The 144179-nt window shown below is 38.3% G+C and overlaps 6 protein-coding genes, 1 long non-coding RNA gene and 5 pseudogenes across 17 annotated transcripts in view; 9 read left to right on the top strand and 3 right to left on the bottom strand.

Moving 5' to 3' along the window:
* Positions 1-7376, top strand: part of LOC149098515 (uncharacterized) — a 19442-nt gene extending 12066 nt beyond the window's left edge. Inside the window, exons 2-9 of the mRNA XM_089278122.1 lie at positions 1-151; positions 769-889; positions 1121-1288; positions 1550-1599; positions 1686-1732; positions 2231-2334; positions 3127-3183; positions 4336-7376. The exon at positions 1-151 is cut by the window's left edge and continues 173 nt beyond it. Coding sequence (XP_089134248.1) covers positions 1-151; positions 769-889; positions 1121-1288; positions 1550-1599; positions 1686-1732; positions 2231-2334; positions 3127-3183; positions 4336-4439 — 802 coding nt within the window. The 3' untranslated portion in view covers positions 4440-7376. The remainder of the gene's footprint in view (positions 152-768; positions 890-1120; positions 1289-1549; positions 1600-1685; positions 1733-2230; positions 2335-3126; positions 3184-4335) is intronic.
* Positions 7377-18577: 11201 nt separating this feature from the next.
* On the top strand, positions 18578-28909 carry LOC149098514 (uncharacterized; annotated as a pseudogene). The gene is made up of 8 exons (XR_016203722.1): positions 18578-18896; positions 19525-19645; positions 19877-20044; positions 20310-20359; positions 20448-20494; positions 20934-21037; positions 22159-22215; positions 28719-28909. The product of XR_016203722.1 is annotated as an uncharacterized LOC149098514 (transcript).
* Positions 28910-33688: 4779 nt separating this feature from the next.
* On the bottom strand, positions 33689-34660 carry LOC149098513 (uncharacterized). The gene is made up of 2 exons (XM_089276700.1): positions 33950-34660; positions 33689-33853 (listed from the first exon to the last, which is right to left on the bottom strand). Exons 1-2 carry the CDS (start codon positions 34658-34660, stop codon positions 33689-33691), a joined length of 876 nt encoding a protein of 291 aa, XP_089132826.1.
* A 5734-nt stretch (positions 34661-40394) lies between these two features.
* Positions 40395-50016, top strand: LOC110059344 (uncharacterized). 2 transcript variants are annotated; one of them, XM_089277838.1, is made up of 9 exons: positions 40395-40577; positions 42260-42584; positions 43221-43341; positions 43573-43740; positions 44006-44055; positions 44144-44190; positions 44640-44743; positions 45826-45882; positions 46553-50016. In XM_089277838.1, exons 2-9 carry the CDS (start codon positions 42270-42272, stop codon positions 46648-46650), a joined length of 960 nt encoding a protein of 319 aa, XP_089133964.1. In that variant the 5' UTR covers positions 40395-40577; positions 42260-42269; the 3' UTR covers positions 46651-50016. The 2 variants fall into 2 exon arrangements, with proteins under 2 accessions (XP_089133964.1, XP_089133963.1); XM_089277837.1 differs by lacking the exon at positions 40395-40577 and having other exon boundaries at positions 41631-42584.
* Positions 50017-61099: 11083 nt separating this feature from the next.
* LOC149098512 (uncharacterized) lies at positions 61100-64177 on the bottom strand. The gene is made up of 2 exons (XM_089278212.1): positions 63965-64177; positions 61100-61407 (listed from the first exon to the last, which is right to left on the bottom strand). The coding sequence occupies exons 1-2, from the start codon at positions 64119-64121 to the stop codon at positions 61100-61102; spliced, it is 465 nt and encodes a 154-aa protein (XP_089134338.1). The 5' UTR covers positions 64122-64177.
* Positions 64178-68753: 4576 nt separating this feature from the next.
* Positions 68754-78405, top strand: LOC149098510 (uncharacterized; annotated as a pseudogene). Its single transcript, XR_016203721.1, has 8 exons — positions 68754-69069; positions 69735-69855; positions 70087-70254; positions 70520-70569; positions 74442-74488; positions 74937-75040; positions 76173-76229; positions 76914-78405. The product of XR_016203721.1 is annotated as an uncharacterized LOC149098510 (transcript).
* Positions 72362-74251, bottom strand: LOC149098511 (uncharacterized). 6 transcript variants are annotated; one of them, XR_016203717.1, is made up of 4 exons: positions 74102-74251; positions 73264-73546; positions 72725-72864; positions 72362-72466 (listed from the first exon to the last, which is right to left on the bottom strand). It is a non-coding gene; the product is annotated as an uncharacterized LOC149098511 (long non-coding RNA). The 6 variants fall into 6 exon arrangements; XR_016203719.1 differs by lacking the exon at positions 74102-74251 and adding an exon at positions 73799-73932; XR_016203718.1 differs by lacking the exon at positions 74102-74251 and adding an exon at positions 73694-73738.
* A 6067-nt stretch (positions 78406-84472) lies between the features above and the next one.
* LOC149098509 (uncharacterized) lies at positions 84473-94357 on the top strand. Its single transcript, XM_089278239.1, has 9 exons — positions 84473-84576; positions 86256-86580; positions 87217-87337; positions 87563-87730; positions 87992-88041; positions 88130-88176; positions 88665-88768; positions 90091-90147; positions 91301-94357. Exons 2-9 carry the CDS (start codon positions 86266-86268, stop codon positions 91402-91404), a joined length of 966 nt encoding a protein of 321 aa, XP_089134365.1. The 5' UTR covers positions 84473-84576; positions 86256-86265; the 3' UTR covers positions 91405-94357.
* A 1244-nt stretch (positions 94358-95601) lies between these two features.
* Positions 95602-112979, top strand: LOC149098508 (uncharacterized). 2 transcript variants are annotated; one of them, XM_089277598.1, is made up of 9 exons: positions 95602-95964; positions 105839-106163; positions 106793-106913; positions 107145-107312; positions 107578-107627; positions 107716-107762; positions 108203-108306; positions 109422-109478; positions 110163-112979. In XM_089277598.1, exons 1-9 carry the CDS (start codon positions 95846-95848, stop codon positions 110258-110260), a joined length of 1089 nt encoding a protein of 362 aa, XP_089133724.1. In that variant the 5' UTR covers positions 95602-95845; the 3' UTR covers positions 110261-112979. The 2 variants fall into 2 exon arrangements, with proteins under 2 accessions (XP_089133724.1, XP_089133725.1); XM_089277599.1 differs by lacking the exon at positions 95602-95964 and adding an exon at positions 102352-102507.
* Positions 112980-113061: 82 nt separating this feature from the next.
* On the top strand, positions 113062-137327 carry LOC149098507 (uncharacterized; annotated as a pseudogene).
* On the top strand, positions 119469-134935 carry LOC110059367 (uncharacterized; annotated as a pseudogene). Its single transcript, XR_016203657.1, has 9 exons — positions 119469-119583; positions 121270-121594; positions 122548-122668; positions 122900-123062; positions 123324-123373; positions 123462-123508; positions 123998-124101; positions 131926-131982; positions 133182-134935. The product of XR_016203657.1 is annotated as an uncharacterized LOC110059367 (transcript).
* A 3735-nt stretch (positions 137328-141062) lies between the features above and the next one.
* On the top strand, positions 141063-142419 carry LOC149098506 (uncharacterized; annotated as a pseudogene).
* Positions 142420-144179: the final 1760 nt, after the last annotated feature.

Raw genomic sequence — 144179 nt, 5'->3', positions numbered from 1 at the left:
GTGTCGAAATGAATTCCGGTGTAAAAGTTTGAATTTCCGTCTGAAGGATAAGTCATGTGACTTAAATGATGCAGACAGATATACTCACCCAGAGGATTATGGACAACAGGAAGGATCCGTGTATATGGACACAAGCGTAAAACACAAAAAGGTCGGAGCCTGTATAGGTTTATTAACTAGTAGAATTCTACTAGTATACTAATGCAAATGCTGCAATCTGATTGGCTGAGCTACTATACTATCAACCATTATAGTGCAGCAGCTGTCGGTAGTCTACGAAATGCGACGTTTTTATCGCTTTTCCGAAGTTTTGAAAGAATGTTTAGATGTAAATGGATAATTAAATTCCTGAGAAGACTAAAAGAAGGACATGAAACGGATTCATGACTTTAAAAACTTGAAATTATTGAAAAACCGGTGCGCGCGCGAAAACAACCGCAAATTTACCAAGGACAATTCAATACGTGCGATTTTGTTAAAGGGTAAAGTTCAGTAATGCGTCGAAAAATATTTGGAAACCATTATTTGCGTTAATTTAAGTGAGAATTCTACTAAAACAATTAGATTATTCACTCTCCATTTCTATGAGGCGATAGTTGATTCAGCCTTCGGCCTCATCAACTATCACCTCATAGAAATCTCGAGCTCGTAATCTAATTGTTAATTATAATAATAATAGTAACAAAAGTAATAAGAAAGGGTTACGCTATGCGCCCTACGTGGTTAACGCTTCACATCAGTGCTTAAGATACCGTCGTTTTTCTTTAGAAGGGTGGTTTCAAGTCTTGCGCGGAGATATACCAGGAATTTCCTCAGACCGAAAGTGGTTATTACTGGGTAAATATTGGAAATAGAGAAGCCCAAGTTTATTGTGATATGAAGAATTATGGTGAGTACATGTTATCATATTAATTCCAGGTCGAAAGTGTAAGCTGTGTATAAACTTAATAGTAGGAAGATCTCACTTCTGAAAACATGTTAAGTCCGGTAGGCGTACAGACGACAAGCATAAACACAGCTTACTTGTCCGCACGACCTCCTGCTATGGTTACGTTGCTAGCCGTCCTTTAAACACCAATTTGCAAGGTAACAGTTAACAATGGATTTTCCTAATTGCCAGGTGGCGGCTGGACTTTGGCTGTGAGTATCAGCTCCAAGAATAACGATCATCTTCAAAGAAATGTCAACAACTGCCTTAACTCAATACTGTGTGTGCCTTTTGCTGATAATAACATTACTGGCCGGAAACTAAGCGACGAGGATATACATAAACTGGCACAAACTGAAGGTAGAGAAACATGGCTACACTGCATGTGAGAGAGGCTGAAAATTATCTAAAACAGCAAAGCAGCCAACGGCTAAAGCTCCTCCTCTTTAAGGGTAAAGGAGTAACAAATTCGTGTTCCTAAAGTCCTCTTTTTGCTGAATTCAAGCTGCTCCACAAACATCACTAAACGAACAATTCCTGGAGGGCTCTAAAGTACTGTTTTGACATATTAGACTTAGCATCTCATATGCACTGTAAACCTCAAATATTTCTATTTTCTAGGAATATTTAGAGTCGATGTGTTGGTTACTCAAGTCATTGTGTTTTACCAGGTATGGAATGAAGGCTTTTTGTATTAAAAGGAACTGTATTAAAAATTTGATCATATAACAGATTCCTTCTTTCTTGTGAATTTAAGATACCAAGTGGACCTGAAAAGTTCGACTCTTCTTGTGCCAGAGGAAAGTAAGTGCCTTGTTTGTTGGTTTTGTATTAGTATATATTATACGGTTTAATATTAATTGCTGGTCGATCGTTCTCTATTTTGCTATTCCTAGCTGTGCTTAAACCTTTTTCATAAGCTGTACTAAAAGGGAGACGAGTATATGAAAAACGTCTACTTTAGTAGCAAACAAATCCTTCCCCATGCAATAAAATGTTTGCCTTGAATATTTAAGTGCTGGTGATATTTTCAATTGTGAAAAGAAGTAAGCAGTTTGAAAAAAAAAAAAAAAAATCCAGTAAACAGAAACAGAATATTAACCCGACGAAGATGCGATATCAACTGAGCCGCTGATCTGTAATGATACGGATCTCGATTTCGTAATTTCCTCTGTCATTTTGGAAAATCTAAAAACTCTGGGCAGGAGCTTGGTTACTGTCAAGTTAACTAAGGGCTCTAGATCTAGAAACGTTTCCCTTTGCGTCCCTGTTTCAGAGAAATACTTTCCTCTTTCATTCCAGATGTCCACCCATCATCATTTCCCACTCTTACCCGTATGAGTGGGAGACCAACAACTGCACTACTACTGATGTGGGATATCGCATTAGCAACGGATGTCATAGCGGTAAGCAGGGATGATCAACTAATGGCCAGCCAATAAATATTTGGACAGTATTGTTGTACAGTACCTAGGGGCACGCAACGACTGTTTTCTCTGGAATGCTTTTAAACGCTGTTTTGGGCTATCTAGAGTACTTTTAAAGCTATGTAGGTAAATTTTAGGTTGTTTAGATAACTAAACAGATAAAAAAAGTTATTTGTTTAGTTATCCTAGGGGAACTTGAGTATTCTCGAATTTATTAGGGCGTTTTTGTCCATTTCCCAAAAACCTTAGGTCTTATAGCCTTTCCGAAAATGATAGCTGACCTTTTCTCGGTACTCAAAACGACATTTTGAACAATCTGGAAACAACAGACATTAAATTTCTCATAGCACGAAAGTTCGAAGTGACAATTCTCTTAAGAAAATCAGAGGGGATTAAAGGCCTTCCGAACAGATAATTTACCGAAACGATCCGTTGGGTGTCCCTGAACACCTATGGAAAAATCGAGACTGTTTGGTTTTTGAAGCCTCCGTCCTTATAAGTTGATGAAAAATTGCTCTAACAAAGGCTTAAGGCTCATATATCCTCGCCTCCGCCTGGCGGTTTGGCTGTAAGGAATACAGGTGTAGCCGACTCTCTCAGAACCATGGTCGTTTTACACGTGTTTTATTCTTGAGCCATGGCACTTTGACAATAGCACACACTGTCACTGTGATTTTCTTTAGTAAGGTGTGTGAACACGGCCTGACGGGAATTTAATTAACTTTTTTGTTACCGCAGCATCCTTGTGAATTAATTGACTTCTGATTTCAGTTTTTGATGGACATGATGATGGGGAGTGTGGCTTTTTCTGGCTGTCGTCTCGCTACAGTAAGTAATTAACTTGCCTACCTTGATTAGCGAAATGACAATGACTAATAACATGTATTGAAAAGAACATGTTTTAGTACCAACACTACAGACATTAGTTCGATTTAAAACAAGAAAAACTGAATCCAAGATACTTACTTACGATAGAGAGATTTTGATATTTACGCGCATGATGCCAGTTAAACGGGATGTGCAATTAATCAGGACAGCGTCCAACAGATTCTTAACTGTGAATCATCTACATCTACATTATGGGGCTCTTACAAAGGGAGGCATGCTCCCATCACTGCAAGACATTAAATAATAAAAAATAAAAAGTAGGGTGGCGGGTGGGGGGTAAAAACCTTAAAAATATATAATTAAATATGTACATAATTTAAAAAGATTACTAAGAAAAGTTAATTAAGATTAAAAAATTAGAACCTAATTAAAATTTCATCATTCTAATCTAAGAGCGTTCTTGAATAAGTGATTTTTTTTAACATCTAAAACATCGTTAGATAAGGCGTTCCATTCTCTAATAGTTCTACAATAAAATGAGTTCCTATAGCTTTCTGTGTTCGGAGTTAGTTCGATGAACTTGTCTTTGTGAAAAGATCGAAGTTGAGAATTACGCCTTTTGATATAGCATGGGTTTTCTAATGCTGATTCACCATGAATAGCTTTATGAAGTAATGTGAGGCGAGCAGATTTCCTTCTGTTTTGAAGGGAGGGCCATTCCAAATCGTTAGGTAAATTGAAAACAGTTCCAGGTGTTCGCTGCCAACAGTTCTTCACAAATCGAGCAGCTCGAGCAAATCAAGGTATCATGATCACTTGAGTATTTTGCTGTAAATTTAGACCTGTAAATTTGGCTCAATGCAAAGAAAATGCTGACACAATGAAGTTTTGGGAAGGAATAAATGAACAGCCACTGGAATTTTCAGCATCATAGAGTAAATCAATTCTCTTTTTAAAAAGTTCTCAAAAAGAAAACTGCGGGGGAATGGGGAAGGATGGTGGCATCCACTCTAACCTACTTTCGCTTTGTACGCCCGCAGGATAAATGCAAGGCGGGAACTTCTCATGAATATATTCGTCCCTATTCTTCAGTCTGGTATTTACACACTGCATTATACATTAACTCACTGTCTCGAACTTTTTCTCAACCAGTGGCTAGAAGACGTGCCCTGTATGGTTATCCGTGTCCCGAAATACCCGATCATGATAGTCGTGGAATATATCATAACAAAGATGGGATGCTGTATGTGAAGTAACTGAACCGGCGTGTGGAAGGAATGTGTCTTGCAAGTCTATCAGAGTTTTCTTACAAAATAAATAAACGTAGGGAGCACGATTACCTGAAGATTAAATAACACAAAATCATGATTTCGATATCAGTCTAACAAGAGATACTCAAGCATGTTAAGGCATGGCTCGCACCCTAATTTGCATAAAATCTGAAACCAGCCATAACTTTGGAACGATCTACCAAAACACCGTCAAACTTGGCAACAATATAAAACATATCGACCTTACCTCAGTTTTGGTTTTAAGTGTTGATTAGTTAGGTCACGTGACCTCTTATCAATGTCTGATTGGATTAAAAGAAAATTGAAAATGGGGTGGTGAGATGCTACAGAAAGGATATAACTTGAAACCTTATGATAGTTGTCTTGTTGTCCCTTATATGGTTCAGGCCGGAATGGTTGACAGTGATGTGTTGTTCAAGAGTTAAGTAGTAAACAGGTCTCGTGCCATATTTTGTCTCTTGATATCTTGTCAAGAGAACAACAAATTAGACCACCCCGGGCGCGGATAGTTTTTTGAGTAAGGGCAAAGAAAACTGATATCTTATCCTTCGCGTAAGTTAACCTTTCCCCACCCCATTTGAGGTTTTGCTATTGCCCGGATTATGACGTCATTTGACACGTGACCACCATAAAAATATCTTAAGCGATTTAAGGATGCCAAATCCTACGTTATTTCTATAGCAAAAAGTTTAAACTTCACGGGGGGTCTTTCAAAGGAACTAGCCATGCCTTAAAATGCTTGAGAATAATTTGCATTAGAGACTACTCAGATAATACCAAGTCAGTGATTTTCTTCTAGTTCTACGATCACCAGCCTTAGACACGAAAGAAGGAAGTAAGAAGTAGAATGAATTACGACGAAAAGGTTGTTCATAAGGTAGAGGATATCTTAAATAATTGGGGAAACAAGAGATTAACGTCAATTGGTAAAATTGCAGTTATTAAGGCACAACTTGTTTTCGTTCTGTTGTCAACAATTTCGTGCTCCAGATAGCTGAAAGAAACAAGTGATATTCTTTTTAAATTCCTTTGGAATAACAAGGGCGACAAAATGAAGCGGACTGAAATAATAAAACTATAGAGTTTATATTCGCGGGCATAATATGTTTTGGGCCCGACTCAGACTCATTTTTGCCCGAGCCGTTAAGCGAGGATTAAAATGAGCTCTGAGAAGGGCCCAAGACATATTTATCTTCAAGAACATAATCTCTATTATTATTATTATCACTTTGGAGGGCATTGAGAAAATAAAAATTGAAAAAGAAAGATGACAACAAAACAATCTGAACAATCACGCAATCCTTTTCCAACTGAGCGGTTTGTTGCCCCATTTCAGACCATGCGGTGATACTCTTGAGAATTCTCCCTTTTAAATTTTCAAATAGTTGCGTGTATATGAATAAATAATTTTTAGACGGATAAAAGAACAATTCTCCAGAGAATATCACGAGGTCTGTAATGGGACAATAAACCGCCCAAGCGAAAAAGGTCTATTGAATGACTTTTATTCTCTCTCAATGAAAATGCACAATACATCAGGCGAAGCTGGCTAGAAATTACAAAATCTTGCCATTTGAGTTTTCAAAAATTGTAGAAGACATTAAAGGAAAGTTCGATAAAGCTTATTTGTAAGTGCAAGTATGAAGTTTACTTCAGCGGGCTATGATACATTTTAGCCCGCCAAATTTTAGCCCGCAAGATGCAGACCTAAAGATGCTAGCTAGACATAATAGAATTCAATTTAGCCTTGAGGATTTCATGGGTACTTGAGTATATTTCATACAACTGTGAATCTAAATGGCAGTGCTTTTTCGATTTTCGTTTATGTAAGGCGGTAATTTGGCACCAAAAGAGGTCCGAAATCTTGATATAAAAGATGCTTTATTCCAAGAACTTATTGAGCTGTGGACGGACTTAAATTATAGGGATTCCTTTGCCTCTCAAGCTAATTTTAGTGCTGGTCATATTTAAAATAATTCGATGATCAGAATCGCGGGCAAGACCATATTTCATAATCACTGGGCTAACGCGGTGGTGATGAAAATTAACGATCTGATGACAAGTGATTTAGTTGTTTCAAATCTAAGTGTTGTTCTCCAGTTTCGTTCCACGCACTTTCAGTTGTCAGGAGTGCTATTAGACTTTTGGAATTGACATTGCCACGGAATCAAATCTCTGTTGCTTTTGTCAAACAGCACAAGAATCGTTTCTTCATCTTTTCTGAGAATGCTCGATCACACAAGCCTTTTGGAATAGGGTTCATCTATTTTTCGTCTCGGTTAATTTAATTAATGCCAACCTCACAATTTTTAACTTTATGTCAATGTTTAGGTCTCAAAGGAGAGAAAAGCGCCTCTTTACTCAATCATTGTTTACTTCTTGGTAGATACTACATTTACTCCTGCAAGTACAAAAATGTTCGACCATACTCAATAGAATGCGTCAATCAGGTTAGATGCAATTTAAAAATAGAAAAGCACATACAAAACGCATTCCGACAGAAGTGGCACAAAATACTCAAGTCATTATAGCTCGTTGATCTCTCCTTTGAACTACTGTTTAAACAGGCAGGTTCTCCTTTGCAAACGAAACAGCTTCAAACCAGTATTTCATGGCCCTATATATTTCTTTTTTCTTTTTGTTATATTTACTCTTGTTTAATTTGTTAGAGTAATGTAGTAGAGGTAGTGGTGGTATTGTATCTGTTAGTTGTATTATTTTCAGTTTGTCCTTATCAGTCATATTACTGCTGAGTAGAATAAATTTTTGTTTAAAAAGGTTTGTTATTATTGTAAGTATTGTAAGCATTGTCGCTTGCCATTGTAATTCGTAATTAATGCTAGGGATGTAAGTAAGTTTAGTGTTGTAAAAGTGTAAATAAAGTGTAGTATTATAAAAAAAGGACGACGAGATTCAATCAGGAGTGGGGCATTGAAGTGGGGGGGGGGGGGGGGGGCGCGTCTATAAAATCGATGTTTATTAGATAACAGGCATAGGGTAAAATTGGACTGGACCAATGAACCCCTAGACCATTGGATTGCTGGACTAATTTTTGGACCATTTTTGGACCATTTTCTAGACCTGTTTTTTATCAAAACATAGCACTTAAGGAGGGGTGGGTAGGTATTCTTTCATCTATGGGGGAAGAGGAGGGTGAAATGGAGGGCCGGGGAGGGCGGAAGGGTATCGTGAGTTGAATATACCATTTGGACTGAATGAAATATACGCCATATGAACAGTCCACTTCAGGCGGCGTGAATGTTTTAATAATTATTTTTGTTTCGTCAATTTCTATTTCTAGTTTATTTATGTATTTGATTATTCTTTTAACTCACTTTTAATTGCCTTTTTTGTTTCTATTTTCTTTTTAATTTTTGTTGCCCTTTTCTCGTTTCTCGTTCATCGATTGTCTTGTCTCTCGCTCGGAAATAAAGGCGCAAAGTCTGGACACACGTAAACGCAGGTAGTTTCGCCTAATTTAGCGCACTGAAATTTATATATCTCTACGGTCCCATTTCTTGGATATTTTCAGTTTTGCTCTCGTTTGAACAAAGGACTTTGTAAGGCATGTCCATGTACCTCAAGAACCTAAAGCATAAGGAATATTTCGACTTTTGTACTGTTGATGAGTGATCTCGCCTAATTTCGAAATACTAGCCAGGCACGTATAACGTTTTGCGTAAATAGGAAGTGTCAATTAGAGCTGGGAATTTCTAACCTTAGTGCCATTTTAGGTCGGAAGTGTACAGCAAGGTTGAAAGCGAACCAAAAGACGAGGTCGCCACCATTGAGCGAGAATTTAAATTTAGAAAAAGAATGGCCCTTTCCGTTTTTGGGGAGTTTGATAACTGTACCGTTACATTTAACGTCAGCAGTAAATAATTTAGGATTAAACTTTTTTTTTTTGTAAAATGTGTGATTAAATAAAGTTGTATATCGTCATGTGTTTTTCTTGCTTTATCAATATGCACATTAAGAAAATTTACATCCGTGTTTGAAATTATTTCAAACACGGCCGTGGTTTTCAACTCGTTTTCCATTGGGTTTCTAAACCCATCCACCTGACCAGAATAAGATGCACTGGTTGGGTAAGAGCTGCATGGATAATTAATGAGTTTGAGAATCTCATATGAAAATCCCCTTTCCATGTTTATCAGATGTTTTCAGCTGGTTTATCCGCATTTATGCTAACAAAAACTGTAAAGCTTGACGTAAACATACACCTAGCTGCTGCTACACGCTTCGTCGACAAAAGACATCTTCTAGATCAGCTAAGGTTAGTCAAATATTGGGATTAAACGATGGTATAGGGCCTACTCTGGGACTTAAAGTCGCCGTAACTTTAGGCGACTTTGGGCGATTTAAGGCGACTTTAGGCGACTTAGGCAAAACTGGCAGAAAAACATTGCGACTTTAGGCGATGTAAGGCGATTTTAGGCGACTTAAGGCGACTTTTAAAGGCGACTTAAGACGACTTTAGGTGACTTTAGGCGACTTAAGGCGACTTTAGGTCCCAGAGTAGGCCTGGTATAAATTGTAGTAATCAACCGTTTTACTATCGTAGGTCTTGACGCTAAGATTTATGGGTGCAAAATTCTAGGACTGACTTTATCTAAAAATGTCTAATGTAAACTTGCTTTAAAATCTTTTTAAAGGAGGCGGCCGAAAAGCAACATACCTTATGGGGTATTTTCTTTTTAAATATGCATTTTTGGCTTTAATGGGTGTTTTGCAGTTGTAACTAGAAGAATAAATTGAGGCATGTAGAGAAGATTGTCTACTATACCTCCTTTGGTGGTATAGTAGACAATGCAAAACCCGAAATGAAATTTTCCTTTTTCCGTTGGTGTAGAAGTTTTGTCGAAGGCATTTCTGAGGTGAGGAAAACTTTCGCCGTTCTTACAAAACATTTTATTTGCCGAAATTTAGAGATTCACACGACAGAAAACTTCAAAGGATAACTACAAGCCACGACCATAATGAGGATAATAGAATTGGTTTTTCACAATCTTTTAGTGTGGAGGTTGTATGATAGTTTTGGGAAAACTAAATTACTGTTTGGAAAACAGCTCAAAAGGAGGTGTTAGGAAAAAAGCAATTTCCGACTGCTGCGTTTTTTGTCTCAAAGTTCATGAACAGCTGGTTTCAGCGGACCCTAACTTTGAAGATAAAAAGCCAAACTTGTACTTTGCTGAAATAAGTAAGCTGAAACAGCGAACTGACGTTGGCGTAGTTAACGGTCTGCATAAGTACGATACTTTGAGTCGAAGAAAGAAGATAATTTGACAACGTTTTGTATTATTTTTGAGTAAAGAAGCATGCTACAATTTTGTTAACATTTGATCAAACACCGGTTTAATTTAGGAACAGGAATAAAATATCGAGCTCCTTTTTCTTGTTGTCAAGAAATGATGACCAGGTCTTTATGAATAGGAGGGACTGCAACGAGATTTTCAATATAGAGGCCTTGGAAATTAGGGTTTTACTTCCTTCGCTATGTCAAAAAGTAAAAATCGATAAAGTGGGTGTCTCAGTTTTTTAAGCCTGTGTTACGGCTCCCTTCTTATTTTTCTTTCGGGGTGTTTGTGCGATTAATTGGCTCGCATCTAATTAAAGTACAGCTTAAAAGCTTATAACGTCCGGTCCTTTCGCGCTACGGCGTTTTAGTTTCAAACTCAGTATAAATTTGTTTTCAAATGATTTAATTTGACAAGAGTACAAACACGGAATATTTGAGAGGTAGTCAGTTGACATAACGGTCTAATTAAACAGAAATACGGTTAGCATTTAATTGCACCAAGAAAAACGTTGTCAACATTTTGAACACTATTTTCAGATGGAAAAGGAAATTCTCTTCGTGATTTCAAAGTATTTGCATAAGTTTCCTAAGTTAATCGTGCTATTGTATATCTTATTTGCCGATCTAGGTCTGGTGACAATTTTTTCTGAAGACACTTCGACAAAAGTAATCTATAGTGAATGGGAATTCAAACTTACACTAAAAAGATATTCAGCAGCAACTTCGTATGTTCTATCTTTCTCATGTCATCTGTTTCTAGAGGTATATACTTTGGGGAAAATGCATTCTCGTTTAAACATTATAAATAATTAAACGAGAAAAAAAAAAAGGCGACAGAGGACTTTTTCCGTGCTTACATAGCCCCATCTAAACACTCGCGGAGTTGGGAGATTTCGAGACAGTTATGCCTCTCGGTTTTCCTCGGCTCTATATTATTCCAACCCTAAGCCCCCACCCCCTCGTGTTCAGAGGAGAATGTGTAAACAAGGAAACGGTCCTCTATTGCTTAAGGTAAAGGTAAGGTAAAGGTAAAATCTTTATTTAGACACTGTATTTCCTTCAGGACTCAACAATATTGAATTAAATTAGTCTAATTACCTAACTAATAAATCACTAATAACTACGATAAGACAAATGATAAAAAACTTGCCTGGGAAGCCGTGTATAAAAGCACAATAAAACTTATATAAGACGACCATCAAAATCATAATTCTTCAACTTAGATTTAAATTCATCAAGAGATGGTGACTGACGAATATCCAAGGGTAAATTATTCCGCAATATAGCTCCGCTGTAGGACAGACTTCTATTACAATAATTAGCGCGGGACTGTGGAATGGCAGGCGAACAGTCACAATCTCTTAAGTTATAGGTTAAGGTATCGGAACGAAGACAAAATGCGTATTAAGATAGTCCGGAACCATATTATTAACAATCTTATACATCATTATTGATTTATCAATAAGGCGTTGACGGTCCAGTTTAACCCAGTTTACCATTCGCAACAATTCATCAGTACTACGATCGTAATTTCCAAAAGTTATGACACGTGCAGCACGATTTTATAATTTTGTAACTTTTGAGAAAGACTCTTCGAACAGGGTCCCTGCACCGAGCTGCAGTAATTGAGATGAGGTTGGACTAATGAATTGTAGATGGAAAGTAGAGTCTTATATGGGACCGAATACCTAATACGTTCAATGGCCCTAATACCAGAAGCAATCTTTTTAGAAAGCTCGTTGATATGACACTCCCAAATAAGATTTTCATCAATGTGTACACCTAAGGATTTTGCAGTCGAGACTTGCTTTATCGGAAACTGGCAGGAGCCATAATCGGGGACGGAGACCGTAAGTCTTGGGATCCGCGCGCACCTATAATATGGGACAATTTTTTTTTATTTTTAGAACAAATTGCGCCATCCTGACGTCATATATCCGCTCGGATCCACGCACATGTCGGGGGCTCTCGCGTGGATGTTGTCACGTTGCGTGATCAAATGGTGAGACCTTGCGAGATTATCTTGCGTATTCTTCACAGTGATGGCAGGGAATAAGGCAGGGAATACGAACCAGGGCGCTTATATGTAGTTTTATGCTCTGAGCTAATGGAAAAGGTGGGTTTTTCAGGGTCGAAAACAAGACTTCAATCTCGCGGTGGGAATGAATAATAAGATCTGCTCGCGCTAGTTGTAAGCTTTTTGCGTTTGTTCTGACTTAAGAATATAGCAAGAAAACTCTCTGCTCTGGTATCGAGTTAATTTGTGAGTTTCTCAGACAATGGTTAATCATAACCAAAACCTGTTTTGATGGTTTCTTATTGTTTCCGCTTGTTTGGTGAGCTTGCAAAAGTTTTTGAAAGGAAAGTGTGACGCGTACAATTAGCTCATTTGCATAGTGCAGCTCGTCCACTTTTAAGTCCGAGTCGGTGTTTTCAATTGTCAACAAATCTTGACAAAGATTCCTTTCGTTATCTTTTGTGCTGAGATGCTGCAACAAATTTCACGAACGCAAAAAAGGCTACTAACATCATGTGTGTTTCTTCAACATAAGCATAGTGAAGTTTTACAATGCGAAAATGAAAATAGACAAGGAGTTTTGATAACTCGATCAACAAAATCGAAATCGTTATTCGACGTTGATTAAAGAAAGCGTCATCGTAACTTTGCTGATTATTTCTGCTTTATTCACATATTTTCCGCTTAGCATTTAATATGTTCTCAAACATTTATCAGTCTTAAACATATTTAAAAACTGTAGGGTTATTGTTTGAGTTCGATGTACGCTTTCGCACGAAAGTGCGGCGGAAGTACAATTTGTCATGTTTACTGACTGTACAAAACACGCATCGGCGGGCGCTCTCATTCATCGACAACAGAGAATTTACTGGATTTTTACACAAATAAAACTGAGCAGACGTAAAGTTATTGGGCCTTGATGAAACATCAAGCGTTGCTTACAATTCAGGCGAAACTCAAACTAGCAATTATTTTGTTTTACTTTTCGGTCGCAATAGCCTGGCAAATTCCCCGCAAGCGTGTGGCAAGAGGAGCTAGCAAACTATGTAGTCCTGAAGCTCTGCGATATCTAAATATATCGAGCTAGTTTTTTGCTAATGGAAAAGCTGTTAATCTTCAACATATGTGAAATTTAAAGTGAAGTAATGTACAGCTCATGTTAAAGAAGCATCCGTCGGAACACAACTTGGTCAGCTTAAAGCGGAACATACCTAAATTCGACACTGTCTTACTTCACTCAAACTGGAGCAGCTTACGACGAAAATGCTTAATTAAACAAAATTCCAACACGCGTACAAGCGTTGAGTTGTGAGCCAAAAACATGAAAAATTTCGGGAATTTTGGACGCCATTTCCCCGGCGCGACATCCGCAGAAATCCTCACAACATGTACGCGCGTGTGCCGCAGGCGATGGCGCAATTTGTTCTAAAAATAGAATTATTGTCCCGTATCATGGGGACAACCCCAATACTAAAAATGGTGCACGCTTACGGTCTCCGTCCCCCATTATGGCTCCTTAAACTGGTTAATTGTGGCAGTGGGATTCGCTGTAGAATTTAATAACCTTTGCCTAGAACCAATCAGTAGGAATTCTGTCTTTGTCATATTTAAAGTTAGTTTGTTGGCTGCAAGCCACACACGAGCTCTCTCCAAATCAAGATTAATATAATTATTCATTTCATCAACATCACTACCAGCAAAAGTAATACTAGTATCATCGGCGTACATCCTTGGTTGGGAATGCCGGAGACAATTAGGCAGATCATTTATATATAACAGAAATAGAAGGGGCCCAAGAATTGTTCGCTGTGGAACACCACAGCGAAGAAACATTTTAGACCATTTATTCTCGTTTACTAAACACATTTGGGTTCGGTTCTTTAAATAAGAGCACAACCATTGGTTTGTGGAATCCTGAATACCATAAGCTTGTAATTTCGAAAGAAGAATAGTATGGTTCACAGTATCGAAGGCCCTCTTAAGATATAAAAAATACAACGGCATTAATAAAGCCACGATCGCTGTTTAAAGACCAGTTATCAGTCTCTTTAATCAAAGCAGTAACTGTAGAATGAAGCGAGCGAAAACCAAATTGGTGTCTACTGAGAAGATCGTTGTCGTTTAGAAATAATACAACTGATCATAAATAATCCGCTCGAAAACCTTGGCCACAACCGGGATAATCGATATCGGTCAATATTTAGAAGGATCACGCCTACTTGCAACTTTCTTAAAAAGAGGCGTCATTCTTGCACTCCTCCATTCCTCGGGAAAAATATTACTGTCGATCGATTGGCTGAATATCAGAGCGACTGACCAAGAGAATAAATCTGGACATTCTCTTAGCAGTCTGGCTGACACAGAATCAAGACCTGTTGCCTTTCTCTTGCATAATTTATTTAGGTGGGACAAAACGTACAATTGAGTTACCAGTTACACGCTGGAAACTAAAACAACTGCTGGTTTGGTCAACATTTCTCTATGACTGTACCTATTATTTATCATTCCTGAGTTTTAACAAATCGAAATATTACGGCATTATTTAATTGCGTCTTTAAGACAATGTTCAAAGTTCCATCAAAAAACAAAAAACGTAACAAGCTAGGTAGAGACAGGTTACTTTCGAGCGTCAAAAGAGGGTCTGGATGGGGGAGGGAGTGCAAATGTCAGTTGTCAGTTAACATTTTGTCTATTTGTCGGTTGTCAGTTGAAGTTTCGGCCATTTGTCAGTTGCTGTTCAGTGGCTGCTAATAATTCATTGAAGACCTAAAACTTCTCCAACATCACTTTTTCGGACGAACGGAATTAAAATTCCATTCGTCTTAAAATTCCGAAAATTTCGAAACGGTGACAAAGGATACGGAAATTTCTTGGGAAATTGTCGAAAATTTGAAAAGCGAACCATTCAACTGAAAATTCCGGGAATTTAAAATAACAGCAGACATGTCGATTATCATGTATTAAACAGATAGTGGGAGGATCATATTGTAAATGATTAATATTAGCAGACTTAATAGAAACTTGAAGTAAAAATATTTCAATGAATTTCAAACGAACATCGAGGGCAAAAACCTTTGGTCTGGTGTTAGTTAATCTGTCTACAAATGCCAGTTGTATGTTCAACTTTCGGGTATTTGTCGGTTGTTAGTTATTTTTTTGCCATTTGCCAGTTGTCAGGCCCTCTCAAAATCGTGCAGGTTCCTTTTTGGCAGATGTTGAGTATTCTAATAATTGGTGAATTTTAATTAAAAGTCTTTCTTTAGTTTATTTTTTGCCATTTGTTATTTGTCAGTTAACCCAGTCCAGACCCTCTCAAAATCGTGCAAGTGCCTTTGTGGCAGATGTTGAGTATTCTAATTCGTGAATTAAGTCTTCCTTTAGTTTATTAGCGAGTGAGACAGCTTCAGTCAAACTAGAACGAACGAAGACTAACTCAGTATCAACTTGCCCTCTGACATTGATTATAAGGTACAGTAGACTATTTCACATATATCTCAGATAACTCTAACAAGGCTTGCCTCGAATTTCTCGTTATTTTTCCGACCGGAACATGTTCCCTTAGTATTTGTCCCGGCTTAGACGTCAACGCTTACTTTGGGCTATCTCAGTGTCACTTGGCACTCACTTGCATTTTTACTTCTTGACTCAGGCAGACTTTCAAAGTCAAAAAATAATCGGAGCAAAATCACTGCAATTTTTAAAGTTCGCTGACGGAGAGGGACATTGGGCTTTGCGGTGTTGATCCTTTGTAATGCGATGATGCCGGCGGTGAATAAAATCCCAACTTGCGGTGTTGCGGTGATCTCAAACCCTTCGGTGTGCGGTGTTTGTGTTTATCACGCTACGGTGTTCGGTGAGATGAAATTATCTGCGGTGATGTGGTTTCTTGTTTGACCTTTTTCAGACCAAAATTTAGCATGTGCTTATTTTGTGGAAAATTGTTGGGATATAAAAGCACTATGACTTTAGTTAGTAGTAGTACTGGATTTGATCTTAGTTCTAGGTTAATTAAACCTTAATTGTAGTCTTAAGTTTTTAGCTTTTATTACTTCTGTATTTTAAACATTTAATGTATATTTTAGGCTTTTATTTTTTAGAGGACCCTCCTAAAAACAGTCTCTAGGTAATTGGAGGCCTCCTCTTTAACTATTAATTTAATTTATTATATATTTATAAGAGGAAACGTTTAAATCATGGGGCTAAAAATATATGCTGCGGTGACGGTATATCGTGAACTTTTCTTGCGGTAATGCAGTGTTCGTTGATTTGTGATTCTATTTTGTTTTGTTTTGTTTTTTTTGTTTTGTTTTCTGTTTTTTGTTTTTTGTTTTTTTTTTTTTGGCGGTATTCCGGTGTTCAGAGCATGAGTTTCGAGCATACAATTAATTAACAGTTAGATTATACGCTCGGGATTTCTATGAGGTGACAGTAGAATTCTAAATAAATTTCTTTTAAATTAGCGATTTCCAATTGCTTCTCTATAAATTAAGTAGTATTTAACTTCACGCTCAGCAAAATCGCGCGCGGATTGACTTGTTGTTGGAAAACTTGCAGCTGTTTTGCCTGCGCTAACAGTTAATTTTTAAAATATTAAGGTTTTTTAATCTGAGTTGCATGATGATCAATGTCCTTTTTGGGGGTTGAATTATCCAGTGATATTTCTTAATCCTCAAAACATCGGAGAAACGAGAAAGCATTGCCACGACAATGTGAAGAAGTCCAGCCACAGCGCGCTGATTAACAATTAGACCACGAACCCGAGTTTTCAATAAGTGCATAGTCAACGAGACGTAGCCGAGTTGACTTTCGCTCATAGAAAACGATGGTGAGTGGTCTAATTGTTTTAGTAGACACCATAAAGGATTGAGGACGTACGCGCGAAAATTTCCAGTCGACAGAGTTTTCAAAAATTTTTTATGAGTTACTTGTGTCAGAAATGCAAAACTTGGGCGCCACCGACTTCGTTTCAGAGATAAAGCGTGTGGAAAACTACCCTGATTTTGAAAAATTTGCGCTCGTAATTCAGCGTGGTCTGCAGGGGTTTATAATTAGAATTATCGAAGCTGAATCAACGGAGGCAAACGATCTTAGTCATATTTTCTAGAAGTGGGTCTGTTGCGTAAATAGTTCCTAATGTTGCCAACGTTACCTTTTCACAAAACTTAACCCTTCAAGAGGCATTTAAAATTGTCGCACGGGTACACGAAGAGCTAAAAAGAACGGGATTCGATGGTGCATTCTGCAAAAAATTCAGACCTCTAATCGATAGATTTTCTTTATTTTTTTCGCTAAACGTAGAAAACCGGTAGAGAAAATGATCTACCAAAAGAAAAATAGGGGTCACCGAACGTCCACGATCATTAAATTCAGGCAAAGCTATAGCAATGGCCATCTGCCCTATCATTATTCATTTTAGTACTTAGCGAGCGCTCAATGCATGACCTGGCGTTTGAATTTGAGTGCGCAAGATGCGCATAAACAATTAGCGCGAACGTCCTTAAAGCACAAAACCTACAATTTTGATTTTTTTTTTTTTCTTTTTCTTTTTTGAGCCTTTGAAAAAGAATAGTTTCCAGTTTCGATCACGAGCAGCGTGCGCTCGATCGCTAATGAATCATTAACATTCATTTGTTCTTTATTTTGAAAAACAAATACATTCCATGTTGCCATGCGTCTGTTCATTAATAAAACAGTTTTCTGTTTTTTTTTTCTGAGACTTATAGAACTCGGTGCGATTTTTCAGGCTTAGAACTGTACTGTTTTGAATGGCTGCGCTATTTTTTTTAATGTAACTCTCCACTGTGCCTTTCATTGTGTTTAAGTCATAAATTAAGGTTGCACTGTCCTGTTGCATAGCAACAAACTTGACCCACTTTTTACCATCAATTCATCTATGTTAAAAACTAAGCCGGTGACCCCACATTTTTTTTTTTATAAAAATCTTTTTATAACACACAGAGAAGAAAAAACAGGTAAAGTTATAAAAAATTAATAGGGAGTGGATTTTTCTTAAATTAAGAAAAATGGAAATGTCCAAGTTGGAGAATTTCCATTCCTCAGTTTCCTTGTTTTGTTTTGTTTTGTTTTTTTACAATTTTGCACTTGCATTCCGCTTTTACTGTTGAATATTTTTATGCATTAAAAAAGTAGGATCAGCGGATCTTCTTTTGAGATATTAACTTCGTGGGTATTCTAGCGCGCGTTCTAAGCGCTAATTAAAATCTCGACTTTACAAGATCGCCCCTTGTGCACGTGAAGGCGGTCCGCTGATCAGTAAAGCCCGCAATTCCACGCGAATAAACGCGATTTATCCGCAAATAGTGTTTTCTTTTTCGCTGTTTTCGTTAGCAGCTCAAGCGGTAAAAGGAGAGAACCATGAATAACCGGAGGTGAGACTAGCCAAGTACAAAGAACGAAGAAAACCTGAAGAGTAGCTTTTTTTCCTGCTGTTTTTTAGATTGTTAGCAGCCGTGATCGATCGCAACATCAACATCACAATTCTCGTTTACGTTCCAGCTCAGCGCTTTTAAAATCTGTAAGACATGTTTTGGATACTCAGTATCCATTTTCAGTTAAAGGGTGTTTACAAGTGAGTGACTTTATATCGAGTAGGTAACAAGTAGAGTATCCGAAAAATGTCTTCCAAATTTAAGCGGTGTGTTGTCTTTTTTAATTGTTTGATTTCATTCTTACTGCTACGAAAATTTTATCGTTACATTTTACACACTACAAAAACGTAGCAGTTGAATTCATGCTTCTGAACTCGTATGTTTATTTTAGGTCCGATAACATGCTGCAGCATTACTTGAGTATCCTCGTCATCTTAAACACTGCAAAGCTTTACGAAGCGCTGGAACACTGCTCTGACTCAACATACTCAGTGTATGGTCATAGCTTGTCCAGTCACGTGAATTCAACAAGAATTTCCTCCAGTCTCTCTAACTGCGTCATGATGTGTGAAAATGAATTCCGCTGTAAAAGTTTGAATTTCCGTCTGAAAGATAAGTCATGTGACTTAAATGATGCAGACAGATATACTCACCCAGAGGATTATGGACCACAGGAAGGATCCGTGTATATGGACACAAGCGTAAAACACAAAAAGGTCGGAGCCTATATAGGTTTATTAATAATATCAATTAGTAGAATTCTACTAGTATACTAATGCAAATGCTGCAATCTGATTGACTGAGCTACTCGTACACCATCAGCCATTAGGGTGCAGCAGCTGTCGGTAGTCTACGAAATGTGACGTTTTTATCGCTTTTCCGAAGTTTTGGAAGAATGTTTAGATGTAAATGGATAATTAAATTCCTGAGAAGACTAAAAGAAGGACATGAAACGGATTCATGCTTTCAAAAACTTGAAATTATTGAAAAACCGGTGCGCGCGCTTAAACAACCGCAAATTTACCAAGGACAATTCAATACGTGCGACTTTGTTAAAGGGTAAAGTTCAATAATGCGTCGAAAAATATTTGGAAACCATATTTGCGTTAATTTAAGTGAGAATTCTACTAAAACAATTAGATTATTCACTCTCGACTTCTATGAGGCGAAAGTTGATTCAGCCTTCGGCCTCATCAACTATCACCTCATAGAAATCGAGAGTGAATAATCTAATTGTTAATTATAATAATAATAGGAACAATAGTAATAATAAAGCGTTACGCTATGCACCCTATGTGGTTAACGCTTCACATCAGAGCTCAAGATACCGTCTTCTTTCTTCAGAAGGGTGGTTTCAAGTCTTGCGCGGAGATACACCAGGAATTTCCTCAGACTGAAAGTGGTTATTACTGGGTAAATATTGGAAATAGAGAAGCCCAAGTTTATTGTGATATGAAGAATTATGGTGAGTACATGTTATCATATTAATTCCAGGTCGAAAGTGTAAGCTGTGTATAAACTTAATAGTAGGAAGATCTCACTTCTGAAAACATGTTAAGTCCAGTAGGCGTACAGACGACAAGCATAAACACAGCTTACTTGTCTGCACGACTTCCTGATACGGTTACGTTGTTAGCGGTCTCTTAAACACCAATTTGCAAGGTAACAGTTAACAATGGATTTTCTTAATTGCCAGGTGGCGGCTGGACTTTGGCTGTGAGTATCAGCTCCAAGAATAACGATCATCTTCAAAGAAATGTCAACAACTGCCTTAACTCAATACTGTGTGTGCCCTTTGCTGAGAATAACATTACAGGCCGGAAACTAAGCGACGAGGATATACATAAACTGGCACAAACTGAAGGTAGAGAAACATGGCTACACTGCATGTGAGAGAGACTGAAAAATATCTAGAACAGCAAAGCAACCAACAGCTAAAGCTCCTCCTCTTTAAGGGTAAAGGAGTAACATAAAAATTCGTATTCCCAAAGTCCTCTTTTTACTGAATTCAAGCTGTTTCGCAAACATCACTAAACGAGCAATTTCTGGAGGGCTCTAAAATAATGTTTTGACAGATTAGACTTAGCATCTCATATGCACTGTAAACCTCAAATATTTATATTTTCTAGGAATATTCAGAGTGGATGCATTGGTTACTCAAGTCATTGTGTTTTACCAGGTATGGAATGAAGTGCTTTTTTGTATTAAAATGAACTGTATTAAAACTGTGATCATGTAACAGATTCTTTCTTTATTGTGAATTTAAGATACCAAGTGGACCTGAATAGTTCAACTCTTCTTGTCCCAGAGGAAAGCAAGTGCCTTGTTTGTTGGTTTTGTATTAGTATATATTATACGGTTTAATATTAATTGCTGGTAGATCGTTCTCGATTTTGCTATTGCTAGCCGTGCTTAAATCTTTTTCATAAGTTGTACTAAAAGGGAGTCGAATATATGAATAACATCTACTTCAGTAGCAAACATGCAATAAAATAACTGCCTTGAAGGTTTAAGTGCTGGTGATACTTTCAGTTGTAAACAGAGACGAATAATAACCCGACAAAGATGCATTATGAACTAGGCTATGATGATATTGATCTCGATATCGTAATTTACTGCGCCACTCTGGAAATTCTAAAAACTCTGGGCGGGAGCTAAGTTACTGTAAGGTTAACTAAGGGCTTCAGATCTAGAAACGCTTCTATTTGCGTCCCTAGCCTGTTACAGAGAAATACTTTCCTCATTCATTCCAGTTGTCCACGCATCATCATTTCCCATTCTTATCCGTATGTGTGGGAGACTAACAACTGCACTACTACTGATGTGGGATATGGCATTTACAACGGATGTCATAGAGGCAAGCAGGGATTATCATGTAATGGTCAGTGTATACTCCTTTTAAATTTCTCTAAATTCAAGCCAGATAAAAACAGTACTGAAAAAGTAAAGGAATTACTTAAGCAATAAAGATATAGACAGTACTGTTGTGAAGTACCAATGGAAAAATCCAGACTTCGGTTTTTTTAGCCTCCGTAATTGTAAGTTGACAAAAAATTGTCGGCTCTAACAGAGGCTTAAGGACGTTCGCGCGAAAATTTTCCAACATTGATTTTTTTTCTCAGACTTTTACCACTGTAAGATGATGAGTTAGCTATGTCAGAAATGTGAAAAAATGGGTGGTCACCCGACTTCGTTTTGGAGAGAACATGCCCGGAACAACACCCTTAATCTGGAAAAAAAAAAAAAACGGGCTTCGTTAGCGCATAAGGCCACAGTGTCTGTAAGCCCAAAAATATTGCAATTAGATCTTTGAAGTAAAATATTCTCAGCCTAATATTGTTTAAGTAGACCTATTAAATGAATTTCGTCAACTGGTGAGGTTCCTTATAGAGCAAGTTCGCATTTAGCGATCATAGTTTCACGCGCCTTGCAGCCGCAAGATTGCGGAATTCGATTTCCCGTGCACAGAAATCTTTAAATTTCTTTAACTTCCCACATTAATTTTTTGTTCATTTTTGGACAATATGGAGATAATTGTAAATAAAATCTGTTTCTGGAAAGAAAAATAGGGGTCACCGAACGTCCAAGATCGTTAAATCCAGTCAAAGGTGTAGCAAGGGCCATCTGCCCCATCATTGTTCATTTTATTACTTAGCGCGCGCGCTCATGCATGGCGTGGCGTGTGAATTTGCGTGCGCAGTAAAAATGCGCAGAAACAATTAGCGCGAACGTCCTTAAGGCTCGAATATCCTCGCCTCTGGCTGGCGGTTTGGCTGTAATGAATACAGGTGAAGCTGACTCTTTCAGAGCCCTGGTCGTTTTACAGGTGTTTTATTCTTTAGCCATGGCGCTTTGACAATAACACATCCTGTCATTGTCATTTTCTTTAGTAAGGTGTGTGAACATGGCCTGACGGGAATTTAATGAACTTTTATGTTACCGCAGCATCCTTGTGACTTAATTGACTTCTGCTTTCAGTATTTGATGGACATGATGATGGGGAGTGTGGCTTTAGGTGGTGGTCATCTGGCTACAGTAAGTAAATAACTTGCCTACCTGGATTAACGAAATGACAATGACTCATAACATGTATTGAAAAGAACATGTTTTAGTGCCAACACTACAGACAGAACTTCGATTTAAAACAAGAAAAACTGACTCCAAGATACTATTTACTAAAGAGAGATTCTGATATTTACGCGTGTGATGCCGGTTAAACGGGATGTGCAACCATCGGCGCCATTAGAACAAAAATGCTCTATAGATCTCATCCCTTTTAAGAAACGCTCTCTGGCTACTTTCCGCACTACAGACAGCGTCCAACAGATTCTTAAATTGTAAATCAAGCAAGGTATCATGATCGCGTTATTTACTTTAATGTAACTTGAGTATTTTGCTGTAAATTTTGACCTGTAAATTTGGCGCAGCGCAAAGAAAATGCTGACGTTATGAATTTTTGGCAAGGGATAAAGCAACAGCCACTGTAACTTCCAGCATCATAGAGTAAATCAATTCTCTTTTTGAAAAGAATTCTGAAAAAGAAACCTCTGGGAAAGGTGAGAAGAAGGGGGTGGTGGCATTTATCAGGCCTTTTGTACGCCCGCTGGTTAAAAGTGAGGTGGGAAATTCTCATGAATATCATTGTCGCTATTCTTTAGTCATTTATTAACTTACTGCATTGTACATTAACTCAATCTCTTGAACTTTATTTCAACCAGGTTCAAGACGAGCCCTGTATGGTTATCCTTGTCCCGGGGATCCCAAGGATAGTCGTGGAATATATGGTAACAGTGATGGGATGCTGTATGTCAAGTAAATGAACAAGCGTTTGGAAGAGATGTCTTTTGCAAGTCTACCAGAGTTTTCTTAGAAAATAGATAAACCCGGGGAGCACGAGTACCTGAAGATTAAATAACGCGTAATCATGATTTCGATATCAGTCTAACAAGAGATAATAATTAATAATTAGATTAAGAGCTCGAGATTTCTATGAGGTGATAGTTGATGAGGCCGAATTAGTCATCTAATTGTTTTAGTAGAATTTTAGCTGAAATTTCCTTCAAATGGCGATTCCAATTATTTCTTGTATTAGTATTCACGCTTGTCTTAGTATTCACGCTTTAGAGAATTCGCGCGGACTCAGTGAATTGTCAATTTGGCATTGTGTACGTGTACGCGCTCTTATCAGTTTCTTTCAAAAATGTCGAGCTTTTTTAATTCAAGAAACTGTTAACTCCTTCCTTTTAGTCTTCTCGGGAATTTGATTATCCATTTATTTCTAAATGTTTTTTCAAAACTTCGCAGAAACGAGAAAACGTTGCAATTTTGTCGAACACACCAAGCCACTGCACACTAATGGCCGATAGTGTGCAATGGCTCAGCCAATCAGATTACAGCATTTGCATTAGTATACTAGTAGAATTCTACTAACTTAATACATTAGAGACTACTCAGATTTTCCCAAATCAGTGATTTTCTTCTAGTTCTACAATCACCAGCTTTAGACACGAAAGAAGAAAGTAAGAAGAAGAATTACGAAGGAAAGGTTGTTCATAAGGTAGAGGATATCTTAAATAACTGGAGAAACAAGAGATTAACCTCAATTGGTAAAATTGCAGTTATTGAGGCACAACTTGTTTTCGTTTTTTTGTCAACAACGTCGTGCTCCAAATAGCTGAAGAAACAAATGATATTCTTTTTAGAGGAGGTAAGTTTCTAAAGAAACTGTGGTGCTGCGTCGGTGGGAAGTATAGCAAGATAATTTGGTTTTATCAACTGGGTTGATACTGTTAATTGCTCACTGTAAAGAGATTCGATTACGGTAGCCAATTTACATTATCAACCCAGTTGATAAAACCGAATTATCTTGATATTCTTTTTAAATTCCTTTGGAATAACAGGGGCGACAAAATGAAGTGGACTAAAATAACAAAACTATAGAGTTTATATTCGCGGGCATAAATATGTTTTGGGCCCGACTCAGACTCATTTTAGCTCGAAGGGCCCAAAACGTATTTATGTCCAAGAACATAATCTCTATTACTATTATTATCACTTTTGGAGGGCATTGGGAAAATATCAACTGAAGAAAATGACAACAAAACAATCTGAACAATCACGCGAGCGTTTACAAGCTGAATAGCTTTTATTTTCCCTCAATGAAAATACACAATACATCATGGGAAGCTGGCTAAAAATTACAAAATCTTGCCATTTGAGTTTTCAAAAATTGTAGACGACATTAAAGGGAAGTTTGATAAAGCTTATTTGTAAGAGCAAGTGTGAGGTTTATTTCAGCGGGCTAAAATACATTTTAGCCCGCCAAATTCTCCATTTTAGCCCGGAAAATGCGCCGCAATGCCCGACAAAGTAATAATAATAGCAAATTACCAAGACGCAGGCCTAAAGATGCTAGCTAGACATTAGAATAGAATTTAATTAAGGGCTGAAAATTTCATGGGTACTTAAATATATTTCAAAGGACTGTAAATCTAAATGGCAAGACTATATTTTATAATCCCTGGGCTAATGCAGTGGTGATGAAAATTAACGATCTGATGACAAGTGATTCAAGATTTAAAACTTACAGTTGTTTCAACTGTAAGTTTTGCTCTCCAGTTTAGTTCTACGAACTTTTGTGGAGTAATTTCAGCTGTCAGGAGTGCTATGAGATTTTTGGAATTGACATCACCACGAAATCAAATCTCTGCTGCTGTTGTCAAACAGCACAAGAATCGTTTCTTCATCTTTTCTGGGAATGCTCGATCACACAAGCCTTTTGGAATAGGGTTCATCTATTTTTCGCTTCGGGCAATTTAATACCAGCCTCACAAGTTTTAACTTTATGTCAATGGAGAGAAAAGCGCCTCTTTACTCAATCATTGTTAACTTCTTGGTAGATATTACACTTACTCCTGTAAGTACAAAAATGTTCGACCATCCTCCATAGAGTACGTCAATCAGGTTAGATGCAATTTAAAAATAGAAAAGCACGCGTTTCAATTCTTACAGCAACACAAAACGCATTCCGACAGAAGTGGCACAAAATAGTCTAGTCATTATAACTCGTTTATATCTTCTTTGAACTACTGTTTAAACAGGCAAGTTTACTTTTAGATTCTTCTTTGCAAACGAAACAGCTTCAAACCAGTGTTTCATGGCCTTACAGATTTCTTTTTTTTTTTTTTTTGTTATATTTACTTTTGTTTGTTAGAGTAATGTAGTAGAGTTAGTGATAGTATTGCATCTGTTAGTTGTATTCTTTTTAGTTATTCCTTATTAGTCAAATTATAATTAATATTGTTGAGTAGAATAACTTCTTGTTAGAAAATGTTTGTTATTATTGTTAGTATTGTAAGCATGGTTGCTTGCCATTGTAATTCGTAATTAATGCTAAGGGTGTAAAGGCTGGTTTCCATATGATCGCAGACGATCGCGGATCGCGGATCGCAGATCGCAAAAAGTTCTGCGATCGTCTGCGATCATATGGAAACACACTTCTGCGATCGTCTGCGATCGTCTGCGATCGTCTGCGATCAATTGCGATCGTGCGATCATATGGAAACCAAAGTTCTGCGATTTGCGATCGAAACGTATCCCATAATATTTTGAATTCTGACCCATGATTCAACGCTTCTTTGCAACAAAGCAACCGCTTATTTGTTGTAAACATGGCTGGCGTTGAACAAGGTAACGTTAGTAACGAGAAATTTATGGAGGAAGTTGGGCGATATCAGTGGGTTTACCACCGTAACAGTAAAGATTTCAAAGACAAAAACGAAAAGGCTAACTGCTGGGAAAAAATCGGGGAGAAATTTAATTTATCGGCGGCTGAGGCGGAGGTCAAATTCCGCAACATAAGAACTGCGTATGGTCGTTATCTGAAGCGATTGAAAACGCTACATTCTGGATCTGGGCGAGATGCAGTGGCAAGAGAATTTCAAAATAGGTTGACTAAAAGAAGAAATAAATTTGTTTGCAGCAAAATTTCCTCCTCGACGTCCGCCATATTGTTTGCTGCGATTTCCCGCCAGCACAACACGCTTGTAGTTTTGACAGTTCCGCTGTCCGAAATGTATGCAACAGTCGGCTCTGCGATCGCTTGCGATCGTCTGCGATTATATGGAAACCAGCCTTTGCGATCTCTCTTTGCGATCGTCTGCGATCATATGGAAACCAGCCCTAAGTAAGTTTAGTATTGTAAAAGTGTAACTAAAGTGTAGTATTGCAAAAAAGGGAGGAGGAGATTCAATCAGGAGGGGGACATTGAAGTGAAGGGGCGGGTGCGGGGTGGGGTGGGTTGCCGAACGCCGCACTACCGCAAAAATAAAATATCGGCAAATTCTGTAATTTTCTTGTTGATCTGCCTCGCTATCCCCTAACAGACAGTTCTCATTAACATATATGTAGCTAAATTTAAAAGATTTACTTGGAAAATTTGGCTTGACCTGTTCGTCAAAATACGGTTGCTATGGCAATTTTTAAATGACATAAAGAAACTTTATATACCAAGTCAAATTATTTGTGCATTTTGATTGGTTCTCACCAATGATCTATTGGAGGACATGAAAAGACGCACAGATGACGTCATCATTATTACAATCATTTGCCCTCTGTTGTTTTAAAATGGCGGAAAGTTTTAAGAATGGAGATAATATTTTACCTGACTGGGCGAAGGAAAATGTAGAAAAAGTCTTGTCGAGATTGTGAGCAGGTGCGAGACCAGGAAGAAGAATTGAAAGAAAAAGACGTTTCTTTCTAGAAAATGCTTCGGAAAAATTACTCGAGCAGTCTCGCGCTAATTTAAGAAAAACACCCAACACAATAAGCAAAAAGCTCATGAGATTAATTAATTGAAAACTAGTTTACCTAAATGGTACAAAATGCTGCGGAAGGGAAGGAGGATGTAAGGAGTGTCAATGCAGAGCTGGGTTGTTCCCATACAGAACTCTTGATCGTCGGTAACAGTAACAAAATGGTTTATTTAACTTCTCGGATTACAGCACCCAGTAGCACTAAGCTTCATTACATTTCTCATTGGTCTCTTACGGACAAAACTCGCGCTCTTATACAAGTACACCCGCAATTTCTAGAAACTTCTCTAAAGAATTAAATAGCGTTGTTGCAAGGTTTCTAAGTTCGAATGTTAGATGAGAAATAGAACATTCCAGAAGGTTTTAGGTCAAGGCTGAATAACTTCCAGTTCGAGATTTCTAATAACATCAACAAGCCGTAATTTTTGCGTGCGATTTCCAAAATGTTGACTACAGTTGTGCAGGTAAAAAAATAAACAGCACCGCTAAAATCTGTGATTTTTTAAATGATACTAACTTCAACAGACCTCAAATAATACTTGATGAGAGGGAACTCTACTTCAAACTATAAAACAGATGCCTGGTTGAAAATCAGAATTTTGCTTGCTGTTGTGGCAATTGACACAGTTTAACATCATCAATAGCACAATGTAACGTTGAACCTTTTTCACGAGTGATTACAACTGGTTTACTTCTACACTTCTGGTTTTTAAAGCTTTAACACACTTTTACGGTAGGCTAACGATAAAATTTTGAACTGACTTGGTTCTCTCGGTATCACGGCGGGCGACTTTGACTTATAAACTAACTTCTTCGTTTCTGTGATTTTCCAAATGACGTCTATTCGTATTAGATGACACTCCACAAGAGTGCTTTGTTGGATATTCTTGACTGATGTTCCTGTTGTTCCCGATAGCTTTCATCTTTATTTTCATCGATCGAAGAGAGCACATGGAAAACAGCGCAGCTCAGTAGAGAGCTGCCTAATACAGAAAAGACTAAGTTAACAAAGAGAAGTTTATAAAGGCAAACAGGAACGATAAAAGAAGCGTCAAAAATACACAGCAGAAATCGTACACTGCGACCAACGATGCAAGAGAGAGAGAGCACAAGTTCAGAGTGCATATGTTAATTCTGCCATTCGATGATAATCACAATTCCTTGCGCCTTTGATCTTACCGCTACCACAATTCCTTGCGTTTGGCAAAAACGTTTTCAAGGCTCCCTCAATGTGACCTCGCTGGGGCAGCAGAAATTCAATTTTGTCAGTCAATCTCAAAATAATTGTTTTCACAAGAAAGAACATCACAGCACCAATTCTATAACTGAACAGACGTACGACAACATGGAATCAACTTGTTAAGTTGACACAATGAATTTTTGGCAAGGAATAAACGAACAGGCACTGACAAAGACCCTCTGGGGGGAGAAGTGGCATTCACTCTTACTCACTCTTTCATCATCATCGTCATCATCATCATCATCATCGTTATTTAAAAACACGGTGAATACATCAGGCATTGACAATTTAATCTAAAAGCTACAACTTATTACAAAAGACTATGTATACAGATTAATCTTCTATCTATCTTTCCCCTTTGTGCGCCTCCTGGTTAAATGTGAGGCGGTCAATTCACTTGCATTATTCGTAGCTATTCTGTAGTTTTGCATCAACTCACTGCATTGTACGTTAACTCACTGTGTCTCGAACTTTATCTCAACCAGAGGCTGGAAGACGAGCCCTCTATGGTTATCCATGTTCCGAATTACCTGAACATGATAGTCTTGGAATATATCATCACAGTGATGGGATGCTGTATGTCAAGTAACTGCGCCAGCGTATGGAGTGGATGTGCCCTGCAAGGCTAGCAGAGGTTTCTTAGATTATAAATAAACGCAGGAAACACAAGTACCCAACGACCGGACAACAGGTAGCCCTGGATCTAATATTAGTCTAGGCTAGTCTATAATTATACCTCAACTCAGTGATATTCTGTTATTTCTACACTCACAAATTACCAGCTCGAATTCATTTAAGTGCGTTGTTTAGTCGTTACAGACCTACGCACCCACAGCGCTCTAATTGGTTGCCAGATAGGAGGAACCACAATCTGGAGGGGGGCATTGAGGGGGAGGGGGGGGGGGGTGAGGGGACGGAGAGGGCCGATCGCCACGTTACTGCATAGCTGGAGCTTTCATGTCACCAGGGCAGACATCGAGGTAAAAAGGAGAGGCGGGGAAAACAATCACAGAATGACACGATAAAAAATCGTAATGGATTTGTGGCAAAAATATTGTTGTTGTCGTTGTTGCTCCAATATATACAAATTTAAGTTTCTCTAGAATTCTGTAGGATTTTAAACTTTAGCTAATAATGAGGGACTACTGCCCGTTTTGAGTCTAAATGAATTTTAAACATTTATCCCAGCTTACATAAGGAGACAAGTAAAATTAGGTACGTATAGTACATGCACAGGTTCGTCTATTAGCCCATCATATTTATCAAAGATCATGGCCAGAAATTCCGGACATCGCAACGGCGCAAGCGCGAGGTTACTTGACAATATGGCCGCCAAACTCTCAAAGGAAATGTATGGCAGAAATAAAACAAAATAAAATAGAGCACGTTCTGGCTTACCGGGAACAAGTGCCGCGATCCGGTAGAGTTCTTGAAAGTTTGCTCGGCTATTCTGATAAGTTGGTTTTCATCAATCATCATCATATTTATTTTCGAAGCTTGGCCCATACAATGCTCTACAAAACAGAGGCTTGAAATCCCATTCTTGCATCCCAAGAAGATTTTGATCCTCTGTAGCAGACAACATAATCGAAATATCCCAAGTGCTGCGATCGTTTGAAGAAAAGCACCGTACGATGTACTATTTGACCAATTTTCACCTGCGATGCTGATTTCTTCGCTCTGCTTTTTGGTTTTAAAAAGCTTGCAAAATAGCGGAAAGCAAGCTCGTAAACAGCCACGCTAAAAATTCCCAAATCCACTGTCTTTGCACGGCGATATTTCGGCTGCAAATGGTCCGATTTTGCTCCAAAAGACATCGTTTGAAAGGCAATTTTCTCTAGTTTTTACTTTTATGCAATTACTTCGGTCAGCAGTTATTTAAACGCCCAACAACATCTTTTTGTACAACAACTTTTTCTGTAATGTCGTTGAGCCCGAAGTACGCCGCACAGAACAGCGGTATGCACCACTATAATGTGTAGTAGACGTATACCGCACGAAAATTAACAGACTCGGTGTCCGGAATTTCTGGCCATGGCAGCTATGAAAACGCATCTGATTAGTTAACATGTACGTAGAAGCAAACCAAACGCGGAATTATATCCTCAGCGAGTGACAATTATCTATAGTCATTATAAACTCGCAAATGTCTCACAGTTAATGATCGCCAATGAATATATGTATATCAATATAACTGTCATGTATTTGGTTTATTGCAATCGAAGCACATGGAGCAGAATGCGCATAAGTGCGCATGCTCATAATGTCAACCGCTGGCTCAATACACTACAACTCCTCCCCCTTAAGCCAGTCTCGTACCCCAAAAATTTAACACAACATGCTATTCTTAAAAAAAAAGTCAGAGTCCTAGAAATGGGCAGTTCAATGTTCAAAGGTCCAGTCGGGCTGGGGGGCTTCCTCTCTCTGGTAGGGTATCTTCTAACAGGAACATGTCCAATCTGGCTCAGAGGGCTGCTAACTGAAGGTTTAGCAGCTGGATTGGATGGCTGAAAACCCGTTTCCCGTGGGACGGTTTCTGTCTGCTCAGGCGGCTCAGCTACTTGGTCACCATGGTACTCGACTGGGGGCGGGAACAGCAACGGCTGGATAACTGGTGTACGGTTGTCTGCAACAGGAACATTGGAATCTTTGATTTGGTCTGTGTGTCGACGCCAAACTAAGTTAGGCCCAATCTCCACCTCATAAGACAGGGGTCCTAATTGTGCACGCACAGTACCTGGTACCCACTTTGATTTTCCATTGTAATTTCGTGCTATTACTCTCTGGCCAATGGAAAAATGCCGCGTTACAGAACCACCCTTGGCGACAGACTGGTCTACCTGACGGTTGTTTATCTGGACGCTGAGATCTGGTTTCAAAAGGTCCAGTCGAGTGCGTAATCTTCTTCCCAAGAACAACTGGGATGGTGGCTCTCCAGTGGTTGAGTGGGGAGTGTTCCGATAAGCCAGCAAAAATCTTGCCAACTTAAGACTCAAGGATTTCACTTCAGTTTCGCTCTTCATCACACTTTTGAAGCTCCCCACACAGAGTTCCGCCAGCCCGTTGGTGGCAGGGTGGTAAGGTGCTGACGTGATGTGTTTGATTCCGTTTCTATTAAGAAATTGCTGAAACTCTTCTGATGTGAATTGCGACCCGTTATCGCTTACCAACTGGGCTGGTATTCCATATCTGGCAAATACGTTCTGAAGGACTTCAATGGTCTTCTCTGAGGTTGTACTAGTCATTCTCTCTATCTCTAGCCATCTTGAATGTGCATCCACTACCACCAAGAACATGCTGTTGAGGAACGGACCTGCAAAATCAATGTGAATTCGTTGGCAGGGGGACGAAGGCCACTCCCATGCGTGTACCGGTACTGTACTGGGCTCTCTCTGTGTTAGTTGGCAACCTGAGCAGGACTTAACCGTCCGTTCAACTTCCTTGTCGATTCCAGGCCACCAGATGTAACTTCGGGCGAGGGCCTTCATCCTCACGACCCCCATATGTCCCTGATGCAGTTCTTCGAGAACTTGAGGGCGCAACTTTGGAGGTACTACGACTCTTATTCCCCACATCAGACAGCCTGATTGTAATGTGATCTCATCTTTGCGAACAAAATAGGGATTGAGTGCAGGAGCAGTGTTGTGTGGCCAACCTTTACTGGTCATCTCATACACTTGAGCCAAAACAGGATCTCTCTGTGTTTCTCGCCGAACGTTATCCACTGTGACTGGCAGTGGATCAAACTACATCAAATTACATACACCCACAGGGTCGACAACTTCTTCATCTCTGGATTCCTTTACGAGTGGTAGGCGGGAAAGACCATCGGCATTACTGTGAACGTTAGTGTTCTTGTATTCAATGGTGTAATCATAGCCCGTCAGGAACAAGGCATAACGTTGCAGTCGAGCCGCAGTGACCACAGGGATGCTTTTCCGCGAATGAAAGATTGACGTTAAGGGCTGATGATCTGTGTACAATGTGAAAGAGCGGCCAAACAAATACATATGGAACTTCTTTACCGCCCCCCCCCCCCCCCCCCAGATTATTGACAAGGCTTCTTTGTCAATCTGTGCATACTTTTGCTCAGTTTTGGTGAGTGTCCTTGAAGCAAAAGCTATGGGTCGCTCGGTACCGTTGTGCATCACGTGAGACAGAACCGCTCCAATACCGACAGGGATGCATCACAAGCAAGCCTTAGTGGTAGGCTGGGATCATAATGCGTTAGAACTTGCTCTGACGTGATCATTTCTTTCACTTTGTGGAATGCTATCTCGCACTGTTATGTCCATTTCCACTGATGATTCTTCTCCAAAAGTTGTGTCAGGGGATGTACTACTGTCGATAGGTTAGGCAAGAACCTGTGATAGTAATTGATTAGCCCGAGAAAAGATCTCACTTCAACTACATCGTTTGGACGTGGCGCATTCAATACTGCTTCTACCTTCTCTGCTGACTTGTGTAGACCATCTTTGTCGATGTCATGTCCACAATAAGTTATCTTCTCCTTGAAAAACTCACATTTTGCCTTGTTTGCTCTCAACCCATGAAACTGAAGCCGTCGTAGAACTTCTTCTAAGTTAGCCAGGTGGTCTGCATCATCCTTGCCATTAATGATCATATCATCAAGGATACAGCTTGTGCCAGATGTTCCTTCCAGCACTTGATCAATGGTGCGCTGCCAGATTGCAGGTGCTGATGTGATGCCAAACACCAGTCTGTTGTACTGAAACAGACCCATGTGTGTGTTGATGGTGAGGTATTTCTTGGAATCTTCTTCCATCTCTAGTTGGTGGTATGCCTGACGAAGGTCAATCTTTGAGAATTTCTGCCCACCACTAAGCTTTGCAAAGATATCTTCAATGCGGGGTAAAGGATACTGCTAAGCTTGTAGTTCTGGGTTCACTGTGCCTTTGTAATCACCACAAATTCTGACAGACCCATCTTTCTTTGGGACAGGTACAATGGGCGTTGCCCAGTCGCTCCACTCAGCTTTCGTGAGAATACCTTCATTCTGAAGTCTTCTCAGTTCTTCTTCAACCTTGGGCCTCAAGGCGTAACGTACGGCACGAGCTTTGCTGAAATGAGCTTGGCTATCTTCTTTGAGGGTTAGCCTTGCCTTAGCCGATTTGAATGTTCCAAGTTTATCTTCAAAAACATCAGAGTATTTGTCTAGCATGGTCTGCAGACGCTCGTTAGCAATTGGTGGGGTTTGTGAAGCTTTCAGTGATTTAATAGCATACCAATCCAGGCGTATCTTGTAGAGCCAATCCCTTCCCATCAACACCGGGCCCTTATTCTTAACCACATACAGATCCAACAGTAAGGGTTGCTGACCTTTGTACTCAACATTTGCCTTAAGCACTCTCAGTGGAACAATGTTTTCCCCCGTGTAGGTTTGCAACATTAGTTCCGTTTTATGCAAGGGTTTGTCGTTAAATTTCTCCTTGTATTAATCATGTGGAATGATCGACACAGCCGAGCCTGTGTCCAGTTCCATTTTCAACGGTTTCCCTTCTACTTTCAGATCTACCCAGATTACATTACTGCTCGGTTTCCTCACATTGTGTATCTTCATGCTTCCTAACACATCTTCAAATTCATCACTTTCACTGTACTGAACAGTGTGGACTTGAGTGTTTTGTGGTGTTTTGGGTGGTTGCTTTGACTTACCTTGTCATCTCGAGTTACAAACTCTGGAAATATGGCCCACCTTTCCACAATGACAACATGTCTGGTCCTTGAATCTGCAATTGTGTGATGCGTGCGAGTCTCCTCCGCATCGATAGCAACCTTTAGGTGTGAGGTTCGGCGGCGGCGGTGGCGGTGGCGGTGGCGGTGGCGGTGGCGGTGGTTTGCTGTTTTCTGAGATCTTGTCAACTCGAGGTTCTGCGTGCAGCTCACTGTGCAATTCCGAGGCATCACGAACGGCAGTTTCCATCGCTACGGCTATCTCCAAAGCCTTGGAATATTTCAGTTTTGCTTCTGAAAGCAAACGCCTTTGTATCTGCATATTTTGAAGGCCACAGACCAATTTATCCCGTAAAGCTTCGTTAAGGTTCGCGCCAAAGTCGCAGTGAGTCGCTAGTTTCTTCAGGTCTACTACGTAGGCCAACACGGTTTCTCCTTCTCGCTGATTTCGTTTGTAAAAACGAAAGCGTTCTGCTATTTCCAATGGTTTAGGACTTAAGTGTTGCTGAAGGGTCGTGACGATCTCTTGGAAGCTCTTCGTGGCTGGTTTATCCGGTGAAAGAAGGTTCCTCAACAATGTGTACGTTTTGCTGCCGATCAAGCTTAACAAGGTTGGCACTTGGCGGTCCTCATCGATGTTGTTTGCTAAGAAAAACTGTTCTACACGTTCCCCATAAGTTTCCCATTTTTTTTGTATCTCATCAAAACTCTCTATCTTCCCGATAGCAGTCATATTTTCGACGTTTTCCTACGACTTCATCCTCCTCGCCACTGTCATGTATTTGGTTTATTGCAATCGAAACACATGGAGCAGAATGCGCATAAGTGCGCATGCTCATAATGTCAACCGCTGGCTCAATACACTACAATAACCGAGCTTGGAATGAATCGGGTAAAACGATGTTATGCTGCATCTTTTAATCGTTAGCTTGCTTCTACTGAGGAGGGTTTCTTTAAATGGCTTAATTTACTTATGTCTAGATTTATGAAAACAGCGTCAAGGAAAGGCTTGCCCAGCTCAAGCAACAAAGCCACTGATATGTTTTCCTCTATTCTCTTAGTAATATACTCTTTTTCGTGCTATTTTCTATTTTTTTTTTTTAATCGCTTGGAGTGATCTTTAGGCCTTTAGGAGTCGTGAAATGCAGGTCAGTTGGTGCAAAGGAACGTATTTTTCATCGATACGGTTTTCATAAGTCCAGTTATGCATGAACACTGTAGGACCCAGTAGTATTACTGTACTAAAACAAATAAAAAACATGAAATCTGTCCAGAAAAAGCAGAACCTATCGATGATGTTTCCTTGTACCGTTTTTCTTGGCATTGAAATGAACTTGAACAGTGTTATAAGGAAGAGCCAGTGTGCCTCTTGTTTTCCCTTCCTCCCAAACACAACAAACACTTAGGATTTCTCCTATATATAGTAGGACTGAGGAAAGGAAACAGTGCGTATGAGTTTGACTGGAATACTCCATTACGTAGTTTATTGGAATATTTTCATCATTTTAGTAGTCTCCTACATGGCTTCTGGCGTCATCCTGTTTTGGGAGGGGGGGGGGGGGGGGCGGCAAACTGGATAAAAGCTATAGTCACTATGTGAAGAGTTGGAAGTTTGATGCCCAATAATAGTGTGTATGAAGCCTTGGAGCCGAATGGCTCATAGCTGCCGGAGCTTATCCCGGTTTCTGTGGCATGAAGCGGCTAGGAGTATTTCTACTCCCCCTGGATGGGATGCCAGTCCATCGCAGGTCACTCCCCCGCAATTTTTTCTGTTTCCCCAACGATTCGCCGGTACCCATTTATACTCCTGGGTGGGGAGAGGCACTGCGAGAGTTAAGTGTCATGCCCAAGAACACAAAACAGTGTCCCCGGCCAGGGCTCGAACCCGAACCGCTTCCTTCGGGAACGAATGCACTAACCGTGAGGACACCGCGCCTACCTGATGCCCAATAACAGGGTACTTTAAATTTGAGTATGATTACGAGCTGAGATCGCTTACGAGAACGACTTTGCAATTCTGGTTTGAAGGCTCTATATTATCATCCTCTGAGCTACCCACTCTACCGAAACCAACATGAAGAACAAAGGCCCTGAAAACTAACATCACTAGTTTAAAATTCGGAAATTGTATCCGTACTCAAATTCGTACTTGTAGTTTAATTTGAAGGTCTCCAATTTCAGCATAAACGTTCTGAAATTATTATTAGCTGGGTAAAGATACCCAGTAGAAGATACTATCGATCAAATTTGATTTTAACATAACTAGCTAAGCCGCGCTGTCAAATTCAGCATACGTTAGCGAGCGTCATTATTCAATGAGGCACGCTTAGGTTTGCGAAATTTATTTCCATTGGCACTGTTCTAAAACAACTGATTTATGCTTTTAGTTGTGCATTTTCAAGGTGCCATGCACTTGGGAAGTTTGAACAGCACTGAAGAAGGTAGAGTCGTCGCTTCTGACTACGCCTCAAGCAACTCTTACGCTTCTAATGTAATCTCCAGACTTCGCTCGTGCACGTTAACGTGTTAATACACGCTAAAGCAAGGGTCAGTTGTTGAAGGAAGGCATTGTTGCGCAACGTCATTCAAAGTCACTAACTCACTGCTCGAACTTTAATCTCAATTCAACCAGAGCCTTGTATAGTTATCCATGTTCCATGGATCTTCAACATGACAGTCTTGGAATGTCGAGTGTACTATAATAGTGATAAAATAGTTTATGTGAAGAACTGAGTTGGACCAGCGTTTACGTACATAAGTTACACGGGGTAGAGTCAATCCAAAGAGCATGATTACCCATTGCCATTGTACGGGAATAAAAAGTTACCCTTTAATATTGTTGTTGTTATATGTAGCTGGGTCCCTGCTAGTTTGCCCGTCTTGCTTCTCGTTTTCATGTTTCTCTTGGCCGTGAGCATTCAATATATAATGTATTGTTAACTTTCGTTCTATGCTCGATTAGCGCTGCACTCATTGCTTATACTTTGAAAGCATCGATACTTTCACATAATTCTGTATGAACTTTGTTAATTTGCTGATCGGGAAATTTATTAGTCATACCCATTTTATTCGTAACAGTATGTACAGTTATGCAGCTTTCGCTAAAATGTTTATCGTGATTTGCCTGCACTCGTTATGTCGGCTAAAACTCTAAAGTGATTTTCTCCGGGCTAGGTAGGGGTTATTATAGATGCAATGAATATATCGTTTTGGTAGGCTGGTAATCCAAATTATTTTTTATAATCTGAAAGATTGGCTGTTGTCAATTCGTAACTAACAGTTTCGATGGTTATAAGCTTGAGATTCTTAAGTGTAAATTTGGAAAAAAAAGATATTCATTGTTGCGTAGATTATTAATTTAGCAGTCGTTTATCTAATAGTGGTTTTCCACAGAACGCGAGATCTCTCAAAAACGGCAAATCCAATTTTTGTAATTTCAAATTCATTTACGGATTTTAAAGGAGAAGCTAAGTTTCATTCATTATTTTTATGCAGACAGTAAGATAAAAGCGACCCAAGGATCGACTTTACATGGACTTTAATTGGGTCAATTGAATATCTTGGACTTACTTTGTTTCCGCATGAATCCGGCGTTCAAATTGCTTTCCAGTTTCATTTGTTTGGTGTAAGTCCAGAAAGATTTAGGGATTACATTTATGGATTAGATTTAAGAGAGTCTTTATTAATGGTGATAATGGTTGCGCCACTCTACAAATTGTGGAACTTTAACTACATGATTATTTGGCAGCACTTTTGCAGATTGACACAAAAATCTGTACGGGCCTAAAATATAAGGCATCGTCGGCGGAAAGCAGAACCAAATCGAATGATACATCAAACGGAACTCGATGAGCCGTGAGAGGAAATTATGTGCGTGATAAACGTTAACTGACAGCCTTTATTACAACTTGAAAAAGGGAAATAGGGCCCTTCTACATAGTATCAAGACTTAAAAATGTTTGACCCTTTCTTGCCTCGTAACAAAAACCTGCCGAAATTTGCCATATGATGTTATTGCTGATAGAGATTGCGTTCCTCTCTCTTAAATAATTAAAAAGCTTACCCGGCTTTTAAGCACAAAGGGAGCCGAACAGAATTCAGTTGTTTACAAGAGCTTGCGCAGCTAATTCAAGAAGAAAACAGAAACATTCAAGGTGAGTTTAATTTCAGTCTCGTGACGTTATTCTAGAGAGTCTTATTTAAATTCCAGAGAATATTGAGGATACCTTATTTTTAGTTTCATGATGAAGATTTGTGGTGGAGTTCAGAGAAATGTATTCGTTTTGAAAATTATTGGTGACGTTTCTGTCTGCAGACGATGCAAAATCTAGAAATACACTATACATGTTTGGTAAACAAGCGACACCTAAAGCCTCTTGGAAAAGTTCTTTTCAAACACATCATGAAACATCTGAACGTATTCCTTTCCGTAGTTTTCATTGAATCCAGATGTAGCAGACCGTAAAATTTCGTTATTTAGTCAAAACGGGGCTACTTTATTAGGGTTGAAATGAATCCTATTCTCATTTTCTCTGTTCTGTTTTATAGCTAGCATTTTAGACTTTCCTTTTCGGAGAAAATAAAACATACAGCGCGACGGAACTAGAACCAACTTTTATCAAATATTTAGCAGACTTATTGCGCGTCATCCCTCGCTGTGATGATCATAATAATAATAATAATAATAATAATAATAATAATAAAGTTTTTTGGGCGCATTTAAAAAACTCAATGCGCTTACAATACTATAAAAAGTGAATTAGTTAAATCCTAATATATAGATTTAGGCCAGCCTAAAAGCGTAGCTCCTGGGCCGGGTTGTTCAAAGCCCGATTAAGCTAACCCAGAAAAAGGTAGAATTTTGATTTGAGTTTTGTAACTTTGCGGTGAGGTTTCTGTATATTGTTTGGCCTTCTGTTTTGAGTTTTAATAATCACCATATACACAAAAGAAAACAGCAAAACACATTTGTACAGAAGAAAAAGTTATAATTCGATTAACTTTTAATCCTGGGTTAGCGTAAACTGGCTTCCGAACAATCCTGCCCTGTTTCCAACAAGTTAACCCTATATGAGCGATCCAATCGTAACCAGCGCTTGGTCAGCGGTCAACTTCAAGAAAACACGTGACCTCGAGGAGCTGTAAACCTGAGCCCGCGATATGGTCATGTGATACTGGTCAGCGGATAGCTTGTATTGACAGGTGTCAATTGATCATAACATGGATGTCCAATATCAAGGAGGTACACGGTAAACCAAGGCTGCATGTCTCTGTCAACCTATTATTTAGAGTATGGCCGCCATGTTGGGCAACTCCGCCGTCGCCGTCGCCGTCGTCGTCGTCGTCGTCGTCGTGGTCGTCGTGCGTACGCGCCCACGAGCAATACCGCTAGCCATGATAGCCATGAGAAAATCAACTCATGGGTTTCCTTTTCTTTCCCATATGAGTATGGGGTTCCGCTTGGCGACCCTTCGGGCCGCCGGAGCTCCGCTATAAAATGTTTCTAATAACAGTAATAAATAAAATAAATGAAATAATTAATTAAAATACAGTTTCTCATAAAATAAAATAAATCAGAAATAGGATTTCCGAAACAACAATGTTTTGAGGGCAGATTTAATCATGCAGCCGAACAACTTAATGGAGCTCATTCCAAGAGCATTTATCATCATCATCATCATCATCATCATCATCATCATTATTTGCTAAATGAATGCAGCAATCGAAATTTTTTCCAAACTCTGAAGAAAGAACGAGTTTTTCTTTACAATATTTTTTTTATGTAGTCTATCGCTTCTAAAACCTTTCAGTGTTTCTTTTTGCAGTAAAACTCAGATTTTTCCCAGATACCTGTAGCAATTAGACCATAGTCACTCTGATAACACATTCGAAGAAACCCACAGCTTTGCTCACTGTAGCACATTCTAGTTTAAAGCTCGACTTAACTTGAAACACTAACTCGGCTTAGTTATTATAAATTGAGAAATAACCTGTAACTTGATTCATTGTGCTTTCTTTCGTATTATGGACAATTTTAAGCCTTGAATTATCAAATCTTAACTCTGAGCAGTAAAATATATAAATATTTTTGCATATTAAATTCTCTTTTTGGCCAATTGCAATTCTCCTTTTTCTGTTGAGTCAGCTCCATTAAGCGCCATATTACGGAAAGTATTTTACTCCAAACTAGACGCCAATATAATGCCATATACATAATAATCCAATTCGTTCTGTAGCGGACTTTTTGCAACAGTTGGTCTCATGATCATTTTTCCTAAAACATGTAGTAGAAGGTAGACGTTTTCAAATAAATAAAATAAAGGCCAATTATCAGACCAGTGCCTTATTCGGTATCCTAAATATTACTGTATACTAAACTACTCTACTGTTTAATACGGTCTGAGAATTTTAATTATTATTACACCTTAGTTAATTCTATATGCTCTTTCTATAACTGACAAAAGCTATTTATCCAAAGTAGATTGTGTGCATGTGTGTTAATGGAAAGTAGGTCAGGTGACTGATTGTCGCAGTTGCTCCAGTCAACGTTGTCTTATCAGTCGACAGTCTCGTGGCTTTCCTAAAGTCTGGATATAAATTTTCCTCAGATTTGTACAGCTCGCTCTACGCCTTACCAAGCGCTGCACTGGGTAAGATAGATCAGTTAAACTTTATAATTATTTGAAAATTTCGCAACCTATTTGAATAGGGATTTCTAAGACGCCCCATGCATGTTTGCAGTCAACATGTTTGGTTCTAAGAAACATCTAATTTTTGTGTGATTGTAAGGTTGTTTAAAAAAGCTTGGCTATATATAACGAGCTTCTAGCCACCTTAGAAAAGCAAAGAATTGAAAATCAATCCGTGATTCTCATTGCAAAAAAGCTATAACAGTTGCATTTACTACGCCTGAAAAATGAGAGGTGAAAAGTATTCTGCTGTGATAACACAAGCAGATAATTCAAATTCGTTTTCGGTTTTTTATTTCTTATTTCATAACTGTGAAACATAAACACGAAAACAAACACCTATTCCTGGCCGTGCCTAAGATAAGGAAAAAAGATTATATGCCGCGGATAGGCTCCAAGTAATGATGAATTTTACATTGCGATTGACTATTTTAGAAACCTCAATAGAAATATTCGAAGAAGCCATTTCTAAAATTTAATTTATTCTGATTGAAGGAACACCTGCGCATTGTTTTGACATATCATTTTCAAGCGACGAAAACCAGGAGAAAAAGAAGTCCATAAACTGACTTTAATTTTGAATATCCAAAGTACTGACGTTGATTTCTATATCATTTACATTTCTATTTTACTTAAGAGTGATGTTAGCTGGCCCTAGCTGGGTATCTCAATTTGTTTCTCCTAGAAATATTCAAAGCGAGTAGTTTAATAATGCTTCGTTTATTCATTAATAGTTTAGCCTAAGTCCACAGAGAAGAGAAATTATTCATTTACTTTAAACGACAGTTATTGCTCTCCCTCAGCTTCCCCTTTTTTATCACGGAAGAAATACACAGGCAGTTGTTATTTAATAACAATGACCGACATAAAAATGAGCCTTTTAATTTATCTTGACTCCTAGTGCCCATTGAAGATAAAGAAACTGACCTGGCGAACATGTTAAGTCTCCGATTGGAGTCGAACCCATGACCTCCTGGCCGAATGAAGCTCTGAACTACAGAAAGACTCGTAACAAGCTTATTTATTTACTAAATTCACGGACTGCAAAGATTATGGCTAAATAATTCCCCTAAGGGAGAAAATTTTGCCTTAGACGGAAACGTTTTGTCAGACATTCTATTTTGTTTTGAATTTCAGTACGTTTGCCATATTTTCAAAAAGTTTAATCTCTTTATGGGCGACACGCCTTGTGAATAGCCAACTGGTCTGCCTCCTGCCAGTTGGGAGTTTTAACTATGTTACGTTTATTTGAAATATTTTTTCCTCTGTTTCAGTGGCATGCCTGTAAACTAGCTAAGCTTAGTGCTTGTATAGCTAAGTGCAAGACCACTGCAATTACGATTTACAATTAAAAAAGACGACACACCGTTTAAATTTGTAAGACATGTTTCGGATACTCAGTATTCATCTTCAGTTAAAGGATGTTTACAAGTGAGTGACTTTATATAAAGTAGGTAACAAGTAGGGTATCCGAAACATGTCTTGCAAATTTAAACGGTGTGTCGTCTTTTTAATTGTTTGATTTCATTCTTACTGCTATGAAAATTTGGAAAAAAAGATATTTCATTTTCATTTTTACATTTTACACACTACAAAAACGTAGCAGTTGAATTCATGCTTCTGAACTCGTATGCTTATTTTAGGTTTCATAACATGCTGCAGCATTACTTGAGTATCCTCGTCATCTTAAACACCGCAAAGCTTCCCAAAGCGCTGGAACACTGCTCTGAATCAACATACTCAGTGTATGGTCATAGCTTGTCCAGTCACGTGAATTCAACAGGAATCTCCTCCAGTCTCTCTGACTGCGTCATGATGTGTCAAAATGAATTCCGCTGTAAAAGTTTGAATTTCCGTCTGAAGGATAAGTCATGTGACTTAAATGATGCAGACAGATATACTCACCCAGAGGATTATGGACCACAGGAAGGATCCGTATATATGGACACAAGCATAAAACACAAAAAGGTCGGAGCCTATATAGGTTTATTGATAATATTAATTAGTAGAATTCTACTACTGTTTATACTAATGCAAATGCTGCAATCTGATTGGCTGAGCTACTCGTATACTATCAGCCGTTATAGTGCAGCAGCTGTCGGTAGTCCACGAAATGCGACGTTTTTATCGCTTTTCCGAAGTTTTGGAAGAATGTTTAGATGTAAATGGATAATTAAATTCCTGAGGAGACTAAAAGAAGGACTTGAAACGGATTTATGACTTTAAAAACTTGAAATCATTGAAAAACCGGTGCGCGCGCGTAAACAACCGCAAATTTACCGAGGACTATTTAATATGTGCGATTTTGTTAAAGGGTAAAGTTCAATAATGCGTCGAAAAATATTTGGAAACCATTACTTGCGTTAATTTAAGTGAAAATTCTACTAAAACAATTAGATTATTCACCTTATCACCTCATAGAAATATGGATTAGAATAGAAATACTAGATTATTCAACTATCACCTCATAGAAATATGGAGCTCATAATCTAATTGCTAATTGTAATAATAATAGTAACAAAAGTAATAATAAAGGGTTACGCTATGCGCCCTACGTGGTTAACGCTTCACATCATTGCTCAAGATACCGTCTGTTTTCTTTAGAAGGGTGGTTTCAAGTCTTGCGCGGAGATACACCAGGAATTTCCTCAGACTGAAAGTGGCTATTACTGGGTAAATATTGGAAATAGAGAAGCCCAAGTTTATTGTGATATGAAGAATTATGGTGAGTACATGTTATCATATTAATTCCAGGTCAAAAATGTAAGCTGTGTATAAACTTAATAGTAGGAAGATCTCACTTCTGAAAACATGTTAAGTCCAGTAGGCGTACAGACGACAAGCATAAACACAGCTTACTCGTCTGCACGACCTCCTGCTACGGTTACGTTGTTAGCGGTCTCTTAAACACCAATTTGCAAGGTAACAGTTAACAATGGATTTTCTTAATTGCCAGGTGGCGGCTGGACTTTGGCTGTGAGTATCAGCTCCAAGAATAACGATCATCTTCAAAGAAATGTCAACAGCTGTCTTAACTCAATACTGTGTGTGCCTTTTGCTGAGAACAACATTACAGGCCGGAAACTAAGCGACGAGGATATACATAAACTGGCACAAACTGAAGGTAGAGAAACATGGCTACACTGCATGTGAGAGAGACTGAAAAATATCTAGAACAGCAAAGTAACCAACAACTAAAGCTCCTCATCTTTAAGGGTAAAGGAGTAACATAAAAATTCGTATTCCCAAAGTCCTCTTTTTACTGAATTCAAGCTGCTTCGCAAACATCACTAAACGAGCAATTTCTGGAGGGCTCTAAAATACTGTTTTGACAGATTGGACTTAGCATTTCATATGTATTGTAAACCTCAAATATTTATATTTTCTAGGAATATTCAGAGTGGATGTACTGGTTACTCAAGTCATTATGTTTTACCAGGTATGTAATGAAGTGCTTTTTTGTATTAAAATGAACTGTATTAAAACTATGATCATGTAACAGATTCTTTCTTTATTGTGAATTTAAGATACCAGGTGGACCTGAACAGTTCGACTCTTCTTGTGCCGGACGAAAGTAAGTGCCTTGTTTGTTTGTTTGTTTTGTATCAGTATATATTGTACGGTTTAATCTCAATTGCTGCCGGTAGATCGTTCTCGATTTTGCTATTGCTTGCCGACGTGCCTAAACCTTTTTCATAAGTTGTACTAAAAGGGAGACGAATATATGAAAAACGTCTACTTTAGTAGCAAACATGCAATAAAATAACTGCCTTGAAGGTTTAAGTGCTAGTGATATTTTCAGTTGTAAACAGAGACGAATAATAACCCGACGAAGATGCATTATGAACTAGGCCATGATGATATTGACCTCGATATCGTAATTTACTGCGCCACTCTGGAAATTCTACAAAGTCTGCGCGGGAGCTAAGTTACTGTAAGGTTAACTAAGGGCTTCAGATCTAGAAACGCTTCTATTTGCGTCCCTAGCCTGTTACAGAGAAATACTTTCCTCATTCATTCCAGTTGTCCACGCATCATCATTTCCCATTCTTATCCGTATGTGTGGGAGACTAACAACTGCACTACTACTGATGTGGGATATCGCATTTACAACGGATGTCATAGAGGTAAGCAGGGATTATCATGTAATGGTCAGTGTATACTCCTTTTAAATTTCTCTAAATTCAAGCCAAATAAAAACAGTACTGAAAAAGTAAAGGAATTACTTGAGCAATAAAGATATAAACAGTACTGTTGTGAAGTACCTATGGAAAAATCCAGACTTCGGTTTTTTTAGCCTCCGTAATTGTAAGTTGACAAAAAATTGTCGGTTCTAACAGAGGCTTAAGGACGTTCGCGCGAAAATTTTCCACTATTGATCTTTTTCTGAGACTTTTGCCACTGTAAGATGATGAGTTAGCTATGTCAGAAATGTGAAAAAATGGGTGGTCACCCGACTTCGTTTTGGAGAGAACATGCCCGGAAGGACACCCTTAATCTGGAAAGAAAAAAAAAATGGGCTTCGTTAGCGAATAAGACCACAGTGTCTGTAAGCCCAAAAATATCGCAATTAGATCTTTGAAGTAAAATATTCTCAGCCTAATATTGTTTAAGTAGACCTATTAAATGAATTTCGTCAACTGGTGAGGTTCCTTGTAGAGCAAGTTCGCATTTAGCGATCATAGTTTCACGCGCCTTGCAGCCGCAAGATTGCGGGATTCGATTTCCCGTGCACAGAAATCTTTAAATTTCTTTAACTTCCCACATTAATTTTTTGTTCATTTTTGGACAATGTGGAGGTAATTGTAAATAAAATCTGTTTCTGGAAAGAAAAATAGGGGTCACCGAACGTCCAAGATCGTTAAATCCAGTCAAAGGTGTAGCAAGGGCCATCTGCCCCATCATTGTTCATTTTATTACTTAGCGCGCGCGCTCATGCATGACGTGGCGTGTGAATTTGCGTGCGCAATAAGGATGCGCAGAAACAATTACCGGGTGGTTTGGCTGTAATGAATACAGGTGCAGCCGACTCTTTCAGAGCCCTGGTCGTTTTACACGTGTTTTATTCGTTAGCCATAGCGCTTTGACAATAACACACCCGGTCATTGTGATTTTCTTTAGTAAAGTGTGTGAACAGGACCTGACGGGAATTTAATGAACTTTTATGTTACCGCAGCATCCTTGTGACTTAATTGACTTCTGCTTTCAGTATTTGATGGACATGATGATGGGGAGTGTGGCTTTTTGTGGCGGTCATCTGGCTACAGTAAGTAGATAACTTGCCTACCTGGATTAGCGAAATGACAATGACTCATAACATGTATTGAAAAGAACATGTTTTAGTGCCAACACTACAGACAGAACTTCGATTTAAAACAAGAAAAACTGACTCCAAGATACCTATTTACTATAGAGAGATTCTGATATTTACGCGTGTGATGCCGGTTAAACGGGATGTGCAATCATCGGCGCCATTAGAACAAAAATGCTCTATAGATCTCATTCCTTTTAAGAAACGCTCCCTGGCTACTTTCCGCACTACAGACAGCGTCCAACAGATTCTTAAATTGTAAATCAAGCAAGGTATCATGATCGCGTCATTCACTTTAATGTAACTTGAGTATTTTGCTGTAAATTTTGACCTGTAAGTTTGGCTCAGCGCAAAGAAAATGCTGACGTGATGAATTTTTGGCAAGGGATAAACCAACAGCCACTGTAACTTACAGCATCATAGAGTAAATCAATTCTCTTTTTGAAAAGAATTCTGAAAAAGAAACCTCTGGGAAAGGTGAGAAGAAGGGGTGGTAGCTCTGGTGGGCCGCTGGTTAAAAGTGAGGTGGGAAATTCTCATGAATATCATCGTCGCTATTCTTCAGTCATTTATTAACTCACTGCATTGTACATTAACTCACTGTCTTGAACTTTATTTCAACCAGGAAAAAGACGAGCCCTGTATGGTTATCCTTGTCCCGGGAATCCCAGTGATAGTCGTGGAATATATCGTAACAGTGATGGGATGCTGTATGTCAAGTAAATGAACAAGCGTTTGGAAGAGATGTGTTTTCAAGTCTACCAGAGTTTTCTTACAAAATAGATAAACGTGGGGAGCACGAGTACCTGAAGATTAAATAACACGTAATCATAATTTCGATATCGGTCTAACAAGAGATAATAATTAATAATTAGATTATGAGCTCGAGATTTCTATGAGGTGATAGTTGATTCGGCCTTCGGCCTCATCAACTATCGCTTCATAGCAATCGAGAGCGAATAATCTAATTGTTTTAGTAGAATTTTAGCTGAAATTTCCTGCAAATAGTGATTCCAATTATTTCTTGTCTTAGTATTCACGCCTTAGAGAATTCGCGCGGACTCAGTGAATTGTCAATTTGGCATTGTGTACGTGTACGCGCTCTTATCAGTTTCTTTCAAAAATTTCGAGCTTTTTTAATTCAAGAAACTGTTAACTCCTTCCTTTTAGTCTTCTCGGGAATTTGATTATCCATTTATTTCTAAATGTTTTTTCAAAACTCCGTAGAAACGAGAAAACATTGCAATTTTGTCGAGCACACCAAGCCACTGCACACTAATTAAACAATGGAGTGTTTCTGTCGAGGAACTATCGGCTGATAGTTGCCCCGAGGAAATTTGATGTTCTTAAAACACATATTTGCCCGAGAAGCGAAGCTTCTCGGGCAAATATGCTAGTTTTAAGAACATAAAATTTCCAAGGGACAACTATCAGACCGATAGTTCCGAGACATAAGCACTCTATTGTCTTTATTGTTCACCACTAAATTTTCTTCCGCGCGCCAGTTCAAAAATCATATTGAATTATTTTCAACTTTTTTAGATGAAAGCCGTGAAAGCCAAATGTAAAATTTGAAAAAGAAAACAAAATCCCTCTTAATACAAATTCAATTGTTTATTTTCTATAAGCCCGCTTGTTTAAAAAAATATTTTCACAGACGAGTGCTATCCATCCGGGTATTTTCCGCGGACGGGCACTACGGGCTGATAGTGTCTCTCCGCGGATGAACACTATCGCGTCACCTGATCGATTTAAACCAATCAGAATCGGAGAAAATTTGGTGGTGAACTATAATGGCTGATAGTGTGCAATGGCTCAGCCAATCATATTACACCATTTGCATTAGTATACTAGAAGAATTCTACTAACTTACATTAGAGACTACTCAGATTTTCCCAAATCAGTGATTTTATTCTGGTTCTACAATCACCAGCTTTAGACACGAAAGAAGAAAGTAAGAAGAAGAATTACGAAGGGAAGGTTATTCATAAGGTAGAGGATATCTTAAATAACTGGAAAAACAAGAGATTAACCTCAATTGGTAAAATTGCAGTTATTGAGGCACAGCTTGTTTTCGTTCTGTTGTCAACAACGTCGTGCTCCAAATAGAAGAGACAAATGATATTCTTTTTAGAGGGGGTAAGTTTCTAAAGAAACTATGGTGCTGCGTCGGTGGGGAGTATAGCAAGATAATTTGGTTTTATCAACTGGGTTGATACTGTTGATTGTTCACTGTAAAGAACTTCGATTACGGTAGCCAATTCACATTATCAACCCAGTTGATCAAACCAAATTATCTTGATATTCTTTTTAAATTCCTTTGGAATAACAAGGGCGACAAAATGAAGTGGACTGAAATAATAAAACAATAGAGTTTATATTCGCGGGTATAAACATGTTTTGGGACCGATTCAGACTCATTTTAGCTCGAGCCGCTAGGCGAGGATTAAAAATTAATGAGCTCTGAGAAGGGCCCGAAACGTGTTTATGTCCAAGAACATAATCTCTATTACTATTATTATCACTTTGGAGGGCATTGGGAAAATAACAACTGAAATAATGACAACAAAACAATCTGAACAATCACGCGAGCGTTTACAAATTGAATAGCTTTTATTTTGCCTCAATGAAAATACGCAATACATCATGGGAAGCTGGCTAAAAATTACAAAATCTTGCCATTTGAGTTTTCAAAAATTGTAGAAGACATTAAAGGAAAGTTTGATAAAGCTTATTTGTAAGTGCAAGTGTGAGGTTTATTTCGCAAAATGCGCCGCAATGCCCGACAAAGTAATAATAATAACAAATTACCAAGATGCAGGCCTAAAGATGCTAGCTAGACATTAGAATAGAATTTAATAAAGGCCTGAAAATTTCATGGGTACTTAAATATATTTCAAAGGACTGTAAATCTAAATGGCAAGACTATATTTTATAATCATTGGGCTGATGCAGTGGTGATGAAAATTAACGATCTGATCACAGCAATGCAATGCCCGACAAAGTAATAATAATAACAAATTACCAAGATGCAGGCCTAAAGATGCTAGCTAGACATTAGAATAGAATTTAATAAAGGCCTGAAAATTTCATGGGTACTTAAATATATTTCAAAGGACTGTAAATCTAAATGGCAAGACTATATTTTATAATCATTGGGCTGATGCAGTGGTGATGAAAATTAACGATCTGATCACAAGTGATTCAAGATTTAAAACTTACAGTTGCTTCAAATGTAAGTTTTGTTCTCCAGTTTCGTTCTACGAAATTTTTGTGGAGTAACTTCAGCTTTCAGGAGTGCTATGAGATTTTTGGAATTGATATCACCACGGAATCAAATCTCTGCTGCTGTTGTCAAACAGCACAAGAATCGTTTCTTCATCTTTTCTGGGAATGCTCGATCACAGAAGCCTTTTGGAATAGGGTTCATCTATTTTTCGTCTCGGTCAATTTAATACCAGTCCCACAAGTTTTGACTTTATGTCAATGTTTAGGTCTTAAAGGAGAGAAGAGCGCCTCGTTACTCAATCATTGTTAACTTCTTGGTAGATATTACACTTACTCCTGTAAGTACAAAAATGTTCTACCAGACTCCATAGAATACGTCAATCAGGTTAGATGCAATTTAAAAATAGAAAAGCACGCGTTTCAATTCTTACAGCAACACGAAACGCATTCCGACAGGAGTGGCACAAAATAGTCCAGTCATTATAACTCGTTTACCTCTCCTTTGAACAACTGTTTTAACATGCAAGTTTACTTTTAGATGCTCCTTTGCAAACGAAACAGCTTCAAACCAGTGTTTCATGGCCTTATAGATTTCTTTTTTTTGTTGTATTTACTTTTGTTTGTTAGAGTAATGTAGTAGAGGTAGTGGTAGTATTGCATCTGTTAGTTGTATTATTTTTAGTTATTCCTTATTAGTCAAATTATAATTGTTAAGTAGAATAAATTCTTGTTAAAAATATTTGTTATTATAGTTGGTATTGTAAGCATTGTTGCTTGCCATTGTAATTCGTAATTAATGCTAGGGATGCAAGTAAGTTTAGTATTGTAAAAGTGTAAATAAAGTGTAGTATTGCAAAAAAAGGAGGAGGAGATTCAAACAGGAGGGGGACAATGAAGTGAAGGGGCGGGTGCGGGGTGGTGGGAGGGGGGGGGGGATGGGGTGCCGAACGCCGCACTACCGCAAAAATAAAATGTCGGCAAATTCTGTAATTTTCTTGTTAATCTGCCTCGCTATCCCCTAACAGACAGTTCTCATTAACATACATGTAGCTAAATTCAAAAGATTTACTTGGAAAAATTTGGCTTGACCTGTTCGTCAAAATACGGTTGCTATGGCAATTTTTAAATGACATAAAGAAACTTTATATACCAAGTCAAATTATTTGTGCATTTTGACTGGTTCTCACCAATGATCTATTGGAGGACATGAAAAGACGTACAGATGTCGTCATTATTACAATCATTTGCCCTCTGTTGTTTTAAAATGGCGGAAAGTTTTAAGAATGTAGATAATATTTTACCTGACTGGGCGAGGGAAAATGTAGAAAAAAGTCTCTTCGAGGTTGCGAACAGGTGCGAGACCAGGAAGAAGAATTGAAAGAAAAAGACGTTTCTTTCTAGGAAATGCCTCGGAAAAATTACTCGAGCAGTCTCGTGCGAATTTAAGAAAAACACCCAACACAATAAGCAGAAAGCTCATGAGATTAATTAATTTAAAACTAGTTTACCTAAATGGTACAAAATGCTGCGGAAGGGAAGGAGGATGTAAGGAGTGTCAATACAGAGCTGGGTTGTTCCCATACAGAACTCTTGATCGTCGGTGACAGTAACAAAATGGTTTATTTCACTTCTCGGATTACAGCACCCTGGTTTCTTACGGACAAAACTCGCGCTCTTATACAAGTACACCCGGAATTTCTAGAAACTTCTCTAATGCATTAAATAGCACTGTTGCAAGGTTTCTAAGTTCGAATGTTAGATGAGAAATAGAACATTCCAGAAGGTTTCAGGTAAAGGCTGAATAGCTTCCAGTTCGAGATTTCTAATAACATCAGCAAACCGTAATTTTTGCGTGCGATTTCCAAAATGTTGAATACAGTTGTGCAGGTAAAAAAATAAACAGTACCGCTAAAATCTGTCATTTTTTAAATGATATTAACTTCAACAGACCTCAAATAACACTTGATGAAAGGGAACTCTGCTTCAAACTATAAAACAGATGCCTGGTTGAAAATCAGAATTTTGCTTGCTGTTGTGGCAATTGACACAGTTTAACATCATCAATAGCACAATATAACGTTGAACCTTTTTCACGAGTGATTACAACTGGTTTACTTCTACACTTTTGGTTTTTAAAGCTTTAACATACTTTTACGGTAGGCTAACGATAAAGTTTTAAACTGACTTGGCTCTCTATCATGGCGGGCGACTTTGACTTATACACTAACTTCTTCGTTTCTGTAATTTTCCAAATGACGTCTGTTAGTATTAGATGAGACTCCACAAGAGTGCTTTGTTGGATATTCTTGACTGATGTTCCTGTTGTTCCCGATAGCTTTCATCTTTATTTTCATCGATCGAAGAGAGCACATGGAAAACAGCGCAGCTTAGTAGAGAGATGCCTAATACAGAAAAGACTAAGTTAACAAAGAGAAGTTTATAAAGGAAAACAGGAACAATAAAAGAAGCGTCGAAAGTACACAGCAGAAATCGTACACTGCGACCAACGATGCAAGAGAGGGAGCACAAGTTCAGAGTGCAAATCTTAATTCTGCCATTCGATGATAACCACAATTCCTTGCGCCTTTGATCTTACCGCTACCACAATTGCTGGTTTTCACATGACGTCACTAAAACTCGAACTACAAAACTATTGATCTTCCTGAAATTTTACTTAAATGATGTATAAGAGCAGCTGAAAACTAATATTCATACAAATATTCGCTCTGAATGGGTTTTTGCTTTTGTGATACATTACGCTTGAATTTCTAAGCTTTTGCGTGACGCGGCATTTACATGACGGCCTAGAGAGCTGTCGTGATGGTTAAAAAAAGTGACTTATTTCGGGGAACTTGGCTATCTGAACAGTTCATGTCTTAGAAAAAGTATTATTTTAATGTTTTAGAGTTCCTCGAGGGATAAATTCAAGCTTTTGTAGCAAACTCAGTGACAGATGTTTCTGTTGGTTTCCGGCCGCCATGTTGGTGCCCATACGGATGGGCACCAGCATGGCGTCTCCATACAAATCTCTATAAATTTGGGTAAAAAATTTCTCCGCATATCTCGCATAAGAAAAATTCTTGTGACCAGAATTTTGGCGAGAGTCTTTGCATATTTACCTTCTTTCAATTCTTAGATTCTGGACTTAATCTATTGACCCGTTTTGATTTTTATTTTAATCTATTTTGAATTGCGTGACACTGAAAACCAGCAATTCCTTGCGTTTGGCAAAAAAAACGTGTTCAAGGCCCCTACAATGTGACCTCGCTGCGGCAGCAGAAATTCAATTTTTCTCAGTCAATCTGAAAATAATTGTTTTCACATGAAAGAACATCACAGCACCAATTCTATAACTGAACAGACGCACGACAACATGGAATCAACTTGTTAAGTTGACACAATGAATTTTGGGCAAGGAATAAACGAACAGCCACTAACAAAAAACCCTCTGGGGGGGGGGGGGGGTGGGGGAGGAGTGGCATCCACTCTTACTCACTCTTTCATCATCATCACCATCATCATCATCATCATCATCATCATCTTTATTAAAAAAAAAACCGGTAAATACATCAGGCATTAACAATTTAATCTAAAAGCAACAACTTATTACAAAAGACTATGTATACACAGACTAATCTTCTATCTATCTTTCCCCTTTCTGCGCCTCCTGGTTAAATGTGAGGCGGTCAATTCACTTGCATTATTCGTAGCTATTCTGTAGTTTTGCATTTACTGACTGCATTGTACGTTAACTCATTGTGTCTCGAACTTTATCTTAACCAGGGGCTGGAAGACGAGCCCTCTATGGTTATCCATGTCCCGAAAGACCTGATAATAGTCGTGGAATATATCATAACAGTGATGAGATGCTGTATGTCAAGTAACTGGGTCAGCGTATGGAGTGGATGTGCCTTGCAAGGCTAGCAGAGGTTTCTTAGATTACAAATAAACGCAGGAAGCACAAGTACCCAAGGACCGGGCAACAGTAGCTCTGAGTCTAATATTAGACTAAGCTAGTCTATAATTACCCTAACTCAGGGATATTCTGTTATTTCTACACTCACAAATTACCAGCTCGAATTCATTTAAGTGCATTGTTTAGTCGCTACAGACCTACACACCCATAGCACTCTAATTAGTTGCCAGATAGGAGGACTTACAATCTGGAGGGGGGTGCACTGAGGTGGGGGAAGGGGAGGGAGAGGGCCAATCGCCGCGTACTACATAGCTGGAGATTTCTTGTCACCAGGGCAGAAATCGAGGTAAAAAGGAGAGGCGGGGAAAACAATCACAGAATGACACGATAAACAAACGTGATGGATTTGTGGCAAAAATATTGTTGTTGTCGTTGTTGCTCCAATATATACGAATCTAAGTTTCTCTAGAGTTCTGTAGGATTTTAAACTTTAGCTAACAATGAGGGACTACTGCCCGTTTTGAATCTAAATGAATTTTAAACATTTATCCCAGGCTACATAAGGAGAGAAGTAAAATTAGGTACATATAGTACATGCACAGGTTCGTCTATTAGCACATCATATTTATCAAAAATGCAACTATGAAAACGCATTTGTTTAGTTAACATGTACGTAGAAGCAAACCAAACACGGAATTATATCCTCGGCGAGTGACAATTATCTACAGTCATTATAAGATCGCAATCGTCTCACAGTTAACGATCGCCAATGAATATATGTATATCTATATAACCGAGCTTGGAATGAATCGGGTAAAACGATGTTATGCTGCATCTTTTAATCGTTAGCTTGCTACTACTGGGGAGGGTTTCTTAGCCTACGTGTAGCCGTACCCACCCCCCGAGGAAAAACGGGAGGGAGGGAACGTCTACGAAGAGCTGGTACGAATCGTGTTATGTGACGTCACAGTAATTTATGTAAGTTATGTAAATAAATTATATTTTCCGTCCGTACTCGTGTACTCGCGCAGACAAATGCCTCGTAAATATTTATTCTTTCGAGCCTATTTGCAAGTCAATGTCCCTTTTCAAATGTATATTGCGTTTTAAAGAGATTGAAAAGGATTCCGAGCGGTTTTTGGTCCAAAACAACAAGAAGACAATCTTTGATGTCTACGTCGCGCTCGCAAATTTGGAGTTCCATGTGTACGCTACATCAGAGTACATTGTAGGCAGTGTCATGTTCTCCTCAAGAAGAGAAATAATTTGCAGGAGAACTTGGAAGAATTACAAAAATCTATGAGAATCAACTACGCCGCAAGTTTGAAGAAAGTTGGCCTTGTTTTCCAGCCAAAAAATTCGCTAGAATGCGCGAAGTTAAGTTCGAAGAGGTTGACTAGCCTAAGCGACCTCTGCGGTTCGTGACATTTGTACATTTGCCGTTCTCTGTTCGGTCACTTGACCTTTTTTGTCACTTCACTCGTGTTTATGAAGGGTACTTCATGTTGTGTAATAAGAAGGAATTTTGAGTAAAGTTGAGCCGTTAGATCGTGCTATGGCAAATTTTTAAAGGTCATAGGTCGGCATAGTTTCCGCTGTTATCTGCATGTCGCTTCGTAGAGTTTGACACCTCTGTAATTTTCCATGTGTTTATGCATTGTTTAGGCTCATTTCTATTGCAAGATATGCTCTCAAGTCTCCACGAATTTGCTTTTGGGGGACAAAATATGAAATTTACCGTGAACATGTTGCTTTATACTTGCATTCTATATTGTGACGCCGGGCCCGGCAGTGATTAGAGCTGTTTTTACAAGTACAGTAGGAAGATCCTTATCACGCATATCATATTTGTTGTTGGTCATTCTGGCACCACATGATTCAAATGTAGCTGTTTACGCGCAAGTCTGTTGACTGTTTTGCGTGTTGTATATGCCATTGTTCGGCTTAGTTCAGGCAAGACCATGGTTTCGATCCTCCATGCGGATCTCATCAGTTGCCGGTATTTCTAAAATGCTCGGAACGTCTGTAGTTGCCACTTACTAGCGCAACTCTAAACTCGTACAGATGTGAGAATGTGAGACACTTTGCGGCTTGGCACAAATCTATTTTAGCCAATCAGTATTCTCGAAAGTATTGCTCGCGGTCTTTATCCAATAAGGAACCATTATATATTTCCATGCAAAAGCGTGACGTCACATAACACGATTCGTGTCAGCTCTTCGTAGACGTTCCCTCCCTCCCGTTTTCCCTCGGGGGGTGGGTACGGCTACACGTAGGCTAAGGGTTTCTTTAAATGGCTTAATTTACATATGTCTAGATTTATGAAAACAGCGTCAAAAAAAGGCTTGCCCAGCTCAAGCAACAAAGCGACTGATATGTTTTCCTCCACTCTCTTAATAATATCCTCTTTTTCGTGCTCTTTTCTATTTTTTTTTTTTTAATCGCTTGGAGTGATCTTTAAGCCTTTAGGAGTCGTGAAAAGCAAGTGTGTAGGTCAGTTGGTGCAAAGGAATGTATTTTTCATTGACACGGTTTTCATAAGTCCAGTCATGCATGGACACTGTAGGACCCAGTAGTATTACTGTACTAAAACAAATAAAAAACATGGAACCTGTCCAGAAAAAGCAGAATTTATCGATGATGTTTCTTTGTACCGTTTTTCTTGACACTGAAGTGAACTTGAACAGTGTTATAAGGAAGAGCCAGTGTGCCTCTTGTATTCCCTTCCTCCCAAACACAACAAACACTTAGGATTTCTCCTATATATAGTAGGACTGAGGAAAGGAAACAGTGCTTACGAGTTTGACTGGAATACTCCATTACATAGTTTATTGGAATATTTTTACCATTTTAGTAGTCTCCTACATGGCTTCTGGCGCCATCTTTTTTGGAGAGGGGGGGGGGGGGGGGCAAACTGGATAAAAACTATAGTCACTATGTGAAGAGTTGGAAGTTTGATACCCAATAATAGTGTGTGTAAAGCCTTGGAGCCGAATGGCTCATAGCTGCCAGAGTTTATCCCGGTTTCTGTAGCATGAAGCCGCTAGGAGTATTTCTAGTCCCCCTGGATGGGAAGGTAGTCCATCGCAGGTCACTCCCCCGCAATTTTTTCTGTTTCCCCAACGATTCGCCGTTACCCATTTATACTGCTGGGTGGGGAGAGGCACTGCGAGAATTAAGTGTCTTGCTTAAGAACACAACACAGTGTCCCCGGCCAGGGCTCGAACCCGAACTGCTTGCTTCGGGAACGAATGCACTAACCATGAGGCCACCGCGCCTACCTGATGCCCAATAACAAGGTACTTTAAATTTGAGTATGATTACGAACTGACATCGCTTACGAGAACGACTTTGCAATTCTGTTTTGAAGGCTCTATATTATCATTCTCTGAGCTACCCACTCTACCGAAACCGACATGAAGAACAAAGGCCCTGAAAACTAACATCACTAGTTTAAAATTCGGAAATTGTATTCGTTCTCAAATTCGTACTTGTAGTTTAATTTGAAGGTCTCCAATTTCAGCATAAACGTTCTGAAATTATTATTAGCTGGGTAAAGATACCCAGTAGAAGATACTATCGATCAAATTTGATTTTAACATAACTAGCTAAGCCGCGCTATCAAATTCGGCATACGTAAGCGGGCGTCATTATTCAGTGAGGCACGCTTAGGTTTGCGAAATTTATTTCCATTGGCACTGTTCTAAAACAACTGAGTTATGCTTTTAGTTGTGCATTTTCAAGGTGCTATGCACTTGGGAAGTTTGAAGAGCACTCAAGAAGGTAGAGTCGTCGCTTCTGGCTGCGCCTCAAGCAACTCTTACGCTTCTTTTGTAATCTCCAGACTTCGCTCGTGCACGTTAACGTGTTAATACACGCTAAAGCAAGAGTCAATTGTTAAAGGAAGGCATTTTTGCGCAACTTCATTCAAAGTCACTAACTCACTGCTCGAACTTTAATCTCAATTCAACCAGAGCCTTGTATAGTTATCCATGTTCCATGGATCTTCAACATGACAGTCTTGGAATGTCGAGTTTACTATAATAGTGATAAAATGGTTTATGTGAAGAACTGAGTTGGACCAGCGTTTACGTACATAAGTTACACGGGGTAGAGTCAGTCCAAAGAGCATGATTACCCATTGCCATTGTACGGGAATAAAAATTTATCCTTTAATATTGTTGTCGTTATACATGTAGCTGGGTGCCTGCTAGTTTGCCCGTCTTGCTTCTCGTTTTGATGTTTCTCTTAGCCGTGAGCATTCAATATATAATGTATTGTTAACTTTCGTTCTATGCTCGATTAGCGCTACACTCATTGCTTAATCTTTGAAAACATCGATACTTTCACATAATTCTGTGAGAACTTTGTTAATTTGCTGATCGGGAAATTTATCAGTCATACCCATTTTATTCGTAACAGTATGTACAGTTATGCAGCTTTCGCTAAAATGTTTATCGTGATTTGCCTGCACTCGTTATGTCGGCTAAAACTCTAAAGTGATTTTCTCCGGGCTAGGTAGGGGTTATTATAGACGCAATGAATATATCGTTTTGAAAGGCTGGTAATCCAAATTATTTTTTATAACCTGAAAGATTGGCTGTTGTCAATTCGTAACTAAGGTGTCGACCTGTTATATATTTGCTTCATGGAGAATAACAGTTTCGATGGTTATAAGCTTGAGATTCTTAAGTGTAAATTTGGAAAAAAAAGATATTCATTGTTGCATAGATTGTTAATTTAGCAGTTGTTTATCTAATAGTGGTTTTACACAGAACACGAGATCTCTCAAAAATGGCAACTCCGATTTTGCTAATTTCAAATTCATTTCATGGATTTTAAAGGAGAAGCTAAGTTCCATACATTATTTTTATGCAGACAGTAAGATAAAAGCGACCCAAGGATCGACTTTACATCGACTTTAATTGGGTCAATTGAATATCTTGGACTTACTTTGTTTCCGCATGAATAAGGCACTCACATTGCTTTCCAATTTCATTTATTTGGTGTAAGTCCAGAAAGATTTAGGGATTACATTTACGGATTAGATTTAAGAGAGTCTTTATTAATGGTGATAATGGTTGCGCCACTCTACAAATTGTGAAACTTTAACTACATGATTATTTGGCAGCACTTTTGCAGATTGACACAAAAATCTATACGGGCCTAAAATATAAGGCATCGTCGGCGGAAAGCAGAACCAAATCGAATGATGCATCAAACGGAACTCGATGAGCCGTGAGAGGACATTATGTGCCTGATAAACGTTAACTGACAGCCTTTATTACAACTTAAAAAAGAGAAATAGGGCCCTTCTACATAGCATCAAGACTTAAAAATGTTTGACCCTTTCTTGCCTCGTAACAAAAACCTGCCGAAATTTACCATATGATGTTATTGCTGATAGAGATTGCGTTCCTCTCTCTTCAATAATTGAAAAGCCTACCCGGCTTTTAAGCACAAAGGGAGCCGAACAGAATTCAGTTGTTTACAAGAGCTTGCGCAGCTAATTCAAGAAGAAAAAAAAAACATTCAAGGTGAGTTTAATTTCAGTCTCGTGACGTTATTCTAGAGAGTCTTATTTAAATTCCAGAGAATATTGAGGATACTTTATTTTTTGTTTCATGTTTGATGAAGATTTGTGGTGGAGTTCAGAGAAATGTATTCGTTTTGAAAATTATTGGTGACGTTTCTGTCTGCAGACGATGCAACATCGAGAAATACACTATACATGTTTGGTAAACAAGCGACACCTAAAGCCTTTTGGAAAAGTTCTTTTCAAACACATCATGAAACACCTGAACGTATTCCTTTCCGTAGTTTTCATTGAATCCAGATGTAGCAGACTGTAAAATTTCGTTTTGTAGTCAAAACGCGGCTACTTTATTAGGGTTGAAATGAATTCTATTCTCATTTTCTCTGTTCTGTTTTATAGCTAGCATGTTTGACTTTCCTTTTCGGAGAAAATAAAACATACAGCGCGACGGAACTAGAACCAACTTTTATCAAATATTTAGCAGACTTATTGTGCGTCATCCCTCGCTGTGATGATCATAATAATAATAATAATAATAATAATAATAAAGTTTTTTGGGCGCATTTAAAAAACTCAATGCGCTTACATTACTATAAAAAATGAATTAGTTAAATCCTAATATATAGATTTAGGCCAGCCTAAAAGCGTAGCTCCTGGGCCGGGTTGTTCAAAGCCCGATTAAGCTAACCCAGAAAAAGGTAGAATTTTGATTTGAGTTTTGTAACTTTGGGGTGAGGTTTATGTATATTGTTTGGCCTTCTGTTTTGAGTTTTAATAATCACCATGTACACAAAACAAAACAGCAAAACACATTTGTACAGAAAAAAAAGTTATAATTCGATTAACTTTTAATCCTGGGTTAGCGTAAACTGGCTTCCGAACAATCCTGCCCTCTTTCCAACAAGTTAACCCAATATGAGCCCGCGATCCAATCGTAACCAGCGCTTGGTCAGCGGTCAACTTCAAGAAAACACGTGACCTCGAGGAGCTGTAAACCTGAGCCCGCGATATGGTCACGTGATACTGGTCAGTAATAAATAAAATAAATGAAATAATTAGTTAAAATCAGGAGGGAGTGGTCAACTTTGCTTCCGTGGCCATGCGATTGCGCGCCCGATGATCTTGGCCATTATGACGTCACTCGTGAGCCGGTCCGTGAAGTTTCAATGGCCGCTAAAAAATGATACCAGAAAAGTTTTTCATCTGATGATTGCTCAAAGAATTTGAAAGAAAGCGATCAACAGCCCACAGGAATAAGATAACCTGTTAGTATTATGTCCAAAAATACTTTGAATTTCAAAAATTAGTCGTGAGAAGGCACAAAAACACGCAACATTTCGAGATCGCTCAATTGAAAAAGCGATTGAAAAATGAAGCTTTGCGCCTGTTTCTTGGGCGATATCTGGAGAACCCAACGATGAACAACACGAACACAAAAATATGATCTTGATATGGTTTAAACCGTTTGAATGGTGATGAAAACGAATCATTAAACTTATGCATAAAAATGATCAGTGGGTTTAAACCCATTATTTTGTAGACGATAGCATGGAGGACCTACTAATCAATACTGGAAACCCTCGAAATATGAGAAAGTATTAGATGGAAAATGTTCCCTTACAAAGACATTTGAACTATAAAGTCATATGCTGGGTTAGAAAGTAAATAATGCACCAAAGAATTATTTTTCCGCGCTAAATTATCCGCAAAACTGTCAACGATAACATTTTCTTCTGCGAAGCCAACCAACTGATGCAAGCCGAGCAGACGTGTGGATATCTTTATAGATGGTAAGATATAAAATCACTGTACGGGAGACCTAAATGAAACAGATGATATTCAGAACAACATGGACGAGACCTCTCAGTAGAAAGGTGCTTAATTTCGTGTAAAAATGTTCGTGAAATATGAGATCGGAGCAGGATCTGTTTCCTCGGGCGTCCGCATACAGTGCAGAGATATTTCTTGTCTCGCACCTCTGACAAGAAAGGTATCCTAAACTGGTGCTTTGGGCTCTAATTTTTTTTATATATATCTCAGTAAGTCCACTTAAACTTGTATAGACTGTAGAGGAAAACTGTGTAGGATGTCATATGGAAAGAACTAAAAAATACAGAATCTGGTTCCAAGCAGCAAGAGAATTAAAGAGGAAAGAAAATATGAACAGGGACACTTCCTATGCTAAGCCATTGGCAGTAAGGGTTAACTTATCCAGGAGAAACTTGTTAAACCAAAATGACTTATTGCCAAAACAAAGAGTTCAGTAAGGAAGGTTATGACAAAGCTGGAAAGATCAATATCAGGTGATCTCTTTTTATAACCAAACCCCTTGTTTTCTAACAGTATCTGTCTTGAGAAACTGTAATAACTTTACTACCACTAAGTTTGAAATGATAATCAGTTATTTTCTTTATACTTAATGCTTTTAAATTTTCATCATAAATCTTCTGTAAATAAAGATAGCTCTAACAATTATTTTACAAAGAAATATTCTAAAGAAGAGTGTCAGAGCTTGTACTTGTAAACATGAACCCCAACCCTGATTTCTCCCCAGCTTCATCCATCCCAGGTTCCCTGTTGCTTTTTGCATTGATGAGTTTATTATTGGCTTCAAGAGAATGATAAGCGTACATTTTCAGCAAATAACAAAAACCACAAACAAGATATGGTTTTACATGTAAATGTTTAATTGACAGCACAATGACAACACATAGATAGCTTTCCATGGTGGTTGAATGTATTTTCAGAAATGGGGCCTCAGTGCTTGAATGGTCCTGCAAAGGTAGTGGAGGATGGTAACCTAAGGTTTAAAAAGATCAAATAAGACTCCTCTTAATATTCACCAGTTGAAAACTGGAGTAAATGTTTATAAGACCTCCCTTCCCTCTTTGGTTTTTACATCTCCCCTAACTCTTTTCAACAGCAAATGTAAACTAAAAGATAAATTTCCTAATGAGATCTAGCACTGGGAACTCAATATGTATTTACGATTAAAAAAAGTAATTCTCACAATTAAACAATCCAACCCCATCCACCTTTTAAGTCCTGTCCAAGCAGATACAATGCGGTAATGTACAAGAGCTAATATTTTATCATAATTTATAAAACATAAAATAGCTCATTTGCAGTATCAATGTATTGAATTAAGGTCTTCAGATTTTCACATAGAGAAACTTTTTCAGCACCCTCACCTGCACAAAGAAAAAATAAAATTTCTGAAGTGTGTCATATAAACTACATCAAACACTCTCCATAAAGCATTTTTGGATCCTTACTTAAAGAACAGCTACAATATTGTTTTGGAATTAAAATAAATCAAACTTCAAATTCCTAAGTTGTTGATCAACTGTGCCAATTTTGTACACATAACAAGATCCAGCAACAGGAACTCAAGGTGACCAGAGTTTGGAACTCAAGTTTTGTTATATAAGCATACATGATTCCAGCCAACTGTGAGGCCCCTTATTTGGTCTCAAGTAACCAAGAAAGCCATTACCCCATTGACCCTAGCCAAGTTAACTTTCACCATTTTGTTGAGAAAGTGAAACACAAGTCACCCTTAGCAACATAACCAGGGTAACCCTGGTAGGCCTGATAACCTTTTTTCGTCAAAATACTATGACTGGCCTACCTGGGGCAACTCATGGTATGAAGAAATCAAACTTAACTCACAAAACCCCACAGTGATCAAATGACTGAAAGGAAGCCAAAGGAAGAAGGATAACTGAGCACTGGAACATGAAAAAAGGCTTACATGTACTAAGTAATTGGGGAGGGACAACTTCGTTTCATATAAACACTTGATAAAGTTGCCTCAGAAGGGTCTGAAAGGGTTGTCTTCAGTACCCAAGACCATATAAATGGGATCTTGTACTCTCCTCCACAGAGGCTCCCTATGGGAAATTGAACATACTCCAAACTACCAGCCTACAGTCAAAGCAGCACAAAAGAGGCCTATGCTGAGGAGAGAGTACCTTGTATGTCAATATGTTTAAAGAAAAGTCTTACAAGACTAGACTGCAAACCATGGGTAAAATGTAGACTGCAGGCTTTTTAAGAACATCATATTCCCAGAGAGAGAGATTCAGCTAACCATACACCGGCTAACCTGAGCTGTATATTTCAGGCTAACAGCACTTAGATCTCTTTGAAATATAGATAGGACCCTGTGGGCACTCTGATTGGTCAAAAATCCATGTTTTATCAGAGTTTATTATACGGCTCTGTCTCACAAGGACTGGGAACTACTGAATTCACGAGTTTGATTGGCTGAAATCGATATTGAAAGCGTTCTAGATTTTCCCATCTAGACAGGTAATGTTTTGCCGTAAGAAAGTTGCAAACTAAAATACAAAGTCATTGACTGTTTTCATCTAACAATATATATTTATGGAAGTGCCATAAAGCCTGATGAGAAAAAAAAGTAAACAGGACAAGCAAACTTTAGCAGAATTAATTCAGCTTATCGCCGATTCGCAAGCAAAAAATGATAGTTAGTACAAACCAGTTACATTAAACGAATTACATTATTCTTGTTTGTGCCATATAATGAACATCTTATTAACTGAGCTTAGTCGGTCTGTATGGGAGAATCTTGACCTCTGTTGTGTGTACAGACCTCACTGCGTTCGGTCTGTACTCACGACCTTGGTCAAGATTCTCCCATACAGACTTCCTGCTCGGTTAATAAGAGCTAAATATAACATAGAAAAAGCGTGTTTTATTGTTTTGGGTGTGTAAATCTATATCATAAAGCAAATAAAGAAGCCTAAGCCATGTATTACACTGTGATAAAACACTCCAGACATTTGAGAACACTCCAGAAATGTAGAAAACACTCGCCTGTTTTCTACATTTCTATCACAGTGTAATAAACGGCTTAGGCTTCTTTATTTGTTAAATAAAGGAATATATTTCGATTCTTAAAAAGTCTGCAGTCTGCATTTTAACCACCGCTGTGCAGTAGGCAGGCTTTAAGTCTCATTTGAAAAATTGAGCTTATGTTCTTGTTTGTGAAAGTTCTCATTTCCATCATTGTGGATAGTATTTCTGTTTGTTGGGCCTGTTGCTGGATATGTGCCGAGTACGAGATCGCAGATATTTCTTACTCAAATGAACTGATCCTTTTTACTGCCGATTCTTCAAAATCATCTTCAATTACAATGTTTCCTTATACATGTAAGCTATTCTGTGACCAAGTTACACGTTTCTTTAAGCTACCGATCACGTAAAAAACGCAATTTTACAGAGCGAATTGTCAAAATTTTGCCCCACATATTTCCACCGGAGAGCGATGACAGTAACACTTGAAATACACTTTAAGCAAGATTTGTCAGTTATAATGAAAATCTGCTTACCTCTCAAGAAAGAAAAATGATAATGACTCCTTGAGATCCAAATACAATACCATTTGAAGCTGGAATGATTGGAGAAATCCGCCTCAAACAGTTGTATCAGTGAGAGGCGACGACGACATTTTCGAAAACTTTGTGCATTTGCGCGCCTCTTCGCCATGACGTCATAATGGCCATGATCATAGGGTCAGTCAAATCTGACGTGTTCACCTCTCCCTCCTGGTTAAAATACAGTTTCTCATAAAATAAAATAAATCAGAAATAGGATTTCCGAAACAAGAATGTTTTTAGGGCAGATTTAATCATGCAGCCGAACAACTTAATGGAGCTCATTCCAAGAGCATTTATCATCATCTTCATCATCATCATCATTATTATTTGCTAAATGAATGCAGCAATCGAATTGTTTTCCAAACTCTGAAAAAAGAACGAGTTTTTCTTTACAATATTTTTTTATGTAGTCTATCGCTTCTAAAACCTTTCAAGTATTTCTTTTTGCAGTAAAACTCTGATTTTTCCCAGATACCTGTAGCAATTAGACCATAGTCACTCTGATAACACATTCGAAGAAACCCACAGCTTTGCTCATTGTAGCACATTCTAGTTTAAAGCTCGACTTAACTTGAAACACTAACTCGGCTTAGTTATTATAAATTGAGAAATAACCTGTAACTTGATTCATTGTGCTTTCTTTCGTATTATGGACAATTTTAAGCCTTGAATTATCAAATCTTAACTCTGAGCAGTAAAATATATAAATATTTTTGCATATTAAATTCTCTTTTTGGCCAATTGCAATTCTCCTTTTTCTGTTGAGTCAGCTCCATTAAGCGCCATATTACGGAAAGTATTTTACTCCAAACTAGACGCCAATATAATGCCATATACATAATAATCCAATTCGTTCTGTAGCGGGCTTTTTGCAACAGTTGGTCTCATGATCATTTTTCCTAAAACATGTAGTAGAAGGTAGACGTTTTCAAATAAATAAAACAAAGGCCAATTATCAGACCAGTGCCTTATTCGGTGTCCTATATATTACTGTATACTAAACTACTCTACTGTTTAATGCGGTCTGAGAATTTTAATTATTATTACACTCTAGTTAATTCTATATGCTCTTTCTATAACTGACAAAAGCTATTTATCCAAAGTAGATTGTGTGCATGTGTGTTAATGGAAAGTAGGTCAGGTGACTGATTGTCGCAGTTGCTCCAGTCAACGTTGTCTTATTAGTCGACAGTCTCGTTGTTTTCCTTAAGTCTGGATATAAATTTTCCTCAGATTTGTACAGCTCGCTCTACGCCTTGCCAAGCGCTGCACTGGGTAAGATAGAACAGTTAAACTTTATAATTATTTGAAAATTTCGCAACCTATTTGAATAGGGATTTCTAAGACGCCCCATGCATGTTTGCAGTCAACATGTTTGCTTCTGAGAAACATCTAATTTTTGTGTGATTTTAAGGTTGTTTAAAAAAGCTTGACTATATATAACGAGCTTCTAGCCACCCTACAAAAGCAAAGAATTGAAAATCAATCCGTGATTCTCATTGCAAAAAAGCTATAACAGTTGCATTTACTACGCCTGAAAAATGAGAGGTAAAAAGTATTCTGCTCTGATAAAACAAGCAGATAATTCAAATTCGTTTTCGGTTTTCTATTTCTTCTTTCATAACTGTGAAACATAAACACGAAAACAAAAAACTATTCCTGGCCGTGCCTAAGATTAGGAAAAAAGATTATATGCCGCGGATAGGCTCCAAGTAAAGATGAATTTTACATTGCGATTGACTATTTTAGAAACCTCAATAGAAATATTCGAAGAAGTCATTTCTAAAATTTAATTTATTCTGATTGAAGGAACACCTGCGCATTGTTTTGACATATCATTTTCAAGCGACGAAAAACAGGAGAAAAAGAAGTTCATAAACTGACTTTAATTTTGAATATCCAAAGTACTGACGTTGATTTCTATATCATTTACATTTTTATTTTACTTAAGAGTGATGTTAGCTGGCCCTAGCTGGGTATCTCAATTTGTTTCTCCTAGAAATGTTCAAAGCGAATAGTTTAATAATGTTTCGTTTATTCATTAATAGTTCAGCCTAAGTCCACAGAGAAGAGAAATTATTGATTTTCTTTACACAACAGTTATTGCTCTCCCTCAGCTTCCCCCTTTTTTATCATGTAGAAATACATAGGCAGGTGTTATTTAATAATAAAGACTGACATAAAAACGAGGTTTTGAATTTATCTTGACTCCTAGTCCCCATTGAAGATAAAGAAACTGACCTGGCGAACATGTTAAGTCTCCGATTGGAGTCGAACCCATGACCTCCTGGCCGGATGAACCTCTGAGCTACAGAGAGACTCGTGACGAGCTCATTTAGTTACTAAATTCACGGACTGCAAAGATTATGGCTAAATAATTTCCTTCAGGGAGAAAATTTCGCCTCAGACGGAAACATTTTGTCAGACATTCTATTTTGTTTTGAATTTCAGTAAGTGTGCCATATTTTCAACAAGTGTGATCTTTTTTATGGGCGACACGCTTTGTGAATAACCAATTGTTCTGCCTCCTGCCAGTTGGGATTTCTAACTATGTTACGTTTATTTGAAATATTTTTTCCGTTGTTTCAGTGGCATGCCTGTAGACTAGCTAAGCTTAGTGCTTATATAGGAAAGTGCATGACCATTATAATTACGATTTACAATTAAAAAAGACGACACACCGTTTAAATTTGTAAGACATGTTTCGGATACTCAGTATCCATTTTCAGTTAAAGGGTGTTTACAAGTGAGTAACTTTATTTAACAAATAGATTCCAGTTGCTGTGCGTCTGTTCAGTAATAGATTACAGATGACGTCAAAATGTGGTAAGAACAAATAAGTGGCACACGAGCCGAGGGTGTCACTGATGTTCTTATTACATTTTGACGTCTTCTGTGATCTATTACTGAACAGACGCACGGCAAGACGGAATCTATTTGTTTTATATTATAAAGAAACAACAGAAAGAGCTTTTTTATTTTAAAATCTTTCAACATAACTCAAAAGCCGGCCTTTTCCCACTTTGGCGAACAGGAAAAAAAGCCATTTCACCTAATCTATTGTCTATAAAAAATGAAGCAATCTCATTGGTTGCTATGCGTGGCAAAGAATTACGAATGGTCCAGGAAAATCAGGCCACTGTCAAGCTTGAGTCCAAGATTGAAAACTTACAGCGAAAGCAGAATTGAACTGCGAAATCTACAAGTCTTAAAGAAAATGCTGAAATGTCCAGTCAGTTTTTGTCATCAGAGCAGCCCTGTGAGCCGAAGAGTTTGGATCTTGTCTTGAATATTGCAGGAGTTGATAAAATACGATTGGAAAACTTGCGGTTACGGTCAACACTGGACGCCATTCGATTCGAGTTTTGGATGAAACGAGCGTTAGAGACGGTGGAAATTTATGTCCTCTGTGATTGGTAATTCTCAAATCAGTTTGATATATTGTCGGAGACACCTTATAGCTGGGATACAGTTGGCCGTGAGCTGTAGTGAGCTCTACTTTTCTCGCTTCTGTGCCCTGAAACGGACTGGAACATTCGCGTCGGAAAACAAGGTTAAACTTAAGCTTATGTGTTTATTTAAACTAATGATGTTTTTATGTTTAATTCCTGCAATCAAACTGTGTCAACAATCATTTTGAGACTGAAAATAGTTGAATTTTGTAAATAAAATAATGACATAAACATTTTGCTTATTGGTTTTGTTAAATTGGAGACAAAGCAATGGCTTCTTACCTAAACTAATTTCAAGACCAATTTTGTGTTTGGTTTAGTCTAGCTCGACTGCCGACTGAGACTGCTTGAATACTTTTTCTGAGTCATTTTCTGGAAAACAAACGGCTTTTTCTTTCTTCTTCTAGCCTCTCGTACCTGTTCAATGCCTCGACAAGACGTTTTTGTACCCTATCTTTCCCCAGTCACGTAAAATAGTATCTAAATTTTCAAAACTTTCCGCCATTTTAAATACAGAGGGAAAAGCCTTGAAATGATGACGTCAATCGTGCGTCTCTCCTCTAATAGATCATAGGCGAGAAGCAATCAAAATGCGAGAATAACTTGGGTTATCATATAAATAAGTATAGGTAATCATACAGTTTCGAGTTCAATTTGGAATTAATTTGCACAAGTGAGTTTTTCAAAAAGCTGAAATTGCACGAGCCGCTTCGGCGAGTGTAATTTCAGCTTTATGAAAAACTCACAAGTGCAAATCAACTCCAAATTAAACGAGAAAAACCGTATGATTACTTATTAATAATGTAAACATGAAAAAATTCGCGCGGAGGAAGTGCCGGAAGATCTTTCTTGAAGCCATTTTTTTCTCATTTGAGAAAACTTTTTTCAAAGTTTCAGCTCAAAATTTTCGTCATCATTTTACGTGATATCATTTTCATAGAAAAGTTCCTGTTGTCTTTCTGTCAATCATAATCCAGAATTTCGATGTGTAATTTGCACTGGTGTTACACTTTTTGCACTGTGTTACACTTGAACTGCACTGCTCTTAGCCAATCAGAATCGAGCAATTTTTTCATGTGTATTATTAAGTAGGTAGCAAGTAGGGTATCCGAAACCTGTCTTGCAAATTTAAACGGTGTGTCGTCTTTTTTAATTGTTTGATTTCATTCTTACTGCTACGAAAATTTGGAAAAAAGATTTACATTTTTATCTCTACATTTTACACACTACAAAAACGTAGCAGTTGAATTCATGCTTTTGAACTCGTATGTTTATTTTAGGTCTGATAGCATGCTGCAGCATTACCTGAGTATCCTCGTCATCTTAAACACTGCAAAGCTTCACGAAGCGCTGGAACACTGCTCTGGCTCAACATATTCAGTGTATGGTCATAGCTTGTCCAGTCACGTGAATTCAACAAGAATTTCCTCCAGTCTCTCTGACTGCGTGATGACGTGTCAAAAAGAATTCCGCTGTAAAAGTTTGAACTTCCGTCTGAAGGATAAGTCATGCGACTTAAATGATGCAGACAGATATACTCACCCAGAGGATTATGGACCACAGGAAGGATCCGTGTATATGGACACAAGCGTAAAACACAAAAAGGTCGGAGCCTATATAGGTTTATAAATAATATTAATTAGTAGAATTCTACTAGTATACTAATGCAAATGCTGCAATCTGATTGGCTGAGCTACTCGTATACTATCACCCATTAGAGTGCAGCAGCTGTCGGTCGTCCACGAAATGCGACGTTTTTATCGCTTTTCCGAAGTTTTGGAAGAATGTTTAGATGTAAATGGATAATTAAGTTCCTGAAAAGACTAAAAGAAGGACATGAAACGGATTTATGACTTTAAAAACTTGAAATTATTGAAAAACCGGTGCGCGCGCGTAAACAACCGGAAAAAATTTACCAAGGTCAATTCAATACGTGCGATTTTGTTAAAGGGTAAAGTTCAATAATGCGTCGAAAAATATTTGGAAACCATTATTTGCGTTAATTTAAGTGAGAATTCTACTAAAACAATTAGATTATTCACTCTCGATTTCTATGAGGCGATAGTTGATTCAGCCTTCGTCCTCATCTACTATCACCTCATAGAAACCTCGAGCTCATAATCTGATATCAATATATCAATATCTGCTAATTGTTAATTATAATAACACAAGTAATAGTAACAATAGTAATAATAAAGAGTTACGCTATGCGCCCTACGTGGTTAACGCTTCACATCTGTGCTCAAGATACCGTCTCTTTTTTTCTTTAGAAGGGTGGTTTCAAGTCTTGCGCGGAGATACACCAGGAATTTCCTCAGACCGAAAGTGGTTATTACTGGGTAAATATTGGAAATAGAGAAGCCCAAGTTTATTGTGATATGAAGAGTTATGGTGAGTACATGTTATCATATTAATTCCAGGTCGAAAGTGTAAGCTGTGTATAAACTTAATAGTAGGAAGATCTCACTTCCGAAAACATGTTAAGTCCAGTAGGCGTACAGACGACAAGCATAAACACCGCTTACCTGTCCGCACGACCTCCTGATACGGTTACGTTGTTAGCGGTCTCTTAAACACCAATTTGCAAGGTAACAGTTAACAATGGATTTTCTTAATTGCCAGGTGGCGGCTGGACTTTGGCTGTGAGTATCAGCTCCAAGAATAACGATCATCTTCAAAGAAATGTCAACAACTGCCTTAACTCAATACTGTGTGTGCCTTTTGCTGAGAATAACATTACAGGCCGGAAACTAAGCGACGAGGATATACATAAACTGGCACAAACTGAAGGTAGAGAAACATGGCTACACTACATGTGAGAGAGACTGAAAAATATCTAGAACAGCAAAGCAACCAACAACTAAAGCTCCTCATCTTTAAGGGTAAAGGAGTAACATAAAAATTCGTATTCCCAAAGTCCTCTTTTTACTGAATTCAAGCTGTTTCGCAAACATCACTAAACGACCAATTTCTGGAGGGCTCTAAAATACTGTTTTGACAGATTAGACTTATCATCTCATATGCACTGTAAACCTCAAATATTTATATTTTCTAGGAATATTCAGAGTGGATGTATTGGTTACTCAAGTCATTGTGTTTTACCAGGTATGGAATGAAGTGCTTTTTTGTATTAAGGTTACAGTATACCTTCAGATCGGCAATTTTCTTCAAATTTGGATTTTTGGTTCAAAGTAATGGTCGAAGAGTAATCTCTAATTTCTGAAAACAAAATTGAAAAAACTCAATATTGGCGGAGAAATGGAGGTTTTACGTTACGGCCGGAAGTAAAAGTTCCCTCTTGATTGACAGCCCTGTAACGTGTACGCAATCAACCGAGACTACTTTCGCGGGAATATATGGATACCACGAATTGGCTGGCTACTCAGATCCAAGCATTTTTCGTATTAGATGTAATTCTATTAAGTTATAAGTCAACATGGACCACGGAAAACTCTGTTTACCAGTTTGAAAAAGCGAAGAACGAATGAAAACACATCAATGAGTGAAGAAGCGAAAGTTGGCCTCGCGGATGAAGCTATAGCTATCGTATCAAGCGGGCAAAAAGATCGAGTCAAGAGTAGAGAAAGATTCTGTAAAAATTTGGGAACTCGACAGCTATAACAGCGACGTGTACATTGACTCTTTTGTTGAGTCCAATACCGATGAATCGCCCAACTCATTGAGATCCATTGGAATATTATCCATGCACATTTGCTCCGCCGCGCTTTCTTTTGTTCAGTTTGTTCTCGTCGCCCAGCCACTCTAGCGTTCGTATCCTTTTTCGTCTTCCCCATTTTGCCAGACCAGCTTCAAGAAAAACCGTGCTACAGAAAAATTATCTCTCCGCCTTGAGCGCATTGCGAAACACAAGGGTTTTTTCGAGATTCACGCGTAAATTTCACCGCGAGTTAATGGTAGTAAATTTTCCAAGCGCTGATTGGCTCAGTGATCTGAGAACCCAGTTGAAGGCGTTTGTGGGCGGAGTTTGTTTGCGAAACAAGAGATTTTTCTTAGCGCTGTTTTCTCGAATAAATTTTTTCGCTAGAAGCAGACACTTTAAAGAGTTACAACTCAAAGGGGATTTGTTTGATTGACCTCAAATTTGGACAGTAGCTAGATTAATATATAAAAAACAAAAATCTGTCTGCGAATTGTTTATTTCGAAATATTTTTTCTCCGAGAGCAATTTTTGTACGATCACTTCACATTTTTTAAATCCTATTTTGAAAATGTTCTGTAACTTTTACTGCAATTGAATGTGGCAAAACGCAGAGACGCTTTTTTGGCGCTTTTTGTCTTGAAACCGAGGGAAAAAATAAATTGGCGAAAAACAAAATTCGCTTTGACTTGTAGCTACCAAAAGGTGATTAGGACGTTCGCATTTAGTGGCCGTGAAAAAATCGGCACTTCATTTTATTTCAAAATTTTTAGTATGGTTTGATAGCCAGCTCTATAAGCTTTAATTTGATATAGGGGTTTAGGTATCTACAGCTTAAACCGGACGCGCTACATCGCTTGGACGTGAGACACCCCTGAAGGTATACCAGTCCGGGATCGTTATCAGATTTGATAACCTCGAACAAAACAAACCATTAACCAATCGCTGCACAAGTTTTCGTTCACGTGACATTATTTGGTAGCAACAGTGTATAATTCAATATGGCGGTCGACGGGGCGCTGCGATGAAAGGAGTTACTTTTTTCCCAGCATCACAATGTAATTTCATTTAACTGTAATTGTATGTTTGCTTCACAATAGGTTACTGGATTATGGAATAGAAACAAAGATGTATGGAAGAAAACTGTCTTTGTCCAAAAGCTACAGCGAAAAGTTTCATTTTCAGATAGACACCGTATAATATTTGTTCCGAGTAAAAACACACGAAGGTAGACAACAGTTATTTCGTTCACAAAAGCGTTGTTTATTGATACTAATATGATAGCTTCTATTTTCACTCAGGCTTCATTTTCTTGGTAGTTGGCGAAGCTGGCTGTTCAACAGTCTGTATAAAATATAAACGAAACACTAACAGTAAATACATCTTGAGTTCACAAATTGACACTGAACAAGTTGCTTCTATATTCCAAGCGGAGAGCTGTAACTGAATTTTGTTCAGTTTGCATGAGCGAAGCGTGGTTAGGACCGAAACATCTCCTACTATGATTTATTACTATGAAATGGAAATAACAGTATCGAAACAGTTCGCGACCCTCCCTCTGTCGATTCTCTGTCCAGATATACTGAAGATAGAATAGCTTACCTCGATGGCCATATCCCATCCCACGCCTAATTCCATTTCTGCGATTGCTAATTCAATCCCCTCCGCCGTATTGTACATTTCGTTTCCATCTTTGATGTACTGGAGTTCTCTTTGTCGTTGTGGGCTCGCCTGATATGGTTCTGACACAACAACAAAAATATAGCAGGTATATTTACTTTAATTCGTGATACACCTCCGTTCAGTGGAATGGGTACACGCAACACTTTATGTCGTGAGATGTGACAGTAAACTTGGAAGTCTTGGCATTTTCCGGAAAAAAATTCTTTTAGTTGTAGATCAGTAGTCTATTGTTGTGCATTCGGTGATATGGAAAAACGCTTTTAATGACCGATTCATATAAAAGAAACTATAATTCAAGTAACATGTTTTCGTACCATAGTTCACTCGCTAAATCCAACAATAAGCTTCATTATATAACGACTGTGTGCCAGGAAACTGACCTAGTTTGGCCGGCATTTCCGGAAAATATTTCAGGACCGCGAGTTGTTGAAATTGACTCTAAAATATAGGCAACTTACCCTTTAACGTGATTGCCGATTTTCCCGCAGTCCGAAAGATGTTTTCGTTCCCTGTTTATGAAGTATTGCACCCGGCCTATCTGTCTTCCAGCAACTTCTCTCAAAGTGTAATTTTTCTTAGCGCTCTTGGATACCAGACTGTGGCACGTCTAGAAGTGTCTCGGGTATTTCTCTAATTTCTGGTAAAACACAACGAAGTGCGAACGAGTCTTTGTTTCCAATTTTCAGGAAGGACATGAAAAGGAGTTCCTTCTGGCCCCTTGATTTTGACCTCATGGTAACCCTTCAAAAGAAAATAAACAACTAATGTTAGATTCGCAAGTGGTTTCCCGATCACCTCGACTGCCGTACCATGAATCGAGCGACTCACTAAGAGCTATAATTTTTTCTGAAGGGGCTTAGATAATTTATGTAAGTTACTTTTACGTACCCCTTGATTTTGCCACCAGTAATTCTTAAAGTTGAATGGTGCGTGCTGTCAGGCCTAAAAGGAATGAAAATTTTATGCTGCAAAACTCGACAACAATAAACCTACCCTATGTAATGACCAAGCTATATCCACAAAATCGACATAAATTTGCTATTTTGATTCTATGGGTATCAGCATCCGCCATCTCAATACCTAGGAACATATCGATTACAGCTGTAAATATGGCCGCCGTTACGAACAACACATCGCAAATATAAATACCCCCGTGCACTTTTTTCACAGATCGTGCACAACACTAAAAACACGTTAAATCTCAAAAATATGGCGTGAAGATTAACGACATATTTTTTGTGATTTTCGCAAAAATCTCCAGGTAACTTAAATCTAATGACAAAATGAAAAACATACCTGGTTTGGATGCAAAATTGCAAGCGCTGTTTCACTTTACGAGTAGCATTTTACATCGTTTACGCTGGTCCTCAACCGCCATCTTCAAAACACGTGAGGCTCCTTCTTTTCTGGTAATTATCGAATAGAATTATGGGTAAATTACCCGAGTATAATTGAACAAATAACGAGCAAAGCGAAGTGAATACGAAAATTCCCGGTTTTTGAAATGGCCGCCATGTTGTGACGTCACATGGTTATCAAATCTGATAACGATCCCGGACTGTATACGGTAACCTTAAAATGAACTGTATTAAAACTATGATCCTGTAACAGATTCTTTCTTTATTGTGAATTTAAGATACCAAGTGGACCTGAACAGTTCAACTCTTCTTGTGCCGGACGAAAGTAAGTGCCCTGTTTGTTTGTTTGTTTGTTTTGTATCAGTATATATTGTACGGTTTAATATTGATTGCTGCCGGCAGATCGTTCTCGATTTTGCTATTGCTAGCCGACGTGCCTAAACCTTTTTCATAAGTTGTACTAAAAGGGAGACGAATATATGAAAAAGGTCTACTTTAGTAACAAACATGCAATAAAATAACTGCCTTGAAGGTTTAAGTGCTGGTGATATTTTCAGTTGTAAAAAGAGACGAATAATAACCCGACGAAGATGCATTATGAACTGGGCTATGATGACATTGATCTCGATATCGTAATTTACTGCGTCATTCTGGAAATTCTAAAAACTCTGGGCGGGAGCTGAGTTACTATAAGGTTAACTAAGGCCTTCAGATCTAGAAACGCTTCTATTTGCGTCCCTGTTACAGAGAAATACTTTCCTCATTCATTCCAGTTGTCCACGCATCATCATTTCCCACTCTTATCCGTATGTGTGGGAGACTAACAACTGCACTACTACTGATGTGTGATATCGCATTGACAAGGGATGTCATAGAGGTAAGCAGGGATTATCATGTAATGGTCAGTGTATACTCCTTTTAAATTTCTCTAAATTCAAGCCAAATAAAAACAGTACTGAAAAAGTAAAGGAATTACTTAGCAATAAAGATAGAGACAGTACTGTTGTGCAGTACCTATGGAAAAATCCAGACTTCGGTTTTTTTTGCCTCCGTTATTGTAAGTTGACAAAAAATTGATCGGCTCTAACAGAGGCTTAAGGACGTTTGCGCGAAAATTTTCCACCATTGATTTTTTTCTGAGACTTTTACCACTGTAAGATGATGAGTTAGCTATGTCAGAAATGTGAAAAAATGGGTGGTCACCCGACTTCGTTTTGGAGAGAACATGCCCGGAAGAACCCTAAATATGAAAAAAAAAAAAAAAAAAAAAAAAAAAAAAACGGACTTCGTTAGCGAATAAGGCCACAGTGTCTGTAAGCCCAAAAATATTACAATTAGATCTAGTAAAATATTCTCAGCCTAACATTGCTTAAGTGGACCTATTAAATGAATTTAGTCAACTGGTGAGGTTAATTAAAGAACAAGTTCGCATTTAGCGACCATAGTTTCACGCGCCTTGCAGCCGCAAGATTGCAGGATTCGATGTCCCGCGCACAGAAATCTTGAAATTTCTTGAGCTTCCCACATTGATTTTTAGTTCATTTTTGGACAATGTGGAGATAATTGTAAATAAAATCTGTTTCTGGAAAGAAAAATATGGGTTACCGAACGTCCAAGATCGTTAAATCCAGTCAAAGGTGTAGCAAGGGCCATCTGCCTCATCATTGCTCATTTTATTACTTAGCGCGCACGCTCATGCATGACGTGGCGTGTGAATTTGCGTGTGCGCAGTAAGGATGCGCAGAAACAATTAGCGCGAACGTCCTTAAGGCTCGAATATCCTCGCCTCTGGCGGGCGGTTTGGCTGTAATGAATACAGGTGCAGCCGACTCTTTCAGAGCCCTGGTCGTTTTACACGTGTTTTATTCGTTAGCCATAGCGCTTTGACAATAACACACCCTGTCATTGTGATTTTCTTTAGTAAGGTGTGTGAACACGACCTGACGGGAATTTAATGAACTTTTATGTTACCGCAGCATCCTTGTGACTTAATTGACTTCTGCTTTCAGTATTTGATGGACATGATGATGGGGAGTTTGGCTTTTTGTGGTGGTCATCTGGCTACAGTAAGTAAATAACTTGCCTACCTGGATTAGCGAAATGACAATGACTCATAACATGTATTGAAAAGAACATGTTTTAGTGCCAATACTACAGACATAACTTCGATTTAAAACAAGAAAAACTGACTTCAAGATAGCTATTTACTATAGAGAGATTCTAATATTTACGCGTGTGATGCCGGTTAAACGGGATGTGCAATCATCGGCGCCATTAGAACAAAAATGCTCTATAGATCTCATCCCTTTTAAGAAACGCTCCCTGGCTACTTTCCGCACTACAGACAGCGTCCAACAGATTCTTAATTTGTAAATCAAGCAAGGTATCATGATCGCGTCATTTACTTTAATGTAACTTGAGTATTTTGCTGTAAATTTTGACCTGTAAATTTGGCTCAGCGCAAAGAAAATGCTGACGTTATGAATTTTTGGCAAGGGATAAAGCAACAGCCACTGTAACTTCCAGCATCATAGAGTAAATCAATTCTCTTTTTTAAAAAAATTCTGAAAAAGAAACCTCTGGGAAAGGTGAGAAGAAGGGGTTGGTGGCATTTATCAGGCCCTTTGTACGCCCGCTGGTTAAAAGTGAGGCGGGAAATTTTCGTGAATATCACCGTCGCAATTCTTCAGTCATTTATTAACTCACTGCATTGTACATTAACTCACTGTCTTGAACTCTATCTCAACCAGTGACAAGACGAGCCCTGTATGGTTATCCTTGTCCCGAGGATGGTTCCAATGATAGTCGTGGAATATATCATAACAGTGATGGGATGCTGTATGTCAAGTAAATGAACAAGCGTTTGGAAGAGATGTGTTTTGCAAGTCTACCAGAGTTTTCTTATAAAATAGATAAACCCGGGGAGCACGATTACCTGAAGATTAAATAACACGTAATCATGATTTCGATAACAGTCTAACAAGAGACAATAATTAATAATTAGATTATGAGCTCGAGTTTCCTATGAGGTGAAATAGAAATAGAAATCGAGAGCGAATAATCTAATTGTTTAAGTAGAATTTTAGCTGAAATTTATTTCAAATAACTATTCCAATTATTTCTTGTCTTTGTATTAAACTTTACGCCTTAGAGAATTCGCGCGGACTCAGTGAATTGTCAATTTGGCATTGCGTACGTGTACGCGCTCTTATCAGTTTCTTTCAAAAATATCGAAGTTTTTTAATTCAAGAAACTGTTAACTCCTTCCTTTTAGTCTTCTCGGGAATTTGATTATCCATTTATTTCTAATTTTTTTTCAAAACTTCGCAGAAACGAGAAAACGTTGCAATTTTGTCAAACATACCAAGCCACTGCACACTAATGGCTGATAGTGTGCAATGGCTCACCAATCAGATTACAGCATTTGCATTAGTATACTAGTAGAATTCTACTAACTTACATTAGAGACTACTCAGATTTTCCCAAATCAGTGATTTTATTCTAGTTCTACAATCACCAGTTTTATACACGAAAGACGAAAGTAAGAAGAAGAATTAGGAAGGGAAGGTTATTCATAAGGTAGAGGATATCTTAAATAACTGGAAAAACAAGAGATTAACCTCAATTGGTAAAATTGCAGTTATTGAGGCACAGCTTGTTTTTGTTCTGTTGTCAACAACGTCGTGCTCCAAATAGCTGAAGAAACAAATGATATTCTTTTTAGAGGGGGTCAGTTTCTAAAGAAACTGTGGTGCTGCGTCGGTGGGGAGTATAGCAGGATAATTTGGTTTTATCAATTGTGTTGATACTGTTAATTGTTCACCGTAAAGAGATTCGATTACGGTAGCCAATTCACATTATCAACCCAGTTGATCAAACCAAATTATCTTGATATTCTTTTTAAATTACTTTGGAATAACAAGGGCGACAAAATGAAGTGAACTTAAACAAATATATGTTATTGGCCGGCTTGGAGGTCTGTATAGTGAAAAACTGTGACCGAGGTCACAGTTTTTCACTATATGGACCGACCCTAAGCCGGACAATAACACGTTTATCTTTTTTTCTTGGGGTAAATTGGCTTAGAAGTGGGTTTGTTTTCGCAGCTTTGAAACTGAATTGGCTTACGCGCCGTCTGTAGACTCTGCAAACCATTCGTAAAAAATCTAACGAGCGAAAGGGCGAGTAACTCAGATACTAGACAAAGAAAGATGTATTAAACAACAGATTCATACTGAGCTACTTTATGTTCGTCGCATTTAGTTCACCATTTAAGTTCTCCAAAAGTGTTTTTCCGGTGTGAAATTTCGTGCAAAGTTTGAAGGTGCATTACAAAAACAATTTCTGTCAGTCGTTGCGAATCACTCGAAATCAGACTTTTCTACCGTAAATTGAGTAGCGAGGAAATTCGTGAAGTGTTTTCCCAGAAATTCTCTCAAATACAGCAGCGATCGGAGAGGTAAACTCGACTAAAGTTGACTCATTTTTTACTTAAAACTGTACAGAGAGAGACACGCAGGATTACGCGCCATTACAGCGCCGAGCTACAAACAGCAAGGCTACCAGACGTTTCTTAGGTTATAAATAAACGCAGGTAGCCCAAGTACCCAACGAACGGACAACAAGTAGCCCTGAGTCTAATATCAGTCTAGGCTAGTCTATAATTATCCCTCAACTCAAATATTAAATATTCTGTTATTTCTACACTCACAAATAACCAGCACGAATTTATTTAAGTCCATTGTTTAGTCGCTACAGACCTACGCACCCATAGCACTCTAATTGGTTGCCAGATAGGAGGAACCACAATCTGGAGAGGGGCATTGAGCGGGGGGGGGGGGGGGGGGAGGGAAGGGGAGAGAGAGGGACGATCGCCGTGTTACTGCATTGCTAGGGATTTCTTGTCACCAGGGCAGAAATCGAGGTAAAAAGTAGAGGTGAGGAAAACAATCACAGAATGACACGATAAACAAACGTGATGGATTTGTGGCCAAAATATTGTTTTTGTCGTTGTTGCTCCAATATATACAAATCTAAGTTTCTCTGGAATTCTGTAGGATTTTAAACTTTAGCTAATAATGAGGGACTACTGCCCGTTTTGAGTCTAAATAAATTTTAAACATTTATCCCAGCCTGCATAAGTAAAATTAGGTACGTATAGTACATGCCCAGGTTCGTCTATTAACGCATCATATTTATCAAAGATGCAACTATGAAAACGCATTTGATTAGTTAACATGTACTAGAAGCAAACCAAACACAGTTAACGATCGCCAATGAATATATGTATATCTATATAACCGAGCTTGGAATGAATCGGGTAAAACAATGCTATGCTGCATCTTTTAATCGTTAGTTTGCTACTACTGAGGAGGGTTTCTTTAAATGGCTTAATTTTCATGTCTAGATTTATGAAAACAGCGTCAAGGAAAGGCTTGCCCAGCTCAAGCAACAAAGCGACTGATATGTTTTCCTCCACTCTCTTAATAATATCCTCTTTTTCGTGCTCTTTTCTATTTTTCTTTTTTTTTTTCTTTTTTTTTTTTTTAATCGCTCGGAGTGATCTTTAAGCCTTTAGGAGTCGTGAAAAGCAAGTGTGTAGGTCAGTTGGTGCAAAGGAATGTATTTTTCATTGACACGGTTTTCATAAGTCCAGTCATGCATGGACACTGTAGGACCCAGTAGTATTACTGTACTAAAACAAATAAAAAACATGGAACCTGTCCAGAAAAAGCGAACCTATCGATGACGTTTCTTTATACCGTTTTTCTTGGCATTGAAATGAACTTGAACAGTGTTATAAGAAAGAGCCAGTGTGCCTCTTGTTTTCCCTTCCTCCCAAACACAACAAACACTTAAGATTTCTCCTATATATCGTATGACTGAGGAAAGGAAACAGTGCTTATGACTTTCACTGGAATACTCCATTCAGTTTATTGGAATATTTTCACCATTTTAGTAGTCTCCTACGCGGCTTCTGGCGCCATCTTGTTTTGGGAGGGGGGGGGGGGGGGGAGGGCGGCAAACTGGGTAAAAGCTATAGTCACTATGTGAAGAGTTGGAAGTTTGATGCCCAATAATAGTGTGTATGAAGCCTTGGAGCCGAATGGCTCATAGCTGCCGGAGCTTATCCCGGTTTCTGTGGCATGAAGCGGCTAGGAGTATTTCTATTCCCCCTGGATGGGATACTAGTCCATCGCAGGTCACTCCCCCGCAATTTTTTCTGTTTCCCCAACGATTCGCCGGTTCCCATTTATACTCCTGGGTGGGGAGAGGCACTGCGAGAGTTAAGTGTCTTGCCCAAGAACACAACACAGTGTCCCCGGCCAGGGCTCGAACCCGAACCGCTTGCTTCGGGAATGAATGCACTAACCATGAGGCCACCGCGCCTACCTGATACCCAATAACAAGGTACTTTAAATTTGAGTATGATTACGAGCTGAGATCGCTTACGAGAACGACTTTGCAATTCTGGTTTGAAGGCTCTATATTATCATCCTCTGAGCTACCCACTCTACCGAAACCAACATGAAGAACAAAGGCCCTGAAAACTAACATCACTAGTTTAAAATTCGGAAATTGTATTCGTTCTCAAATTCGTACTTGTAGTTTAATTTGAAGGTCTCCAATTTCAGCATAAACGTTCTGAAATTATTATTAGCTGGGTAAAGATACCCAGTAGAAGATACTATCGATCAAATTTGATTTTAACATAACTAGCTAAGCCGCGCTATCAAATTCAGCATACGCAAGCGGGCGTCATTATTCAATGAGGCACGCTTAGGTTTGCGAAATTTATTTCCATTGGCACTGTTCTAAAACAACTGATTTATGCTTTTAGTTGTGCATTTTCAAGGTGTTATGCACTTGGGAAGTTTGAAGAGCACTCAAGAAGGTAGAGTCGTCGCTTCTGACTGCGCCTCAAGCAACTCTTACGCTTCTTTTGTAATCTCCAATCTTCGCTCGTGCACGTTAATGTGTTAATACAAGCTAAAGCAAGAGTCAATTGTTAAAGGAAGGCATTTTTGCGCAACTTCATTCAAAGTCACTAACTCACTGCTCGAACTTTAATCTCAATTCAACCAGAGCCTTGTATGGTTATCCATGTTCCATGGATCTTCAGGATGACAGTCTTGGAATGTCGAGTTTACTATAATAGTGATAAAATGGTTTCTGTGAAGAACTGAGCTGGACCAGCGTTTTTTTCTGCATATGTTACACGGGGTAGAGTCAATCCAAAGAGCATGATTACCCATTGCCATTGTACGGGAATAAAAATTTATCCTTTGATATTGTTGTCGCTATACATGTAGCTGGGTGCCTGCTAGTTTGCCCCTCTTGCTTCTCGTTTTGATGTTTCTCTTGGCCGTGAGCATTCAATATATAATGTATTGTTAACTTTCGCTCTATGTTCGATTAGTGCTGCACTTATTGCTTATACTTTGCAAGCATCGATACTTTCACATAATTCTGTATGAACTTTCTTAATTTGCTGATCGGGAAATTTATCAGTCATACCCATTTTATTCGTAACAGTATGTACAGTTATGCAGCTTTCGCTAAAATGTTTATCGTGATTTGCCTGCACTCGTTATGTCGGCTAAAAATCTAAAGTGATTTTCTCCGGGCTAGGTACGGGTTATTATAGATGCAATGAATATATCATTTTGGTAGGCTGGTAATCCAAATTATTTTTTGTAATCTGAAATATTGGCTGTTGTCAATTCGTAACTAAGGTGTCGACCTGTTATATATTTGCTTCATGGAGAATAACAGTTTCGATGGTTATAAGCTTGAGATTCTTAAGTGTAAATTTGGAAAAAAAAGATATTCATTGTTGCATAGATTATTAATTTAGCAGTTGTTTATCTAATAGTGGTTTTGCACAGAACACGAGATCTCTCAAAAACGGCAAATCCAATTTTCGTAATTTCAAATTCATTTCACGGATTTTAAAGGAGAAGCTAAGTTCCATTCATTATCTTTATGCAGACAGTAAGATAAAAGCGACCCAACGATCGACTTTACATCGACTTTAATTGGGTCAATTGAACATCTTGGACTTACTTTGTTTCCGCATGAATCCGACATTCACATTGCTTTCCAATTTCATTTGTTTGGTGTAAGTCCAGAAAGATTTAGGGATTACATTTATGGATTAGATTCAAGAGAGTCTTTATTAATGGTGATAATGGTTGCGGCACTCTACAAATTGTGAAACTTTAACTACATGATTATTTGGCAGCACTTTTGCAGATTGACACAAAATCTATACGGGCCTAAAATGTAAGGCGTCGTCGGCGGAAAGCAGAACCAAATCGAATGATACATCAAACGGAACTCGATGAGCCGTGAGAGGAAATTATGGGCCTGATAAACGTTAACTGACAGCCTTTGTTACAACTTAAAAAAGGGAAATAGGGCCCTTCTACATAGTATCAAGACTTAAAAATGTTTGACCCTTTCTTGCCTCGTAACAAAAACTTGCCGAAATTTGCCATATGGTGTTATTGCTGATAGAGATTGCGTTCCTCTCTCTTCAATAATTAAAAAGCTTACACGGCTTTTAAGCACAAAGGGAGCCGAACAGAATTCAGTTGTTTACAAGAGCTTGCGCAGCTAATTCAAGAAGAAAAAAGAAACATTCAAGGTGAGTTTAATTTCAGTCTCGTGACGTTATTCTAGAGAGTCTTATTTAAATTCCAGAGAATATTGAGGATACCTTATTTTTTGTTTCATGATGAAGATTTGTGGTGGAGTTCAGAGAAATGTATTCGTTTTGAAAATTATTGGTGACGTTTCTGTCTGCAGACGATGCAAAATGAAGAAATACACTATACATGTTTGGTAAACAAGCGACACCTAAAGCCTTTTGGAAAAGTTCTTTTCAAACACATCATGAAACATCTGAACGTATTCCTTTCCGTAGTTTTCATTGAATCCAGATGTAGCAGACTGTAAAATTTCGTTTTTTAGTCAAAACGCGGCTACTTTATTAGGGTTGAAATGAATTCTATTCTCATTTTCTCTGTTCTGTTTTATAGCTAGCATGTTTGACTTTCCTTTTCGGAGAAAATAAAACATACAGCGCGATGGAACTAGAACCAACTTTTATTAAATATTTAGCAGACTTATTGTGCGTCATCCCTCGCTGTGATGATCATAATAATAATAATAATAATAATAATAATAAAGTATTTTGGGCGCATTTAAAAAAAACTCAATGCGCTTACATTACTATAAAAAATGAATTAGTTAAATCCTATAAAATATTTCTAATAACAGTAATAAATAAAATAAATGAAATAATTAATTAAAATACAGTTTCTCATAAAATAAAATAAATCAGAAATAGGATTTCCGAAACAAGAATGTTTTGAGGGCAGATTTAATCATGCAGCCGAACAACTTAATGGAGCTCATTCCAAGAGCATTTATCATCATCATCATCATCATCATCATCATTATTTGCTAAATGAATGCAGCAATCGAAATGTTTTCCAAACTCTGAAAAAGAACGAGTTTTTCTTTACAATATTTTTTTATGTAGTCTATCGCTTCTAAAACCTTTCAGTATTTCTTTTTGCAGTAAAACTCAGATTTTTCCCAGATACCTGTAGCAATTAGACCATAGTCACTCTGATAATACATTCGAAGAAACCCACAGCTTTGCTCACTGTAGCACATTCTAGTTTAAAGCTCAACTTTACTTTAAACACTAACTCAGCTTAGTTGTTATAAATTGAGTAATAACCTGTAACTTGATTCATTGTGCTTTTTCTGTATTATGCACAATTTTAAGCTTTGAATTATCAAATCTTAACTCTCAGCAGTAAAATATATAAATATTTCTGCATATTAAATTCTCTTTTTGGCCAATTGCAATTTTCCTTTTTCTCTTCAGTCAGCTCCATTAAGCGCCATATTACGGAAAGTACTTTACTCCAAACTAGACGCCAATATAATGCCATATACATAGTAATCCAATTCGTTCTGTAGCGGGCTTTTTGCAACAGTTGATCTCATGATCATTTTTCCTAAAACATGTAGCAGAAGGTAGACGTTTTCAAATAAATAAAATAAAGGCCAATTATCAGACCAGTGCCTTACACGGTATCCTATATATTACTGTGTATTAAACTACTCTACTGTTTAATACGGTCTGAGAATTTTAATTATTATTACACCCTAGTTAATTCTATATGCTCTTTCTATAACTGACAAAAGCTATTTATCCAAAGTAGATTGTGTGCATGTGTGTTAATGGAAAGTAGGTCAGGTGACTAATTGTCGCAGTTGCTCCAGTCAACGTTGTCTTATCAGTCGACAGTCTCGTGGCTTTCCTAAAGTCTGGATATAAATTTTCCTCAGATTCGTACAGCTCGCTCTACGCCTTACCAAGCGCTACACTGGGTAAGATAGAAAAGTTAAACTTTATAATTATCTGAAAATTTCGCAACCTATTTGAATAGGGATTTCTAAGACGCCCCATGCATGTTTGCAGTCAACTTGTTTGGTTCTAAGAAACATCTAATCTTTGTGTGATTTTAAGGTTGTTTAAAAAAGCTTGACTATATATAACGAGCTTCTAGCCACCCTACAAAAGCAACGAATTGAAAATCAATCCGTGGTTCTCATAGCAAAAAGGCTATAACAGTTGCATTTACTACGCCTGAAAAATGAGAGGTAAAAAGTATTCTGCTGTGATAACACAAGCAGATAATTCAAATTCGTTTTCGGTTTTTTATTTCTTATTTCATAACTGTGAAACATAAACACAAAAACAAACACCTATTCCTGGCCGTGCCTAAGATAAGGAAAAAAGATTATATGCCGCGGATAGGCTCTAAGTGACGGTGAATTTTACATTGCGATTGACTATTTTACAAACCTCAATTGAAATATTAGAAGAAGCCATTTCTAAAATTTAATTTATTCTGATTGAAGGAACACCTGCGCATTGTTTTGACATCTCATTTTCAAGCGACGAAAAAAAGGAGAAAAAGAAGTTCATGAACTGACTTTGATTTTGAATATCCAAAGTACCGACGTTGATTTCTATATCATTTACATTTCTATTTTACCTAAGAGTGATGTTAGCTGGCCCTAACTGGGTATCTCAATTTGTTTCTCCTAGAAATATTCAAAGCGAGTAGTTTAATAATGTTTCGTTTAATCATTAATAGTTTAGCCGAAGTCCACACATAAGAGAAATTATTGATTTTCTTTACACAACAGTTATTGCTCTCCCTCAGCTTCCCCTTTTTTTTATCATGGAAGAAATACATAGGCAGGTGTTATCTAATAACAAAGACCGACATAACAGCGAGCTTTTGAATTTATCTTGACTCCTAGTCCCCATTGAAGATATAGAAACTGACCTGGCGTACATTCTAAGTCTCCGATTGGAGTCGAACCCATGACCTCCTGTCCGGATGAACCTCTGAGCTACAGAGAGACTCGTGACGAGCTCATTTATTTACTAAATTCACGGACTGCAAAGATTATGGCTAAATAATTTCCTTCATGTAGAAAATTTCGCCTCAGACGGAAACGTTTTGCCAGACATTCTATTTTGTTTTGAATTTCAGTACGTTTGCCATGTTTTCAACAAGTGTGATCTTTTTTATGGGCGACACGCTTTGTGAATAACCAATTGGTCTGCCTCCTGCCAGTTGGGATTTTTAACTATGTTACGTTTATTTGAAATATTTTTTCCGTTGTTTCAGTGGCATGCCTGTAGCTAAGCTTAGCGCTTATATAGCAAAGTGCATGACCGTTATAATTACGATTCACAATTAAAAAAGACGACACACCGTTTAAATTTGTAAGACATGTTTCGGATACTCAGTATCCATTTTCAGTTAAAGGATGTTTACAAGTGAGTGACTTTATATAAAGCAGGTAACAAGTAGGGTATCCGAAACCTGCCTTGCATATTTAATCAGTGTGTCGTCTTTTTTAATTGTTTGATTTCATTCTTACTGCTACGAAAATTTGGAAAAAAGATTTACATTTTTATCGCTACATTTTACACACTACAAAAACGTAGAAGTTGAATTCATTCTTTTGAACTCGTATGTTTATTTTAGGTCTGATAGCATGCTGCAGCATTACTTGGGTATCCTCGTCATCTTAAACACTGCAAAGCTTCACGAAGCGCGGGAACACTGCTCTGACTCAACATACTCAGTATACGGTCATAGCTTGTCCAGTCACGTGAATTCAACAAGAATTTCCTCCAGTCTCTCTGACTGCGTGATGACGTGTCAAAATGAATTCCGCTGTAAAAGTTTGAACTTCCGTCTGAAGGATAAGTCATGTGACTTAAATGATGCAGACAGATATACTCACCCAGAGGATTATGGACCACAGGAAGGATTCGTGTATATGGACACAAGCGTAAAACATAAAAAGGTCGGAGCCTATATAGGTTTATTAATAATATTAATTAGCGGAATTCTACTAGTATACTAATGCAAATGCTGCAATCTGATTGGCTGAGCCACTCGTATACTATCAGGCATTAGAGTGCAGCAACTGTCGGTCGTCCACGAAATGCGACGTTTATATCGCTTTTCCGAAGTTTTGGAAGAATGTTTAGATGTAAATGGATAATTAAATTCCTGAGAAGACTAAAAGAAGGACATGAAACGGATTTATGACTTTAAAAACTTGAAATTATTGAAAAACCGGTGCGTGCGCTAAACAATCGCAAATTTACCAAGGTCAATTCAATACGTGTGATTTTGTTAAAGGGTAAAGTTCAATAATGCGTCGAAAAATATTTGGAAACCATTATTTGCGTTAATTTAAGTGAGAATTCTACTAAACCAATTAGATTATTCACTCTCGATTTCTATGAGGTGATAGTTGATTCGGCCTTCGGCCTCATCAACTATCACCTCAGAGAAATCTCGAGCTCATAATCTAATTGTTAATTATAATAATACATGTAATAGTAACAATAGTAATAATAAAGGGTTACGCTATGCGCCCTACGTGGTTAACGCTTCACATCTGTGCTTAAGATACTGTCTTTTTTTTCTTTAGAAGGGTGGTTTCAAGTCTTGCGCTGAGATACACCAGGAATTTCCTCTAACCGAAAGTGGTTATTACTGGGTAAATATTGGAAATAGAGAGGCCCAAGTTTATTGTGATATGAAGAATTATGGTGAGTACATGTTATCATATTAATTCCAGGTCGAAAGTGTAAGCTGTGTATAAACTTAATAGTAGGAAGAAGTCACTTCTGAAAACATGTTGAGTCCGCTAGGCCTACAAACGACAAGCATAAACACAGCTTACTTGTCTGCACGACCTCCTGCTATGATTGTTAGCGGTCTCTTAAACACTAATTTGCAAGGTAACAGTTACAATGGATTTTCTTAATTGCCAGGTGGCGGCTGGACTTTGGCTGTGAGTATCAGCTCCAAGAATAACGATCATCTTCAAAGAAATGTCAACAGCTGTCTTAACTCAATACTGTGTGTGCCTTTTTCTGAGAATAACATTACAGGCCGGAAACTAAGCGACGAGGATATACATAAACTGGCACATAATGAAGGTAGAAAAACATGGCTACAGTGCATGTGAGAGAGACTGAAAAATATCTTAAACAGCAAAGCAACCAACAACTAAAGCTCCCCCTCTTTAAGGGTAAAGGAGTAACAAATTCGTGTTCCTAAAGTCCTCTTTTTACTGAATTCATGCTGCTTCGCAAACATCACTAAGGGAACAATTTCTGGAGGGCTCTAAAATACTGTTTTGACAGATTAGACTTAGCATCTCATATTCTCTGTGAACCTCAAATATTTATATTTTCTAGGAATATTCAGAGTGGATGTATTGGTTACTCAAGTCATTGTGTTTTACCAGGTATGGAATGAAGTGCTTTTTTGTATTAAAAGGAACTGTATTAAAACTTTGATCACATAACAGATTCCTTCTTTATTGTGAATTTAAGATACCAAGTGGACCTGAACAGTTCGACTCTTCTTGTGCCAGAGGAAAGTAAGTACCTTGCTTGTTTCTTTTGTTTTAGTATATACTATACTGTTTAACATTAATTGCTGGTAGATCGTTCTCTATTTTGCTATTCCTAGCTGTGCTTAAACCTTTTCATAAGCTGTACTAAAAGGGAGACGAATATATGAAAAACGTCTACTTTAGTAGCAAACAAATCCTTCCCCATGCAATAAAATGACTGCCTTGAATATTTAAGTGCTGGTGATATTTTCAGTTTTGAAAAGAATTAAGCAGTTTGAAAAAAAATCCAGTAAACAGAAACAGAATAATAACCCGACGAAGATGCGTTATCAACTGAGCCGCTGATCTGTGATGATACCGATCTCGATATCGTAATTTACTCTGTCATTTTGGAAAATCTGAAAGCTCTGGGCAGGAGCTTAGTTACTGTCAAGTTAACTAAGGGCTCTAGATCTAGAAACGTTTCCATTTGCGTCCCTGTTTCAGAGAAATACTTACCTCATTCATTCCAGATGTCCACCCATCATCATTTCCCACTCTTATCCGTATGAGTGGGAGACCAACAACTGCACTACTACTGATGTGGGATATCGCATTAGCCACGGATGTCATAGCGGTAAGCAGGGATGATGAACTAATGGTCAGTGTATATTTCTTTTAAATTCCTTCCAATTCAAGCCAAGAAAACAGCAAAAGGTAAAGGAATTACTTAACCAATAAATATTTGGACAATGTTGTTGTACAGTACCAGGGGCACCCAACGACCGTTTTCTCTCGAATGCTTTTAAACGCTGTTTTAGGCTATCTAGAGTACTTTTAAAGCTCTGTAGGTTAATTTTAGGTTGCGCTAAAAAATTTTTATCTGTTCGGTTATCGTAGGGGAACTTGGGTATTCTCGAATTTATTAGGGCTTTTTTGTCCATTTCCCGAAAACCTTAGGTATCATCGCCTTTCCGAAAATGATAGCTGACCTTTTTCCGGTACCCAAAACGTTTCCCGTTGCGTTCCTGTTTCAGAGAAATACTGTCGTCATTAATTCCAGTTGTCCACGCATCATCATTTCCCACTCTTATCCGTATGAGTGGGAGACTAACAACTGCACTACTACTGATGTGGGATATCGCATTAGCAACGGATGTCATAGCGGTAAGCAGGGATGATCAACTAATGGCCAGCCAATAAATATTTGGACAGTATTGTTGTACAGTACCTAGGGGTACGCAACGACCGTTTTCTCTGGAATGCTTTTAAACGCTGTTTTGGGCTATCTAGAGTACTTTTAAAGCTATGTAGGTAAATTTTAGGTTGTTTAGATAACTAAACAGATAAAAAAAGTTATTTGTTTAGTTATCCTAGGGGAACTTGAGTATTCTCGAATTTATTAGGGCGTTTTTGTCCATTTCCCAAAAACCTTAGGTCTTATAGTCTTTCCGAAAATGATAGCTGACCTTTTCTCGGTACTCAAAACGACATTTTGAACAATCTGGAAACAACAGACATTAAATTTCTCATAGCACGAAAGTTCGAAGTGACAATTCTCTTAAGAAAATCAGAGGGGATTAAAGGCCTTCCGAACAGATAATTTACCGAAACGATCCGTTGGGTGTCCCTGAACACCTTTGGAAAAATCGAGACTGTTTGGTTTTTGAAGCCTCCGTCCTTATAAGTTGATGAAAAATTGCTCTAACAAAGGCTTAAGGCTCATATATCCTCGCCTCCGCCTGGCGGTTTGGCTGTAAGGAATACAGGTGTAGCCGACTCTCTCAGAACCATGGTCGTTTTACACGTGTTTTATTCTTGAGCCATGGCACTTTGACAATAGCACACACTGTCACTGTGATTTTCTTTAGTAAGGTGTGTGAACACGGCCTGGCGGGAATTTAATTAACTTTTTTGTTACCGCAGCATCCTTGTGAATTAATTGACTTCTGATTTCAGTTTTTGATGGACATGATGATGGGGAGTGTGGCTTTTTGTGGCAGTCGTCTCGCTACAGTAAGTAAATAACTTGCCTACCTTGATTAGCGAAATGACAATGACTAATAACATGTATTGAAAAGAACATGTTTTAGTGCCAACACTACAGACATTAGTTCGATTTAAAACAAGAAAAACTGAATCCAAGATACTTATTTACGATAGAGAGATTTTGATATTTACGCGCATGATGCCAGTTAAACGGGATGTGCAATTAATCAGGACAGCGTCCAACAGATTCTTACCTGTGAATCATGTACATCTACATTATGGGGGTCTTGCAAAGGGAGGCATGCTCCCATCACTGCAAGACATTAAATAAAAGAAAATAAAAAGCAGGGTGGCGGGTGGGGGGTAAAAAACCTTAAAAATATATAACAAAACATGTACATAATTTAAAAAGATTACTAAGAAAAGTTAATTAAGATTAAAAAATTAGAACCTAATTAAAATTTCATCATTCTAATCTAAGAACGTTCTTGAATAAGTGATTTTTGTTAACATCTAAAACATCGTTAGGTAAGGCGTTCCATTCTCTAATAGTTCTACAATAAAATGAGTTCCTGTAGCTTTCTGTGTTCGGAGTTAGTTCGATGAACTTGTCTTTGTGAAAAGATCGAAGTTGAGAATTACGCCTTTTGATATAGCATGGGATTTCTAATGCTGATTCACCATGAATAGCTTTATGAAGTAATGTGAGGCGAGCAGATTTCCTTCTGTTTTGAAGGGAGGGCCATTCCAAATCGTTAAGTAAATTGAAAACAGTTCCAGGTGTTCGCTGCCAACAGTTCTTCACAAATCGAGCAGCTCGAGCAAATCAAGGTATTATGATCACTTGAGTATTTTGCTGTAAATTTAGACCTGTAAATTTGGCTCAATGCAAAGAAAATGCTGACACAATGAAGTTTTGGGAAGGAATAAATGAACAGCCACTGGAATTTTCAGCATCATAGAGTAAATCAATTCTCTTTTTAAAAAGTTCTCAAAAAGAAAACTGCGGGGGAATGGGGAAGGATGGTGGCATCCACTCTAATCTACTTTCGCTTTGTACGCCCGCAGGATAAATGCAAGGCGGGAACTTCTCATGAATATATTCGTCCCTATTCTTCAGTCTGGTATTTACTCACTGCATTATACATTAACTCACTGTCTCGAACTTTCTCTCAACCAGTGGCTGGAAGACGTGCCCTGTATGGTTATCCGTGTCCCGAAATACCCGATCATGATAGTCGTGGAATATATCATAACAAAGATGGGATGCTGTATGTGAAGTAACTGAACCGGCGTGTGGAAGGAATGTGTCTTGCAAGTCTATCAGAGTTTTCTTACAAAATAAATAAACGTAGAGAGCACGATTACCTGAAGATTAAATAACACAAAATCATGATTTCGATATCAGTCTAACAAGAGATACTCAAGCATGTTAAGGCATGGCTCGCACCCTAATTTGCATAAAATCTGAAACCAGCCATAACTTTTGAACGATTTACCAAAACACCGTCAAACAATATAAATTGGCAACAATATAAAACATATCGACCTTACCTCAGTTTTGGTTTTAAGTGTTGATTAGTTAGGTCACGTGACCTCTTATCAATGTCTGATTGGATTAAAAGAAAATTGAAAATGGGGTGGTGAGATGCTACAGAAAGGATATAACTTGAAACCTTATGATAGTTGTCTTGTTGTCCCTTATATGGTTCAGGCCGGAATGGTTGACAGTGATGTGTTGTTTAAGAGATAAGTAGTAAACAGGTCACGTGACATATTTTGTCTCTTAATATCTTGTCAAGAGAACAACAAATTAGACCACCCCGGGCGCGGATAGTCTTTTGAGTAAGGGCAAAGAAAACTGATATCTTATCCTTCGCGTAAGTTAACCTTTCCCCACCCCATTTAAGGTTTTGCTATTGCGCGGATTATGACGTCATTTGACACGTGACCACCATAAAAATCTCTTAAGCTATTTAAGGATGCCAAATCCTACGTTATTTCTATAACAAAAAGTTTAAACTTCACGGGGGGTCTTTCAAAGGAACTAGCCATGCCTTAAAATGCTTGAGAATAATTTGCATTAGAGACTACTCAGATTACCCCAAGTCAGTGATATTCTTCTAGTTCTACAAATCACCAGCCTTAGACACGAAAGAAGGAAGTAAGAAGTAGCATGAATTACGAAGAAAAGGTTGTTCATAAGATAGAGGATATCTTAAATAATTGGGGAAACAAGAGATTAACGTCAATTGGTAAAATTGCAGTTATTAAGGCACAACTTGTTTTCGTTCTGTTGTAAACAATTTCGCGCTCCAGATAGCTGAAAGAAACAAGTGATATTCTTTTTAAATTCCTTTGGAATAACAAGGGCGACAAAATGAAGCGGACTGAGATAATAAAACTATAGAGTTTATATTCGCGGGCATAAATATGTTTTGGGCCCGACTCAGACTCATTTTTGCCCGAGCCGTTAGGCGAGGATTAAAATGAGCTCTGAGAAGGGCCCAAAACATATTTATCTTCAAGAACATAATTTCTATTACTATTATTATCACTTTGGAGAGCATTGAGAAAACAAAAACTGAAAAAGAAAGATGACAACAAAACAATCTGAACAATCACGCAATCCTTTTCCAACTGGGCGGTTTGTTGCCCCATTTCAGACCATGCGGTGATACTCTTGAGAATTCTCCCTTTTAAATTTTCAAATAGTTGCGTGTATATGAATAAATAATTTTTAGATGGATAAAAGAACAATTCTCCAGAGAATATCACGAGGTCTGTAATGGGACAATAAATCGCCCAAGCGAAAAAGGTCTATTGAATGACTTTTATTCTCTCTCAATGAAAATACACAATACATCAGGCGAAGCTGGCTAGAAATTACAAAATCTTGCCATTTGAGTTTTCAAAAATTGTAGAAGACATTAAAGGAAAGTTCGATAAAGCTTATTGTAAGTGCAAGTGTGAAGTTTACTTCAGCGGGCTATAATACATTTTAACCCGCCAAATTCTTCATTTTAGCCCGCAAGATACAGACCTAAAGATGCTAGCTAGACATAATAGAATTCGATTTAGCCTTGAGGATTTCATGGGTACTTAAGTATATTTCATACAACTGTGAATCTAAATGGCAGTGCTTTTTCGATTTTCGTTTATGTAAGGCGGTAATTTGGCACCAAAAGAGGTCCGAAATCTTGATATAAAAGATGCTTTATTCCAAGAACTTATTGAGCTGTGGACGGACTTAAATTATAGGGATTCCTTTGCCTCTCAAGCTAATTTTAGTGCTGGTCATATTTAAAATAATTCGATGATCAGAATCGCGGGCAAGACCATATTTCATAATGACTGGGCTAATGCGGTGGTGATGAAAATTAACGATCTGATGACAAGTGATTTAGTTGTTTCAAATCTAAGTTTTGTTCTCCAGTTTCGTTCCACGCACTTTCAGCTGTCAGGAGTGCTATTAGACCTTTGGAATTGACATTGCCACGGAATCAAATCTCTGTTGCTTTTGTCAAACAGCACAAGAATCGTTTCTTCATCTTTTCTGAGAATGCTCGATCACAGAAGCCTTTTGGAATAGGGTTCACGTACTTTTCGTCTCGGTTAATTTAATTAATGCAAACCTCACAATTTTTAACTTTATGTCAATGTTTAGGTCTCAAAGGAGAGAAAAGCGCCTGTTTACTCAATCATTGTTTACTTCTTGGTAGATACTACATTTACTCCTGCAAGTACAAAAATGTTCGACCATAATCAATAGAATGCGTCAATCAGGTTAGATGCAATTTAAAAATAGAAAAGCTCATACAAAACGCATTCCGACAGAAGTGGCACAAAATACTCAAGTCATTATAACTCGTTGATCTCTCCTTTGAACTACTGTTTAAACAGGCAGGTTCTCCTTTGCAAACGAAACAGCTTCAAACCAGTATTTCATGGCCCTATATATTTCTTTTTTCTTTTTGTTATATTTACTCTTGTTTAATTTGTTAGATTAATGTAGTAGAGGTAGTGGTGGTATTGTATATGTTAGTTGCATTATTTTCAGTTTGTCCTTATCAGTCATATTACTGCTGAGTAGAATAAATTTTTGTTAAAAAATGTTTGTCATTATTGTAAGTATTGTAAGCATTGTCGCTTGCCATTGTAATTCGTAATTAATGCTAGGGATGTAAGTAAGTTTAGTGTTGTAAAAGTGTAAATAAAGTGTAGTATTATAAAAAAAGGACGACGAGATTCAATCAGGAGGGGGGCATTGAAGTGGAGGGGCGCGTCTATAAAATCGATGTTTATTAGATAACAGGCATAGGGTAAAACTGGACTGGACCAATGAACCCCTAGACCATTGGATTGCTGGACTAATTTTTGGACCATTTTCTAGACCTGTTTTTATCAAAACATAGCACTTAAGGAGGGCTGGGTAGATATTTTTTCATCTATGGGGGAAGAGGAGGGTGAAGTGGAGGGCCGGGGAGGGTGGAAGGGTATCGGGAGTTGAATATACCATTTGGACTGAATGAAATATACGCCATATGAACAGTCCACTTCAGGCGGCGTGAATTTTTTAATAATTACTTTTGTTTCGTCAATTTCTGTTTCTAGTTTATTTATGTATTTAATTATTCTTTTAACTCACTTTTAATTGCCTTTTTTATTTCTATTTTCTTTTTAATTTTTGTTGCCCTTTTCTCGTTTCTCGTTCATCGATTGTCTTGTCTCTCGCTCGGAAATAAAGGCGCATATGATTAAGTCTGGCACACGTAAACGCAGGTAGTTTCGCCTAATTTAATTTTAATGTTTTAGCCCCACAAATAATTAGCAAAAGATCGGAGAATTTTATTTATTTTTAACTATTGATCTCATTCGTTGTTATCAAAATTATATTTTTTATAAGAATTACTTAATTCTTGTATTAATTTTTTATTAACTGTATTAATTATTTATCTATTAATTGTCGTTATTTTATGTATCTTATTAGTACACGACCCCACAAGCTTGTTAGCTTTGACGTCTTTTATCGTGTATATATAAAGGTTGTATGTAATTTAGCGCACTGAATTTTTATATATCTCTACGGTCCCATTTCTTGGATATTTTCAGTTTTGCTCTCGTTTGAAAAAAGGACTTTGTAAGGGATGTCCATGTACCTCAAGAACCTAAAGCATAAGGAATATTTCGACTTTTGTACTGTTGATGAGTGATCTCGCCTAATTTCGAAATACTAGCCAGGCACGTATAACGTTTTGCGTAAATAGGAAGTGTCAATTAGAACTGGGAATTTCTAACCTTAGTGCCATTTTAGGTCGGAAGTGTACAGCAAGGTTGAAAGCGAACCAAAAGACGAGGTCACCACCATTGAGCGAGAATTTAAATTTAGAAAAAGAATGGCCCTTTCCGTTTTTGGGGAGTTTGATAACGGTACCGTTATATTTAACGTCAGCAGTAAATAATTTAGGATTAAAGTTTTTTTTTTTTGTAAAATGTGTGATTAAATAAAGTTGTATATCGTTATGTGTTTTTCTTGCTTTATCAATATGCAGATTAAGAAAATTTACATCCGTGTTTGAAATTATTTCAAACACGGCCGTGGTTTTCAACTCGTTTTTCATTGGGTTTCTAAACCCATCCACCTGACCAGAATAAGATGCACTGGTTGGGTAAGAGCTGCATGGATAATTAATGAATATGAAAATCCCCTTTCCATTTTTATCAGATGTTTTCAGCTGGTTTATCCGCATTTATGCTAACAAAAACTGTAAAGCTTGACGTAAACATACACCTAGCTGCTGCTACACGCTTCGTCGACAAAAGACATCTTCTAGATCAGCCAAGGTTAGTCAAATATTGGGATTAAACGATGGTATAGGGCCTACTCTGGGACTTAAAGTCGCCGTAACTTTAGGCGACTTTGGGCGATTTAAGGCGACTTTAGGCGACTTAAGCAAAATTGGCAGAAAAACATTGCGACTTTAGGCGATGTGAGGCGATTTTAGGCGACTTAAGACGACTTAAGGCGATTTTAGGCGACTTAAGGCGACTTTAGGTAAGTTAAGGCGACCTTTAAAGGCGACTTAAGGCGACTTTAGGTGACTTAAGGCGACTTAAGGCGACTTTAGATCCCTGGTATAAATTGTAGTAATCAACCGTTTTACTATCGTAGGTCTTGGAAATTAGGGTTTTACTTCCTTCGCTATGTCAAAAAGTAAAAATCGATAAAGCGGGTGTCTCAGTTTTTTTAAGCCTGTGTTACGGCTCCCTTCTTATTTTTCTTTCGGGGTGTTTGTGCGATTAATTGGCTCGCATCTAATTAAAGTACAGCTGAAAAGCTTATAACGTCCGGTCCTTTCGCGCTACGGCGTTTTAGTTTCAAACTCAGTATAAATTTGTTTTCAAATGATTTAATTTGACAAGAGTACAAACACGGAATATTTGAGAGGTAGTCAGTTGACATAACGGTCTACTTAAACAGAAATACGGTTAGCATTTAATTGCACCAAGAAAAACGTTGTCAACGTTTTGAACACTATTTTCAGATGGAAAAGGAAATTCTTTTCGTGATTTCAAAGTATTTGCATAAGTTTCCTAAGTTAATCGTGCTATTGTATATCTTATTTGCCGATCTAGGTCTGGTGACCATTTTTTCTGAAGACACTTCGACAAAAGTAATCTATAGTGAATGGAAATTCAAACTTTTTAAGGAAAACGACCACTTTTTTAAGTTTAAAAGACATGTTTCGACAGAACTTCTGTCATCTTCAGTTGAATGAATGATTACAAAGCAAGTTGAATAATAAGTAGGCAGAAATGCTAATTAAGACAAATAGTAACAACAGAACGTGAAAAGGTGTAAATTAAAAGGATAATTTTAGATTTACATGGTGTAATTGCTGATTGAGGCAAGGTAGTTCTTTTTGAATATGGATAGCCTCCTTTATCTTGAGTTGAAAGCTGGTAGTGGCGTGATCTAAAATATGAAAGCAGTCTATTGAACACAATGAGCGACAACGTTCAGAATTCTGAAGATGTTTGAAGATGTGAGAGGCCCTATCAACGGCTAAGTGCTCACGTACGCGTATGGAAAAATGTCGGGAGGTTTCGCCGACATAACAGGCATTACAGCCCGCACATGTAAACTTATAAACCACACGTGAACGAAGCCCGCCGGGGATAGGGCCTTTCACACCAAAAAGGTTACCTATCTTAAAGGAAGAAAAAACTAATTTGATGTCTAAATCATTACAATAGCGCTTGATTAAGTGTCGAATCTTCTTCTGAGTGATGACAGAAAAATGGCATATGTACGGCAGCTTAAAGTAAAAGGTGGGCGAGGTGGTAAGGGGGTAGCCCCGGGGACAATGATTGCTATGGGTCCCAGTGATGTAACGATGTAAATTATCCTTTTAATTTACACCTTTTCACGTTCTGTTGTTACTATTTGTCTTAATTAGCATTTCTGCCTACTTATTATTCAACTTGCTTTGTAATCATTCATTCAACTGAAGATGACAGAAGTTCTGTCGAAACATGTCTTTTAAACTTAAAAAAGTGGTCGTTTTCCTTAAAATCTTTACATGTCTGCTGCTATCTAAATTCAAACTTACACTAAAAAGATATTAAGCAGCAACTTCGTATGTTCTATCTTTCTCATGTCATCTGTTTCTAGAGGTATATACTTTGGGGAAAATGCATTCTCGTTTAAACATTATAAATAATTAAACGAGAAAAAAAAAAGGCAACAGAGGACTTTTTCCGTGCTTACATAGCCCCATCTAAACACTCGCGGAGTTGGGAGAATTCGAGACAGTTATGCCTCTCGGTTTTCCTCGGCTCTACATTATTCCAACCCTAAGCCCCCACCCCCTCGTGTTCAGAGGAGAATGTGTAAACAAGGAAACGGTCCTCTATTGCTTAAGGTAAAGGTAAGGTAAAGGTAAAATCTTTATTTAGACACTGTATTTCCTTCAGGACTCATCAATATTGAATTAAATTAGTCTAACTACCTAACTAATAAATCACTAATAACTACGATAAGAGAAATGATAAAAAACCTGCCTGGGAGGCCGTGTATGAAAGCAAAATAAAACTTATATAAGACGACCATCAAAATCATAATTCTTCAACTTAGATTTAAATTGATCAAGAGACGGTGACTGACGAATATCCAGGGGTAAATTATTCCACAATACAGCTCCGCTGTAGGACAGACTTCTATTACAATAATTAGTGCGGGGCTGTGGAATGGCAGGCGAACAGTCACAATCTCTTAAGTTATAGGTTAAGGTATCGGAACGAAGACAAAGTGCGTATTAAGATAGTCCGGAACCATATTATTTACAATCTTATACATCATTATTGATTTATCAATAAGGCGTTGACGGTCCAGTTTAACCCAGTTTACCATTCGCAACAATTCATCAGTACTACGATCGTAATTTCAAAAAGTTATGACACGTGCTGCACGATTTTATGATTTTTGTAACTTTTGAGAAAGACTCTTCGAACAGGATCCCTACACCGAGCTGCAGTAATTGAGATGAGGTTGGACTAATGAATTGTAGATGGAAAGTAGAGTCTTATATGGGACCGAATACCTAATACGTTCAATGGCCCTAATACCAGAAGCAATCTTTTTAGAAAGCTCGTTGATATGACACTCCCAAATAAGATTTTCATCAATGTGTGCATCTAAGGATTTTACAGTCGAGACTTGCTTTATCGGAAACTGGCAGGAGCCATAATCGGGGACGGAGACCGTAAGTCTTGGGATCCGCGCGCACCTATAATATGGGACAATTTTTTTATTTTTAGAACAAATTGCGCCATCCTGACGTCATATATCCGCTCGGATCCACGCACATGTCGGGGGCTCTCGCGTGGATGTTGTCACGTTGCGTGATCAAATGGTGAGGGCTGAGAGACCTTGCGAGATTATCTTGCGTATTTTTCACAGCGATGGCAGGGAATAAGGCAGGGAATACGAACCAGGGCGCTTATATGTAGTTTTATGCTCTGAGCTAATGGAAAAGGTGGGTTTTTCAGGGTCGAAAAAAGACTTCAATCTCGCGGTGGGAATGAATAGTAAGATCTGCTCGCGCTAGTTGTAAGCTTTTTGCGTTTGTTCTGACTTAAGAATATAGCAAGAAAACTCTCTGCTCTGGTATCGAATTAATTTGTGAGTTTCTCAGACAATGGTTAATCATAACCAAAACCTGTTTTGACGGTTTCTTATTGTTTCTGCTTGTTTGTTGAGCTTGCAAAAGTTTTTGAAAGGAAAGTGTGACGCGTACAATTACCTAATTTGCATAGTGCAGCTCGTCCACTTTTAAGTCCGAGTCGGTGTTTTCAATTGTCAACAAATCTTGACAAAGATTCCTTTCGTTATCTTTTGTGCTGAGATGCTGCAACAAATTTCACGAACGCAAAAGAGGCTACTAACATCATGTGTGTTTCTTCAACATAAGCATGGTGAAGTTTTACACTGCGAAAATGAAAATAGACAAGGAGTTTTGATAACTCGATCAACAAAATCGAAATCGTTATTCGACGTTGATTAAAGAAAGCGTCATCGTAACTTTGCTGATTATTTCTGCTTTATTCACATATTTTCCGCTTAGCATTTAACATGTTCTCAAACATTTATCAGTCTTAAACATATTTAAAAACTGTAGGGTTATTGTTTGAGTTCGATGTACGCTTTCACACGAAAGTGCGGCGGAAGTACAATTTGTCATGTTTACTGACTGTACAAAACACGCATCGGCGGACGCTCTCATTCATCGACAACAGAGAATTTACTGGATTTTTACACGAATAAAACTGAGCAGTATCTACGGACGTAAAGTTATTGGGCCTTGATGAAACATCAAGCGTTGCTTACAATTCAGGCGAAACTCAAACTAGCATGATTATTTTGTTTTACTTTTCGGTAGCGATAGCCTGGCAAATTCCCCGCAAGCGTGTGGTAAGAGGAGCTAGGAAACTATGTAGTCCTGAAGCTCTGCGATATCTAAATATATCGAGCTAGTTTTTTGCTGTGTAATGGAAAAGCTGTTAATCTCCAACATATGTGAAATGTAAAGTGAAGTAATGTACAGCTCATGTTAAAGAAGCATCCGTCGGAACACAACTTGGTCAGCGATATATATAAAGTTTAAAGCGGAACATACCTAAATTCGACGCTGTCTTACTTCACTCAAACTGTAGCAGCTTACGACGAAAATACTTAATTAAGCAAAATTCCAACAGGCGTACACGCGTTGAGCTGTGAGCCAAAAACATGAAAAATTTCGGGAATTTTGGACGCCATTTCCCCGGCGCGACATCCGCAGAAATCCTCGCAACATGTACGCGCGTGTAGCGCAGGCGATGGCGCAATTTGTTCTAAAAATAGAATTATTGTCCCATATCATGGGGACAACCCCAATACTAGAAATGGCGCACGCTTACGGTCTCCGTCCCCCATTATGGCTCCTGAAACTGGTTAATTGTGGCAGTGGGATTCGCTGTAGAATTTAATAACCTTTGCCTAGAACCAATCAGTAGGAATTCTGTCTTTGTCATATTTAAAGTTAGTTTGTTGGCTGCAAGCCACACACGAGCTCTCTCTAAATCAAGATTAATATAATTATTCATTTCATCAACATCACTACCAGCAAAAGTAATACTAGTATCATCGGCGTACATCCTTGGTTGGGAATGCCGGAGACAATTAGGCAGATCATTTATATATAACAGAAACAGAAGGGGCCCAAGAATTGTTCCCTGTGGAACACCACAGCGAATGAACATTTTAGACCATTTATTCCCGTTTACTAAACACGTTTGGGTTCGGTTCTTTAAATAAGAGCGCAACCATTGGTTTGTGGAATCCTGAATACCATAAGCTTGTAATTTCGAAAGAAGAATAGTATGGTTCACAGTATCGAAGGCCCTCTTAAGATATAAAAAATACAACGGTATTAATAAAGCCACGATCGCTGTTTAAAGACCAGTTATCAGTCGCTTTAATCAAAACAGTAACTGTAGAATGAAGCGAGCGAAAACCAGATTGGTGTCTACTGAGAAGATCGTTGTCGTTTAGAAATAATACAACTGATCATAAATAATCCGCTCGAAAACCTTGGCCTACTTCCAACTTTCTTAAAAAATGCGTCATTCTTGCACTGCTCCATTCGTCGGGAAAAATATCACTGTCAATCGATTGACTGAATATCAGAGCGACTGACCAAGAGAATAAATCTGGACATTCTCTTAGCAGTCTGGCTGACACAGAATCAAGACCTGTTGCCTTTCTCTTGCATAATTTATTTAGGTGGGACAAAACGTGCAATTGAGTTACCAGTTACACGCTGGAAACTAAAACAACTGCTGGTTTGGTCAACATTTCTCTATGACTGTACCTATTATTTATCATTCCTGAGTTTTAACAAATCGAAATATTACGGCATTATTTAATTGCGTCTTTAAGACAATGTTCAAAGTTTCATCAAAAAACAAAAAAACGTAACAAGCTGGGTAGAGACAGGTTACTTTCGAGCGTCAAAAGAGAGTCTGGTGGGGGAGGGAGTGCAAACGTCAGTTGTCAGTTAACATTTTGTCTATTTGTCGGTTGTCAGTTGAAATTTCGGCCATTTGTCAGTTGCTGTTCAGTGGCTGTTAATAATTCATTGAAGACCTAAAACTTCTCCAGCATCACTTTTTTAGACGAACGGAATTAAAATTCCATTCGTCTTAAAATTCCGAAAATTTCGAAACGGTGACAAAGGGTACGGAAATTTCTTGGGAAATTGTCGAAAATTTGAAAAGCGAACCATTCAACTGAAAATTCCGGGAATTTAAAATAACAGCAGGCATGTCGATTATCATGTATTAAACAGATAGTGGGAGGATCATATTGTAAATGATTAATATTAGCAGACTTAATAGAAACTTGAAGTAAAAGTATTTCAATGAATTTCAAACGAATATCGAGGGCAAAAACCTTTGGTCTGGTGTTAGTTAATCTGTCTACAAATGCCAGTTGTATGTTCAACTTTCGGGTATTTGTCGGTTGTTAGTTATTTTTTGCCATTTGCCAGTTGTCAGGCCCTCTCAAAATCGTGCAGGTTCCTTTTTGGCAGATGTTGAGTATTCTAATAATTGGTGAATTTTAATTAAAAGTCTTTCTTTAGTTTATTTTTTGCCATTTGTTATTTGTCAGTTAACCCAGTCCAGACCCTCTCAAAATCGTGCAGGTGCCTTTGTGGCAGATGTTGAGTATTCTAATTCGTGAATTAAGTCTTCCTTTAGTTTATTAGCGAGTGAGACAGCTTCAGTCAAACTAGAACGAACGAAGACTAACTCAGTATCAACTTGCCCTCTGACATTGATTATAAGGTACAGTAGACTATTTCACATATATCTCAGATAACTCTAACAAGGCTTGCCTCGAATTTCTCGTTATTTTTCCGACCGGAACATGTTCCCTAAGTATTTGTCCCGGCTTAGACGTCAACGCTTACTTTGGGCTATCTCAGTGTCACTTGGCACTCACTCGCATTTTTACTTCTTGACTCAGGCAGACTTTCAAAGTCAAAAAATAATCGGAGCAAAATCACTGCAATTTTTAAAGTTCGCTGACGGAGAGGGACATTGGTCTTTGCGGTGTTGATCCTTTGTAATGCGATGATGCCGGCGGTGAATAAAATCCCAACTTGCGGTGTTGCGGTGATCTCAAACCCTTCGGTGTGCGGTGTTTGTGTTTATCACGCTACGGTGTTCGGTGAGATGAAATTATCTGCGGTGATGTGGTTTCTTGTTTGACCTTTTTCAGACCAAAATTTAGCATGTGCTTATTTTGTGGAAAATTGTTGGGATATAAAAGCACTATGACTTTAGTTAGTAGTAGTACTGGATTTAATCTTAGTTCTAGGTTAATTAAACCTTAATTGTAGTCTTAAGTTTTTAGCTTTTATTACCTCTGTATTTTAAACATTTAATGTATATTTTAGGCTTTTATTTTTTAGAGGACCCTCCTAAAAACAGTCTCTAGGTAATTGGAGGCCTCCTCTTTAAATATTAATTTAATTTATTATATATTTATAAGAGGAAACGTTTAAATCATGGGGCTAAAAATATATGCTGCGGTGACGGTATATCGTGAACTTTTCTTGCGGTAATGCAGTGTTCGTTGATTTGTTTTTCTATTTTGTTTTGTCTTGTTGTTTTTTGTTTTGTTTTTTGTTTTTTGTTTTTTGTTTTTTTTGGCGGTATTCCGGTGTTCAGAGCATGAGTTTCGAGCATACAATTAATTAACAGTTAGATTATACGCTCGGGATTTCTATGAGGTGACAGTAGAATTCTAAATAAATTTCTTTTAAATTAGCGATTTCCAATTGCTTCTCTATAAATTAAGTAGTATTTAACTTCACGCTCAGCAAAATCGCGCGCGGATTGACTTGTTGTTGGAAAACTTGCAGCTGTTTTGCCTGCGCTAACAGTTAATTTTTAAAATATTAAGGTTTTTTAATCTGAGTTGCATGATGATCAATGTCCTTTTTGGGGGTTGAATTATCCAGTGATATTTCTTAATCCTCAAAACATCGGAGAAACGAGAAAGCATTGCCACGACAATGTGAAGAAGTCCAGCCACAGCGCGCTGATTAACAATTAGACCACGAACCCGAGTTTTCAATAAGTGCATAGTCATCGAGACGTAGCCGAGTTGACTTTCGCTCATAGAAAACGATGGTGAGTGGTCTAATTGTTTTAGTAGACACCATAAAGGATTGAGGACGTACGCGCGAAAATTTCCAGTCGACAGAGTTTTCAAAAAATTTTTATGAGTTACTTGTGTCAGAAATGCAAAACTTGGGCGCCACCGACTTCGTTTAAGAGATAAAGCGTGTGGAAAACTACCCTGATTTTGAAAAATATGCGCACGTAATTCAGCGTGGTCTGCAGGGGTTTATAATTAAAATTATCGAAGCTGAATCAACGGAGGCAAACGATCTTAGTCATATTTTCTAGAAGTGGGTCTGTTGCGTAAATAGTTCCTAATGTTGCCAACGTTACCTTTTCACAAAACTTAACCCTTCAAGAGGCATTTAAAATTGTCGCACGGGTACACGAAGAGCTAAAAAGAACGGGATTCGATAGTGCATTCTGTAAAAAATTCAGACTTCTAATCGATAGATTTTCTTTATTTTTTTCGCTAAACGTAGAAAATCGGTAGAGAAAATGATCTACCAAAAGAAAAATAGGGGTCACCGAACGTCCACGATCATTAAATTCAGGCAAAGCTATAGCAATGGCCATCTGCCCTATCATTATTCATTTTAGGACTTAGCGAGCGCTCAATGCTTGACCTGACGTTTGAATTTGAGTGCGCAAGATGCGCATAAACAATTAGCGCGAACGTCCTTAAAGCACAAAACCTACAATTTTGAGTTTTTTTTTTGTTTTTTTTTGTTTTTTTTGAGCCTTTGAAAAAGAATAGTTTCCAGTTTCGATCAAGAGCAGCGTGCGCTCGATCGCTAATGAATCATTAACATTCATTTGTTCTTTATTTTGAAAAACAAATACATTCCATGTTGCCATGCGTCTGTTTATTAATAAAACAGTTTTCTGGGTTTTTTTTTTCTGAGACTTGTAGAACTCGGTGCGATTTTTCAGGCTTAGAACTGTACTGTTTTGAATGGCTGCGCTATTTTTTTTTTAATGTAACTCTCCACTGTGCCTTTCATTATGTTTAAGTCATAAATTAAGGCTGCACTGTCCTGTTGCATATCAACAAATTTGACCCACTTTTTACCATCAATTCATCTATGTTAAAAACTAAGCCGGTGACCCCACATTTTTTTTATAAAAATCTTTTTATAACACACATAGAAGAAAAAACAGGTAAAGTTATAAAAAATTTATAGGGAGTGGATTTTTCTTAAATTAAGAAAAATGGAAATGTCCAAGTTGGAGAAATTCCACTCCACAGTTTCTTTGTTTTGTTTTTTTTTTACAATTTTGCACTTGCTTTCCGCTTTTGCTGTTGAATATTTTTATGCATTAAAAAAGTAGGATCAGCGGATCTTCTTTTGAGATATTAACTTCGTGGATAGGGTATTCTAGCGCGCGTTTTAAGCGCTAATTAAAATCTCGACTTTACAAGATCGCCCCTTGTGCACGTGAAGACGGTCCGCTGATCAGTAAAGCCCGCAATTCCACGCGAATAAACGCGATTTGTCCGCGAATAGTGTTTTCTTTTTCGCTGTTTTCGTTAGCAGCACAAGCGGTAAAAGGAGACAACTATGAATACCCGGAGGTGAGACTAGCCAAGTACAAAGAACGAAGAAAACCTAAAGAGTAGCTTTTTTCCTGCTGTTTTTTAGATTGTTAGCAGCCGTGATCGATCGCAACATCAACATCACAATTCTCGTTTACGTTCCAGCTCAGCGGTTTTAAAATCTGTAAGACATGTTTCGGATACTCAGTATCCATCTTCAGTTAAAGGGTGTTTACAAGTGAGTGACTTTATATCAAGTAGGTAACAAGTAGAGTATCCGAAAAATGTCTTCCAAATTTGAGCGGTGTGTTGTCTTTTTTAATTGTTTGATTTCATTCTTACTGCTACGAAAATTTGGAAAAAAGATATTACACTTTTATCGTTACATTTTACACACTACAAAAACGTAGCAGTTGAATTCATGCTTCTGAACTCGTATGTTTATTTTAGGTCTGATAACATGCTGCAGCATTACTTGAGTATCCTCGTCATCTTAAACACTGCAAAGCTTTACGAAGCGCTGGAACACTGCTCTGACTCAACATACTCAGTGTATGGTCATAGCTTGTCCAGTCACGTGAATTCAACAAGAATTTCCTCCAGTCTCTCTGACTGCGTCATGATGTGTGAAAATGAATTCCGCTGTAAAAGTTTGAATTTCCGTTTGAAAGATAAGTCATGTGACTTAAATGATGCAGACAGATATACTCACCCAGAGGATTATGGACCACAGGAAGGATCCGTGTATATGGACACAAGCGTAAAACACAAAAAGGTCGGAGCCTATATAGGTTTATTAATAATATCAATTAGTAGAATTCTACTAGTATACTAATGCAAATGCTGCAATCTGATTGGCTGAGCTACTCGCACACCATCAGCCATTAGAGTGCAGCAGCTGTCGGTAGTCTACGAAATGCGACGTTTTTATCGCTTTTCCGAAGTTTTGGAAGAATGTTTAGATGTAAATGGATAATTAAATACCTGAGAAGACTAAAAGAAGGACATGAAACGGATTCATGGGTTCAAAAACTTGAAATTATTGAAAAACTGGTGCGCGCGCGTAAACAACCGCAAATTTACCAAGGACAATTCAATACGTGCGATTTTGTTAAAGGGTAAAGTTCAATAATGCGTCGAAAAATACTTGGAAACCATTATTTCCGTTAATTTAAGTGAGAATTCTACTAAAACAATTAGATTATTTACTCTCGATTTCTACGAGGCGATAGTTGATTCAGCCTTCGGCCTCATCAACTATCACCTCATAGAAATTGAGAGTGAATAATCTAATTGTTAATTATAATAATAATAGGGACAATAGTAATAATAAAGGGTTACGCTATGCACCCTATGTGGTTAACGCTTCACATCAGAGCTCAAGATACGGTCTTCTTTCTTCAGAAGGGTGGTTTCAAGTCTTGCGCGGAGATACACCAGGAATTTCCTCAGACCGAAAGTGGTTATTACTGGGTAAATATTGGAAATAGAGAAGCCCAAGTTTATTGTGATATGAAGAATTATGGTGAGTACATGTTATCATATTAATTCCAGGTCGAAAGTGTAAGCTGTGTATAAACTTAATAGTAGGAAGATCTCACTTCTGAAAACATGTTAAGTCCAGTAGGCGTACAGACGACAAGCATAAACACAGCTTACTTGTCTGCACGACCTCCTGATACGGTTACGTTGTTAGCGGTCTCTTAAACACCAATTTGCAAGGTAACAGTTAACAATGGATTTTCTTAATTGCTAGGTGGCGGCTGGACTTTGGCTGTGAGTATCAGCTCCAAGAATAACGATCATCTTCAAAGAAATGCCAACAGCTGTCTTAACTCAATACTGTGTGTGCCTTTTGCTGAGAATAACATTACAGGCCGGAAACTAAGCGACGAGGATATACATAAACTGGCACAAACTGAAGGTAGAGAAACATGGCTACACTGCATGTGAGAGAGACTGAAAAATATCTAGAACAGCAAAGTAACCAACAACTAAAGCTCCTCATCTTTAAGGGTAAAGGAGTAACATAAAAATTCGTATTCCCAAAGTCCTCTTTTTACTGAATTCAAGCTGTTTCGCAAACATCACTAAACGAGCAATTTCTGGAGGGCTCTAAAATACTGTTTTGACAGATTAGACTTAGCATCTCATATGCACTGTAAACCTCAAATATTTATATTTTCTAGGAATATTCAGAGTGGATGTATTGGTTACTCAAGTCATTGTGTTTTACCAGGTATGGAATGAAGTGCTTTTTTGTATTAAAATGAACTGTATTAAAACTGTGATTATGTAACAGATTCTTTCTTTATTGTGAATTTAAGATACCAAGTGGACCTGAACAGTTCGACTCTTCTTGTGCCGGACGAAAGTAAGTGCCTTGTTTGTTTGTTTGTTTTGTATCAGTATATATTGTACGGTTTAATATTAATTGCTGCTGGTAGATCGTTCTCGATTTTGCTATTGCTAGCCGTGCTTAAACCTTTTTCATAAGTTGTACTAAAAGGGAGACGAATATATGAAAAACGTCTACTTCAGTGGCAAACATGCAATAAAATAACTGCCTTGAAGGTTTAAGTGCTGGTGATATTTTCAGTTGTAAACAGAGACGAATAATAACCCGACGAAGATGCATTATGAACTAGGCTATGATGATATTGATCTCAATATCGTAATTTACTGCGCCACTCTGGAAATTCTAAAATCTCTGGGCGGGAGCTAAGTTACTGTAAGGTTAACTAAGGGCTCAGATCTAGAAACGCTTCTATTTGCGTCCCTGTTACAGAGAAATACTTTCCTCATTCATTCCAGTTGTCCACGCATCATCATTTCCCACTCTTATCCGTATGTGTGGGAGACTAACAACTGCACTACTACTGATGTGGGATATCGCATTTACAACGGATGTCATAGAGGTAAGCAGGGATTATCATGTAATGGTCAGTGTATACTCCTTTTAAATTTCTCTAAATTCAAGCCAAATAAAAACAGTACTGAAAAAGTAAAGGAATTAGTTAAGCAATAAAGATATAGACAGTGCTGTTGTGCAGTACCTATGGAAAAATCCAGACTTCGGTTTTTTTAGCCTCCGTAATTGTAAGTTGACAAAAAATTGATCGGCTCTAACAGAGGCTTAAGGACGTTCGCGCGAAAATTTTCCAACATTGATTTTTTTCTGAGACTTTTACCACTGTAAGATGATGAGTTAGCTATGTCAGAAATGTGAAAAAATGGGTGGTCACCCGACTTCGTTTTGGAGAGAACACCCTAAATCTGGAAAAAAAAAAAAAAAAAAAAACGGGCTTCGTTAGCGCATAAGGCCACAGTGTCTGTAAGCCCAAAAATATTGCAATTAGATCTTTGAAGTAAAATATTCTCAGCCTAATATTGTTTAAGTAGACCTATTAAATGAATTTAGTCAACTGGTGAGGTTCCTTATAGAGCAAGTTCGCATTTAGCGACCATAGTTTCACGCGCCTTGCAGCCGTAAGATTGCAGAATTCGATGTCCCGTGCACAGAAATCTTTAAATTTCTTTAAATTCCCACATTAATTTTTTGTTCATTATTGGACAATATGGAGATAATTGTAAATAAAATCTGTTTCTGGAAAGAAAAATAGGGGTCACCGAACGTCCAAGATCATTAAATCCTGTCAAAGGTGTAGCAAGGGCCATCTGCCCCATCATTGTTCATTTTATTACTTAGCTCGCGCGCTCATGCATGACGTGAGGTGTGAATTTGCGTGCGCCGTAAGGATGCGCAGAAACAATTAGTGCGAACGTCCTTAAGGCTCGAATATCCTCGCCTCTGGCGGGGGGTTTGGCTGTAATGAATACAGGTGCAGCCGACTCTTTCAGAGCCCTGGTCGTTTTACACGTGTTTTATTCTTTAGCCATGGCGCTTTGACAATAACACACCCTGTCATTGTGATTTTCTTTAGTAAGGTGTGTGAACACAAACCTGAAGGGAATTTAATGAACTTTTATGTTACCGCAGCATCCTTGTGACTTAATTAACTTCTGATTTCAGTTTTTGATGGACATGATGATGGGGAGTGTGGCTTTAGGTGGCATTCATCTGACCACAGTAAGTAAATAACTTACCTACCTGGATTAGCGAAATGACAATGACTCATAACATGTATTGAAAAGAACATGTTTTAGTGCCAACACTACAGACATAACTTCGATTTAAAACACGAAAAACTGACTCCAAGATACCTATTTACTATAGAGAGATTCTGATATTTACGCGTGTGATGCCGGTTAAACGGGATGTGCAATCATCGGCGCCATTAAAACAAAAATGCTCTATAGATCTCATCCCTTTTAAGAAACGCTCTCTGGCTACTTTCCGCACTACAGACAACGTCCAACAGATTCTTAATTTGTAAATCAAGCAAGGTATCATGATCGCGTCATTTACTTTAATGTAACTTGAGTATTTTGCTGTAAATTTTGACCTGTAAATTTGGCTCAGCGCAAAGAAAATGCTGACGTTATGAATTTTTGGCAAGGGATAAAGCAACAGCCACTGTAACTTCCAGCATCATAGAGTAAATCAATTCTCTTTTTTAAAAGAATTCTGAAAAAGAAACCTCTGGGAAAGGTGAGAAGAAGGGGGTGGTGCCATTTATCAGGCCCTTTGTACGCCCGCTGGTTAAAATTGAGTTGGGAAATTCTCATGAATATCATCGTCGCAATTCTTCAGTCATTTATTAACTCACTGCATTGTACATTGACTCACTGTCTTGAACTTTATTTCAACCAGGTTCAATACGAGCCCTGTATGGTTATCCTTGTCCCGGGGATCCCAAAGATAGTCGTGGAATATATCGTAACAGTGATGGGATGCTGTATGTCAAGTAAATGAACAAGCGTTTGGAAGAGATGTGTTTTGCAAGTCTACCAGAGTTTTCTTACAAAATAGATAAACCCGGGGAGCACGAGTGCCTGAAGATTAAATAACACGTAATCATGATTTCGATATCAGTCTAACAAGAGATAATAATTAATAATTAGATTATGAGCTCGAGATTTCTATGAGGTGATAGTTGATGAGGCCGAAGGCCGATTCAACTATCGCTTCATAGAAAACGAGAGCGAATAATCTAATTGTTTTAGTAGAATTTTAGCTGAAATTTCCTTCAAATAGCGATTCCAATTATTTCTTGTCTTAGTATTCACGCTTGTCTTAGTATTCACACTTTAGAGAATTCGCGCGGACTCAATGAGTTGTCAATTTGGCATTGTGTACGTGTACGCGCTCTTATCAGTTTCTTTCAAAAATTTTGAGCTTTTTTAATTCAAGAAACTGTTAACTCCTTCCTTTTCGTCTTCTCGGGAATTTGATTATCCATTTATTTCTAAATGTTTTTTCAAAACTTCGCAGAAACGAGAAAACGTTGCAATTTTGTCGAGCACACCAAGCCACTGCACACTAATGGCCGATAGTGTGCAATGGCTCAGCCAATCAGATTACAGCATTTGCATTAGTATACTAGTAGAATTCTACTAACTTAATAGATTAGAGACTACTCAGATTTTCCCAAATCAGTGATTTTCTTCTAGTTATACAATCACCAGCTTTAGACACGAAAGAAGAAAGTAAGAAGAAGAATTACGAAGGAAAGGTTGTTCATAAGGTAGAGGATATCTTAAATAACTGGAGAAACAAGAGATTAACCTCAATTGGTAAAATTGCAGTTATTGAGGCACAACTTGTTTTCGTTCTTTTGTCAACAACGTCGTGCTCCAAATAGCTGAAGAAACAAATGATATTCTTTTTAGAGGGGTTAAGTTTCTAAAGAAAATGTGGTGCTGCGTCGGTGGGAAGTATAGCAAGATAATTTGGTTTTATCAACTGGGTTGATACTGTTAATTGCTCAACGTAAAGAGATTCGATTACGGTAGCCAATTTACATTATCAACCCAGTTGATAAAACCGAATCATCTTGATATTCTTTTTAAATTCCTTTGGAATAACAGGGGCGACAAAATGAAGTGGACTAAAATAACAAAACTATAGAGTTTATATTCGCGGGCATAAATATGTTTTGGGCCCGACTCAGACTCATTTTAGCTCGAGCCGCTAGGTGAGGATTAATATTAAAAATTAATGAGCTCTGAGAAGGGCCCAAAACGTATTTATGTCCAAGAACATAATCTCTATTACTATTATTATCACTTTTGGAGGGCATTGGGAAAATATCAACTGAAAAAAATGACAACAAAACAATCTGAACAATCACGCGAGCGTTTACAAGTTGAATAGCATTTATTTTCCCTCAATGAAAATACACAATACATCATGGGAAGATGGCTAAAAATTACAAAATCTTGCCATTTGAGTTTTCAAAAATTGTAGACGACATTAAAGGGAAGTTTGATAAAGCTTATTTGTAAGAGCAAGTGTGAGGTTTATTTCAGCGGGCTAAAATACATTTTAGCCCGCCAAATTCTCCATTTTAGCCCGGAAAATGCGCCGCAATGCCCGACAAAGTAATAATAATAGCAAATTACCAAGACGCAGGCCAAAAGATTCTAGCTAGACATTAGAATAGAATTTAATTAAGGCCTGAAAATTTCATGGGTACTTAAATATATTTCAAAGGACTATAAATCTAAATGGCAAGACTATATTTTATAATCACTGGGCTGATGCAGTGGTGATGAAAATTAACGATCTGATGACAAGTGATTCAAGATTTAAAACTTACAGTTGTTTCAAATGTAAGTTTTGCTCTCCAGTTTCGTTCTACGAACTTTTGTGGAGTAATTTCAGCTGTCAGGAGTGCTATGAGATTTTTTTTGAATTGACATCACCACGGAGTCAAATCTCTGCTGCTGTTCTCAAACAGCACAAGAATCGTTTCTTCATCTTTTCTGGGAATGCTCGATCACAGAAGCCTTTTGGAATAGGTTTCATCTATTTTTCGCTTCGGGCAATTTAATACCAGCCTCACAAGTTTTAACTTCATGTCAATGTTTAGGTCTCAAAGGAGAGAAAAGCGCCTTTTTACTCAATCATTGTTAACTTCTTGGTAGATATTACATTTACTCCTGTAAGTACAAAATGTTCGACCATCCTCCATAGAATACGTCAATCAGGTTAGATGCAATTTAAAAATAGAAAAGCACATGCAAAACGCATTCCGACAGAAGAGGCACAAAATACTCAAGTCTTTATAACTCGTTGATCTCTCCTTTGAACTACTGTTTAAACAGGCAAGTTTACTTGAATGACATTTAGGTTCTCCTTTGCAAACGAAACAGCTTCAAACCAGTATTTCATGGCTCTATATATTTCTCTTTTTGTTGTTGTTGTATTTACTCTTGTTTGTTAGAGTAATATAGTAGAGGTAGTGATAGTATTGCATCTGTTAGTTGTATAATTTTTAGTTTGTCCTTATTAGTCATATCCGTCGTTGTTAACTAGAGTAAATTCTTGTTAAAAAATGTTTGTTTTTATTGTTAGTATTGTAAGCATTGTTGCTTGCCATTGTAATTCGTAATTAATGCTAGGGATGTAAGTAAGTTTAGTGTTGTAAAAGTGTAAATAAAGTTTAGTATTATAAAAAGAAAAAAAGGAGGACGAGGTTCAATCAGGAGGGGGGCATTGAAGTGGAGGGGCGCGCGTTTGTAAAATCGATGTTTATTAGATAACAGGCATAGGGTAAAATTGGACTGGACCAATGAACCCCTAGACCATTGGACTGCTGGACTAATTTTTGGACCATTTTTTGGATCATTTTCTAGACCTGTTTTTATCAAAACTTAACACTTAGGGAGGGGTGGGTAGGTATTTTTTCATCTATGGGGGAAGAGGAGGGTGAAGTGGAGGGCCGGGGAGGGTGGTAGGGTAATACGAAAATGGCCCCGAAACATTGACAAGAATGGTATGTAATGGCAATTTGAACCAACAGTCAGCAAATGCCAGGAGAAATATAGATACAGATATCTGTATTTTAAAAATAATGGACAGAACAAGTTAAGGTGGTATGATACCTTAAAAAAAGCAAAACGTTCAAAATTTTACCTAAATGTTTTTATTGCTTGAAAGGTGCAAGTTTCACTTTCTATTAACGCCACAGTTTAATCAGTTTCATGAAGATGTGATTTTTGTCCAGGATTTACTCATATTTGAGACCAGGTCTTTGGTTGCTAGGGGCAACGGGTTTGTTTTCATCTTGTTTACAGTGAAGAAACAATCCCGCAATGGTTGTTGGTTTTGTTTTTGTTGCATGACAAGGGACCTTCTTTTAGCCCATACATGACAACGATTGCCCTTTGGTGGTTGATGAGCCTGCGAAACAAGATATGACGTTAACAACCATGTCTAGATCTCCTAAGCATCGTGCAACAAGATGTCCTAAACGGAAGTTTTCGGGAAATCAATTCACGAAGCCTTCGAGAGAAAATGCCAAGAGTGAGACGAAAGAAGGGAACGAAGAAGCACGTCGTTCGAATACCCTTGGTCAACATAGTAAGAAGTCCGTGTCTTCAAAGTGGAGGCAACAATAACGGGCTTCAGGTTTGTCGGCATGGAGCTACTCAGCACGGTATTTTCTGACATGAGGTGTGCTGATTGTGGAAAATTCAACAGTGCTTTCGGAAAAACACTTAGAAAGGAAGGGTTGTACTACGAGTTTTCGAGTCTTTAGCGAGAATTGTCCAGAAAAAGCAGAACCTATCGATGATGTTTCTTTGTACCGTTTTTCTTGGCACTGAAATGAACTTGAACAGTGTTATAAGGAAGAGCCAGTGTGCCTCTTGTTTTCCCTTCCTCTCAACATTTCGTAAGAAATGCCCAAACACAACAAACACTTAGGATTTCTCCTATATATACTAGGACTGAGGAAAGGAAACAGTGCTTATGGGTTTGACTGGAATACTCCATTACATAGTTTATTGGAATATTTTCACCATTTTAGTAGTCTCCTACATGGCTTCTGGCGCCATCTTGTTTGCGGGGGAGGGGAAGGGGGGGGCGTCAAACTGGGTAAAAACTATAGTCACTATGTGAAGAGTTGGCTGTTTGATGCCCAATAATAGTGTGTGTGAAGCCTTGGAGCAGAATGGCTCATAGCTGCCGGAGCTTATCCCGGTTTCTGTAGCGTGAAGCCGCTAGGAGTATTTCTACTCCCCCTGGATGGGATGTTAGTCCATCGCAGGTCACTCCCCCGATTCGCCGGTACCCATTTATACTCCTGGGTAGGGAGAGGCACTGTGAGAGTTAATTGTCTTGCCCAAGAACACAACACAGTGTCCCCGGCCAGAGCTCGAACCCGAACCGCTTGCTTCGGGAACAAATGCACTAACCATGAGGCCACCGCGCCTACCTGATGCCCAATAACAAGGTACTTTAAATTTGAGTATGATTACGAGCTGAGATCGCTTACGAGAACGACTTTGCAATTCTGGTTTGAAGGCTCTATATTATCGTCCTCTGAGCTACCCACTCTACTGAAACCAACATGAAGAACAAAGGCCCTGAAAACTAACATCACTGGTATAAAATTCGGAAATTGTACGCGTACTCAAATTCGTACTTGTAGTGTAATTTGAAGGTCTCCAATTTTAGCATAAACGTTCTGAAATTATTATTAGCTGGGTTAAGATATCCAGTAGAAGATGTTATCGATCAAATTTGATTTTAACCAGGAGCCATAATCGGGGACGGAGACCGTAAGTCTCGGGATTCGCGCGCACCTATGATATGGGACAATTTTTCCATTTTTAGAACAAATTGCGCCATCCTGACGTCATATATCCGCGCGGATTCACGCGTATGTTAGGGGCTCTCGCGTGGATGTTGTCACGTTGCGTGATCAAATGGTGAGAGTTAAGAGATTCTCTTGCGTATTTTTCACAGCGATGGCAGGGAATAAGGCAGGGAATACGAACCAGGGCGCTTATAAGTAGTTTTATGCTCTGAGCTAACGGAAAAGGTGGGTTTTTCAGGGTCGAAAACAAGACTTCAATCTCGCGCTGGGAATGAATAATAAGATCTGCTCACGCTAGTTGCTTAAGAATATAGCAAGAAAACTCTCTACTCTGGTATCGAGTTAATTTGTGAGTTTCTCGGACAATGTTTAATCATAACCAAAACCTGTTTTGATGGTTTCTTATTGTCTCTGCTTGTTTGGTGAGTTTGCAAAAGTTTTTGAAAGGAAAGTCTGACGCGTACAATTAGCTCATTTGCATAGTGCATGCAGCTCGTGCACTTTCAAGTCCGAGTCGGTGTTTTCAATTGTCAACAAATCTTGACAAAGATTTCTTTCGTTATCTTTTGTGCTGAGATGCTGCAACAAATTTCACGAACGCAAAAAAGGCTACTAACATCATGTGTGTTTCTTCAACATAAGCATAGTGAAGTTTTACACTGCGAAAATGAAAATAGACAAGGAGTTTTGATAACTCGATCATCAAAATCGAAATCGTTATTCCAAGTTGATTAAAGAAAACGTCATCGTAACTTTGCTGATTGTTCCTGCTTTATTCACATATTTTCAGCTTAGCTTTTAATATGTTCTCAAACATTTTTTCAGTCTTAAACATATTTAAAAACTATAGAGCTATTGTTTGAGTTCGATGTACGCTTTCACACGAAAGTGCGGCGCAAGTACAATTTGTCATGTTTACTGACTGTACAAAACACGCATCGGCGGGCGCTCTCATTCATCGACAACAGAGAATTTACTGGATTTTTATATGAATTAAACTGAGCAGTATCTACGGATGTAAAGTTATTAAGCCTTGATGAAACATCAAGCGTTGCTTACAATTCAAGCGAAACTCAAACTAGCAATTATTTTGTCTTACTTTTCGGTCGCGATAGACTGACAAATTCCTCGCAAGCGTGTGGCAAGAGGAGCTAGGAAACTATGTAGTCCTGAAGCTCTGCTATATCTAAATATATCCAGCTAGTTTTTTGCTGTGTAATGGAAAAGCTGTTAATCTTCAACATATGTGAAATTTAAAGTGGAGTAATGTACAGCTCATGTAAAAGAAGCATCAGTCGGAACACAACTTGGTCAGCGATACATGTAAGCTTAAAGCGGAACATACCTAAATGCGACACTGTCTTACTTCACTCAAACTGGAGCAGCTTACGACGAAAATACTTAAGCAAAATTCCAACAGACGTAAACGCGTTGAGTTGTGGGGCTAAAATATGAAACATTTGGGGAATTTCGGACGCCATTTCCCCCGCGCGATATCCGCAAAAATCCTCGCAGCATGCACGCGCGTGTGCCGCAGGTGATGGCGCAATTTGTTCTAAAAATAGAATTATTGTCCCATATCATGGGGACAACCCCAATGCTTAAAATGGCGCGCGCTTACTGTCTCCGTCCCCGATTATGGCTCCTGTTTTACCATAACTAGCAAAGCCGCGCTATCAAACTCAGCATACGTAAGCAGGCGTCATTATTCACTGAGGCACGCTTAGGTTTGCGAAATTTATTTCCATTGGCACTGTTCCAAAACAACTGATTTATGCTTTTAGTTGTGCATTTTCAAGGTGTTATGCACTTAGGAAGTTTGAAGAGCACTCAAGAAGGTAGAGTCGTCGCTTCTGGCTGCGCCTCAAGCAACTCTTACGATTCTTTTGTAATCTCCAGACTTCGCTCGTGCACGTTAACGTGTTAATGCACGCTAAAGCAAGAGTCAATTGTTAAAGGAAGGCATTTTTGCGCAACTTCATTCGAAGTCACCAACTCACTGCTCGAACTTTAATCTCAATTCAACCAGAGCCTTGTATGGTTATCTATGTTCCTTGGATCTTCAGCATGACAGTCTTGGAATGTCGAGTTTACTATAATAGTGATAAAATGGTTTATGTGAAGAAGCTGGATCAGCGTTTACGTACATCAGTTACACGGGGTAGAGTCAATCCAGAGAGCATGATTACCAATTGGCATTGTACGGGAATAAAAAGTTACCCTTTAATATTGTTGTCGTTATACGTGTAACTGGGTGCCTGCTAGTTTGCCCCTCTTGCTTCTCGTTTTGATGTTTCTCTTAGCCGTGAGCATTCAATATATAATGTATTGTTAACTTTCGTTCTATGCTCGATTAGGGCTGCACTTATTGCATATACTTTGAAAGCATCGATACTTTCACATAATTCTGTGAGAACTTCCTTAATTTGCTGATCAGGAAATTTATCTGTCATACCCATTTTATTCGTAACAGTATGTACAGTTATGCAGCTTTCGCTAGAAATAATGTCTATCGTGGTTTGCCTGCACTCGTTATGTCGACTAAAAATCTTAAGTGATTTTCTCCGGGCTAGGTGGGGGTTATTATAGATGCAATGAATAAATCATTTTGGTAGGCTGGTAATCCAAATTATTTTTTATAATCTGAAAGATTAGCTTTTGTCAATTCGTAACTAAGGTGTCGACCTGTTATATATTTGCTTCATGGAGAATAACAGTTTCGATGGTTATAAGCTTGAGATTCTTAAGTGTAAATTTGGAAAAAAAAAAAAGATATTGATTGCTGCATAGATTATTAATTTAGCAATTGTTTATCTTATAGTGGTTTTCCACAGAACGCGAGATCTCTCAAAAACGGCAAATCCAATTTTCGTAATTTCAAATTCATTTCACGGATTTTAAAGGAGACGCTAAGTTCGATTCATTATTTATATGCAGACAGTAAGATAAAAGCGACCCAAGGATCGACTTTATATCGACTTTAATTGGGTCAATTGAATATCCTCGACTTACTTTGTTTCCGCATGAATAAGGCACTCACATTGCTTTCACCGAAGTTTCGTTTGTTTGATGTAAGTCCAGAAAGATTTAGGGATTACATTTATGGATTAGATTTAAGAGAGTCTTTATTAATGGCGATGATGGCTGCGCCACTCCACAAATTGTGAAACTTTAACTACATGATTATTTGGCAGTGCTTTTGCAGATTGACACAAAAATCTATACGGGCCTAAACTATAAGGCATCGTCGGCGGAAAGCAGAACCAAATCGAATGATACATCAAACGGAACTCGATGAGCCGTGAGAGGAAATTATGTGCCTGATAAACGTTAACTGACAGTCTGTATTACAACTTAAAAAAGGGAAATAGGACCCTCCTACATAGTATCAAGACTTACAAATGTTTGACCCTTTCTTGTCTCGTAACAAAAACCGGCCCAAATTTGCCATATGATAGTGTTGTCTTCAATGTTATTGCTGATAGACATTGCGTTCCTCCCTCTTCAATAATTTAAAAACTTACCCGGCTTTTAAGCACAAAGGGAGCCGAACAGAATTCAGTTGTTTACAAGAGCTTGCGCAGCTAATTCAAGAAGAAAAAAAAACATTCAAGGTGAGTTTAATTTCAGTCTCGTGACGTTATTCTAGAGAATCTTCCTGTACGAAACTTATTTAAATTCCAGAGAATATTGAGGATACTTTATTTTTTGTTTCATGATGAAGATTTGTGGTGGAGTTCAGAGAAATGTATTCGTTTTGAAAATTATTGGTGACGTTTCTGTCTGCAGACGATGCAAAATCGAGAAATACACTATACATATTTGGTAAACAAGCGACGCCTAAAGCCTCTTGGAAAAGTTCTTTTCAAACACATCTTAGAACATCTGAATGTATTCCTTTCCGTAGTTTTTATGGAATTTAGATGCAGCAGACTGTAAAATTTCGTTTTTTAGTCAAAATTCGGCTAGTTTATTAGGGTAGAAATGAACTCTATTCTCATTTTCTCTGTACTGTTTTATAGCATATACTTAATAATCCAATTCGTTCTGTAGCGGGCTTTTTGCAACAGTTGGTCTCATAATCATTTTTCCTAAAACATGTAGCAGATGGTAGACGTTTTCAAATAAATAAAATAAAGGCCAATTATCAGACCAGTGCCTTACACGGTATCCTATACATTGCTGTATACTACACTACTCTACTGTTTAATATGGTCTGAGAATTTTAATTATTATTACACTCTAGTGATTTCTATATGTTCTTTCTGTAAATGACAAAAGCTATTTATCCAAAGTAGATTGTGTGCATGTGTGTCAATGGAAAGTAGGTCAGGTGACTAATTGTCGCAGTTGCTCCAGTCAACGTTGTCTTATCAGTCGACAGTCTCGTGGCTTTCCTAAAGTCTGGATATAAATTTTCCTCAGATTTGTACAGCTCGCTCTACGCCTTACCAAGCGCTGCACTGGGTAAGATAGAACAGTTAAACTTTATAATTATTTAAAAATTTCGCAACCTATTTGAATAGGGATTTCTAAGACGCCCCATGCATGTTTGCAGTCAACATGTTTGGTTCTAAGAAACATCTAATCTTTGTGTGATTTTAAGGTTGTTTAAAAAAGCTTGACTATATATAACGAGCTTGTAGCCACCCTACAAAAGCAAAGAATTGAAAATCAATCCGTGATTCTCATAACAAGAAAGCTATAACAGTTGCATTTACTACGCCTGAAAAATGAGAGGTAAAGAGTATTCTGCTGTGATAACACAAGCAGATAATTCAAATTCGTTTTCGGTTTTTTATTTCTTCTTTCATAACTGTGAAACATAAACACGAAAACAAACACCTATTCCTGGCCGTGCCTAAGATAAGGAAAAAAGATTATATGCCGCGGATGGGCTCCAAGTGGCGGTGAATTTTACATTGCGATTGACTATTTTAGAAACCTCAATAGAAATATTCGAAGAAGCCATTTCTAAAATTTAATTTATTCTGATTGAAGGAACACCTGCACATTGTTTTGACATTGCATTTTCAAGCGACGAAAAAAAGGAGAAAAAGAAGTTCGTGAACTGACTTTGATTTTGAATATCCAAAGTACCGACGTTGATTTCTATATCATTTACATTTCTATTTTACTTAAGAGTGATGTTAGCTGGCCCTAGCTGGGTATCTCAATTTGTTTCTCCTAGAAATTTTCAAAAGCGAGTAGTTTAATAATGTTTCGTTTATTCATTAATAGTTTAACCTAAGTCCACAGAGAAGAGAAATTATTGATTTTCTTTACACAGCAGTTATTGCTTTCCCTCAGCTTCCCCTTTTCTTATCATGGAAGAAATACATAGGCAGGTGTTATTTAATAACAAAGACCGACATAACAACGAGCTTTTGAATTTATCTTAACTTCTAGTCCCCGTTGAAAATAAAGAAACTGACCTGACGAACATGTTAAGTCTCCGATTGGAGTCGAACCCATGACCTCCTGGCCGGATGAACCTCTGAGCTACAGAGAGACTCGTGACGAGCTTATTTATTTACTAGATTCACGGACTCCAAAGATTATGGCTAAATAATTTCCTTCATGTAGAAAATTTTGCCTTAGACGGAAACGTTTTGTCAGAAATTCTATTTTGTTTTGAATTTCAGTAAGTTTACCCTATTTTCAAAAAGTTTAATCTTTTTTATGGGCGACACACTTCGTGAATAGCCAACTGGTCTGCCTCCTGCAAGTTGTAATTTTTAAGTATGTTACGTTCATTTGAAATATTTTTTCCTCTGTTTCAGTGGCACGCCTGTAAAGTAGCTAAGCTTAGTGCTTGTATAGCTAAGTGCACGACCACTAGAATTACGATTTACAATTAAAAAAGACGACACACCGTTTACATTTGTAAGACATGTTTCGAATACTCAGTATCCATCTTCAGTTAAAGGATGTTTACAAGTGAGTGACTTTATATAAAGTAGGTAACAAGTAGGATATCCGAAACATGTTTTGCAAATTTAAACGGTGTGTGTTTTTTTTTTAATTGTTTGATTTCATTCTTACTGCTATGAAAATTTGGGAAAGAGATATTACATTTTGATTTTTACATTTTACACACTACAAAAAAGTAGCAGTTGAATGCATGCTTCTGAACACGTATGTTTATTTTAGGTCTGATAACATGCTGCAGCATTACTTGAGTATCCTCGTCATCTTAAACACTGCAAAGCTTCCCAAAGCGCTGGAACACTGCTCTGACTCAACATACTCAGTGTATGGTCATAGCTTGTCCAGTCACGTGAATTCAACAGGAATCTCCTCCAGTCTCTCTGACTGCGTCATGATGTGTCAAAATGAATTCCGCTGTAAAAGTTTGAATTTCCGTCTGAAGGATAAGTCATGTGACTTAAATGATGCGGACAGATATACTCACCCAGAGGATTATGGACCACAGGAAGGATCCGTATATATGGACACAAGCGTAAAACACAAAAAGGTCGGAGCCTATATAGGTTTATTGATAATATTATTTAGTAGAATTCTACTACTGTTTATACTAAGGCAAATGCTGCAATCTGATTGGCTGAGCTACTCGTACACTATCAGCCTTTAGTATCACCCAACTAGTGGACTAATATAAATCCTGCATTTTGATTGGCTACGCTACTAGGGGACTATTAGTAATAGTCATCGAGTAGCGAAATTGGCGCCATCGAGCTTGACGCTTTCTTTCGTTTTATTCCCAAATAAATATTTCTTCAACTTGCATTTGCTAACTTTATTATTACCTTTTCTGTCCGACTAGTTGGGTGATACTAAAACAATTAGACCCTTCGCTCTCAAGGACCACGGGTCAATAGCCCATTCGGCTTCGCCTCATGGACTATTGACCCGTAGCCCGCAAGGGCTACGGGTCTAATTGTTAATTATAGTGCAGCAGCTGTCGGTAGTCCACGAAATGCGACGTTTTTATCGCTTTTCCGAAGTTTTGGAAGAATGTTTAGATGTAGATGGATAATTAAATTCCTGAGGAGACTAAAAGAAGGACATGAAACGGATTTATGACTTTAAAAACTTGAAATTATTGAAAAACCAGTGCGCGCGCATAAACAACCGCAAATTTACCAAGGACTATTCAATACGTGCGATTTTGTTAAAGGGTAAAGTTCAATGATGCGTCGAAAAATATTTGGAAACCATTATTTAAGTTAATTTAAGTGAGAATTCTACTAAAACAATTCGATTATTCACCTTATCACCTCATAGAAATATGGATTAGAATAGAAATATTAGATTATTCAACTATCACCTCATAGAAAGATGGAGCTCATAAGCTAATTGCTAATTATAATAATAATAGTAACAAAAGTAATAATAAAGGGTTACGCTATGCGCCCTACGTAGTTAATGCTTCACATCAGTGCTCAAGATACCGTCTGTTTTCTTTAGGAGGGTGGTTTCAAGTCTTGCGCGGAGATATACCAGGAATTTCCTCAGACCGAAAGTGGTTATTACTGGGTAAATATTGGAAATAGAGAAGCCCAAGTTTATTGTGATATGAAGAATTATGGTGAGTACATGTTATCATATTAATTCCAGGTCGAAAGTGTAAGCTGTGTGTAAACTTAATAGTAGGAAGATCTCACTTCTGAAAACATGTTAAGTCCAGTGGGCGTGCAGACGACAAGCATAAACACAGCTTACCTGTCTGCACGACCTCCTGCTACGGTTACCTTGTTAGCGATCTCTTAAACACCAATTTGCAAGGTAACAGTTAACGATGGATTTTCTTAATTGCTAGGTGGCGGCTGGACTTTGGCTGTGAGTATCAGCTCCAAGAATAACGATCATCTTCAAAGAAATGTCAACAGCTGACTCAATACTGTGCGTGTCTTTTGCTGAGAATAACATTACAGGCCGGAAACTAAGCGACGAGGATATACATAAACTGGCACATAATGAAGGTAGAGAAACATGGTTACACTGCATGTGAGAGAGACTGAAAAATATCTAGAACAGCAAAGCAACCAACGGCTAAAGCTCCTCCTCTTTAAGGGTAAAGGAGTAACAAATTCGTGTTCCTAAAGTCCTCTTTTTACTGAATTCATGCTGCTTCGCAAACGTCACTAAGCAAACAATTTCTGGAGGGCTCTAAAGTACTGTTTTGACAGATTAGACTTAGCATCTCATATTCTCTGTAAATCTCAAATATTTATATTTTCTAGGAATATTCAGAGTGGATGTATTGGTTACTCAAGTCGTTGTGTTTTACCAGGTATGGAATGAAGTGCTTTTTTGTATTAAAAGGAACTGTATTAAAACTTTGATCACGTAACAGATTCCTTCTTTATTGTGAATTTAAGATACCAAGTGGACCTGAACAGTTCGACTCTTCTTGTGCCAGAGGAAAGTAAGTGCCTTGTTTATTTGTTTTGTATTAGTATATATTGTACGGTTTAATATTAATTGGTGGTAGATCGTTCTCTATTTCGCTATTCCTAGCTGTGCTTAAACCTGTTTCATAAGCTGTACTAAAAGGGAGACGAATATATGAAAAACGTCTACTTTAGTAACAAACAAATCCTTCCCCATGCAATAAAATGACTGCCTTGAATATTTAAGTGCTGGTGATGTTTTCAGTTGTGAAAAGAAGAAACAGTTTGAAAAAAAAATCCAGTAAACAGAAACAGAATAATAACCCGACGAAGATGCGTTATCAATTGAGCCGCTGATCTGTGATGATACGGATCTCGATATCGTAATTTAGTCTGTCATTTGGGAAAATCTAAAAACTCTGGGCGGGAGCTTAGTTACTGTCAAGTTAACTAAGGGCTCTGGATCTAGAAACATTTCCCTTTGCGTCCCTGTTTCAGAGAAATACTTTCCTCATTCATTCCAGATGTCCACGCATCATCATTTCCCATTCTTACCCATATGAGTGGGAGACCAACAACTGCACTACTACTGATGTGGGATATCGCATTAGTCACGGATGTCATAGCGGTAAGCAGGGATGATGAACTAATGGTCAGTGTATATTCTTTTAAATTCCTTCCAATTCAAGCCAAGAACACAGCAAAAGGTAAAGGAATTACTTAACCAATAAATATTTGGACAGTATTGTTGTACAGTACCAGGGGCACCCAATGACCGTTTTCTCTCGAATGCTTTTAAACGCTGTTTTAGGCTATCTAGAGTACTTTTAAAGCTCTGTAGGTTAATTGTACGTTGCGCTAAAAAAATTTATCTGTTCGGTTATCGTATCGAATTTATTAGGGCTTTTTTTGTCCATTTCCCGAAAACCTTAGGTATTGTCGTCTCTCCGAAAATGATAGCTGACCTTTTTTCGGTACCCAAAATGACATTTTTAACAATCCGAAAACAACAGACATTACCTTTCTCATATCACGAAAGTTTAAGGTGACAATTCTCTTAAGAGTGCCTGCCTGTAAAAATCAGACAAATTCTTAATTTCGCGGCAAGAGTCGAAAATTCGATTTCGCTCATATTCTTATGGTAGATAGGCTAGGGTATGACAAAAACTACTGGATAGTTTTTTTGGAAAAATATCCTTTTATTTCAAAGAAATATGCAAATTACCAAATTCCGTCAAAATCGTCATTTGACGCACCATTTTATTAAACAGGTTTGAGAACCTCGCATGCAAAACCACATCATTCTTCCGTCTTTAAAACACTCAAATATTTTTTGTGCAATGTTTAAATGTGTACTGGGTTGATTTTAGGGAATGTTGCGTTGTCTTTTTGGGTGCAAAATAATTTAATTTCGAAGACATGAATTTCATTCACTTAAAAGTACTTCGTGAATATAATTAATTTTCACCATGTGCGAAACCTTCAAATGGATTAAGCTTCTGGTGATTGAATTGCAGAAGGATGGTCTACAGATTCCTATAAATATTTCTTTGGGCAAATGATTGTGAGCGACGCGAGAGCTTTTCAAAGTACGTTAAAAATGCAAATATTTGACCATCCGTCGTCAAATGTCAATTCACGGGTTAGACGTATATTTTAGCATGAGCCACATGACTTGACCTATAATAAGTTGAAATAGACACAGAGCTGATAATTTCTAAATGTTCTAACCTTATTTGTGGTAAACGGCAGGTCCAAAGGCGATTTGACGTGTTTCTAGTCGATCTCTCACCATTCGTCGCACATAAAGCAGAAGTTTGCTTTTGTTTACACAAGGTTAACGTCCGATGTACATCGCCTACTGTCAACCTATTATTGGTCAAATACCATGAATCTGTGACCATCTTCCTGCGCATATGAACATCACTGCATCTAAGTCAAAAACGGCTGAGTCATTTGTAGATAGTTGCTTGCTTTGCACTGGGCCAAAATATTACATTTGATCGATTGCTGACCATGGCTGATATGCCTGTCGGCGCAGTACAATCTTACAGCCGTTATTTGTTCGTCACGCAATGCTGTCACGGCATAAGCTGCACATTTTGATCTATTTTCTATAGAGCACTCTTAGGATGATTGAAACAATTTAATCATTGTTCATCTGTTTTTTCATACATATAATGATATGTGTATATCTATATAATCGTGCTCTACAGTGTACGTGGCCTCGGTCCAAACCACGTTTGTTGTACGTTCTGATGTTTCAGACAACAGCTGATAAAGCTAGAGCCTTTACTCACTAGAATTTTCAAAAAATCGCCATAAACAAATTATAGATCAATGAAGCAAGAACTAGCTGAAATAAAAATAGGAAATAACAACGTGTCTAATTCGTGAGAAATACAGACTAAATTTAATTAGTAATTCCGTGAGTAAATAGCCCTGGCCATGCCATTTTATTTGGCGTATTTTGTTTGCTTAGTGGCGAGGCATTGGTATGTTTGTGACAGAAAATAGAGGACTGTTGTCAATACAGTCCAAAATTATTGTCAGTAAAATATTGTAAATAAAACACCTATTGACCGGCTACCTCCGCGGCCACAATTTGGTCGTTCCGATATGGGTTTCATTATTGTCTTTACCCCTATTAAGCGGCCACCCAAAATTTAAAAACTTTGTTTTGGAAAGGGCGCTGGCAGATATAAAGTGTCTGAAATTGAAGGTCCATGACGAGTGATAATTCAAACACACGTTTATCATGATTGTCTTGAATTGACTCCATGTTCACCAAGAAATTTATAACCCGATAGTGAAAAATTAAATATTCAAGGTATACCAACTTCTATTTAAGCGGCTAGCCTCTTCGAGCGGTCACCACCCATTATCCCCGAGGGTAGCCCACTGTATTACATGCAAACCAAAAAATAATTGCACGGCGCGAGAAGACCTAGATATGAGTTTAGCGTTACAGTATTACGTAGGGCATGTAGGCAGCGGTTGGCGAGTGAAAGATAACAACAGTGGCAATGGTAAACTATTCATTCTTTTCATTTCTAAATTTAATCTCTTCCTACTCAACACGATTGTGCGCTCCCAGTGGTTCCAAGCCTTACGAGCCTTACCTATTAGGATAGAAATTGTCCTACCCAGGGGGGGCTGGCAGCTACCTTTGATCTCGCCGCTTTTCTGGTTTCTATGATCGCCCCAGTAAAGAAATCTGTCAATCATTTGAGAACTGTAACGAGCATGCGCATAACGCGAAAATAACACGAGGAAACCGAAACATGTTTCGCCGCCATTTTTGTTCAGGGTTTGCCTTCGATTCGATAACTTTTTATTCGCTGTTAGCAATTTTTAACGACAGCTCTGAGACAATCAGGACTAAGGGAATCCAGGACCAGCTTTGTGCTATTTTCCTGGCGAGCGTGGTTGTATTCTTGGTTGCCTGGAGAGGTTTCTCCGTCTCAGGAAGAAAACGAAGCTGAAGTTTTTATTTTGCTGTGGAAATTTCAAGGTTCATTACTTTCCATCTTCACACCGACCAATTATTCTTCCCAAATTTCTATGGAAAATACCGATGTCGAACTGTTTCATGTCTGCCGTTATATATCACGAAGACTCCGAAAGTAAGTCTAAAATATTTCTCAACTGTTCAGAGTTGAGCTTACATTGACTACAGTAAACAAGCTTTTCTGTCTAAAGTTTTTTCCGTCTTAACTTACTTTCTTATGAAAGACTGCATTTACTTTATGATTTTCCTGTAATGTGTTGAGTCTGAAGACTTTCTTTCGAGTAATTTAATTAAATCATGAAACTTGAAGGCAGTTGCAGATCAGTCAACAACATTGAAAATAGCTACCAGTTTGCGTGTCTCGATAATGCAGTGATAAAATTATAAAGGTTTTGAAACCTCCATCCCTTACTGTTCAGTACCAATGTGAACTCGCAAATTTGAAATCATTTTTCTGCTTCTGCATATGGGAATGTCCAAAATGGACGGTTTGCTAGGCACAGACTCAATGTGAAGCTTTATTAAGTTGAGGTATTTCATTTACAAGTTATTTACCCGTGAAAATAAAGAAAGCAGCTTCTGCTCACATGCTTTGGCATAATTTGTACTGGTGATAAGCATCAGTTTTATTTGTGTCGTGGGAGAAAGCTCTGTAATACTTCTGGATATCAAAATAGGGTTGCCATATACTCATCTGCTGAGGGAGATAATTTATGAAATAGACCCAGGGAAGGAAAATGAGGCCATGTTACCCGTAGTTGAGTGCTAGTAATGAGGTAAGCAGGTAAAATGGTCATTCATCCAGATTACTAACTTTAACTTGGGTAAACCTGAGTCAAAAGAACCTCCACAACATTTGAAATAGGCCAATTTTGAGAGGCTTTAAGGCTTTCGAGAATAACGAGAAAAGACATCAAGCACAGGGATCTGTAACAGTCATTTAGCCCCCAAGTCTATTAGCCCCTAAACATTTAAACTCCAACCAGAAGTCAATAAGCCCCCAACCAGAAATAAAAAAAACTATATATTTTTTTCTTTAAGCATGAGTAACGGGCTAATCGACTTGTGCTTGGGGGCTAACTGGCTAGGAGCTAATCAAATGACCGGTAACCAAAGGACTTGTTTTATTCCTCTACGGCAAAAAGATGAGTAAGGATGTTAATATATCAACTCATGATTTGGCCCAAAGTGTTGATTATCAGTGGCTTGTTCCTGTAGTGGAAGGATAGCTAAATAAGACAATAAGGCAGACTAATATAAAGTCAGATGAATGAAGTCTTTAATAGTACTTGTCTCAAATGACAATTCTTAGTGCAAGAGAGGAGCATGAACCCTTTGAAAACTAATTGAGAGGTGGCATAAAAAATTAGTGCAGAAAGAGCAACAAAATGAGGTGGTAAAGTCAAACTTCCTGCACACTCTCCATCTCAACGACTTGATTGGACCCATTATTTAAGCCGTTAAGTCTAGAATATCAAAACAAAAGCCTAAGGATTATGAAGAAACAAAAACAATCAACGACACAACTATTGTGTTGTAACGGCAAAGAGATGGTGATTAATTCTCAATTCTGCCGAGGGACCTATCCAGTATTCGCTTTCATGAATAATGCCAGATGCTTTACCTGAAACTGAAAGAGACCTCTTGTAGTAACGTAACAGAAAAACGCCGTACCCACTGCACTCACTATGAAACCTACTTTAACCCTGTCAGTTTAATAAGTGCAAACAAAAAAAGGGTCACGAAGCTGTTAAGAAAAAGCGACCCTTGCCATCAGGGAGTCCGGAAATATAGAAATACTTCAGTTTATCCCGTTGATAGGACACCCAAAAATGCTCGAATGAAATATTCATGCCTGCAATCTGGCTCACACTGTGGAGTTCCCGCTCGCGAGGGCTCACAGGTTTACGTTGGAATATTTATCACCGATGCCTCGATCAAATGTCCAAGATTTAGATGCAGGGCAACTGGAGCTTTTTCGTAGATGTTTGAACGTGAAATATGCACGACGTTTACCAAACTTTACAAACGCATCGCGCTCACGGAAGTCCGCCATGTTTGTTTTCCACAAAGCAGTACTTAGTCTTGCTCGGCCAAATTTCTTAACTGGGGCGATCATAGAAACTCAGTTCCAGGCCTCGCTGCTTGCCCCCCCTGGTCCTACCCCTACTCCCTAAAATGGGATGACAGCATTGCGTGACGAACAAGGAACCGCTGCAAGTAAGTATTCCAGCTATCAAACCATGATGATCAAATGTAATATTTCGGTGTAGTGCAAAGCAAGCAACTATCTACAAATGACTTAGCCGTTTTTGACTTAGATGCAGTGGTGATCATATGTGTCGAAAGAGGGTCACAGATTCATGGTATTAGACCATTAAATAAGTTGACAGTTGGCAATCGGACGTTATGTAAACAAAAGCAAACTTCTGCTTTATGTGCGACGAATAGTGAGTGTTAGAGACTGTTTTGGCCCTTTTGTGGTGAAGAGGGGCCGGAGTCAACTGAAACGTTACGGCTGCTTATTCACTTGCCTTACTATGCGAGCTATACACATAGAAAAGCTTGACAGTCTTGAAGCTGAATCATTCATCAATGCTTTAGTGAGATTTTGCGCCAGGAGAGGCGTACCAGAGAAGATTAGGTCGGACAACGGCACTAATTTCGTTGGAGGGGAAAAGGAATTGCGTGAGGCAATGCGGAGCTGGAAAGAAGATAGCAAGGCGAAAGCTCATTTTCTGCAGAAGGAGATCAAGTGGGAGTTTAATCCCCCGGCAGCTTCCCATATGGGTGGGATATGGGAGAGACAGATCAGAACGGTTAGAAAAGTGCTGAATGTCATCCTCAGGGAACAGATCGTAGATGATGAACGCTTGTCCACCCTATTCTGCGAGGTGGAGTCGATCGTGAATGGAAGACCGTTGACAGTTCTATCTGATGACCCGAATGATGAAACTCCCCTGACCCCAAATCATTTGCTACTTCTTCGTGGAGGACCTCATCTGCTTCCCGGCCGGTTTGACCAGAGTGACATCTATGGAAGGCGTTGGAGACATGTTCAGTTCCTCTCTGACCAGTTTTGGAAGCGCTGGGTCCGTGAGTATTTACCCACTTTGCAGTTGCGTCACAAGTGGTTGCGGCCAAAGAGAAATTTGCAGGATGGAGATGTGGTCTTGATCAGGGATGAGAATACCCCCCGGAAGAATTGGCCTTTGGGACGAATAATTCAGACTTTCCCCGGAAAGGACGGATTAGTCAGAGCGGCCCGAGTGAAGACCAGCTGGTCGATCCTGACCAGGCCTGTAACTAAGTTGTGCCTTTTGGAGTCTACAGGTGGCGAGATGTGAACCTGTATGCGTTATGCGATACACTATATACCGGACTTGTCTTAAGCAGGAGTACTTACTAGAAAACTGGACTGTCGATCGTTAAAACACTGAACTGTAGAATTCTCGGTAAACGCTCGGTGCTTACCTTTTCGCGTTTAAGGGGCCGGGATGTTAGAGACAGTTTGCCTTACCGTGCCCCTCTGTACCCCCCTTGGGCGGGTCACGTGATTTTTGCCACCATGTGCTCTTAGCAGTTTGATGTGCGTTGTTTTGTGTGTAAGTTTGCTTTTACCTTCGCCTTTTACTTTCTCGATGTTGAGATCTTGATTAGGCCTGAAGATGTCCAAAAATATGTAAGTGGTCGCTCATTTGTATTGTTTTTTTTGTAATTCAATATTTGTTCGAGTCGCAAGCTTTACATTTGTAACTTTCAGCTGTACCGAACCGACGGAAGGACGAGTAACAGAATAAACATCTTCAGTGTGCAATTTGCTTGTGGATTTCTTCAACAGTGAGAGAAACACGTCAAATCGGCCTTTGGACCTGCCTTTTACAGCAAATGAGGTTAGAACATTTCGAAATTATCAGCTCTTGTCTATTTCAACTTAACATTGGTCAAGTCATGTGGCGCATGCTAAAATATTCGTCTAACCCGTAAATTGAAATTTGACGAGGGAATGATCAAATATTTGCATTTTTAACGTACTTTGAAAAGCTCTCACGTCGCTCACAATCATTTGCCGAAAGAAATTTTTACAGGAATCTGTAGACCATCCTTCTACAATTCAATCACCAGAAGCTTAATCCATTTGAAGGTTTCGCATATGTATTCACGAAGTACTTTTAAGTGAATGAAATACATGTCTTCGAAATTAAATTATTTTGCACCCAAAAGACAACGCAACATTCCCTCAAATCAACCTAGTACACATTTAAACATTGCACAAAAATATTTGAGTGTTTTAAAGACGGAAGAATGATGTGGTTTTGCATGCGAGGCTATCAAACTTGTTTAATAAAATGGTGCGTCAAATGACGATTTTAACGGAATTTGGTAATTTGCCCATTTCTTTGAAATAAAAGGAGATTTTGCCAAAAAAGCTATCCAGTAGTTTTTGTCATGCCCTGGCCTATCTACCGTGAAAATATGGGCGAAATCGAATTTTTGACCCTTGCCGAGTTTTTTACCATTCTTATGGACAGGGACTCTTAAGAAAATCAGAGGCGATTAAAGGTCTTCCGAACAGATAATTTAGCGAAACGATCCGTTGAGTGCCCCTGAGTACCTATGGAAAAATCGAGACTGTTCGGTTTTTGAAGCCTCCGTAATTACGAGTTGAAGAAAAATTGGTGGGCTCTAACAAAGGCAAGGCTCATATATCCTCGTCTCTGGCAGGCGGTTTGGCTGTAATGAATACACGTGCAGCCGACTCTGTCGAAGCCGTGGTGGTTTTACACGTGTTTTATATTCTTGAGCCATGGCACTTTGGCAATACCACACACTGTCATTGTGATTCCCTTTATTAAGTTGTGCGAACACGACCTGACGGAAATTCAATGAATTTTTTTGTTACCGCGGCATCCTTGTGACTTAATTGACTTCTGATTTCAGTTTTTGATGGACATGATGATGGGGAGTGTGGCTTGTGGTGGCGGTCATCTCGCTACGGTAAGAAAAGAACTTGCCTACTTGGATTAGCGAAATGACAATGACTCATAACATGTATTGAAAAGAACATGTTTTAGTGCCAACACTACAGATATTAGTTCGATTTAAAACAAAAAAAACTGACTCCCGGTTAAACGAGATGTGCAATCAATCAGCACCACGATCAGCGCCATTAGAATAAAAATGTTCTACAGATCTCATCCCTTTTGAGAAACGCTCTCTGGCTACTTTCCGCACTACAGACAGCGTCCAACAGATTCTTAAACTGTAAATTATGCAAGGTATCATGATCACGTCATTTACTTTAATGGAACTTGAATATTTTGCCGTAAATTTAGACCTGTAAATTTGGCTCAACGCAAAGAAAATGCTGACACAATAAAGTTTTGGCAAGGAATAAATGAACAGCCACTGGAAGTTCCAGCATCATAGAGTAAATCAATTCCCTTTTTTAAAAATATTCTGAAAAAGAAAACTTCTGGAGAAGAGGGGAGGGGGAGAGGATGGTGGCATCCACTCTAACCTCCTCCTCCTAAACCTCCGCTTTATACGCCCGCAGGACAAATGAGGGGGGTGAATAGGTTTTCAGATTGACGGATTTGGCCTTAAAAAGCGCACGGATTGTGGATTTTTGCAGTAAATCGAGCGGATTCGAAGATTTTGAAAACACAGTGGATCGTGGATCAACTGTGAATTTTGGCACCGATTCCGGATTGTGCTTGTCTTGATGTTCGGATCTTGGAGCCTAAACGAAATTTGGATCATAGATCTTTATTCACCCTTGGTCAGCATGTTAATGAGTTCATCCAAAGTATTTCTTTTTTTCAGAACGAAAGGAGCTCATTTAATATCAAGTGTGAGACTGTTATTGGACTGTTATTATAGTCATCAAGCATGTTGCCTTCTTTACTATTTGTGAGAAATTAACAATAGCATTTACCTTTACCAGTTTACCTTTGAACTTTCACTCTTCTGTTTCCGGATGTGGTTGTGGTTTCGGATTTGAACAAAAATATTGGCGGATCGACGGATTTGGCGAAAAAAAAGGCACGGATCGGCGGACTTGCATACCCCTATTCACCCCCTTCATAAATGTAAGGCGGGAACTTCTCATGAATATATTTGTCCCTATTCTTCAGTCTTGTATTTACTCACTGCATTGTACATTAACTCGCTGTCTCGAACTTTGTCTCAACCAGTGGCTGGAAGACGTGCCCTGTATGGTTATCCATGTCCCGAAATACCTCATCATGATAGTCGTGGAATATTTCATAACAAAGATGGGATGCTGTATGTGAAGTAATGTATGAACCAGCGTGTGGAGGGGATGTGTCTTGAAAGTCTACCAGAGTTTTCTTACAAAATAAATAAACACATGGAGCACGATTACCTGAAGATTAAATAACACGTAATCATGATTTCGATATTAGTGTAACAAGAGATAACAACTTACATTAGAGACTACTCAGATTATCCCAAGTCAGTGATTTTCTTCTAGTTCTACAAATCACCAGCTTTAGACACGAAAGAAGGAAGTAAGAAGAAGAATTACGAAGAGAACGTTGTTCATAAGGTAGTGGATATCTTTTTAGCCCGCCAAATTCTCCAGTTTAGCCTCCAAAATGCGCCACAATGCCCGACAAAGTGATAATACTAGCAAATAACCAAGGAGCAGGCCAAAAGATGCTAGCTAGAGATAACAGAATTTAATTTAGCCCTGAAAATTTCGTGGGTACTTAAGTATATTTCAAACCTTTTGCTTTTTCGATTTTCGTTTATCTAAGGCGGTAATTTGACATCCAAAGAGGTCCGAAATCCTGATATAAAGGATGCTTTCAGCCAAGAACTTATTGAGCTGTGCCGACGGACTTAAATTATAGGGATTCCTTTGCTTTCAGTGCTGGTCATATTTAAAATAACTCCATAATCAGAATCCCAGGCAAGACTATATTTTATAATCACTGGGCTAATGCAGTGGTCATGAAAATTAACGATTTGATGACAAGTGATTCAAGATTTAAAAACTACAGTTGTTTCAAATGTAAGTTGTGCTCTCCAGTTTCGTTCCACAAACGTTTGTGGAGTAACTTCAGCTGTTAGGAGTGCTATGAGATTTTTGGAATTGACATCACCACGGAATCAAATCTCTGTTGCTCTTGTCGAACAGCACAAGAATCGTTTCTTCATCTTTTCATTTCTGGGAATGCTCGATCACAGAAGCCTTTTGGAATAGGGTTCATCTATTTTTCGTCTCGGTTAATTTAATACCAGCCTCACAAGTTTTAACTTTATGTCAATGTTTAGGTCTCAAAGGAGAGAAAAGCGCCTCTTTACTCAATCATTGTTAACTTCTTGTTAGATATTACAGTTATTCCTGTAAGTACAAAAATGTTCGACCATCCTCCATAGAATGCGTCAATCAGGTTAGATGCAATTTAAAAATAGAAAAGCACGCGTTTCAATTCTTACAGCAATACAAAACGCATTCCGACAGAAGTGGCACAAAATACTCAAGTCATTATGACTCGTTGATCTCTCCTTTGAACTACGGTTTAAACAGCCAAGTTTACTTGAATGAAGTTTAGGTTCTCCTTTGCAAACGAAACAGCTTCTAACCAGTACTTCATGGCTCTATATATTTCTTTTGTTGTTGTTGTTGTTGTTGTTGTTGTTGTTGTTGTTGTTGTTGTTGTTGTTGTATTTACTCCTGTTTGTTAGAGTGATATAGTAGAGGTAGTGATAGCATTGCATCTGTTAGTTGTATTTTTTTTAGTTTGTTCTTATTAGTCATATTATAATTGTTAAGTAGAATAAATTCTTGTTAAAAAATGTTTGTTATTACTGTTAGTATTGTAGGCATTGTTGCTTGCCATTGTAATTCGTAATTAATGCTACGGATGTAATTAAGTTTAGTATTTTAAACGTGTAAATAAAGTGTAGTATTGTAAAAAAAGGAGGACGAGATTCAATCAGGAGGGGGGCATTGAAGTGGAGGGGCGCGCGTCTATAAAATCTAAGTTTATTAAATAACAGGCATAGGGTAAAAATTGGACTGAACTAATGGACCACTAGACCACTGGACTGCTGGACTAATTTTTGGACCATTTTTTGGACCATTTTCTAGACCTCTTTTTATTAAGAATTAATACTTGGGGAGGGGTTGGTAGGTTTTTTTTTTCATCTATGGAGGGAGGGGAGGGTGTAGGAGAAGGCCGGGGAGGGTGGAAGGGTAACACGAAAATGGCCCCGAAACATTGACAGGAATGGTATATCGAGGCAATTTGGACGAACAGTCAGCAAATGCAAGGACGAATATAGATACAGCTATCTGCATTTTAAAAATGATGGACAGGACAAGTTAAGGTGGTATGATACCGTAAAAAAGACAAAAAGTTCAAAATTCTAACTAAAATTTTTATTGCTAGAAAGGTCCACATTTCACTTTGTATTAACGCCACAGTTTAATTTTTCGTGAAAATGTGATTTACTCGTTTTTGAGACCAGGTCTTTGGTTGCTAGGGGCAACGGGTTTGTTTTTATCTTGTTTAGAGTGAAGAAACAATCCCCGCAATGGTTGTTGATTGTGATTTTGTTGCGTGACAAGGGACTTTCTTTTAGCCCATACATGACAACGATTGCCCTGTGGTGGTTGATGTGCCTGCGAAACACGATAAATTGTCATTGCGAAAATCACAACAATGCTAGGAGCGCGGTGTTTTGAGTGTTTTTCTCCTGTTTCTCGTTCTTTTTTCACGTTAACAACCATGCCTTCTAAGCAACGTGCACCAAGGCGTCCTAAAAGGAAGTTTTCGGGAAATAAATTCACGAAACCTTCGAGAGAAAATGCCAAAAGTGGGACGAAAGAAGCAAACGAAGAAGCACGTGATTCGAATACTCGCCTCGGTTAGCATATTAAGAAGTCCGTGTCTTCGAAAAAGCTTCTGCCAAAGTCTGACGGTATGGAATCAAAACCTCGCAAAATGTATTCCATGTGTATTCCATGAGATCGATAGGAAGAGGGCACAGTAGAGCGAAGAAATTTTGCACATTAATGAATATGCCACCGCCTCCAACAGCAAGGCCATATCTAAATGTTAAATCTGTTGCTAAGGATGGTACGTCCAATGTAGCAAAAGAAATCAGGGATACCCAGTATGCTAGTGAAGATGATGTAGTGAATTGTGGCGTTTCATGTGATGGTACCTGGCAGAAGTGAGAGTAGTCTTCACAGAATGGTAGCGTGATCATCATGTCAATTGATACCGGTTAAGTCTTGGATGTGGAACCACTTACTAAAGTTTGAAAACAATGTCAAGTTCACTCCCATTTAGATAAAGACAGTGAGGAGTACCGTACATGGAGGGCAGAATACAATAACTGCAAAGCTAATTATAAGGGCTCTGCCCCAGCATTTGACTCAGAGGGTGCAGATCGCATTTTTAGATGGTCTGTTGCAACTCATAAGCTTCGGTATACTGACCTGTATTCAGATGGTGACAGCAAAAGTTAGAATCAAGTCAAGGATGTTTATTCTGCAGATGGCATTCAAGTTGTCAAGAAAGGATGTAGAAGACATGAACAAAAACGAGTGGGCACAGCCCTCAGGAAACTGAAGAAAGAAATTCCTGGTCTGGGTGGAAAAGGGAAACTCATCGATGCCATGATTAATAAACTTCAGAACTATTATGGCATTTTTATTCGTTCTAATGTTGGCGACTTGAGTGGAATGAAAAAGGCAATACATGCAAGTTTTTTCCACTGCGCTTCAAGTGAAGGGCGTGATCTTCACACCCACTGCCCGACTGGACCCTCGAGCTGGTGTGGTTATAAGCGAGACAGAAACAGTTTCAAACATGGTCCTGGCTTGCCTGATGCTGTTATTGCAAAAGTGAAACCCGTGTATCAAAGATTGAGTGAAGATTCTTTGCTGGAAAAATGCCTTCATGGAAAAAAACGAAATCAGAATGAAGTAACAAATGGAATGGTGTGGGAGCGCATACCCGAGGAAGTTTTCGTCGGAGCTGACTTGCTGGAATTTGACTTGTTTGATGCTGTAAGCCACTTCAATATTGGGGCTAGGACTGTTCTGCTGCTTCTAAAAGCACTCAAAATTTTCCCAAGAAAATTACACAGAAGAGGGGTGTAGGCGCCTCGACCTGGATCGTATTCGTGGTGCTGAGTACAAAGAGAGCAACGAAAGCTGAGAAGAGGAGAAAGGTCCTAAGGGGACAAAGAAAGAAGAAAGAAGACAAGAACCAACAAGCAGAGGGTGTCACTTATGCTGCTGGAGCATTTTAAGACATTTACCTTGCTCAGAGATTGAACAGAAGGTTCTGAAACCCAAGTACAACTTTTAGATGCATTTTTCCGTCAGACTGCATTTTCATAGAATTCCGAGTAGCTAAACATCTCTAGTTCAAAAACTATTTAAGATAATTTCATGAAAATTTCTGTGGAAAATCTTGAATGGTGCTTTAGTGCAATAAACCTAATCAAAGTACAAAGGTAAATTGACCATTCCATGATAGGCATGCTTCCAGTTCTAGAATGGGCCAATTATATGTTTAGGTGAAAGTTTTTCATTATTTGACATGGTTAAAATCATGTTATATAGAACATAACGTTGCACAGATCTATCTATGCATAAAATATCCTGAAATTTCAGGGCCACAGGATTTTCGTTATAGAGTTATTGCTGCAAGTCAGGAGGGAAGGGTAGACTCTATTGCTTTCCGGTATTTATTCGTGACTGACTCATCACTGTCAGTGTAACGTCATATAGCAATGAGTGAGCGCTTCAAGTGGCCTATTCAGATTACGCCATTGAAGAAGGACAACAGAGGTTAAGAAAGACCACAAAAAAAGGCTATTGTCGCTTTTGTTCGCTATCCAAGTGTAGTTGTGTGCAGTTTGTTGTTGCTTTTTGTCTGTGTGCATTATCTGTTTTAGTTTTGTGAGCGCGTAATCGTGTATTCTTGTTGAATTTTGTTGCGGGTAAGTGGCGGGACCGCGATCTTGAAAACGGGACGAGAGAAGTCAACGTAAAACGTTCGCGTTTTCTCTCGTAAATGTCTCACCAATAGTCTTGTTAATAGGGGGTTTTATGCGTTGATAATATACGTTTAATCCGCGTGTCTTTCTGTGTCGATTGAACCAGCCATTCCTCTTATCAATCCGTTTGAGTGTTGGGATGTTGTTTATTTCTTGACTTCCATCAAAATTTCCCTGTTATGTGATCGGTTTTTGTCTGTTTGAAGCACCTGAGGCTGAAATTGTGAAAAGAATTTCGTGCGTTGAAAATCTGTACATAAATACACTGCAATGATATGTTTTTACGTAACTGTATAAAATTACCCCTTTCTCTAAACGGCAAAACCAGCCAACAAACGAAGCACTCTTCACTAGCGATAGCCAAATGTTCAATGATGAGCGGTACATGTAATGTATTTGTGCAAAAGACATGAACTAAATTGCAAAATTTTTCATGATAATTTCTTTCTTTTAGGAGACAAGTAAAACAAAAAGCCATATGTTCGATGCAAATAAAGTATCATATCATACTTTATTGCCTGCAGTCTGGCTCCAAAATCACTTCAACCCCTTCAAAGTCATGGACGGACAGGTAGTCGGACGTTTTGTCGACATAGCCCACTTTGTATTCCTTGTCGTCTGACGTGACATCTTGACCTAACCGACTGCATCGAACAGCGACGGAGCTACAGATGTAGACACCAAACAGTTGTAATTGATGCCCCAATACATCCTTCAACGGAAATGTCATAAGCTGTAATTAAGAATACTACAATAATATTTCCAGCCTAAAATCGGCAGAAAAATAGGAATATTCAGCCTGGGCAGGAAAAACAATATTCTAATAAAAAAGAAAGAGTGTATCTTTACCCATTCTTGTTCGCATATGCATCTCTCTAAGAATTTGAGCCGTTCGAGCACAGCACATGTATGTTCTAGTGACTATAATCCGACAGTTCGACATCGAAATCAATGAATTAATTGCATGTGACCCACAAAATGAGTTTGGAAAGAATGTTTGATAAATGTGGTGGCAATTAGAAAGATTCAAATTCCCTAAATGTTTTTACTTACATGATACATATTTGAAAGTGTACGCCTGTCTAATAAATCTTATCCGTTATAAATATAAATCTATTAGCGTTCTATCACGAATGCCGTTCTCTGATTGGCTACGCTACTCACTATCTAATCTGTGGTAGATAGTGAGTAGCGTGGCAGTCAGGGGCGTAGCGTCCATATACGCACGTACACCCGTGCGTACAGTTGAAATCTGGAAAAAAAAAAGTTTTATTCCCTTATAGCATTTGTCAAAGTTACGATAAAATAGGACAGATTTTTAAATTTCGAATTATACTGGCCTGTGTGTTTGTTTTCCCAGTACCTTTTAATTAATCCATAAACGACAAGAGACGTTATTTGGCTCCCTAGACTTGTTCATTCTCTAGCTGTTTTAGGAAGCCAACACCCTTTTAGCTTTAATTCTATATTCCAGCGAAGCTCACTGAGCTAACAGAAAGAACCGTTAATGATATCTACTGCTACTTCGGCAGTGACATGGACATCTCTAAGGGCGAATTCAAATCCGAGGTCAAAAGATGGGGGCAAAAGTGGAGTGGAATGGATGGTAATGTGAAGCCAAAGACTTTGGTTGAGACTCTTGATCATGACAACCCTCAATTCTATCCCGGAGTTAATTTATGCTGCTGTGACAACATTGTTGACGTACCTGTATCAACTTGCACTGCAATCTCGTTCCCAGTCTCCGTTCCCCTTGATCAGCGGTCGGAAACGAGAGCTCTAGAAGCAACCATTTCAGGCGTGCGCCATAGATGCAGACTGCGCAGTGAAACCGGATGGGCAGAAGTCGGTTATTTCAAAATGGTTGCTCCCAGAGCTCTTGTTTTCCGACCGCTGGTCAAGGGGAACGGAGACTCTGGGAATGAGATTGCTTGCACTGCTGAGCGTAGTTTCAGCAGTATGAAGAGATCGAAAACGCCCTTACGAAGTACCATGGCAGATGGGAGATTGAGCTCTTTAGCAATTTTGCACATTTCCAAGCACAAGGACGTTGACATTGATGATGTTATAACAGAGTTCGCCCGTCTAAAGAGTGCACGTCTTGCCCTGTTTTTACCACTGTCTTACCCCATTTTTTGTTGTAGGTTACCGAAAACTCTAAAGATGGGTAAAATAAACAACCAACTACGGCATTTTCCGTCGCATTTATTTATAAAAAAATTTCCGCGGAAATAGTTGGAAATGGCATTTCCGAGACCCTAAATTTCAAAATTTTCTGGGGGAGCATGCCCCCAGACCCCAGGAATGGTATATCGAGGCAATTTGGACGAACAGTCAGCAAATGCAAGGACGAATATAGATACAGCTATCTGCATTTTAAAAATGATGGACAGGACAAGTTAAGGTGGTATGATACCGTAAAAAAGACAAAAAGTTCAAAATTCTAACTAAAATTTTTATTGCTAGAAAGGTCCACATTTCACTTTGTATTAACGCCACAGTTTAATTTTTCGTGAAAATGTGATTTACTCGTTTTTGAGACCAGGTCTTTGGTTGCTAGGGGCAACGGGTTTGTTTTTATCTTGTTTAGAGTGAAGAAACAATCCCCGCAATGGTTGTTGATTGTGATTTTGTTGCGTGACAAGGGACTTTCTTTTAGCCCATACATGACAACGATTGCCCTGTGGTGGTTGATGTGCCTGCGAAACACGATAAATTGTCATTGCGAAAATCACAACAATGCTAGGAGCGCGGTGTTTTGAGTGTTTTTCTCCTGTTTCTCGTTCTTTTTTCACGTTAACAACCATGCCTTCTAAGCAACGTGCACCAAGGCGTCCTAAAAGGAAGTTTTCGGGAAATAAATTCACGAAACCTTCGAGAGAAAATGCCAAAAGTGGGACGAAAGAAGCAAACGAAGAAGCACGTGATTCGAATACTCGCCTCGGTTAGCATATTAAGAAGTCCGTGTCTTCGAAAAAGCTTCTGCCAAAGTCTGACGGTATGGAATCAAAACCTCGCAAAATGTATTCCATGTGTATTCCATGAGATCGATAGGAAGAGGGCACAGTAGAGCGAAGAAATTTTGCACATTAATGAATATGCCACCGCCTCCAACAGCAAGGCCATATCTAAATGTTAAATCTGTTGCTAAGGATGGTACGTCCAATGTAGCAAAAGAAATCAGGGATACCCAGTATGCTAGTGAAGATGATGTAGTGAATTGTGGCGTTTCATGTGATGGTACCTGGCAGAAGTGAGAGTAGTCTTCACAGAATGGTAGCGTGATCATCATGTCAATTGATACCGGTTAAGTCTTGGATGTGGAACCACTTACTAAAGTTTGAAAACAATGTCAAGTTCACTCCCATTTAGATAAAGACAGTGAGGAGTACCGTACATGGAGGGCAGAATACAATAACTGCAAAGCTAATTATAAGGGCTCTGCCCCAGCATTTGACTCAGAGGGTGCAGATCGCATTTTTAGATGGTCTGTTGCAACTCATAAGCTTCGGTATACTGACCTGTATTCAGATGGTGACAGCAAAAGTTAGAATCAAGTCAAGGATGTTTATTCTGCAGATGGCATTCAAGTTGTCAAGAAAGGATGTAGAAGACATGAACAAAAACGAGTGGGCACAGCCCTCAGGAAACTGAAGAAAGAAATTCCTGGTCTGGGTGGAAAAGGGAAACTCATCGATGCCATGATTAATAAACTTCAGAACTATTATGGCATTTTTATTCGTTCTAATGTTGGCGACTTGAGTGGAATGAAAAAGGCAATACATGCAAGTTTTTTCCACTGCGCTTCAAGTGAAGGGCGTGATCTTCACACCCACTGCCCGACTGGACCCTCGAGCTGGTGTGGTTATAAGCGAGACAGAAACAGTTTCAAACATGGTCCTGGCTTGCCTGATGCTGTTATTGCAAAAGTGAAACCCGTGTATCAAAGATTGAGTGAAGATTCTTTGCTGGAAAAATGCCTTCATGGAAAAAAACGAAATCAGAATGAAGTAACAAATGGAATGGTGTGGGAGCGCATACCCGAGGAAGTTTTCGTCGGAGCTGACTTGCTGGAATTTGACTTGTTTGATGCTGTAAGCCACTTCAATATTGGGGCTAGGACTGTTCTGCTGCTTCTAAAAGCACTCAAAATTTTCCCAAGAAAATTACACAGAAGAGGGGTGTAGGCGCCTCGACCTGGATCGTATTCGTGGTGCTGAGTACAAAGAGAGCAACGAAAGCTGAGAAGAGGAGAAAGGTCCTAAGGGGACAAAGAAAGAAGAAAGAAGACAAGAACCAACAAGCAGAGGGTGTCACTTATGCTGCTGGAGCATTTTAAGACATTTACCTTGCTCAGAGATTGAACAGAAGGTTCTGAAACCCAAGTACAACTTTTAGATGCATTTTTCCGTCAGACTGCATTTTCATAGAATTCCGAGTAGCTAAACATCTCTAGTTCAAAAACTATTTAAGATAATTTCATGAAAATTTCTGTGGAAAATCTTGAATGGTGCTTTAGTGCAATAAACCTAATCAAAGTACAAAGGTAAATTGACCATTCCATGATAGGCATGCTTCCAGTTCTAGAATGGGCCAATTATATGTTTAGGTGAAAGTTTTTCATTATTTGACATGGTTAAAATCATGTTATATAGAACATAACGTTGCACAGATCTATCTATGCATAAAATATCCTGAAATTTCAGGGCCACAGGATTTTCGTTATAGAGTTATTGCTGCAAGTCAGGAGGGAAGGGTAGACTCTATTGCTTTCCGGTATTTATTCGTGACTGACTCATCACTGTCAGTGTAACGTCATATAGCAATGAGTGAGCGCTTCAAGTGGCCTATTCAGATTACGCCATTGAAGAAGGACAACAGAGGTTAAGAAAGACCACAAAAAAAGGCTATTGTCGCTTTTGTTCGCTATCCAAGTGTAGTTGTGTGCAGTTTGTTGTTGCTTTTTGTCTGTGTGCATTATCTGTTTTAGTTTTGTGAGCGCGTAATCGTGTATTCTTGTTGAATTTTGTTGCGGGTAAGTGGCGGGACCGCGATCTTGAAAACGGGACGAGAGAAGTCAACGTAAAACGTTCGCGTTTTCTCTCGTAAATGTCTCACCAATAGTCTTGTTAATAGGGGGTTTTATGCGTTGATAATATACGTTTAATCCGCGTGTCTTTCTGTGTCGATTGAACCAGCCATTCCTCTTATCAATCCGTTTGAGTGTTGGGATGTTGTTTATTTCTTGACTTCCATCAAAATTTCCCTGTTATGTGATCGGTTTTTGTCTGTTTGAAGCACCTGAGGCTGAAATTGTGAAAAGAATTTCGTGCGTTGAAAATCTGTACATAAATACACTGCAATGATATGTTTTTACGTAACTGTATAAAATTACCCCTTTCTCTAAACGGCAAAACCAGCCAACAAACGAAGCACTCTTCACTAGCGATAGCCAAATGTTCAATGATGAGCGGTACATGTAATGTATTTGTGCAAAAGACATGAACTAAATTGCAAAATTTTTCATGATAATTTCTTTCTTTTAGGAGACAAGTAAAACAAAAAGCCATATGTTCGATGCAAATAAAGTATCATATCATACTTTATTGCCTGCAGTCTGGCTCCAAAATCACTTCAACCCCTTCAAAGTCATGGACGGACAGGTAGTCGGACGTTTTGTCGACATAGCCCACTTTGTATTCCTTGTCGTCTGACGTGACATCTTGACCTAACCGACTGCATCGAACAGCGACGGAGCTACAGATGTAGACACCAAACAGTTGTAATTGATGCCCCAATACATCCTTCAACGGAAATGTCATAAGCTGTAATTAAGAATACTACAATAATATTTCCAGCCTAAAATCGGCAGAAAAATAGGAATATTCAGCCTGGGCAGGAAAAACAATATTCTAATAAAAAAGAAAGAGTGTATCTTTACCCATTCTTGTTCGCATATGCATCTCTCTAAGAATTTGAGCCGTTCGAGCACAGCACATGTATGTTCTAGTGACTATAATCCGACAGTTCGACATCGAAATCAATGAATTAATTGCATGTGACCCACAAAATGAGTTTGGAAAGAATGTTTGATAAATGTGGTGGCAATTAGAAAGATTCAAATTCCCTAAATGTTTTTACTTACA

Source organism: Orbicella faveolata, unplaced genomic scaffold (assembly GCF_042242905.1).
Source record: "Orbicella faveolata isolate gen_17 unplaced genomic scaffold, um_ofav_v1 contig_46, whole genome shotgun sequence".
NCBI classification, from domain to species: Eukaryota; Metazoa; Cnidaria; class Anthozoa; order Scleractinia; family Merulinidae; genus Orbicella; species Orbicella faveolata.
Note: the sequence above shows the minus strand (reverse complement) of the source record. Positions and strands in the feature narration are given on the sequence as shown.

Bases quoted from the DNA above. Each gene is read 5' to 3' on its own strand.
- LOC149098513 (XM_089276700.1), bottom strand. From the start codon at position 34,660: ATGACTGCTATCGGGAAGATAGAGAGTTTTGATGAGATACAAAAAAAA. The intron at 33,854-33,949 runs GTGGGCCATATT...CACACTGTTCAG, and splicing joins CATGTTGTCATTGTGGAAAG to TACAGTGAAAGTGATGAATT.
- LOC110059344 (XM_089277837.1), top strand. From the start codon at position 42,231: ATGCTTCTGAACTCGTATGCTTATTTTAGGTTTCATAACATGCTGCAG. The intron at 43,342-43,572 runs GTGAGTACATGT...CTTAATTGCCAG, and splicing joins TTGTGATATGAAGAATTATG to GTGGCGGCTGGACTTTGGCT. The intron at 44,191-44,639 runs GTAAGTGCCTTG...CATTCATTCCAG, and splicing joins TCTTCTTGTGCCGGACGAAA to TTGTCCACGCATCATCATTT.
- LOC149098512 (XM_089278212.1), bottom strand. From the start codon at position 64,121: ATGGCGAAGAGGCGCGCAAATGCACAAAGTTTTCGAAAATGTCGTCGT. The intron at 61,408-63,964 runs GTAAGCAGATTT...TTTAAACCTTAG, and splicing joins TCATTTTTCTTTCTTGAGAG to GTTACCATCCTCCACTACCT.
- LOC149098509 (XM_089278239.1), top strand. From the start codon at position 86,266: ATGCTGCAGCATTACTTGGGTATCCTCGTCATCTTAAACACTGCAAAG. The intron at 87,338-87,562 runs GTGAGTACATGT...CTTAATTGCCAG, and splicing joins TTGTGATATGAAGAATTATG to GTGGCGGCTGGACTTTGGCT. The intron at 88,177-88,664 runs GTAAGTACCTTG...CATTCATTCCAG, and splicing joins TCTTCTTGTGCCAGAGGAAA to ATGTCCACCCATCATCATTT.
- LOC149098508 (XM_089277598.1), top strand. From the start codon at position 95,846: ATGTTTTCAGCTGGTTTATCCGCATTTATGCTAACAAAAACTGTAAAG. The intron at 106,914-107,144 runs GTGAGTACATGT...CTTAATTGCTAG, and splicing joins TTGTGATATGAAGAATTATG to GTGGCGGCTGGACTTTGGCT. The intron at 107,763-108,202 runs GTAAGTGCCTTG...CATTCATTCCAG, and splicing joins TCTTCTTGTGCCGGACGAAA to TTGTCCACGCATCATCATTT.